This window comes from Arvicanthis niloticus, chromosome 19 (assembly GCF_011762505.2).
Source record: "Arvicanthis niloticus isolate mArvNil1 chromosome 19, mArvNil1.pat.X, whole genome shotgun sequence".
In the NCBI taxonomy this organism is placed as follows: Eukaryota; Metazoa; Chordata; class Mammalia; order Rodentia; family Muridae; genus Arvicanthis; species Arvicanthis niloticus.
In genome coordinates, this window is record NC_047676.1 from 52,036,488 (window position 1) to 52,180,666 (window position 144,179).

Below are 144,179 nucleotides of genomic sequence, written 5' to 3' on the forward strand. Positions count from 1 at the left end.
TTCTTTTCCTTTGAATAGTTTTCATTGACTCCATTTTAGAACCATAGGCAGAGCAACGCCAGCTTCCTCCCATGAAGGAGCAGTAATCGACTGACATTCGCACCTCTACTTCTATAACCCACAAACAACTGGACAAAGCATAGAAAATGTCATTTTTCCAGCACTGGACAGTGAGCACTAGAAGATCTATGATCCCTGGAAGCAATTTCCTAACCTTAGGGCAGAAAGGGGCACTCATGCAGAGCTTGGCAGGCTCCCCAAATTGAAGAGACACTGGAGCCCAGAAAGGCTGAGGCAGCAGTAAATTTAGAGGGCAGTGTTCCAGAGAGAGAGAGGAGCTACCCAGTGAAGAATCCAGCAGTCTTCATAGGAGTCTCTAGATGAAACCCAAACTACAGATGCTTAGGTGAAATCCACAAATCGAGTGCTTCAGGGGCTCTCCTAAGATTCTTGAAGCTTAAACACTAAGATGTATTCATGTGGTAACTCAGAGTACAACCTCATTTGAATACGTATGCAACAGAGACCCCAGAAAAGCCCAACATTAGTGGTGTAAGTCAAACAGCCCTATGAGAAGCCTGATGTCCAGCTGTCCCAACAAAGATTGAACTAATGAGCAAATAACCTTGCCCAAACATCAGCATGGTAAGGAAAAACATCAAGATCCACATATTCAACATAGAGCATACTCAGTATCTACTAGGTAATAAAAAAGTGCTACATATGCCAAGGGGTAACCCAGTCAATCAAAACAGAAATAGTCCACAGAGGTGCAGAAGTGGCTTAGGTGTGGAATTAGCAGAATTTCTGACTAATGTCTAAGCTCAATACACTATAAGAAAGTGGGGCATAAATAAAGTGAAAATTTATTCTAAAGGCACATAAACATCACAGAAAACCAAAATTATTATATATCTGAAGTCAAAAAGATATTTAATGGACTTAGCATCAAATTAGACATTGTAGAATGAAAGAGCAATAAAACCAGAAGACATAATATGCTGCCTTAAATTAAGCACAGGCAGGGGGGACTGATTTATACAAAAAGAACAGGACTACAGTAACATGAGAGACAAGCATTTTAACACACATGTACCTGGAGTCCCATATTGAGACTTAAGGAATGGAAGAGATGGAGTGCAGGAAACATCTGACAAAAGATTAGAGGCATCCCCAAATCCACTTAAATAATACTACATGTTCAGAAAGCATGATGATCCAAGCTGTATAAACTAAAACTATAGCACATGTATACAGTAGCTATCCTCCAAGATGGCTCCCAGTGACCCTCACCTTCAGCCTTCATGCTGGTGTGTGTTTGCCACTCTCATTCAATAATGCCAGTCTGTTTGACTCCTTAATATAATAGAGATAATAACATGTGACTTTTGAATGTAAGTCAAAAGGAAACACTACAGCTTTTGCTTGCTCTGTGGGAACCTAGTGACTGCCTGCATCATCCATAGAGCACCATCTGGCAGGCCAGCATGAATGTCCCACTGTGGAAGCAGGCTCTTCTGCCTCCCGAGAGCCACCAAATGACTGGGGCTCCACTTTATTTCTTGATGGAAACTGCACAGTAAAACCACCTTGATAGTCACTCCTGGATGCCAACCATAGAGACCATGAGATGTATTGTGAGCCACCTTACTTGTGAGGTTAATAATTCCCACAACAAGTTATATTTCTACTTACTAACAAAAAAAACTAATTATAAAACATTATCTTCAAAAAGTCTCTCTGTAATAGCAATGAAGCAGCCTGAACTGCTTAGAGATTAAAAAGAACAAAATCTTACTGGAGATTAGAGAATTGCTAAATAAATGCATGTAGACTTAAATAAATGGAACTATCTTTCATGTTTAAAGTTTGGAAGATATAACATTGTTAAAATATTACTTCTGCCCAGATTAATTTCTAGGTTCTGTTGTGATTGCAATAAAAATTCTACCAATTTTTAATAAGAAAAATGGGTCAGTGGTTGCCTGAAGCCTAAACTGAAGGGAGCTATATCCTGCAAAGGAGCCTAAGAAAGTTTTTCATGGTAAACAGCATTTTCTGCATCTTGACTGTGGGGATAATTTCCTGGGGGAACATGTAACAGGGGAAGTTCATCTGTGAATGTATGCAATCAATAAGAATGATTCCACAAAAATGTGTAAACCAAAAATATTCCTGTCCCTCTAACACTCATTTCCATCCTGGGTGCAACTGATGCTATCAAACATTCTATATTCATCTGCATACACTTCATGCATATGTAAATATGTAAATACATTCTTATAGAGAGAGTGTTTCCCTTAAAAAAATTGTTGGCATGCTACACATTCCCCTATACATCCTGGCTTTTTCATCATTTAGTATATTCTGAAGACCATCATCTATCAATCTATGATGGGTGATATAGACATATATATCATATTTTCATAACCAGCTGATATGGATATGTGACAATTTGCACTATTATTGTCCTATTAATTCACATTCATGTTCCTTGCACACTTGTTAGCCAGTCCCGTGTAAGTCTGTGAACTCTTGCAACTCTGATTGCCCAAACACTACTTTTCCAAAAGATGCAATGTAACTTTGATGAATAAAGAGAATTTCTCTTCTTGTGGACTACACAGACTGACACTGTCACAAGCAATCATTTGTTCTTTTGTCTTTGATAATGTAACAGATGAAAAATAAGGTCTTATTAACTTTGAATTTTTGTTTCTAGAACTGTAAGATTGAGGATCTGCCTATAGTTCTCAAGATGATTTGTGTATTCATTTCTGTGACCCATGTTTAAAACTTATTGACTGATTTTTCTATTATATTCTAAAATACATATTTATCTGTAGCTTTTTTCTACATACATAAACTATTTTTACTTCAGTAATGAATTACGAACACTTCCTTGAGTTTGTCATTTGTACTTTTTTGGTGCGTAGGGGTGTGTGTGTCTGGATGTGGGGGTGCACATGTGTGTGTAAATGTACCTGTGTGCTCATGCTGTAGAGGCTACAGGTAGATGCTGGATGTCTTTCTTGATCACTCTCAGTCTCTGCTTTATGTATTGAGGCAGGGTCTCTCACTTAAACCCAGACCTTGCTCAGCTAATCAAAATAGCCAGCCTGCTCCAGGGTTCCCCAATCTCTGCCTCCTGTGCACTGAAATGGGTGAGCTGCCTTTACATGGCTCTGGGAATCTAAATCAATCATTCTAGCACTATTTACTGGATAACCTGCATCTCTCTAATGATCTGAAATGCTATCTGAATCACACATATTCCTAAATCCAGTCCCATGTTGGTTTAGATCCAGACTTTCTATTTGTTAGGCCGAACTTGCTATTCACTTAAGAACACTGAGTTGTTTTAATTATTGCAGCTTTATCACAAGCATCAGTAGCCCCATAGGCTGGTTTCTCTATAATAACCTAGCTGTGTTTGTTTCTTGGTAAAGTGCTTGGTAAAGAGCAACATTTATTTGAATTTTGGAACCAGCTTGAATGGTTCCATAGTGGGTATGTTATTTTTGTATTTTAATTGATAATATGAAATGTATTGACTATAAGAAATGAATATTTCTGGCTTTAATTGTCCCTATTCCAAAGCAATTACAGTATGCTTTTTATTTGGGAAAATGTTCTTTTGCTGGTCTCCAGATCTTTTACTGACATTTACATTTTTTTCACATAAATCTTGCATATTTCCTCTCCTGTTGTCTTAATCTAATTACACTGGCTAGACTCACTTAGAATTTGCTAATAAGAGCCTGAGAAAGGAAGTCTGCTCCCTGTTCATCTTAATGGAAATGTTTCCATTCCCTGGTAAGAATCATACTGACTTTGTGTGTATATATTTGCCTAACATCTACCTATTGAAAGACTTCAAGACTCAAGAACGAAAGTCAATTGTTATTAAATGCCTCTAAGCTTCCCAAAGGTAACTATTTTTTTATTTTGCCTATAAATGGGATACATTTTCATAACACAATTTTGTAATATTAAATATTTTGCATATCTAGGATAAGTTCTACCATGCTGCTTTAATTTTTCAATTTGCCACTGGGTTCTGTTTGCTATTTTATTGGGATAATCCATCAGCATTCAAAAGTGAAACTGACAGCCAGAGGATTTCTCTGTTATATTTTGAAATAAGTGCTATATTTGTAATATAGACTGTGTTGTAAGCTTGGCTTTGTTTCTGTGTACTAAAAAACATTACACTGTATTGTAGTTCTCTACCGTTATAGGTCTGGCAACTGTGTGTCACTTCAATGAGCCTATTGCTTCTTGAGAGGACACATATCTTACCTGTTTCTTGTATTAACTTGTGTATGACAATTAGAAAAATGACAATTTTCTATCAAATTTTGCAGTACAGCTGGCTTTTTAAATTTATCTTTATAAATGTGATAACCAAATGCCTCGTAACTATTTTCTTTCTGCATATGCAGCTATTTATTGATTTGGAAATTGCTTATTTTCCATTTTACTTTCTTCCTTTGGGTCTTCAGATTAGCTGAGTTATCTTTTAATGTTTACTCACAGAAGAGAGCTATTGAACTTATTATGTATATGTGTACATATATACATATATATGTCTATATTATATATAGCTATTGAATTTATTATGTCTACATTATATAGATGTTATTAATATTCATTTATGCTTTTGAGTTCTGCTTTCCTGGTTCTGTTTTATTACCTTCTTAACTTCGCAAATGCAATCGCTTCAATCAGCCAGCTTTATACTCTATTCATTAGCACAGCTTTCCCTGCGAGAAGGAGACCTGAATCTTTAGGAGCGTCTCATGGTTTGCTTTTATTGTCCCTGTTGTTCTCTAGGTAGCAGTTCTGATGCATTTTTCAGCTTAACATTTCCTTTAAAGATGTTTATTTTTTTCCATGTGATATTCCATTAAATTTTATTTATGCTTCTAATTTCTGCTGTAGTAAGAATGCATTTGTTAGAATTATTTCTATTTTTTGCAGTGCATTTGATTACCTCTTATAGACATTTCATAGATACAAAAGGATATATACATCTCATATTTGTGATAGAGGGATGTTGGTGTTGGTGTTGGTGTTTTTTGTTTTGTTTTTTACTTATTTCCTGCAATTGAACACAAGACCTTGCTCATGCTAGGTAAGCTCTCTATGACTGACCTGTGTCCCTGCCTTCTTTTTCTCTTTATTTTGACATGGTTTCTGTAATATGCCACTAGCCTTAAACTTTCTATTTCTGCCTTCTGTGCCTTCAGAATATCTGGATAACAGCCAGCTTCACCAGGCTGCATCTAATAAGAGCATTTTAAAGCCAGGTGTAGTAGCGCCATGCCTGTAAATTCTCAAACTCAGAAGGGAGATAGAGCAGGGTAGGAAGGTCCAGGTCATCCTCACCTATGGAAGGAGCTGGGGAGCAGCCTGCGTTATACAAAACTGTCTCTAAAACTTAATTATCAATAAAATCAAATAAATAAATGTTGTTTTATGCTCTTACACGTATACAGGCATATACACATGCATATAAAATCTAGGTCAATAATCTTTATTTTCCTTGATTTTTTTTTTTTTTTTTTGCACATTTAGTCTTCCATAAACTACTTGTCCTCTATTCTGCAACAGAATACTTTCTAAGGGAAGGGAAGAAGTTCCTTTAGCATACAGGTTTGGAGGGCAAAAGTCAAGGGTCAGAGGGTACCATCTGTACATCATCTGATCAGCCCTCCTACTGCATCACAACACGGCAGAGAATCGGAAAGGGAGATGGGCATATGCAGAAGGAATCAAGCACATGGGGAAGCCTTACCATTCTTGTGGTACTTCCTATGAGTATGAGGACACATTCCCGTGAGAACTCCACTAATCTCCTCCCAATGGCAGTGCTCTCAAGACCTAGATACCTCCTCCCAGCCCCCATATCTTAAATACAAACCTCTCTATACTACCATATAGTGAATATGCCTACCAAAAGTGATCTACAGATTAGTTGCAGTCTCCATGAAAATTACAATGACATTCTTCACTTAACTAGCAGAAAACAGAAAGAAAAAGAACTATTATATGTTCTACCTTCACTCCTACTGGGTATATCTTCTGAAAGAATCAAAATCCATATACAATAGCAGTCCTCACATATACATGCTTATTGTAGCAGAATTCACAACCACATTTATAAAATCAACCTAAAGTACATCAAAAATGAATAAAGAGTGTGTAGTATACATTCATACTATTCAGACAGAACGAGGAATGAGTTATGTTATCTGTGGGATAATGGATGGAACTGGAGGGCATTGTGTTAAGCAAAAGAAACTAGACGCAAACAGAAAAATACCACAACTACATTCCAATATCCCAACCCTATATGGGATCCAAATTTTCAAAAATAATATATGAAAATGGAAGATAACTATTAGAGAGAGGGAGAGGAGCTCGTAGGAAGAAGGAAAAAGAAAGAAAAGAAAGTGCTAAGTGGGTTAATGGGACCAAAGAACACAATATGCATTGTGAATACACCAGCAAAACACATCGTTTAGTACAAAGAACATGTGCTTAAATCTGAAAAAAAATTAAATAAAGTAGGAAATATTTAATAATTTGGGGATAATAAAGATTATCCTAAAGCTGAACACATCTATTTTTAATTTGATAAAGAGAAACTTGAAGGACACATTAAAATTCATAAGGTTATGGGTACGGAAGGGCCATATGAACAGGCCACATATGTAAGGATTAGCTTATGGTCAACTTTTAGAATTTTTATTTTAAAATTATCTTTTGAAATCAAACCATGACATCATTTTTATTCTTTCCTTTTCTCTCTCCAACCTCCTGAATAACTCCCCACCTCTACAAACTCTCAAAATCATGCCCCCATGTTTTAATTCTTTATATATGTTGTAATGTTTATATATTCATAAATATGTCGATACCACCTTCTCAGACCATATGTTACTTCTATGTGTGTGATTTCAGAGCTGACCACTTGGTATTGAATCACCGATTACCGGATTGAGGGGCTGGTCCTTGGGGGAGATTACTTTTCCCTCCCTCAGCATTCTTTACTTGCCTGTAGATCTTTAGAATATTTTTAATTTGGAACTAAAATAAATATATTTATATCTCAAACAATTAAAGTTAAATGTCTTCCTATACTTGAGGCTCTAGCTAGAAGCCATAGATCACTTTATCTTTCATATAATAAGCCTTTCTTTATACAAACAAGATGTTTTTTCTATTTTACTTAAGCTTTTTTATATCTCTAGATTCTCATATTTTTTCTATTGATCATAAATATTCCTATTTATTACTAAATATTATTAGTTGTCCTCTAATTGTACTTTTCTGTTGTGTTTTCTAAAACATTGTTCACATTCAGAAGGATGGCTTTCTTGCACTAAGTTTGTATGTAATGACCATGCTGAATGCCTGCTACATTGGATAATTTCCAGTTGAACTCGTCACATTTCTGTCTTTCATTCAATTGAATCAATCTGCACCTTTAGAACAGTGAGCAGTAAATTACAGAAAGAATACCGAGTTTCCATGTTTGCTTCATAATTTTAATGAGGAATATGATTTAGGCCTCACAACAAGGAAATAAATAAATGTCATTTTAGTGACCTTTTACTGTTGTACTTTGAAGACTGTGGTAGGGATATGATAAGAAAAGTATTCACAAACCACATTAATGGACCAAATCCTCCTTGCTATCCATTTTTATGAATCAGTTTAAGGGAACTCATCCATCCTTGTCTGCCTATGTCCAATATGGCTGCTATCATCAAGAATGTCTACTGGTTGGTTATTTACTGAAAATAACCAGTCTGACAGTACCATAGGCAGTTCCAGAATATACCTAAGCGACCATTCTAAGACATGTGTGTTTGCTTAACACACAAAACACTTATTCCACTGTCACCTGGACACTCACTGACAGGCACTAGGATCTCCCAGATTGATCAAATCTCAGCTTCCATGGCCTAAGCTCTTCTGAAAATGCCCACCGCCTCCTGTCATGTCCCAGTGACCAAAACATGCCACTCGCTCCACACACATCATGTCCCCTGTGTGGAGCTGTAAGGAAAGGGAAAATGAAAGAGGCTGTTATGCAAACTCTTGGTAGTTTATATTTTAAAAAGGAGAATGAGAGGAAGGAAAGACAATTAATCAGCCAACTAGTAACTTCCTGCTAGGGTAAAGCAGGAAAAACACAGTTCCAAGAGGAGGGAAAACCATAAGGGAGATGCTGTATGTAATTCAGGACCAAGGAGCTTAGGTCAAGATTGACATTCAGAGCCTCTGACATGGAGGGTATCTACAGAGAAGGGAGCACTTCAAATGGATGGTCAATAACATGATTGAATTAGGCAGTATACCCATAAGGTCAAAAGCACAGGAAAAATCTGTTTCCACTCTGAATTCTGTATGTCCAAAATCAGGCCCCCTTGTTCTTTTACTCTCTTTTAGCTAGAATGTCTGGGTAAAGAGGGGAGACCCTTGTAATAGATTAAGAAGTAAGATATGCTCAATGTAAAGGCTACTTGCCATCTTCTCTGAGGGCAAATGATAAGATAAAGGCATCCAGATGCCAGGGAAACTAGTTCCCACACCTCAGGAACGTAATGACTGGAAGAGGTCCAGGCCTTCCTACATACCCTGCTGTGGTCACCTCCTGTCTCTTTGGTATTGTCAGAATTTCTGGGGTCTGAGGATAAGAGAGAGTAGTTCAGGGGTTTCCTATGAGTCCTGTGTGTACAATTTAAAATTTTTCCCTTTTAAAGATACTTAAAAATAGAAAAGTCAAACTCTCCCCTGTGCTCTACACACCTGTTGACTCCTGACACTGACTTGAGGAAGAGAAAGGGATTCAAAACTACAAGGAAACGCCTCCCTTTCTTCATTTGTTTCTACCTGGCCTCTTCCTGCAGGGTTGTGCTGTTATGTCTAGGAGTAGTATTGACCCTGGAGCCACCATGAGCAGCTGCAAAGACGTTCCCACTGGACATCTGGTTGGAGGCATTTAAAAGCTCAAGAAACCCTGGATCAGCAGGAGGGGATACGAGCATGGCCATCTGCCAACCACTGGTACCCAAGAACCACCTGAAATGTGATATAGAACTCTGTGAGTATCCAGGAGAGTCTCACATACTGGAATCTCGTCCACCCTGGGATGTCATAATCTTTCTGTCTACTAGAGCAAAGTAACTGATCTTGAGGCCCTACATGCATGGATCTGCCTGAGTCTCTTTCCTCAGTTGGACACAGCCTATCACACTCAGCAGAGTACCAGGCACTGAGATAGGTTCCTGGTCTATCTCCAATCACCTACACTTTTCCCTTGCATCAGCTATACCTCATAGTATTTATTGCCTCCTTGAGGTCATCTCGTATCCTGAACAGAAATTCATTCTCTGACTAACTCAGCTTATTTTTTGTAGTTCATTTCAAGCCATGTTTTGTTTACCTTTCAGGGTTAATGACAATAACCCCTAAGCCCTGAGGGTCTCCTCAGTCTCGGATGACTTTGTCCAGCAGACCCCATCACTATTAGCTGCATATAGACCTGCAGTTCATTAGCTTCAATCCCATTACAGGAAAAGGGTTTAGTTCATCTTCAGGAACCCCAGACACGCTCAAAAGTCAGTCTTGTCCTGCTGTCAGCAACATTCAGTAGCCTCAGGTGGGTTCCCACTGGACATCTGGTTGGGAGCACTTGAAAGATCCAGCTCAAGAAATCCTGGATCAGCCTTGTCTGAGTCTTTGGCTTGACCCAACGCAACTTTAGCTAAGCGCCCACTGAGCTAATCTTACCAGTTGGTAGCTACTATGGCCTGCTCACTCTCAGCAGAACCAAGCAACAGTGCAAGACTAGGGACTCCAGAGCCAAGGTCAGTGTATTGATATGTCCAGGCAGCAGCAAAGCATCCAGTTTTACTAATTTATGGTAAAGTTAGGTAGGCAGGGCTATATGGCCTTGACTCTCTTGAGTAAGAAGACTTCTACTCAAACGTTATTAGTCCTCACTTCGCTTTGCTGGATCCTTATTACTGTGTGGAGTTTAGAATATGTAGCTGTCTGATAGATATTTATTAAATTAATGGGAGAATATTTGAACAGTTTCCTAAACCTTGTATTTATTATTTTAGACTACATTGATGCACAAAGAAATAACTCACCAAAGACTGGTTATTCTGGTGACTCTTAGGTTTTCTAAAAACCATCTTCAGTAAACATACTAAGCATATTATCACCTTGAGGATTCATGTTTGATCCTTTAGTTTACCAGTCTCCTTCCAAACTCGGATCCTCCCCCAGCTCTGCTTCTCTCAGTATCTTCTACATCATCCCATGTACTCTCCAGCAGGGACTCAGTTAGCTCTGTATCTCAAGTTACTTTTTCCAAAAGGAAATTCTAAACTAAGAAGTATCCTTTGAAAACAAGAATAAATTTCAGATAGATTCAAATTTGCCTAAAACTGGCTAAAGGACTAAATCATGCACAAAGGGAATTAGATGACTATTAAACATCTAAAGAGGATATTTTATAAGCTTAAGGCACTAGAAAATACTTTAGAAGGGGAAAAGCAATCAGGTTTATGCTAAATCCAAAATGCCAACAAATTAATAAAATGTAAAGTTTTTTTTTAAAGCCATAGGAGTGTGGAGCATCTGCTGCCCAGGTATGAATTAGCATCCCCTGCATCCACAGAGTCACAGCTTAGTCTAGTAGGCCACATGCTGTTCTAGTGATTATAAAGCAGAGATAAAAGAGGCCAGTAGCAAGCCCGCCAGCTATAGTAGCCATATTGACCATTGACTGAGAGACCCTGACTCAAAAGAATAAGTTTCAAAACCAATTGAAGATACTTGACATCAGCCTCAGGCTTCCACATCACAGAATCACAGACACATGCACATCCAAATACATGTGGCCATACATACACACACACACACACCACAGAGACATACCAGGGGAAAGTCCTAGAAAAACGAAGCCACTGACTAAAACCAAAGCTGTAGTATACTTATAGGTGCTATCCTTATATAAAGTATATTATATATGTATAATATACAGCACATACGATGAACAAAAGATAAATTTTTAAGTGAAGTAAAATGAACTTTAAAATCAAGTTTACTAAATTTTCTCATCAAACCAAGAAAAGTAAATTAGTGATAAAATATTTTTAAAATCTAGAAATGAGTTTAATATCAGTAATAAAATGTGTGTCAAAATAAAGATACCATTTTATTGGAAAAACTGATCAAAATAAAAAATATGCAATCCTCAGGGCTGGAGGAGAGAGTATGGGTACATTTGGCTCCACAGCAGCCATGGCTGTGATTGACACAGCTCTTCGAGAAAGCAGTTTAGCAGTGTAAATTAAGTATCAGAAGAACGTCGTGATTTTTTTGATCCAGTAATTTCACTGTGCTTCTCTTCTCAGGAAGTCATCTAAAATATGGAAGGAAATAACTATTTAGCAAGCTGTGTTCATCACAGATTTATAACCTAACAGTTTTTAAAAACCTATCTAGAAGTCCAATGAGGGTATGGCTAAGTAACCACAGTGCATCATTTGAGAGATTTTTTTATGCGGTCATTAAAATTATAGTTGGAGAGAAGCAAAGCAGAAAAAATGTTTCTGCTCTAAAAAATATTAAAAATGATACATACACTAAAAGAGTAACTACCAAGCGTTCCATGTAGATGGTAAAGATGTTTTAAATCTCCCCCAAACATTCTGAGAAAAGTTGTTGAGCATGGCAGTTACCATTCTAAAGGTCCAAGTGATAAGCTCATTGCTAAGAGTACACATGGATGCTACCCTCAGTCACATGACACCATGTCACTCCAGGGTTGTACTAAAAGACAGTTGACCCCGTCTAGTGGGGCTGAAACTCTGCTCTCCACATCTGTACAAGCCACTTTCTCTCTCTCTGAGAACAGACTGCTGTGAAGTAAGTCCTCAGTTGCTCTGTTTTCTGTTGAACTCAAATCTCTGTTTGGCCTCACTCAGCCAGGAGGCGTAGAGACAGCCAGCTTAAGAGACCAGAAAAGATAACTGCAGGGTCTCTCCATGTGAGCGCCCGTAACACATTGCTACAAACCGGAGGCAGAAAACGTCTGCTCCTAGATCACCCTGTGTTTTCAGAATATGACTAAGCCAAGCCACCCAGGTTTCAGGTCGCCACAGCATTTCACAAAGACTAAGGCAGGCTGGCAGCCTAGGTAAAGCTCACCTTCACTCTGAGTGGTAGCCTGTGGTGACATTCTGCTGATAAATGATCGTCTTGAAAATGAAATAGAGTAAATTACTTTCCTGAACTTAATAACACACTTGCCTTGAGCCTGACCCTCGACGCAGCATTTATTAACCCTTTGGATACCCTCAACAGCCTCACGTGGTGCGCACTCCTGGTCTCATTTCCAAAAGAGGAACCGGAGTACAAAGCAAGCCTCACTCACTTGGCTGGTAAAGAATGAGGTCAGGAATGGAATCCCCAGTTGGGCCCAACTGCTGGTGTTAATGTTTTATGCATTTGGTTTTTGTTTGCTTGCTTTTGGGAGGCAGGGGGTTAACTTTATGCAAGCAAGCCCTCTACTACTGAACCACATCCCCAGTCTTTGGTGTTTGTTAATGGTCTTAAGATTATAATTCTCCTACCTCAAGTTCCCACATGCTAAGATGATAGACATGAGCCACCACACCTGACCACAGGTAAGTATAAAACTTAACCACTATTTTATAAATGGCTTCTGTTGGTCTTAAGTCCCACTACCTGATTTGACCTTATACATCCCATTTTTTTTTTTTTTTTTTTTTTTTTTTTGGTCTGGCTAGTGAAGAAAACCATGATTTACTTGTTTCCTTCATCAGAAAAGGTATCTATGTGTACCGGATTGATTGGTGGGTACCTCCCTCCAAATTTGTATACTGAAGCACCAATTTCAAGTATATTAGAACATGACTTTGTTTCCAGGCTGTATTCTTAGAGAGATAATCAAGTTCAAATTAAATCACTACAGCAAGCCATAGCCCAAGCTGACTGTTGTTCTTACAAAAGGGGAGACTTTAGAGAAAGACTAACAAGACAGGTATATAAGGTGAGGGGTCATGTGAAAGCGAACAAATAAATTTTCAGGTGGATCCTCTGCAAGCAAAAAATACCAGGAAATGCTAGGAAGCCACCAGAAGGTAGGTAGGGGCTGAGAACAAGAAAGAACCTCCCCAGTGACACCATAGTGCTGGGTTTCTAGATTGATCTTAAGGAAATTGCAGCAAACTGAAAGTGTCGTCTCTTCTTCCTGTCCTCATTGTTCAGCTACAGAATAAAAATACTTTGTTCAAGCACACAGCTGAAGCAGATGGACACAGGGATTAGTAGGTGTAGAAGAAAGGTCCTCACTGAGAGGGTTGGTTGATAGTATTTGAAAACTACATTTCCTAAGGTGTCGAGATTCCACATGTGATGATAAGAAGTATCTATGTGGTCCAAGCACAGAGAGCAAGGTCCTCGAAGCCCCTCTTACACACACACCCCACCTTTAACGACAACCAATCCACTTTCCTCTGTTAAATCAACTGTGGTCAAACAATGACTCTGAGAGAGAGAGAGAGAGAGAGAGAGAGAGAGAGAGAGAGAGAGAGTGCTTGTGTACGTGAGTGTGTGCGTATGTGTGTGTAAAAGTACGTGTATGTATGTGAGTGTATATGAGAGTGTTTATATAGGTGTGTGTGTGTAAATATGTGGCAGATAGGGTGGCTGGGGAGATATTTATCCCTCAAGCCTGACAACCTAAGTTCAGACGCCCCAAATCCAAATTTAAAAGGCAACTACAGTAGTGCTGATGTCTGTAAGGCAATGCACTCCATCGTGGAGCCGGGAAGCAGAGGCAGGGGACTTTTCAGCGACTTGCTGATCAGCTATCCTGGTACACACAGGGGAAAACAAGAGAGGCCCTGCCTCAAAACAAGGTGGAAGGTGAGGACTGATGCTTGAGGCTGTCCTCTGACTGTATTGACCTGTATTCCATGACATGCATACACATATATTCACACAGGAACATAGACACATACACATGTATTCCATGACATGCATACACATATATTCACACAGGAACATAGACACATACACATGTACACCAAAAAACATTTTTCAGCAAGCAAAAGCAGAATTGGTTTTATTTCCTCATTTGATATTTTAAAGTGTCACTAATAAATGCAGGATCATATTTTATCTCCCATAGATCAATTTTATTGTCTTCAAGTACCATGTCCTAAATGTGTCAAGAAAAAAATTGAAATTACTAAGTAATAGTTGACTAATTCATTCACTTTTGTTCATCAACACTTGTAATAACCCATAAAAATATATTTGACATCTAGGCAAAAATAATAATTATTCTATTCAGTCTTAATAAGTCTAAGATTTTCCTTTTGTTTGAAATATCATAGAGTAATATCCAGTTTGTTTGGTGTGTGTGTGTGTGCGTTAGAGCATTTATTTCTCAGGTTCAGAATAACTGAGTGAGGGCTCACTGCCCAGTGAGGTAAGAACAACAAAGATTCTCTATTAACTGAAGAGCAAAAATTAAACAATGCAGATTAGCACGTTTCCTTTTCACAATGCAGCCAGCAGAAGGTCAAAGCTGGTAGGTTCTCCAGAAGGCTGGAGGTTAATAGTTCAGGGTTAAGGTTGCATCTGGCTTTGAAAAAAATGACTTCAGGGGGAACAAGAAAACTGTTGTCACCGTGCTTGCTCTCAAGTCTGCCTAAGTTGAACTTGAACTTTGGATGTATATCCTTAAAACAGGTGGTTCACCCTGTAATCAAATATTTTGTGTGTGTATATTGTGTGTGTGTGTGTGTGTCTGTGTGGTGTGTTTATATGTGTATGTATGTGGTATATTTATGTGTGTGTATGTGTGTATGTGTGTATGTGTGGTGTATATATGTGCTTGTGTGTCTATGTGCATGCATGTTTGGTGTGCGATATGTCTGTGTGTGTGCATATGTGTATGTGGTGTGTGTGTGTGTGGTGGGAACATAAAACCATGTCAGGAGGAAGTTTGGTAAGGTAGAGCAGGTTGAGACCCAGAGACTTGGTGAGCACACACCCAAGGTTTAGATGACTCCCAGCTTCCTGCCAGACTCCTGACTTGGAACATGTGCCATGTTTCTCACATAAAAGATATGAGACCTATGGTCATGTAGGCTCAAAACAGAGTTCTCTGTGCTAATGAGATACCTAGAGGCCATGAGGGCTTAGCCAATAAGCTTCCCTTCTCAGATATTCTTCCCTGTAAAAGGTATTTAATCTCAGGTCCACCCTGAGAAGTGTCCCTCCATTCTGCCTTCCCAAGAGGCCATGCCCAGTGGCGGAGTGGGCCAATGGGGCATTGGGCCATGAGAGGAAGCCTGGTATGTGCGTGTATGTGGTATGTCTGTGGTGTGTGTGTGTATGTATGTATGTAAACCAAGCCCAGCAACAGAGCAAAGAAAGGTAGATGGAAACCCAGCAGGAGTAATTACCCCTTAGAGTGAAGTCCTAGATGACCAGTAAAATTCTGTTCTGTTTCTGGCTCTGTTTTTCATCCTATGTGTCAAGAATTGTTTCACTGAAGCAAGAGACATTTTCTCTGAGGTTTATTTAATAATTGCAAATTGACCTTCAAAAAAGAAGCCTAGTTTATAATCTGCTGTTTAGGAAGTGGAGCAAGGGATTGCAACTTCAAGGCCTGCCTGGTCAGTTTCCTAAAACACTGTCTCAAAATACAAAGTAACAGAAAGGTGGGGGATATAGGTCAATGGTAGAGCCCTTACTTAACATGTAAGTATGAGGCCAAGGTTTAATTCTAAGAACCACGCAAAGGGGCTGCGGGGAGGATAAAGGAAAAACATATCATTCTGCCATAATAGTCATTAAAAGACAATAATTGAAGATGTCTACTTGAACACTATTAGAAGAAGATGCATGGTGCCACCACAAAGGAAGATATGGTGGCACGTGCCTATAATCCCTTCACTAGAGATACTGGGGGTGTGGTAGATTGTCAGTTCAAGGCTACCCTGGAAGACTATAGACTGATAGAAAAGTATGAAAAGAGAAGAAATGAAAGGAAAAAACTATGAAGTCGAGCTGGAAAGGTAATTAGTAGTTAAGAGCACTGGCTGCTCTTGCAGAAGATAGGAGTTTAATTCCTAGAACCCACATGACAACCCACAATGCTCTGTAACTCAAGTACCGGGAGATCCAATGCCCTTGTCTGGTCTCTGTGAGCATTGCGTATATTCAGTATACTTAGATGCAGTCAAAACATTCATACACATAAAATAAAAATAAATTTTAAAAATCTTTGAAAAAAAAGTCTATAAACTTATGAGGCTGATTTTCAACAAAAGTTTCAATTTTGCCATGTCAAAGCAACTGTGTAAGATTTTCACGTGGCTTCAAAGATGAGCCATAATGGTGCTGTTTTCCAAAGATGATCAAGATACTTTTGGATTCCCTTTAGACTGGAAGTGGCAACTTTTGCACATCCTAAAAGAGCTAAAAGGTGATAAATCATTTTAGACAATGTGCAGGCTAGTTTTATGTCAACTTGACACAAGCTAGAGTCATCAGAGAAAGCAAGCCTCAGATGAGATAATGCCTCCAGAAGACTGGGCTGTAGGCAAGCCTATAGGTCATTTTCTTCTCAATTTGGAAAGGACCAGGCAATTGTGGGTAGTGCTATCCCTGGGCTGATGTCCTTGGTTCTATAAGAAAGCAGGCTGAGCAAGCCACCAGGAGCAAGCCAGAAAGCAGCGCCCTCCATGGCCTCTGCATCAGCGCCTGCTCCAGGCTCCTACTCTCACTGCTTTTGATGATGAACTGTTATATGGAACTTCGTGTGAAATAAACGTCATCCCCTCCAAGTTGCTTTTCATCATGATGTTTCATCATAGCAATAGGAACTCTAAGACAAGCAAGTTACTTATCTCTTATTTCTCTACCTTGCTAGGGTTTTGTGGAAGTTAAATAGATAATTTACAAACAATGTTTAATACAAGGCTTGGCATCTGGCAGGCATCCAGTAGGGCTACGTGAGTATTACTTGTAGTTTAGTTAGAATTTTTATGATTCTTGGAGGGTGCATAATGTTTCCAGACTGTTGAAAGATTTTAAAACTAAGTCTTTAGTCAAAGGAATGATCCGCTCATGTCAACGCTTTACAGCAAGACACTAGAGAGCAAGACATATACCGTGTTTTGAAGTCTATCAGCTAGAAATATTTTGGATAATAGTGTCAAGTGTGATAAAGGACAACAACCCAGTTTAAATAAAAAACAGGCACTGTCTTTCTAATATGACTACTTTGAAAGAAGAGGGAAAGAAACTAGCTCTCATTCCTTACAATAAAAGCTCCGTGGCATTGTATGGTTTCCATGACACTCGAGTGTTTTCAGAGTCGAGCCTGGTTCATTCTCAGGGATACTGACAAATGCAGCGTTGCACTGTGCACAGTAAAATAATACAAACAAGCACCTGTGCCCTCACGTTTCTTGACTCTAATTTTATCTCCCCCACGTGTTGTTTGTCTCCCTACGAAGCACAAGGGGATTTTCTTAGAAGGTTCATGTCTGTGCTATCCACGCCAGTGCTGTTAGGCTTTCAAAATGGGGAGTCTAAATTGCAATTGTGACACAAAACATGGCTTGAGTTTCTTCTTGCTGCTCTTTGGCTAGTGACTCCTGGTGTAAGTTACACCTCCTCCATTCTAGTTCCTGCTAGAAGTATTTATGGAGTAACTGGTGTACATGGCTTTGGCCTCAGAAACACAGTTCAGCTTATCAAGTTGCTGTGTTGACATATGTCCTAGGACAGAAAAGATTTTAAGTTCAATAGAAACATAGTTTGGGAAGCTAGCAAGGGAAAAGCAGGGTTTGATGAGGTATAAATTCAATTTTCTGTTCTCAATGGTGCGATGCTTATCTATTCACTTAATAACTATTATTGAGTAGTCTTCTCCAAGAAGATCTTGAGACAAAAATTAAAGTGCCTTGTTAAATAAAGGGAAAGTTAAAATACTATGCAGGAAAAAATGGATGCAAAAATAAAAGTACTAAAGAATAAAATATAAAGTGTGGGGGGGATTGAGATATATAACTAATCCTATACATATGTGATGTAAATAACCATAAGGATATATGTCAAAATGTTTACTGTGAAATTTCACTCTAAATACTGTGAATTTCTTAACATTTTTTTTTTGCCAGTAAGCATAGGCTATTTTCATAAGACAATATAGAAAATAATTTGAGAAAAAATAAAATTCTGACTTTACGGAATTTAGGAAGGCTTCCCAGGAGGATGGCATTTGAGTGAGTTCCTAAGAATGGCTAGATCTGTAACAGTGGGCACTCCCACAACATGCCATGCTCACGGGTTAAATCTGTGTGCTAGAGCTGTAACAGTGGGCACTCCCATAACATGCCATGCTCACGGGTTAAATCTGTGTGCTAGAGCTGTAACAGTGGGCACTCCCACAACATGCCATGCTCACGGGTTAAATCTGTGTGCTAGAGCTGTAACAGTGGGCACTCCCACAACATGCCATGCTCACGGGTTAAATCTGTGTGCTAGAGCTGTAACAGTGGGCACTCCCACAACATGCCATGCTCACGGGTTAAATCTGTGTGCTAGAGCTGTAACAGTGGGCACTCCCACAACATGCCATGCTCACAGGTTAAATCTGTGTGCTAGAGCTGTAACGATGGGCACTCCCACAACATGTCATGAGCACAGGTTAAATCTGTGTGCCAGGCTGTAAGCCAGCTCATTCATGAATATTGAATACAAGCCTCAAATCAACAACAACAAAAGAAAATCATCGAACATAGTCTTACTTCCAGAACTCAAGAGTCTGATATTTAAGGAGTTCACACATTGAGTGAAGTTTCAATCTATATATGCAGGTCCAGGACCTAATCATAAATCTGTGCATTAAAAATCTCATTGTGGAAATTCATGGCAGAAACTCAGGGAGTGGAGAAGTGTGTGTGTGTGTTAGTTACCATACAGAGAACTTTCCTGCTATGGTATAGAGTTACTTCAAAAAAGGTTATGAATAGTTTTTAATATTTCACATGAGTATTTAAAAATTCTTGTCATCGAAAATCCATGCTGAAAAAGAAAATCTTCTTTGCTCTTCTTTCCCCCTCATTACCAATTGTTTGAGTTTTTTTAAAAGGGGCTCTTAGCTAACAGTTGCTACACACCAACCGATGGGCAGCAGGGGTAGATCTGGTCTGTGAGTAAAGATGTCTCACCTGAATAAAAGTCTACACACTGGCTTCTCTATGGACAGTGTTCCCCACGGGACTCAGATTCTGGTTGTAGTGTTAATGGAACAAATGAAGATTTTTCACACACAGACCGCTTCCTGAAGTATGAGATGAGCAGAAAGCTTACCACTTTGTTTTTTCCACTTGACGTGTTCTATTCCATTAAAGACAGAGCTCATAATAACTTTTAAAATATAGGATGAAATGGAAGTACTTCTGCATGACGCTGAGCTTGACCGGCACCCAGCAGCGTCTTCATAGGTTGATCCCACTACTATATGGGTAAACTTTCAGTTTTTACTGCTGTACATGAAGTATTTCTCTGACTCAAATCGTTCAATCTCTCTCTCTCTCTCTCTCTCTCTCTCTCTCTCTCTCTCTCTCTCTCTCTCTCGCATATGTTGTTTTTCTTTATCCAGAAAAGACAAAAATCTGTGCAAATATCACAAAGAATATTCTTAAAAGTTTTCAAAAAATTGTATGCAGATTTTACTGTAGAATATGGAAAATGCTTGATAACAACTGATATATCAAAGAGGAAACTCAGACTCCATCCATTGGCACCTCCCTATTGAGCCATCAGGATTAAAGTTCCCTAGTTTAGTGCACTGGACTTGTTGATGCAGCAGCTATCTCCAGTAAGAAGTTATTCCATAATTTTTCAATGTAAATACCAAGAATGATCTTGCTACTATTTCTAAGAGTCTTGAATTGTACACTATAATTTTTTAATTGTTATAATTTTTATTATTACTTTTATTTTTTATAGCCCAGTTATTGTTTCCCCCCTCCATCCACCCTCCCACAGTTCCTCATCCCATTCCTTTTCCCTACTGTCTCCAAGAGATATTTCCAGATGCCAGCCTTCAAACAGAACACTGACTTACCAAGGTTCCTTCTTATGCTTCAAATTATACAGTGCCTTTACTTTCTTTCCATAACTTTAAAATTGCTTTGTAAGTAACTTGCTCAGCATTTCTCAGGCCCAACTGGGAGCCCTGTCTTTTCCTGAGTAAGTACTGCCAAGTAACAGCAATATCACTAGAACATTAAGATCAATAATCTTAAAACATTGGGGATTTTCTTTTCTTAAAAAAAAAACATGTTTTTACTGGTTATTATATATTTCCCCTTGGAAGGCAGAGACTATTCAAAGTTTATTATCTATAGAGAAATAAAAAAGAGGTAGGAATAATGAGAACGAGCAGAGTGCTCTGTCCCCTCCATGATGAAGGTCCATTATGAGGGAACTGAACTTTACCATTTGTTTGTGTGTGCCTACTGTAGCAACAGCTCCACCTGAGGAGGCACAGGACCTCAGGATCCATCTGTGGGTTCCCAGGTCCCAGTGTTCATCTTTGGTAGTAGCAAGTTTACTAAATATGAGAACAGACTCTTTGGTATGAACCAAAAGAACAGAGAAGTCTATATCCTGACTTGAACAGATTGCTGGTTGGACGAGGAAGATTTTAAACATGAAACAATCAGGGTGTCTATGCTGCATTTTCCCTCTGGAACTTACAACTTATTTTTTCAGTGGAATTTAGTTACAATCTAGAATGATGCAAGGCTGTAAGGAAATCAGAGATCATCTTTGTCATCCTGAAGGAGACAGTAAGGTAGAAACAAGGAAGGTCAAAAACTTACAGTCAGACTGGAGTTCATCTCTGTACATTGGAAAGAATCTACACAGTGTTTTATGTTATCTTTAATTTTCCTTCTTAAGTTTGGAGAAGAAGCAGGGTTCTCTCCCACCTGCCCACCACCACTCCCTAAACCTCATAATCATCCTTATGAGGGAATCACCATACATTATAGGAATACAGAATGCCATTTCAAGGAATCGATGGTCTCCCTCCACATGTGTCTGAGAGAAACCTTCTCATTGAGGGAACAGTTTAAGTGCAGTCATTATTGGAGCACCTCAACAGCCTTCTGAAGTCCCTTTTGTGTTTCCAGATTCTTCCATTCGACTGTCTCTGAGAAAAACAAAGCACCAAGGAGCCTCCTAGCAAGCAGGCATGAAAATAAGAATTACATCTAAGATCAGATGCAGAACTAATCTTCGACTTAATCCTACTAAGCCTTGTGCCCAGTGTTTCAGAGTTGGTCTGGCTCCAATGTAGACAGAGGTTAAACAAATTAGCACACGCATTGATGGTGGGAGCCGCGTTTTCAGAGTTATTTGAAGATTATGTCCACCTTGCCAGCTCAGACTTGCAGCAAGTAAGTAAACTTAGATTAACCCTAGATTAATCCAAAGACAAAAGAACCTTCAGCCAGAAGACTGAGATAGGAATGGGGGTGGGGAGAAAAGTATGCTGTGTCCTAATCACTGGAAGAGAGCCCACCATCCATCCGAGCCAAGTCTGTCCTGATCTATAATGAGATCAATTGTATCTGAAGCTCTTTGGGTCCTGGCAGCAGGACAGGCCCAGCAGGGCAGCACTGAAGAGCAATGACCTCACTGACGAGCACAGCCAAGGCCACCAACCTCCATTTCTGGTTCTCCCTTCCACCCTCCCTCCTCTCTTCATCCACTGCTGGACTGCCACTTGCCCAGCATGGCAGAGCTAGTCTTCAAAGTAAACTATCAATGCACTGCAGTTGCAGTCTTTTTTCCAATGAGCCTAGGAAGAACTTTTCTATGTTAAAGCCACCTGAAATGTTACATAAGTTGAGGCACTTGCTGACAGGAACTTGGTGTGACTGTTCCTTGGGAGGTTCAACCAACAACTGACCAATACAGATGTGGATACTTGGAGCCAGCCATCATGACTGAGCTCAGGGACCCTGATAGGGGAGCTGGAGGAAGGATTGGAGGAGCAGGGGGGATTGCAAACCCATCGGAAGAACAACATTGGCTGGCCAGACCACTCAGTGCTCACTCCCAGGGACTAGACCACTAACCAAGGAGTGTACAGGGAGGGATCCATGGCTCCAGATACATATGTAGCAGAGGATGGCCTTGTCTGACATCAATGGAAAAAGAAGCCCTTGGTCCTATATAGGTTTGGTGCCCTAGTGGAGGGCAATGCTGGAGCAGTGGGTGGGTTGGGGAGTACCCTCATAGAGGCTACAGAGAGTGAAGAGAGGGCAGATGTGGGATGGGGAGCTTGGGGAAAGAGTAACCGGAAAGTGGGATATCATTTGAGATGTACATGAAAGGAATGCTCAATATTAAAAAGAAGGGAAAAAAAGAAATTAGCCAGTTTTCAAATGGTTGGCCATCTTATTTATTTATTTATTTATTTATTCCTAACAGCTCAACCTCTATAAATCAGATTTATGGGAAACGTTTAACCACCTCTCCATCCCTTTCAACATGAAATGCTTCTGTCTAAATATATAAATGTGGCTCTCCATTCAGCCATTTCATGGACAAGGAAGACTAAGGGTTTGGCTTCTAGGCTCCTCCCTAGAAGAAAAGTTAAGATACCTTATCACCCAACCGTTTACCTCTTTCCTTTCTTACATACTACAGAAAAGCTAAATGAGGCTATCTTTGTGAGCCATTTTGATTAGTGATTCCACAGGAGTGTAACTGGTGTAAAGGATAATCACAGATAGGATGCACAAACTCTAAGTCAGCTGGGTGCTGGGAAAGCAGAATTTCCCTATTAGGAGGAAAAAAGAAATGCTTAGGGAGAGAGTCTCATGCCAACACATTTCTACAAAAAAAAAAAAAAAAAAAAAAAAAAAAAAAAAAAAAAAAAAAAAAAAAAAAAAAAAATGACATAGAAGGCCTTTTGGATTCCAGATAACTCTTACAAAATATTTTGATGGATTAAATGCAAAAAGTGAATCAAGCATATGGATTAGATTTTCATTAAAATACAGATGGGATTTTTTGTTATTAAATTAAGTAAAATGTTTGGCAAAGTAGATTTGGTTTTGGCCAATCCCAGGGACATTTGAAAAACAATTTTGAGCTATTCAGTGAACTAAGCTGAAAGCCAAGCTTACCCATCTCTTTACCCATCTCTAGAAGTTTGGAAAAAACTGAGATCTGGCTTATAGGGATATGATTCAGTGTCAAATATATTTCTTAAACACCAAAAGTGCCTACGTGCTTTAAGAATACAGTTGGTGCGCCCAAAAGTTATTGAGTAACTCGGACGCCTAGTACATAAAAGGCAGCAATCCATTGACCCGAGAAAAGGTGAGCCATTCCCTTCCCCGACCCAGATGTTAAGGACTGACTCAAAGCCAGAGGACTCTGCTTTTGCAACTATGCTGTCTAGCCTAGAAAACTGATCCCAGACAGCAACTGACTAGGAAACAGTCATTGAGGAGAAAAGATATCAACACAGTTGGCTGGTTGACAAGGGGCTTTTAATACCTACATTGACCAAAAAGGATTTTAAAACAGCAAAACATGATATGCATATTGATGAAAAGTGAGCTCATAATATTTAGGCTTCTTTATTTTTCATCCAGCTTCAAGAACTTGACTTTACTTATCTAAAGAAGAAAAAAGACATCCCAAAGGAATTTTGCATGGAAATTTTTGGCACTCAAATGCAAGTCCATTTGAATATCTTTTCATCAGCCCATGGGTTACTGGGAAAAAAATTAATCCACCTATCAGTAACATCTGATACATGACTATACATGAAGTTTCAAGTTTAGTAATCTTTTGTTCCCTCCTATTACGAAACACCACTGTACCCCTACCAAAACTTGAGCTCTGCGCTTGTATTTTAGGAGAGCAGGATCATTTGAATAGTCAAGTTTTCATAACTGGATGTTAAACATTGACTCAATAGAGATTTAAATTACTTAGAGTAGAAATATTTGTATGTCCATGTTCCATTCCTTTCTGTTCTTAACTAAAGGGCTGTGTGATATTGGGAGGACAGTCTGAGGGTGGCTGCAGTGAATAGAGCTGCTGACCTCTGAGCCACATGATCTCAACTAGAAAGGCTCTTTCCCTTGTATTTTGTTTTCTGGTCTTTTGGGGGATTTTTTTTTCTCTATGTAGCAGACAAGTCAGGAAAACAGAACTACTGTAAGGGTTTAAAATAACAACAACAAAGAAGAATTTATAGCAGAATTTAGGAATTTATAAAATCCTTGCAAAGGCTAGAAGTATGAGAGGGAGGGAACCCAGGATAGCACATCGACATACCAGAGAGGACGGTTTCACAGAACATGCTCCCCATGACCTTGGCTGACTGGCTCGAGAGTAGATGGTTCTCAGTCATCTGGGAGGCTTTGAAGAACCGCCCAATCTGGCTGATGATGCCCACATGGCCACTCACGTTTTCTAGCCTGACGAGAAAATGGCCTCTCCTTCTTTTCTATAAGTCCATCCCCTTCTCATTAAGACTTGAACTAGAAAGAACCTTATAGTAAAATGAAATATAGTTTCTAGACACCAGTCCAAGTACACAGGTGAGGGTCTGAAGGGAGAAAATTCTACTCATTTCTAATAGGTTATTGACCCACATGTGCCTTCTTGCTTTGTTCTAGTGACTTTTGGGTCGTCCTGCTCATGCATTCCCTTGTTCTTGCATCTGATTCCTAGATTTCCACTTTCCTGTGCAGATAACCACCAGCAGATATCTGGGGTTGCCTTGGCTGCATCAATGAGTGTCCTATCAATCACTTTCCTCTGTTCCCAGTTTTAACTGTTTCGGTCAGAATTTTTATTCTGTGTGCACAGGGCACTGTAGTGCCTTCCTCATGAATACACCTGCCCCCAGCCTGCTGCGTTACTTACTTTTCTTGCTGGGATAAGATGCCAGACAAAAGCAACTTGTGGAAAGAAGGGAAGGTTTATCCAGGAGCATGGTTTAAGGATACACTCCATTGTAGAGGGGAAACATGATGGCAGGAGCTGGAGAGAACTAGTTACATCATATCTGCAGTCAGAAACCATACAGAGACAAATACTGGTGCTCGGTGAGCTTGTTTCCTTTTCCTTTTCATTTAATGTGGAACTCGAGCCTATGGGATGGTGCCAGTTACATTCAAGAAGTGCCTTCCTTCCTCAGTTTATCCTTTCCTTAGAAAAGCCTGCACAGACACACCTAGAAGTATGTCTCCTAGGTTAACTCCAAATCAAGTCAAGCTGACAATAAAGAGTAGTGATTATACCTACTCTCACCAAACTGACAATTTTATCCCCCAGACTTACATCCTACATAAGATTAATCAGGCTTCTGCAGCAGTATCATCATAATTTACTATAACATTCTGTTTAAGTCTTTTCAGAATGAAAACCCCAATTTCAAGACAAAATTGTCATACCTTCTCTTAGCATGAAAAAATCTCCATAATTGGGTTCAAGTTTGTCACCCTGGCCTTTGTTCCTAAACTCCATAATACTTTCTGATATTGCACAAGACAGTTTATTTTCTCCCCATATACCACAGCAAGTTAATGAGAGAGAGAGAGAGAGAGAGAGAGAGAGAGAGAGAGAGAGAGAGAGAACTGTGAGATTCAAAAACAAGGACTGAGGGGGAAGATATCAGATATCAGAGACCTAGGGGATCGGGGACTTCAGAAGAAGGCAGAGGGAAAAAATGCAGAAAGGAAAGGGGGAAAATAAATCCTGAGATGGGTGACATGTAAGCAGATGTGCCAGTGAATGTGAAGCAGGACTTGGCTGATAGTAAGTGAGAAGGACACTGGTGGGAAGAGCTTAATTCTATGCTTAGCCTCCAGAGTCTCATCTACACAGACTCCGGGGACCAGGACCAAACCCTTCTACAGAACAGGAATCAAGCTAGGAAGGAGACTCAATCGCACAATTCTTCATTCTCCAAACTATCCCTGGTGCTATGTAGCTGTTCCAAGTATTATGATGATTAACTAACTAGTGCAAAGCACCACAAATGCTTCACCTAAGTAACAAATTCTTAGTCCTCCAATCACAGTTCAGAGTTTTCAAAGAGATCCCAGACTGCATGCTTGACTAAGTAAAATGGCTATCATATGCCACATTTTTAATGGAGACTTTGAACTCGATTAATTCTTGGCTAAACTACTGTGCTTAATTGGGTGTTACTTAAAGTTAACAGAGGGACATGGTAGACTCTCAAAAAAGATGCAAAAGAAGGAATAACCGCCATCTTTTGCAGTAGGAACTTAGATCCTCTCTTTAAGAAAAACCCCTGGTGTCATGTAGAGGGTAAAGAGGGTAGGCGATGGAAGAAGATGCAGGTCTAACAGCCTGTTAGCTCCTGGTAAGTACCAGAGACTCTTGGATGGACTTCTTGTCCAAGGGAGACATTTCAAGGCACATGTACAAGGAAGAAGCAAAGGTGATTTTATTTTATAATTAAAGGGTTAATTTACCAAATGTGTCCCACACTTTAATCTTGTGGTACTGAGCTAATGGCCACTTACAGATAGTAGCAATTAACTTTTGCGTATTCTTTCTCCTCCCTGATGCCTGACAATCCAGAGGAACTGATTAGGCAACATGTGATTCACACTCCAGACTAAAATCTGAAGACTCTCTAGGCATAATCTTTATCTCGTATGGAGTTTGTTGGGAAACCCTGCCACTTAAGGTTGCAGTCTACCAGGTCTGGATAGCTCCACTGAGAATAATAGGGAGGACTCCCTTTTCCAGCAGGGCTTCCCCTTGTCTGACCTTTATCTGGTGAGCCTGACCCTGCACCACCTATCTGAGGATGGTCAGGAAGCCTTTGGCAAACCTATAAGTTCAGTTTCCTCTTTCCCCCGATAAGAACCCGTTCAGCAAGTACCTGGGATTCCTGGAATGCCTCTCCATAAATGAGGCATTCACAGTACTTTAAACTCCAGCTAATGATTTATATTCATCCTGAATACTCCTTCCCACTCTTCAAGGTTTATATATAGCCCTTGGTCACTCCCAATAAAGTGTATGTGCACCAGATGTTTTACTGAGGATTGGTTAAAAGAGATATTTCACAGTGTATCATCTGAAAGAACTGTAATACTTAAATCCTCAGAGAATGCCTACTCCCCTGTCTCCCACTCACTCCCAGCCAGGATCTTGCAGGCCTCACTCATTCTACACTCTGCTTCATCCTTCTACCCCAGTATGCAGTGGCACCTGGATACCCTGAGGGAGGAAACAGAGGACTCAGAACCATGGCTAGCCCCCAACACACATACAACAAAGTTCATGTCTAAAGTACTTTTTAGGTACACTAATCTGATCTTTGTATACTGACATTTGTTGCAGCATTTATAAGACCTGGTACCTTTTAAACTGTAGACAAATAATTTTGAAACATTGTAAAAAGCAGAAGCACTTTCATTTGGGACATCTGGTCACCTAGTCAGTCCCATGGTGTCACAGAGCAGTAGTGCAGCCTCCAAGTTTCTTAATATTCTTTTGGAAAACCACAAAGGCCTCTTCCTTATATCAGCCTTATAGTCAGGGAAAAAACACTTTGTAGTTTAGTTCTCTTCATGGAAAACAGGTTGTTACAGTCACTCGGTCTTAGCAATGCCTCGTGCCAGGGACGGCTCTCTAGTCAGGGAAAGAATGAGCAATGACAGTGCCATAGCTAATTCTTGTGATTTTCCTCTTCACTGTTGTAACAAAGCATCACAAAGTTACTAGTTTTACAAGCTATGTATTCACTGTTGTAGCACTAGTGATCAGAAATGTGAAATTGAGTCACTGGGTCAAAGTCACAGGTTCAGGAGAATGGTACCTTCCTCTGAAGGTTCAGGAGGGGATTGGTTTCCCTGACGTTTTCATCTTAATGTTACTCAAATCCATTCTATTTCCAAAGCCAGGCAGGCAGCCTCTTCCTGCAGTGGTCATGTGATCACTGCTTGTGTCAAATTCCCCTCTACTTGTCTTTTTCAAGAACACCTATGATTGCTTTGTATCTACTCAGATAATCCGGGATAATCTCACCATCTTGAGAGCCTTCATCACAGCTGCAAAGTCTCTTTTGCCATGAGGTAGCATTCACGGTTGCCAAGACCTGGATGTCTTCTGGGAAACTCTTACCCAGCCTCCCATAATGTTGCTCTTAACTCCCCCACCTGCATTACCACCCATAGTTACCACTACTCTAACGTTAAGGCTGTGGCTGCAGGAGCGCATTTAAAAGACATCATTACTCCCACCTGTCAGTGGCAGACTTGAGCTTCAAGTTCATCCCTCCCGAACTACAGACAAACTGAAGGAAAAGCGGGGATGTTAAGAAGCATAGATGACAACTTTTTTAAAGCTTTTTTCTCAACTTCCCATTTAGCTCCCCTATATAGAAGGAATAGTCCCAAAATTACCATCTATGGCAGTCTGGCATTGGCAGGAAAACTACAAACAAACAAACAAACAAAAAACCCTTTTTTGTTTATAGGCCCACGAATCAAAAAGAAATGATCAATGGTAATCCATTGGAATCGAACTTCGTAATATTTATATGAATTTTTTTATGATGTTTTTGCTTTTCACTTGGTTGGAGGGCGACTTTTTGGCTCTGTGTTTCAGGCCATAATCTCTGCCTTTGCGCTAATGTGTCAGCGCATTCGCAGTCGGCTACAGCTGCTAGCATAGTTCTTGGGGTTTTGTTTGTTATATTTCAGATGGGGGAACTAAAGAATCTAAAGGTTAAACTAATTTTTCACAAACTAAAACTTGAGTGCAGGAATTCTGAGCCCTTAGAATAACACTTTACTACATATAGTCTAGCGCTTCATAATGCTGCATATTTTAAACTCCTATGATTTCTAAATTCTACAAGAACAGGCTTTATTCTCATACCCTACTTTTCTCACACCAGTGAGTATTATTTATTACATATATCAGACCTTCAATGGCTGAATAAATAGTTATTATAATTGTATTTTCTTTTCCCATATACCCCTCCATATAGACAAGAATGTCTATGTACTCCTAAATATATTCTTTTAATGCATTACTACTTGGAAGTACAGTCCTCAAACCAGTGGGACAGGCATCCTTCGGGGTCCCCCTCCCACACCCTAGACTTACGTAAATCAAACCTGCATCATAGTAAATTTCCCATGTGACTTATGCACATGAAAGTTTGAAATCACATGATTAAATTGAATAAATGTATTTACTATAGGCCATACTAGAATACTTTGGCCCTCGGGGCCAAATGAATGACTCTTGGAGTTCACTCCAGGGTTAGAGAGCTACAATTTGGCCAGTTCCACAGAATCTTTTCCTTTTATAAGCCCTCGTTTTTAAATGGTAAGTACACTGATATTAAGGGAAATATTTTAGGCTGGCTAGTACAGATTTTTATTTTCTTTAAAGCACTTTAGGAGCAGACAAACAACATTTCCCTGTCCCAAATATATAGAGAGACCTGGATTCAGATGACAGGTCTGTGGGTGAGCCAGGAAGGCAGCAGCCTGGGTAGGCAAAAATCCAAAAGCTCTCCCTGCTAAGGAGAAAGAGCTGGTCTCCATGGTGACATAAAAGAAAGCCCTAAGAACAGCCCACTTGTGACAGCATTACAGTAAAATTATATATATATATATATATATATATATATATATATATATATATATATGGTAGGTTACTTAGTTCTCGGGATTTTAGAGTACCAATCTATGATCTGAAGCTAACTCAGAAATTAAGCAATATCAGAACTATAAAACAAGAAGAAAGGAAAACTAAAAGCCCAGATGTGGAAGCTGGAAAGAGACTCCTGGAAACTCTGTAGTCTATGCTTGTCCCGGATCATGTTACAGGAAAGGTAACTGTGCTTAGATCCTATAGATCTTAAGGTTTTTTTGTTTTTGTTTTTTTTTTTTTAACAAAACAAAGAGTTATGGTGAATACATGATAAAGAATATAAGAATAAAATCAACTATCACAGCAAACATCAAGAAAGAAAGAAAGAAAGAAAGAAAGAAAGAAAGAAAGAAAGAAAGAAAGAAAAAGAGAGAGGAAGAGAGAAAAAGAAAGAAGGAAGAAAAGAAGGAAGGAAAGAAAGAGAGGAAGGGAAGGAAGAAGGGAGGGAGGGAGGGAGGAAGGAAAGAAAGAAGAAAGGAAGGAAAACAAAGAGGTGACGAGTATTAAAAACCTTGGAAACCGCACACAAATGAGAAGGCCTACATAACCTATGAGTCACATTAGTCTTAAGAGAAGTTTAAATGTCTTAAACTTAAGGGGAAGAACATATAACAAAGGGTGGTAGAGATACGGCTCAGCAGTCAGGAGTGTTTGCTGCTCTTCTAGAGGATTCCAGCTTAGTTCCCAGCACCCACATAAAGCTAACAGCTACCTGTAACTAGAGCTGCAGTGGATTTGACAACCTCTTCTGGACTTCAGGGACATCTGTACACACACACACACACACACACACACACACACACACACATGCATGCACATGCACGCACAACTAAAAAGCAATTAAAAATCTCTAAAAATTAAAATAAAATACAGAGGCTAGAGAGATGACTCAGAGGTTAAGAACACTTGTTCTGGCAGAGAACCCAGGTTCAGTTCCCAGCATTCACATGGTAGCTCACAGACAGTCATAATGCCAGTTCCAGGGGATCTGACGTTGTCCTCTGACCTTGGCAGGCACTAGGCATACATGTGGCATATATATTCACAGGCACACAAAACACTTAATGAATAAATGCATAAATAAATAACATCAAAAGATTAAAACTTAAAAATGCATATATTAGATACCAGGCTCTCCCACTAAGACACTTAATCACAAATTTAAAAAAGAGACTGTCCACACAATGCATTGTATATGAACATCTTCAGGTTCTCCTTTCCTTTGTTACTGCCCCAAACTAGAAACAACTCAAGTCTACAACCAGATGAATAAATAAGTTTTGGTATATACATACCAGAAAACATTACCTACAATAAAAAAAAGATAAGCAAATTCTGGTATGTTCATATAATTTAATATCTCTGCAATAAAAAAGACTATTGATATGCCAGTAAAACAGCAAAATGGATGAATTTCAAGCAATTATGTTGAGGAAAATCAACTAGGCAAAGGGGGATGCATATGATTCCATTTGTATAGAATTTTAGAAACAACCAAACTGATTCATATTGACAGATACATGTGGAATGAAGAATACAGCAAGCAGAAGAGATGACTTATAAAAAACAAAACAAAACAAAAAAACAACAACAAAAAAAAAAACCAAAATAAAACCCTTCAGCTTTTAAACAATGGCTATGCTCACTCTCTTGGTTATGGTGACAACTTCATCGGCGTATGAATATGTCAAAAATCTATCAAAACTGTACACTTTTAAACACATGCAGTCATTGTATGTCAATCTCAATAAAGCTGTTAAAAATAAAAACTATTCAGGAAAATTCATGTGAATTTGTGTCATTTGAGTAGCTTCAAGTATTGTGTCGATGGAGCATGTCCACAGCAGGAGCCTGCCCCATCACCCATTTTCCCAAGCCCGCATGGGGTGGACTTCCAATAAGCCTAGCTTCATGACACAAGTCTTAGAAAAGGCCTGAAAATAAGCAGAATTCCGAAGAGCAGCCATCACCCCTAACTTTCATAGGTAGCATATTGCCACCTGTTTTATCAGTCTCTCCATAGACCACAATTACCACCAATGGTATCAGTCCCCACCCCCTCCCCCAACCCTTTTCCACTAGGCCACAGGGTCTTTTTCAAAATGTATTCATGTCCACTATTAAGATGCTCTGTTACCCAGCCATACATTGTTTTCACTTTTTACCTACAACAAAATCGCAGACTGGGCAGTTTTATCATAGATTAGCCTAGATCTACAGAGAGAAGAAAAAAAGACATAACATATTTGACAGCCAGAACAGCTAGAGATACATTATAATGCTGGCTGTGCCTGCAAGTGGGCACACACCCCTGTTCCCTCAGGCTTTGGATGCACATAGACCATGCCTCACTCCAATAAAAAAGGGGGCCATATCTCACTCCAATAAAAAAGGGGGCCAGGCCACAGACAGAGGAAAATGTCTAACTCTGCAGCCTATCTGCATCTGTTCAATTATGTTAGCATTCACAAGCAATACATTAAATTGAATGTCCTAATGATATTTGCCATTCCTGGCTTTCAGTTGATTTCCTTAAAGAATTAGCATTTGGTTTTTCTAATTCCAGAGAATATTAAGAACTGTTTTCTATGTAACTAAATCCAGTATTTGAATGCTTCCTCCCATGAGGCAGCCTCAGAGTCTCCTCCACCCATTTGGTAATTTTGGGGTTGGAGGTTATTTAAATTGATTTTCAGCTTAGTTCCAGGAGTACTTGGTGTTGCAACCCCACCTTTCCCTCAGGACGAACCTCCAGTGTCCTCATGATCTGCTGCTCTTGGATGGCCTAGGAAACCGTCTGTGGCTAACAGTCACACAACAATCCTTGGCAAGTGGTTATTATGATTTGGTGTGTCGAGTCGCTAATGCCTATTTCCTCTCTCTTGTTTATCATTACTGCTGGGCCTTCATTCCGCTGGTTAGCTGGCTTATTATTATTTTTTTAAAGCAACAGGAAGTTGCTATTGTCTATTTGGAGCTGGGTTTCTTTAGGCTTGTTCTTTCCGTTGCTATGTTACAAAAGGCAGAAAGAAAACATCCTATTTATCCCTTTCTGAACATCAATTTCTCATGGGCCCTGGCTGTTCAGGTAAAAGAATTTTCTAGTACTCATGTCCCTTGCTCTTCTCATCCTTGATTTGGCAGCTAATTGGCCTGTCATCCTTTACCCTGAAGAAGTTATTTGCTGTGTCTGAAATGCTTCTAAAAAGTAAGATAACAAGGCCAAAATCAATACACTTTAAGAGAATTATAAGTTGTCCTCTTCCCTTTACCAGAAAGACAGAATTGAGGTGATTTGATGGCAGCGTGTCTGTACTGCTCTTGGAGACAGAATCCGTTTGCACAAGTGTCTTCTTAGCCACAGACTCTTAAGTGTATTCTTCACAATGCAGTTTTTCTTTGTGGCTTTCTGGATGCTATTAATAAAATCAACCACAGGATCCTTGCTTGGTAGCCTATTTAGCATTTGAACAACTCTGATTTGAAATTTGCTTCATAATATATTTGTCCAGTAACTTAAGGACCATCAGAACATAAGACACCTCCAGGCCTCTCTGAAGCCCCACTTCTTGTTAGTGATTCAGTTTCTACATGTCAACAGTTAGTTACTGACCCACAAATGTCTCAAACTAAAACTCTCACAGATGCGTATGAAATCAATAACCTTGATATTTACCTATGATCTTGAAGCACACAGGAAATTCAGCTGACCATGTCTGAGAATGGGACCAAGTAGGTGTTTGCTAAGAAGAGGGGTGCTTTGGGTGGTAGTTTCACTGGTAGAGATAATACACCCCAAACTTCCCTTCTAAAACATGGATAATACATCAGCCTTATCTGATGTATATATATTCTTCTTGAGTCTACTTATATGCTGAGCCTTTGTGTAGTCCTGGATAATGTATCTGAGAACCACAGTTAAGGGATGGATTGTACTGCCTGTAGGAAACAGAAATGGAGTGAGATGAGTCATTGAGGCAGATGCACTGTGCCACAAAACAGAGCCAAAGGCTCTCAGATCTCACCCATGTACCTGCCCCAGCCTCTCCCACTACTGCAGAGCATCTGGCAGTACCCAGCCTCAGTGGGCAGAGAAAAACGTGCAGCTCTTGCCCTGCCATCTGTGGTTTCTGTCTCAATTTATAATGCACACTGAAGCCAGAGCTAATAGGCTTGCCTGATGAGCTATGTGAGCCCTTAGCGTTTTGTTTAGAAGAATTATTATTTTATCTTTTTTAGGGAGATAAGGGTGTGTTTTCTGCTTTGTATGAGGCTACACTCTACTATGTATAAGCCAAGAAAAATACAGCAGGTTTGGTTTCCAAGCCTTGGGAAATAGTGTGGTGGATAAATGAGGGTAGATAAATAGATAAACTTCCACAGTAGATCTGAGCTAGAACAAGTAAGCAGAGGCATCAGAACATTAATACGAGAGGATTAAATGTTTACAACATGCACAGAGGTATGGAACCCTGTAAGAGCCATGGTTGGACAAATAGACAAGCACATAAAGGGATGAAGAAGCAAAGAGGGGTGAGGGGGGAGAAAGAGAGACTGAACAAGAACATTCCACATATGCTCAGAAACTGGGAGAATGCTCAAAGGAGTCTGTGACTTCCTTCTAAATCAAATAACGTTAATGAATGGACAAGCTGTATGCTCTACATTTGATACTAGAGGAAATTTTATACTGGCTGCCACATTGTTAAGAGTCTGATATGAAAAAAAACTGCATAGGAATATGAAAAGATCTGCAGTGAAAACTGAAGAGTGAGCAAACTGAACCTACAGGGAATCTGTGTCAGGAAGACATGAGGATCTGGGGAACAGAGATCTCTAGACCAGATCTCAGGAGCTAGGGGATGATGTGAAGTCTGGACACTGAAGTCTTTCTTGTTCTCCAGGGGATCCTGTGGGCAGTCCAGCTTAGGAACTGCTGATATATATTACACTTCAAGTGGCCACCATATCAAGCTTTTAATCATGATTTTATTATTAATAAAAGATCAACATTCTTAATTATTTGGTAGCTGTTATCTATTCTTTCATGTGCTTTCCTCTATGTTTGCAAAAGAGACTCATCATAGGCAAACATTACTACTGCTCTGAGACTTGGGCTATAACCTGTACATTCAAAATAATGCCATCTCAGGACCAGGATGTAGATCAGTTGGTAGGTTGCTTACCTAGCATACATGAAGCCTGGGTTTGATCTCCAGCACCTCATAAACTGGATGTAGTAAAACATGCTTCTAATCCCAGTATTTGCAAGGCAAAGGCAGGAGGATTGGAAGTTCATGGTCATACTCAGATATATAGTAAGTCCATGGCCAGTTTGGGATATATAAAACAATCAATCAATATCTCTCTCCCTCCCTCAATCCCTCCTCCTCTCTCCTTCCTGATTTCCATCTCTCTAAATACACACACACACACACACACACACACACACACACACACACACACAAAACCTACTTATAGTTTTACTTTAAATATAGTTTTTATGGTATTGGTGATTAAACCCATGCTTAAAACTATATTCCAAGACACCCTTGAAAAATGAAATGAGGCAATTGTTTATAAGGCATTAAAGCATGGTGCTTAGCACATATGAAATACAGAGACATAGTACAAGTTGATCACCTTCATTTTCTGATAGCTAAGGCTGACAGTCTCCTTTGCTCCCCCAAAGAGCTCCCCCATCTCTTTGTTAACAATACCCTTTCAGGTGATCCTACACGCTTGGATATGTTAGCTGTGGTGTTTTGAATGAGAATGGCCCCCATAGGCCCTTATATTTGAACCTGTTGGCCCTCAGTTGGTGGAACTGTTTGGGAAGGATTAAGAGCTGTGGCCTTGCTGGAGGATGTGTGTCACTAGAGACAGGCTTTGAGGTTTCAAAAGCCCACACCATTTGTAGTTAGTTCTTTCTGCCTTGTGATCATGTCTCAAGATGTGAACTCTCAGGTACTGCTCCAGCATTATGACTACCTGTCTGCTGCCATGCTCCCCCAAGATAGTCATAGACTAACCCTCCAAACCTGTAGTTCCCCAATAAGTTCTTCCTTCCATACATTGCCTTGGTCATAGTCTCTACACACAGCAGTTAAGACCTCAACTTCTTCTAAGCTTTCTCTAGGAGTAGAGACTTGTTGGGAGGAACTTTCTCCTCCATATGAGCCCTACCAACCTAAAGTCACACCTTCTCAGAATCCTTTTCAACAATGTCTCCATGGACCTTGTGCTAAATGATTCTCTCCCATTTTAACATTCCTAAGGACAGGCCCATCCTTGATTCACTCGGTCATGAGTATTCTGTCTCTTCATTTCATTGTGCATGTTAAATAGTGTATGCCTTGACCTTTCAAGTTTTGAATGGCTTACTGACAGCTGTCTAGGAAGAGCCCCTTTTTGTGTGTGTGGACCTGAGTCACCGCAAGCATCAAATAGACACTCAGAAGACTGCAAGCTTCTTGAAGACAGGCATGACCAGGATATTCATATCCATAATGACTTAATGCATAAATGGTGCATGTGAGTTACCATAACAAAATACCACGTTTGGAAGCTTAAACAACAGAAATTTACCTTCATAGTTCTAGAAGCTATAAGTCTGGGATAGAAGTATTAGAAAGGATGGTTTCTTCTGAGATCTCCTTCCTTAGCCAGCAGATGTCTTTGCCTTCTTGGGATCATATAAGAAGCAAGATCACACTAATGGTCCTTTTAACTACTTCTTTAATGGCCCCATCTCCAATTATAGTCATGTTCCAAAGTACTGAGAATTAGAACTTCAAAATTAGAACTACAAAATATGAATTGGGCAGGTAACAGGTACACGATTCAGTCCACAGTGATGCTTAATGATTATGGTGATTAGATGGCCTTGTGCACATGTCCCACAGTCTACCCAGCATCAGTACTTAGTGCAGTCTGCCATCTATTAAGCATATATTAAGCATATATTACATAATTTTCTCAGGTAGTTGTAGGAAAATGAGTAAGTTACGGTTTCTACCAGAAGGAACTTACATTTTAATGGAAGAAACCCCTACATGTAATATTGATAAATACAAAATAAACTGGTTGAACATATATACTGGGAATATATAAGCCAAAAGAGAACCTTGCCTGGCAGATGATCCAGGGGAGGCTTCCCTGAGGTGACAATTTCTGAAGTGGGTTCTAAGAGATGAATGAATGAGAATTTTACTTTGTAAGAAAAGAAAGACAAGAGTGACCTGCTGTTAGTATTAAGTAATAAAGTCACCTTCAGGGTGGTAAGTGGATTTAAGGCATTGTTAGAGACATGAGGAAAAGGAGCCATGGAGACCCAGTTCCCTTCATTCAGGTGTGGGATGAAAAGTTTGCTCAGTGGTAGTGTGAAGAAGTCAGTGAATATGAGAAGCATTTGTAAGGTCCCTCCAATATTGTTTATTAAACGGCCTGTCTGAACACAGGGTAAGGGAGAAGAAGCGTGTAGGATCGCCTGAAGAAATGAAGTACTGAAACTTCTGTTCATGTTTTAACACCACCATCACCACCAGCACACAGGAATCTGTGAGATGTGCACATCCTCAGGGCATCTGAAGAGCCATTATATCAGGACCTCTGAGGACAGACCTGGGAACCCACCACAAGACCCTTGGGTAGCTGACTGTAATATGACCAAGAGGCCCTGTTCAAAGGATGAGGAATTTCTTTTTCCACATGGAAAGACAGATATTTTTAATAATTTACTTCTTTCCAGCTCATACTGAATTATCAATGTCCTAGGCCCTATGATGGAGGAAGAGAGGGAGAAAGGGGAGGAGAGGAAAAGAAGGGGAGAGTTGTAGGGAGAGAGGAATGGAGAAAGAAAGAAAGAAAGAAAGAAAGAAAGAAAGAAAGAAAGAAAGAAAAGGAAAAGAGGGAAGAAGATGGAAAAAATGGACAGAGGAAAAGAAAGCTGAGAAAGAAAGTGAGGAAAGTGCCCATATAAGAATCATCTCTACTGATTAGAAAAAAATATTTAACTTAGATTTAATATAAGACCAATGTTTTAGAAAATATTTTCTAGAAAATTTGTAACTGAAATACAGTATAAGCATTGTATAGACAAGGAGTCTTGTTTGGAGAGCTGTATTTGAAAACAACAGATTGATTGATCGATCGATCGATTGATCAATTGATTGATTTTTATCACCCAATATCTGACCTACTCATACTCAAAGAGAGGCTGCATTAAAATATCTAACTGGTCAATATCCCAATCAATGGTTTTGTAAAATCCCACAGTGGAATCCATAACGGTAAAATCCCACAGTGGAATCCATAATGGTGACCCCAACACAATGACCTTTTGAGTAGCCCTCCTGCTTTCAAGGGCTATTTCTAATCAGCTTGACAGAAAATGTTCATGTCCAACACCAAATGATTCCAGCCCTGGAAAAAATCATTATTAGTTAAGTAATTAAACAATCCCTCACTTATTAACTTTTCAGGTCCATTGGTCATGCTTGAGAACACCAAAATTGCCTGGCAATTACATAAATTATATTTCTATTCCCTATTTAGTAGTTACTGAAAACCATATTTTCATAAAGAATAGGTTACACAGGGACACAACCTTCAAAGTGAGGAAAGTAGGTCAGGGTGAAAAATTCGCCTGAGGAAGACTGCTAACTCAGAAGCCACGCTGAGAGGCACCAATGAAGAGCCATCATGGGTTGCAGGGATTGCTTGATATTTAAATGATAAGCGTGCTCATATACATAGTAGGTATTTCTTACTTAAAAATTAAAATAGAGCCAGATGTGGGGGAATCTGTAATTCCAGCAGCCAGGAAGCTAAGGCATGAAGTTCATGAACTTGAAGCTAGCCTGAGCTATATAGCAAGACTCTGTCTCAAAAATTCAAGTACTAGAGTATAGCTCAGTGGTCAAGTATTTGTCTATTAGTTGAAATGACCTGGGTTCCTTCATATCATTTAAAGCAGTAGTTCTGTTTGAAATTCATTGGGACATATAGTTGAAGTGTACACAGGGGATATTTGTTACAAAGTTGTATATAATAACAAATTACAACAAGCTAAAAATCTATTATTATTGATTAAAACAATAATTTAGAGCTGGGGAAATGGTTCAGTGGGTAAAGGTGCTAGCTGCCAAACCTAATGATCTGAGTTTAATCCCCAGAATCCACATAGTAGAAGGAGAGGAAAGACTCTCCCAGGTTGTCCTTTAACCTCCACACATGTGCTGTATGTAGTATACACACACACAAATAAAATAAATAAAAATTTGAAACTATAGTAATAAATGCCTTTGAATTAAGTAGTAGAAAACATACTTTCATCATATGCATGTTTTGATCATATATACATAGATTAATTACACTTACATATAGGAAATGCATGCTGATATTAGAAATGCATATATATACATATGTAACTATATATACATATATATAGATTAATTACACTTACATATAGGAAATGCATGCTGATATTAGAAATGCATATATATACATATGTAACTATATATACATATACATAGATTAATTACACTTACATATAGGAAATGCATGCTGATATTAGAAATGCATATATACACATATGTAACTATATATACATATATATGCTAGCGATTGTAATCCTTATATGTGGGAATAAGTGACTGCAAAGACAATGTGAGAAACTAGTGTGTTCAAAAAACCCAGATCTGCATGTGGTTTGGTATTTAGTTTTATTTCAGTGACAGTCTTCCCAAGGTTACAATGGACAATGACCCTCTAACTAGGCAGGGACCCCCATGTCTCACATCCTCCTGTAGAAGCCAGTGCCCTGTACTATACTGACACAGGATGTTGGGGGCCGACATTTAGCAGAAAGCGGCTATCAGCTTTGCAGCCATCTTGAGCCATATACCCTGACATGAGACTTGGATTACAATAGCCTACAGCAGCTGAGCACACTCTGATAATCTTGGTTTAGATACCTTGGGTGTGTGAGATTAAAGGTGTGTAATTTAAGAGTGTGACTTAGAAGTGTAGAGATCAGATTTAGAGACAAGACCTAAGGGCATGATTAAAGGTGTGACCAAAAGGCATGGCTTAGAAGTGAGACATATAAAAGGCAGAGGCAGACAGAAGAGAGATCAGAGAATCAGACACTTTAGAGAGAACAACTTAGAGAACAATTTGGAGTAACAGAGATTCAGATACTAGGAGTAGGAGTAGACATTAGACACTCAGAAGAGAACAAATTGAGTACAACTAAGAACTAGGAACTAGGAACTCAAGACTTGGGACTTGGACTAGGAAGAGAGACTGAAGAATAAACGGGATTGAATCACACTCTGTCTGGTCTCCATTCTTTGAGTCCATCCTCACTCTCTCTCTCTTGCTGAACCCTGACCCGCAGACCGGAGCGGCAGCTTGGGCCGGGATACAGTGGCCACCAAGCGTGGAGTGGAGAGGGCCACAACATTTTTGGCTGCCCAAAGTGGGGCAGCTCGGGTCCCAACAACAGGAAATACTCGTCAGTAGTTGGAAGTCAGCAGCAGTGGAAATCAAGGTCAGCAACAGTATTCGCTTTGCTTGGAGACTTGCCTGACCCTACCATTCTCTGATGTCACAAAAACTTTCTCTTTACTCATCTATGTCACCATCTCGCTTGTGCCTTTTAAAATATTCATCATTTCATACACTTATATACTGCATTTGGGGTATTTTCATCCCCATTACCCTCTCATATCCTCACCTCTCATACCAAAACACTTCTTTTCAGTAACTCCCCTCCTACTTTGGTATCCTTTATAGCGTCCATTCACCAGCCTGCCTTGGCCCATTGTGAGAGTTCTTTCAAAACAAAAGAACCAAATCTTATCCATGTGTGCTAAGTCCAGGTATAGCACATCACCAAATGCCTAGCAGAGGCCTAATAGATGCTGGCAATGAAGGAGAAGATGGTTGCTAGCCTATCCAGAGCTTGACTGTCCAGCTGTCACTATGTCCAAGAGAACTTCCTACTCTCCAAGTTCTGCAGCTGACCTGGCCTTGCTTCCCAGCTGGCTCAGGTACTCTGTAGATACCAAATTCACATAAAGTCACCTGGATATGAAGCTTGGAGATAGTTTACTTCCCAAACATCAGGACATCTACTGGTTCCCCCTTAAATGTCATCTGACTACCACAACCCCTCTGTTTTCAAACAAAAGTTGAAAGACAAGTTTAAAGCAGGCCAAAGCTGATGAAGCTTGTCAGGTATCCAGACACCAAGTCTTCAGGAAGGACCAAGCAGCAGGACTCTAGTCTACATCCTGCCAACAGAATTTTCTCAGATCCGCTGCTCCTTGCATTAAAGGATCTGACCCTGAACTGTCAGCCACTGGTTTCTGAGTAGATTTATGTCAATCAAGTGTTGGGTTTTTCAGAGTACAAGCTCTTACTAAACAAAGAGGAAAGGTAGAGACAGGAAGGTTACATGTGCTAACAGACGAGCAATATTTTCATAGGGTTTTTCTCCAAGGCTTAGGAGTAAAGAAGCATTGCCCTAATCTGGGCACTGTGAGAAGCAAGGTTTCCATTAGCAAGCAGCAGCCTCAGAACACAACTTTCTAGCCCTTCCATGGGGAACAAAGTCCAGGGATAAGAAGCACAAGGACAACCTTCATCCATGTTCATTCTCTCCCTGATTCCTTCCTTGGCCAGCACAGCTTCACTTCTGAGGATAGATTTTTTTTCTGGAAATGGTAAAAGCCATCAGATAGTCTTGTACTATTCATCTTTATAGATAAGGTAGAAGAATAAAGAGGTAAGCCGGGAAAGAACAGAAGCCCAGCTTCAAGCTGCCTACTGCTAAGGCATATTTAAGGAACTAATGTAATTCTGTTGACTAGATTGTTGTGGCTCCATTAAAATGATCTGAAGACTATGCAGTAACATGGAGTGTGCTTCTTCTCTGTGACTTCACGAGGAAATCTAGAACACTACACGTTAAAACCACAGTTTTGGGAATGACAGGGAAATATAAAGATAAACTGGAAATAAAAACTAGCAATCCAGCCAGATGGAGAACCACTGTTAATGTGAATGTTTCCATGAAGTCAGTTTTGATCCTGTATATATGTGTGTACGCACACAGACATGTATTTTCACAAAATTAAATTGAAATTTGGTGCTGTATGGTTATTTTACATACTGTCCTCTCTACATAATATTTTAATCTTTAAAATATGGTTTTATATGTACATAGAAATGATCATGTCAACATCCTAACTTACTTGGTTAGAACATATAAAAATGTTATGTAGTTCAACATTTGCCAACTCTAAGTGATCTCATGTAGTTTAACCTATCATTTACCAATGACCATTTGGAGCAGTTGAGTTATGCTAATTAAAATAAAAACAGTATGAGTAAGTGTTCAATGACTCTAGTTTTATTTTAGATACATTTCTAGAAGGATAACTTAGCTTTGCAGATGTCAAGGTCTCTCAGATATTTTTGCATACCATCCTTCAGAAGCCTTGTACCAGTTGGCACCCTGCCATGCTCACTGTGTTGCTTATATGCCACTCTTAATGCAGGGCATGTCTTTATATTTTTTCGCACAGCAGAAAACCATCTAGAGCAAACTGCAATTTGTACTTTCTTACCATTTAGGCCAACAATCTATCAGAGTAGTTGTGAACAATTTTGCTCATCAAAGCTCATTGGTATTAAAAGAAAAGATATTCTATTGAAGCTGTGCAAAAGAAAGGTAGGAACGAGCTCTGAAGTCAGAGGAACAGGCAGAGAGAAGAGGTTCAGAAGCAAAGTAAATATAGCAGTGGAAAGAAACAACTCAAGTACCTAGGTTAAGTTCATAATTTTTAAGGTTAGAAGTGACAAAGATGATAAGGGCCATCCTCCACTCATGTCCTTCATCTTGTACCCTCCTCCTCATGCCCTCCTCCTCATGCCCTCCTCTTCAGCCTTTCTCCTTATTCCCTCTTCCTCATGCCCTCCTCCTCATGCCCTCTACCTCATTCCCTCCTCCTCATGCCTTCCTCCTCATGCCTTCCTCATGCCCTCCTCTTCAGGCCCTCCTCCTCAGCCTTTCTCTTCATGCCCTCTACCTCATACCCTTCACCTCATGCCCTCCATCTCATGCTTTCCTCCTCATGCCCACCCCTCATACCCACCCCTCATGCCCACCCCCTCATGGCCTCACCTTCATGGCCTCCCCCTCATGCCCTCCACTTCGGCAACAGTTTCAAGACAAAAGAGAACAAAGCTCAAGAGCATGAAGGTCGGGGAAGGGAGCTTTGAATACTGGTTATTTGTGTGCCCAATAAGATCTCAGTCTTGGTCAACGTATCCCCTGTATCTCATTGAGCATGTATTGCCCTGTAGAGATACAATTGGCTATCCCCAAACTATGATGACATAGTGGATTAAAGGCTGGAGAACCAGAAAGTATAAAAAACACAAAGATTCCCGGAAAAGACAATGGGCTAGAATAACCTCTGTGTGGCCCAGTAAAGTGTGGCAAGAAAAAACAGAAAATTTTGGTTTTTTTTCAAAGACAGAAAAAGAAGAGGAAATAATTTATAATTCCACAAAAACAGCAATAGAGCTGCTGAAAAGCACCAAGAAACAAGAAATGTCACAGGCCAAAATGAAAAAGAGTTTAGCACAGCTCTAGCTGTGTATTTCCCGGTAGGGGAAGAGGAAACAGAAGTCTTATCCCAAAGAACTGGAGTTCGAGCCCACAAGTGTGATTTGGTCACTATGAAGATTTTTGAATAATATTAGAAGCAAAATATTCAAACCAACAGATGTATAAACTGATGGACAGAGAAACAAAAATGTGTAAGAGCAGAGCAGCATGCGTCTTCAAAAGATTGCCACTCCTCAACCACTAAACCCAAAAATAGAAATGGTGAGAAGCTAGACAAATAGTTCAAAAGTACACTCGCAAAAAACCAATCAGTGACCTCAAGAGAATACAAATGGGCACATGAATGTTTTAATGAAGTCAATCAGGACATGGAGAGGAAAGGCAGCAGCTGGAGGAGACAGTCAGAAAAATGCTTTAGAGATCGGCAATATGGAGGCAAAGGCCAATAAGATGAAAGAGTTGATCAAGAATGCTGGTTTTTTGAGATATTGAGAGGAAAACAACCAAAAATGTTGGAAATGAAAACAAACAAATCAAAAATATACAAATAGACTTGACTAATGGGGGGGGGGGGAAGGTGTGGAGGAAAGTATCCAGGACAAGGCCAAGAAGTCCTACATTCAAACATCAGTAAAGAAAATAAGTGAACAAGCATGACCACAACCTATAAGAACTCTAAGAATATGACCAGAAGGCCTAACTAACTGAACCATCCATGGAATGAAAGGTGCTGAGCCAAAAACCAACCACTCATAGTCTAGTAAGTGAAATAATAGCAGACAACTTTCCACATAGAGAAGTTTGGACATTTAAAACACATTTGGGTATTTAGAACCTCAGTAGACATAACAAGAGTACATCCTCTCTATAACATATGACAGTCAGCAAAGAAACAACAGTAAAGGCTGTGAAGTGAAAATCCCGATTAGTCATCAAAGTCAGAAGCATTGGGATAACATTATATCCGTCATCATCAACCTTCAAAGCCAAAAAAGCATGGCATGTTCATTTCAGTCCCCTAAAGTAAATAACTGCTAGCATGATTCTTAGATCCAGCAAAACACAAAGCTACTTTGTAAATTTGACAGATAAATAAGGACATCTCAAGATAAGCCCACACTAAACCAGTTCCAAACCTCCAAGACGGACTCCAGAAGATAGTTAAAACAATACTATATATATAGAAGAACAACAATCACAAGAACCCAGGAAAGAATAAATTTTAGGAAAAAAATGGCTTACACAAGGAATACAGGAAAGGAAATACCATGTTCAACATTGTAAACCTGTAAATCCCTAATTCAAAATAAAGGGGCAAGGGGAAAAAGAAAGGACAAATGATAATCCAACTCACATGATAGGAAGTAGCAAGCCTTGTCTAACAACAACTATAAATGATCTCAATGATCCAAAGTCTCCAATAAAGAGATACAGGTTAAGCAGATGTCCTCCTGAGTTGACAGTGACCAGGCAGCAGGGTTAGGGTCTGGGGTAAAAGGAGTAGCAGCATATTGGGTCTTTGGGAACCAAATGAAGAGAGTGAGAGAGTTCTGTAGACAGGAGGCTTACTAGTTGACATCCCTGGCAGGTCTGTTCTTTCTGGAAGGGAAATAGAGGAAGAGGAGTGAATCTGGAAGAGATAGGAGGTAGGGGAGATGCTGGGAGGAGTAAAGGGAGAAGAAACTGAAGTCAGAAGATAATGTATGAGAGAAGAATAGAATAAAGAGGGAGATTATCTAACCTGATTAAAACACTACATCCAGTTTTATAGCTTGGTCTTCCTGTAAGACTGTGAACAATGGGAGAAGGGACCTTCTCTGACTCTTTTTCCTGCTTTTGAGACCCTTTCCCTCACACTTGGTTGCCTCATCTAGCCTTAACACAAGGGGAGGTGCCTAGTTTTATTGCAAATTGATATGCCATGTTTGATTGCTATCCATGGGAGGACTGGCCTTTTCTGAAGAGAAGAGGAAGAGTGGATGGGGGGAGAGAAGAGAGTGCAGGGGGGAAGGACTGGGAGGAAACAGGAAAGGGGAAACTGTGGTTGAGATGTTAAAAAAAACTTTTTTAAGAAAAAGAAAACTAGATTCAACTTTCTGCTCTCTCTGAGTACATGTATCACTGTCCAAGACATCCACAAATTGATGGTCAGAGGATTAAAAATCAATTTATCCATCAAGCATAAGCTGAAAACAAGATAACATAGACATTCCAGTTTCTAAGAAAAGATATTCCAATCTTCAAAATTAGTCAGAAGAGATAAGGAGCCACTACATACTAATAGAAGGAAAATTCCATCAAGATGATATGAAAACTATAAATGTATACACATTGAGCAATTGTATCCCCCATTTCATAAAAACACTAATGGGCATACAAAGTCAGATAGATCCTGAGACATTAATAGTGGCTGACGTCAATAATCCATTCTCATCATCTGATCGGCCATTCAAACTGAAGCTCAGCTGACAGAGCATAAACTACATCAAAGTTCAAATGAACCTGTCAGATGTGTACAGAATATTCCAATCCAGTAGCTATGAAATGTAGACTCTTCTTAGCAGTCAACAGAATTGTCCTTAAACAAGGTCATATTCTAGGACAAAGAAAACCTTAAAAAACAAAAAAGTATAAACAACTTCTTATATCTTATCAGATCATGGTGAAATAAAACTAGAAATTAATAGGAAAAAGACACACAAATAGATAGTGACTAGCACATGCACTAATAATGAATGTACTCATAGATGTCTCAAATAAACAGCATACTGATATGCCTGAATGTCGCAAATAAATAACTTAATGATGCACCTTTTGTTCTTACAGAAGCAAGAATAAACCAAATCTCAAACAAGAACAAACAATAGATGACAAGAAATAATAAATGTCAGGACAAAAAGGAAGGATATAGAGACCAAAAGAACAGTATACAGAATCAAAAAGTTGGTTCTTTGGGATTGTCATAGTCTTCTAACCTAGTCTGACCATATTAAAGAAGAACCAAATGAATAAATTATCAATGAAAAGATATCACAACAAAGTCCACTGAAATACAGAAGATCACTATGAAATATTTTGAAAAATCTATATTTCAAAAATTGGACTCTCTGGAAAAAAATGAATAATTCCTACACACATAAAACCTACCAAAATTAAACTAAGAAGATATGAGCACTGTAACATGCCCATGATAAATGAAAATATTAAATTGGTAATAAAATATCTCCCAACAAAAAATAAATAGATTCATTCTGATTTCTACCAAATCCTTAATCATCTAATAGCAATATTCTTCAAACTATTCAGTAAAATAGAAAGAATGCTATCCAATTCATTCTGACAGCAAAATCAGATAAGGATACAACACCTACAACAAAAAGGGAAGAAAACCACAGACCATTTCCCTGTGGACATAGATGTAAAATTGCTCAATAGGATATTTGAAAACTGAATTCAAGAGCATGTAAAGACTGTAAACCATGGTTAATTTGGTTTTATTCCACAGATGCAAATAGAAAATGAAGGAGCTGAAACATCCCTATTTGCAGATGACATGACCATCTACTTTCAACAAAGTAACAGGATATATAATCAATATATAAATATTAGTAGGTTTCCTATATGCCAACAATGAACTTGACAAAAAATGAGTAAAATAATTATATTCATAATAGCTTCCTGGGAATGCCTAGAAATAAACGTAATCAACGTGAAAGACCTCTAGAATAAAAACTTTAAAACCTAAGAAAGAAATTGAAGAAGACACTAAAATATGGAAAGATGTTCCTACCAATGGTTAAGCAGAGCTAATACAAAATTAATCACATTATTAATAGCAATCTGTAGACTCAATCTAATTCCCACCAAAATTCCAACAACTGGGTTCACAAAACTAGAAAAAAAAAATCTCCTTAAAATCTGTATGAAAGACCCCAAATAACAACACAAATTCTAAAGAGAAACAATTCTGGAGGAATCACAGTATGGTCAACTACATGATAGAGCCACAGTACCAAAAAAAGAACATGTCAGTAGCACAAAAACAAAGTGTATACCAAGAACTAGAGGACCCAGAAAGAAACATATCTGCAGCTACTTTCTCCTTTACAAAATTAGCCAAAATATACATTGAGAAAAAAAAGACAGCATCTTTGATGCTAGAAAAACTGGATTTCCATGTGAGAACAGTGTCTCAGACCGCTCTATCAATGTTGGGACCCGCACTGCCAAAAGCCTTGGGGACTAACTTGTTAGCCCTCACTGCCCCAAGCAGCTTGGATCAGCGGGTCAGGGGGGTCAGGGTTCAGCAAGAGAGAGAGAGTGAGGACAGACTCAAGGAATGGAGACAAGGCAAAGTGTGAGTCAATCCCGTTTATTCTTAAGTCTCTCTTCTTCTCCAAGTCCCAAGTCTTGAGTTCCTAGTCCCTAGTGCCTCCAAATACCAAGTCATTTCTGCCAAGTGCTAAGTGCCTAATGTCTAATAAATCTTCTTCCAAGTTCTCTAGTCCAAGTGTCTTCTTTCTCAATGCCTAATTCCTACTCCAAGTTGTACTCTCTAACCTAATTCCTAGTTCCAAGTTGTACTCAATAATTTCTTCTGTCTTCCTCTCGCCTTTTATATGTCTCACTTCTAAGCCACACCTTTAAGTCACGTCTTTAAGTCATGCCCTTAGGCCTTGTCTCTAAATCTGATCTCTAAGTCACACCCTTAAGTCACACACCTTTAATCTCACACACCCAAGGAAAGATCCTGGGTATCTAGACCAAGATTTTATCAGAGTGTGCTCAGCTGTTGTAGGCTATTGTAATCAAATCTCTTATCAAGGTATATGGCTCAAGATGGCTGCAAGGATGATATCTGCCTTCTGTCGGCTCCCCACAGAACAGGAAATTAAAGCCATAGCTCTCATCCTGCACAAACACGTCCATTCAAAAATTCAAACTTAAAAACAAATGTTTAACCAAAGATTTTAATGTAAGACCTAATGCTGACTACACGAGGTAAAACTAAGATATAAGTATAGGCCAAAGCTTTCTGCAAAGAACTCCGGTGGCACAGGAAATAACCCCAAAGAGCAGATAGACAAGATTGCTTAAAGTTAAAGGACTTTGTTCAGGAAAGTTGAAGCCCAAAGAATGGGGAGGGGGGATTTTTATCAATTATATATCAGATACAAAGTTATCATTTAGACTGTATACAGAGTACAAAAGTTAAAATTAAAAAAATCTTCCAATCAGTAAATGGGATAATAATGAATTTAAGAGAGCTTTCTAAAAGGAATACAATATTCAATGAAAACCCATTTAACTCTCTGAGCTATCAGGAATAGAAATTAAAACTGCCTTGTGATTCTGCCTCATCCCAGTTGGGATGGCTTTTGTCAAGAAAACAGATGATAAGAAATACTGGTGACTATCAGCTTCTATTTGAGTGGGTAAAGAAAAGCCCTCACTCACTGCTGATGAAAACATCAGCTAGTACAGCCACTATGGGAATCTGTGTGGAAGTTCTCCCAGATACTATACTAAAACCACAACTAGCATACGAGCCAGAATAACACTCCTGTGTGTATACTAGAGAACCTTACGTTAGCTTACTGCTATACACATGGTTGATGCTGCCCCATTCACAATAGTCAAGAAACAGAAACAACCTAGATGTCTACCAACAGGTGAATGGACATAGAAAATAAGATACACAGAGACAGGTGGGGGTGGGAATTTTAGTCTGCTGTTAAGAATGAAATTACAGTACTCCTAGGAAAATTAATGAAACAGTGGATCATTATATTAAACAAAAGAACCCAGACTTAGACAGCTATATTGTTTTCTCTCAAATGCAGAATCTAGATTTAATATATGTATCATGGGAAATAAGAACAAAGTACGATTATATAAGTACATGAATATGTCACAATAAAACACATTCTTTTACATGTTAGCCAAAAAATACACTTTATTTAAAAGATGAGAGGCAGGTCGTTTAGGAAGTGCCTTCCTAGGGGACTTCTACAAATTTCTTTTAAAGTATTAAGCAGCTCACCAACTGTATCAGACATACAACCCCATACAAGTAGAAAGTACATCAAATTGTTTACCATTCTAACCGTTGCCTCCTACAAAGAGAATTCTGGGAGAGCTTCGGAGGCTCCAGGGGCTCGGGGGTGGGGGAGGGCTCAGTATGGCCAGCAACTGATGGAACAGCTTCTATAAAGGGAGCTGAAAAACTGACTTTGTTCTCCAGAAAACAACCTAAAGAAAAGGCAGACACTCTAGCCAACGTGACTTCAGGCCAACTAAAACATCAGACTGCATAAAAATATGGAGGCCTGTCAAGGAAAGACTCCATTACGAGCAGTTGCAAAAGCTTCTTTGACCCTCAGAAAGTCCCTAGTTCCTAATAAAACTCCAGACCCTCCAAGTTGGCTTGGCTAGAGAGCCTGAAGGAGCACAGCCTTCCTGGAGCCTGTCAAAGACCTTTGCACAGGTTGCCACATCCCTGCCATCAGAGATGGCAAACACAGTAAACCAGTTAAAGAATGTCCTCAGATCAATTTTTCTTCTCCTAGCTCATTGGCTATGAGGGCATTCAATCTGCAATAATTTTGTTTCACACATCACCAGTAACTGTGTTTTGTACTTATCAGTGGTTAATGAACTGTGCTTAAGCTGTGGACCAGGATCTAGAACTAACTGGCCTTTCCATGGTTTTCCTTTTTGGCCTCCTAGATTCCTGGCCTATCATGTCTTTCCTAAAGACAGGAGATAAAAAGTGGAGTTGAATGCTTCTACATCAGACAATATCAAGAAATTTAGCTTCTATTTCTATGAAGTAGTCTCTCCCTCAATATCTGAGGAAGAGGGCATGCATGCAGACCTTAGTTACATATAATTATTTGTTCTTTTATAGTTTCTCTTCATACAGAAGCATAAACCAGTGTTCTTGTGTCTATTTCATAAGTACTTCTTTTGCCTATAGCGTATCTCCACTAATTACCGTTTCCAGTACCATTGCTGGGTTCATGTCTTTCAAATTCCTTTCTCCAAGCTTTATAGCCCAGAATATGAATATTTATCCAAAGTGAACTAACTTTGGAAGTTGTGAATTTCTGGAAGACACACTTAAAGCCTAAGTGGTCACTTTCTGGATCAGTAACTTCAAGAACCCTCAGGAAATTCTGTTCTGTGTTCTGAAATGTTCTAACATGAAGTTCTAGCTTCTAAAATATTGTTAAGGGAACTGTCTATATTTTATGCTTATACGCCTAACCTGTTTATATGATTTTGTGGAGGTGTTTACAAACAAAAGCCATAAAGCTTAAGTAGCTTCCTGTTTCCAAATACACACGCTAAGCCCTAAGTTACTGAACTCTCATGGAAAGTGCCAGTTTGCACCTTTCCCATTTTTTTTCTCCATTTTTATTTCATTGAAAATGAATTTTTTCATATATTCTGGTTTTGGTTTCCCCTCCCTCAGCTCCTCCAAGATCCTCCCCATCTCCCCTCCCATCCAAACCCACACCCTTTCTGTCTCCATTAGAGATCAAATAAGCATCTAAAGAATAATGAAATGAAAGAAAAGAAACAACCAAACAAACCAGAATAGGACAAAACAAACAGAAGGAAAAGCCCATAGGAAAAAACATAAGAAACACATGTGGACACCGAAACACACGTGTTTATCTACACAGGAATCCCATAAAAGCACAAAACTGGAAGCCATAATATATACACAGTGGACTTGTAAGTGGGGCAGATTGCCCTGTCAATGCATTATGAAACAAAGAATATCCAACGATACCATTGAATTGGTTTTGTGTTGGCCATCTATTGCTCAGCACAGGGCCTGCCCTAAGAATAGTTTTTATCCTCCCATGAGACTCTATTGGAGAAAACTATGTTTTTTCCTTTGCAAGTGGTTATCAATTGGGGATAACTTGCACGTTAGGAATGAGAGGGATGAGTGGATATGTCCACTTCCCCTCTCAATGCTGGGACCTTATCTGGTGCAGACCTGTACAGGCCCTGTGTATGCCAGCCTCTGCGTTTGTATGTGTCTTGGTCCCTCAGTGTTTCTGCTGCCTTATTATCTTGGTGTCCTCCATCCCTCTGACTCCTATACTCTTTTAGCCCCCTCTTCCCCAGGGATTTTTTAGACCTGAGGAAAGGGATTTGATGACAACATCCCATTTAGAACTAAGTGTTCCAAAGTCACCCACTCTCAGCACACTGTCTGGCTGTAGGTCTCTGTATTTCTTCCCAACTACTATAGGAGGCGGCTTCTCTGATGATGGTTGAGCAAGACACTGATCCTTGAGTATATCAGGATATCTTTAGGAATCATTTATGGCTATGTTCCTTTAACTGAACAATAGTAATTAGTTTTCTCCTAGGTCTTTGGCCTATCTGGTCTCAGGTTCTTGGCCACCCAAACAGAGTTGGAGATAGAGTCTATGGAGTGGGCCTTAAATCCAACCAGACATGGATAGTTAATCTCAAAGCTGTGTACCACTATCACTCTGATGCATCTTGCAGGCATGTCATTATTGTAGATTGAAGAGTTTTAGCTGAGTTAGTATCTGCTTTTATTTTATACTGTTTTCCCACACACAAAACAACCAGAAAGATCATTCCATACTCTACTTTTCAACAGGTCAGCTAATAAAGTATGGGCAACACTTTGGAGAGATAAAACTCTATTGTTTATTACAGTGAGTTTTACAAACAAGAATAAAAAAGCCAAAGGTGCTATAGAATGAGCCCAAGCAGTTAGATCTTGGAAAGGAGCTGAGATTGGATAGGGTTGGTTCAGGGTGAGTTAACATTCTTTTATGTGTCTGACTGCAGGAGAGTCAAAGTCAATGCTATGTAGGTAACGAATAGAAAAGCCAAGTCTTTCATGACCAATGAACAGAATTTGAGAAAGTCACAGTTACAAGAAAGGGATCTCCAGAAAGTTCAATAAAAAGAATTAAGCCAGAAAAAAAAAGCCTAAAATTTTGCATAAGCAATTATCCCAAGAATCTAGATGACTCTCAAGTCACAAATGTACTTGGAAGACTCAGAGAGCTTCCTTCAGTAATGATGCAAACAAATGGCAATGTAATTAAATGGAGAATCAAATCCCACACAAGAGAAAGTTTGCAGTTTATATCGCTGATGGAATTCCCTGTTGAAAGAAGGCATCAGTACTCTTTAGAAAAGTAGGACAGAACTAAAGTATCTATAACCAATCATTTAAAATGTTCAGGGCAAGCTGACAGGAGAGTCAAACAAGTAAGAGTTCATGCTGCAGAGGCCGGCAGACCTGAGTTCAAGTCCCTACCATTGACTTAAAAAAAAAAAAAAGACAGGTGTGGTCAGGTATACCTAAAACTCCAGCACTGTGTGGAGGGAGGGTTGGGAGGCAGGAGCAGCACTGTGACTTGCATGCCAGCTGCCAGCCTAACTCCAGGTTCAATGAGAGATTCCATCACAAGAGGAAAATGGGGAGAGACACAGATCAGGACAATGGAAGTCCTCCTCTGGCCTTACATTTGCACGGGCTCATGCATATAAACATGTATGCCGCACACACCACACGCATATGCATAAGATTAATAATAAAATACAATGTTGAGATGTGCAGCATGTAATGTGAAATTTCATATATAAAGACACTCTCCTTAACGAAACAAGGGAGACTTTTCTTACTATTACTTGAGACTTTTCATATGATATACTTTGACCACATTTACTTACCTTCCCAACTCCTCCCAAAAGCATCCCCTTCCCCTTCCAACCCAATCTTGAGCCCTCATTTCTTTACGTCCATCAAGTCCTACTTTGTGCTGCCTATCTCCTCTTGGCTGTGAAGGTACCTCTGGAATATGGTTGGCTTCAAGAAAATGGATGAAGAAGAATTTTCTTTAAATTAATTTAAAGACAATGAATTTCTACTGATAAATAGAAACTATAAAAAAGCAATAGATAGAATTGATAGATAAATGGTAGAATACTTAAAATTAAAAGTTTATTATATAGGATCAGAAATATAGAAAGGTCAGTACAGGCAACGGCAAGTAAATGACTCAATCTGAAAGACAGTGGGTAGGGAGAGAAAGATGAGCTCAGGGTAAATGAAAAATTTTGTGAATCCCTTGGCATATGGAATAACATGTTATTGAAGCCTCACAAAGGGAAAGGAGGGTGAGCAACAATATTTTTTTAAAAAGATGCATTTATTTTATTTCTATGAGTACACTGTTGCTGTCTTCAAACACACCAGAAGAGGGCATTAGATCCCATTACAGATAGATTGTGTGCCACCATGTGGTTGCTAGGAATTGAACTCAGGACCTCTGAAAGAGCAGTCAGTGCTCCTAACCACTGAACCATCTCTCCAGGCCCAAAGCAGAACAATATTTAAAGGTAGAATTGAAAAAAAAAATATTCCATTTGGCAAAAGACTTAAATTTCCACAAAGGCTATTGAATCACAACAGAAAAACTAAGCATAGTCTTCACAGTTAAATTGCTAAGAGAGAGAAAAACACGTTATAAAAGGAATCAAGCAACTTATACACCAGAGAACAATGTTTGAATGATTCTCATTCAAACCATTTCTCATTCAAAATCCCCAAGAGAGTGGAGTATCTTTGGAAAAACGAGGAAACAAAACAAACTGAAAGTGTAAACTTCATATTCAATATCCAGTGAAACTTTCAAGGAGGAAGAAAATAAAGATACTGTGATGTAAAAATAAAACAATTCTCACTGATCCGAACTAGAAGAAGAGCTGAAGGAAATAAAGACATTGTGATGTAAAATAATACAATTCCCTCTGATCTGAATTGTATTAAGAGCTAAAGGAATTCTGTAGCTAGAAGAAAAAAAAGCACCAAATAGAAATGCGTTACATAAAGGAGTGTAAAGCATCAAAAGTTGTAAATATTGAGAACATCTGCTGGGCAGAGAACAAGCCCCCATGATGGGTGGCAGAGGACCAGCTCCCATGGTGAGCAGCTCTCAACCACCTGTAACTCCAGCTGCACGAGATCTGATACCTCCTGACCTTCCTTTGATACTCACACATGGGTGTCATACACTTACACATATACACATGCACACGAAGAAAAATAAATCCATTTGAAATACTGAAGACTGAACTAAATATAAATGCCTCTTTCTCCCTTTTAAAAACTGATGAGTTCACAAAATAATTAATATCTCACAGGACTGATAATGCCTGCTAACACATGTGATAACTGATTTATCAAGGATGGGAAGACAAGCTGATACATATAGAATTCCTCTGTACAATTTACATGAAGCAGTACAATATTAGTTCTAAGCTGTAGGCTGTGACCAGTTTAGAATACATAGATTATTGTTAGTGTGTATTATATGAAACACAATTGACATTTATAATTTGAATGCCCCAAATAGAAAAAAAAAACAAAACAAAAAAGAAAAACAGCATAATAACAAAATCAGAGACCTAATCTAACCATATCCAGAATTTCATTAATCATTTATGGGTAGAATGGAAATTCTCAGAATGGATTAGAAAATGAAGAGTCTGATACAGGAGACACTCTTTAAGGCCTGCAAGGAAATCAGTTATCAAAAGAAAACCAACCCAAACAAAAGCAAACTGGAAATGTAGAGTTATAGAGAATATCTGAAAGACACCTCCTCCCTCTGATTCCCCTTCCAAGTAGCAAGTCTACTCCTGGGGTCACTGTTCGGGTCTTGTGAGGCAGCCATATTGCTATAATCTCATTGGTGTAGCCTTCCTGTCATCTCTAGGAGACACAATCTAATGATGGCTAGGAGAGGAAGAAGACTCTTCCCCAGAGACAGCCTGCAATTAGTTATGTAAGACCTAGTGCTCAGCTCGCAAATCATGTACCTACAAGCAGCATTAAAGGGATTCAGCAAGTTTATTTATATATTTATGCATCTGTGTGCAGTACAACAAACAACTAAGCTTATCCCCAACTAGTTTAAAAGTAAATGAGACTCAGACTATGGTTATTTGATTTGGTTTGGACAATTATTGAGGGATAAACCCTAACCTGCTTTTCTAACTGCTAGCCTGGCTACCTCCCCAGCAGCGTACCCTAAATAAGTATTTCTTCTCGCCATGTGCTCATGGTACCTCTCCTCTCGTGGTACCTTGTCCTCTCTCCCCTTCATTCTCTCCTCTCTCTTTCCCCTTCTCCATGTTCAATCAGGTAACTCAAAAATCTGCCTATCTCTAATCTCTCCAGTAATTGACTATAGCTATTTTTATTTAACCAATAGTTTTAAATCGAGGAACAAGGTTTGTACAACAAAGGCTCATAAATGCGAGAATTCACTCATAGGCCTAGACCTTCAGGTCGAGATGTTAGCATTACAATACATAGCAACAGACCAACCCTCAATATTTGTATATAATTTGGTGTGTGTGTGTGTGTGTGTGTGTGTGTGTGTGTGTGTGTGTGTGTGTAAAAGGAGGCCATGAATTTGGGAGGGATTAAAGGGGAGGGGACATAGAAGAAGTCAGAGGGAGAGGATAAAGGTGGGGTTGGAGATGAGAAAGGCAAATGGAGAAATGGTGCAATTACAGGTTAATTAAAAATTTAAAAGTTATTAAGAAAGAGAAAAGAAGATAGGCTTTAGACAAGGCAGATGATTCAAGTGTTAAAAACCACCTGTTGTCTGGCATAACAACCTGGGTTTGATCCCTGAAAGCCATGGTAGAAAGAGAACTGACACGTGCAAATCAAAATGTTCTCTGACTACCACATGTCTTCCATGGCACATACCCCAACACACACACACACACACACACACACACACACACACACACACACACAGAGAGAGAGAGAGAGAGAGAGAGAGAGAGAGAGAGAGAGAGAGAATCAATGATGACGATGATGATGATGATGATGGTGATGATGATGATGATGATAAGTTGTTAAATATATGACCTCTGAGAATTCTGAGACCTATGCTTTTGGGAGGAGATTCACAATTTGCTAATTTTACCCACAAATCAACATAATTTTTTCATGCCCTTTAATCCATAAAAACTTAGCTATTGTATACATGGACAACATTGTTCCTCTCCCTTTATTCTATAACATCTCCTTCTAATTAAGCATGACCCCATCCTTGCTCTAAGCCCAGGCTCTAGACAAGGTGTGTATATGTTTTTAATGTAAACATACTTGAAAATCTTTGACTCTAGCATAAAGTATATGAACATTACAATCCGCTACATTTTAAGAAAGACAGATTGGCTTCAATCTCTATTTCTGACAAAATCATATCACGTGACTTCAGTTTTCATTAACTTTAAGTTTTCTAGATAGCTTGAAGTTTAACACTCTGCAATCCATCCCATTATCTTCTTTGCCTACACAATTGGAAGCAGTTCTCCCAAAGAAGGCACCCGCCTCCAAATCAATAAATAAAATCAAATTATGCTGCTGTGAACCAAATCATCTTCACTATGACCATACTAGTCTGAATGAGTCAACCTTAGCACAAAATTGAATTTTTTCTCAAAATGGAGACTAGTCACAGAGCACACATGTTTTGACCAAGACATGTGTCTCTAGGAAAGAACATGGCTAACTTTTAGTGGATGTAAGATTTGAGGAATCTCCCAAAAGCCTAAGAATATGACATGTATATCTGAGGTGGCACAGCGTTAGAATACAACAGGAGTCAGAGGTATATTGTTTGGAAGGGGGAACGGTTGAATTCACCTGGTGTTGTGTGGTTACATGGCCTTAATCATTCTTAGGCACAATGACAACAGGAAGTACTTTGTCCTTTGGGAAAATGAGTTGAGAATGTTGTGAGATGAGAGAGAATAGTCAAACATACGCAAATAAAGTAAAAAAAAAAAACAAACATGTTTTTAAAAATCAAATAGTCAAGGAAGGCATAAAATAAAAAGAAATTCCCAATTTCATTAGTTTTCCATTCTACAGCCCAATCACACTTTTCAGAGGTAAAAGGTTTCAATACTTTCTCCTCCAACTTTCCAGAAATTTCTATATATGTGCATATTATCATATTCTTTCTTTTGCCTTATCGAGATAAAATGTTAATAACATCAGATTTATGAAACAACTTACAGGAACCACTGACATATTTTTCTCCAGACTGCTACTGTTTTACATAGTCACAGCACATTTGTCAACATTCAGAAATTAATATTGGTGTGATACTGTTCACAGAGCCACAGCCATCAAGTCATTTATTTTATTCAATAATGTCCTCTTTGTTGTTCTGAAATTCACAATGAATTTAGCTGTCTTATCTCTTTAGTTGCATCTGCTCTGTTTCTTGATGGTGTTCTTTTTTTTTTTTTTTCATTGTCTACACAATTTTGAAGAATAGTGGTCACACACTTAGTCTGCTGCCCCTCTGCTTAGGTTTGTTTAATATCTAGCTCATATTTTATGGGTTTCAAGAAATAAATGATGGTCTGGAGAGATGGCTCAGTGGTTAAGAGCACTGACTGCTCTTCCAGAGGTTGAGTTCAATTCCCAGCAACCACATGGTGGCTCACAACTATCTGTAATGGGATCTGATGTCCTCTTCTGGTGTGTGCCTGAAGACAGCAATAATGTACACGCACACATAAAATAAATAAGTCTTTTTAAAAAATAAAGAAATGAGACTAGTATAGTCATATCATCCAAAAATGCATATTATCAACATGGCTTTTCATGGGTGATGCAAATTTTTGCCAGCCATGGGAACATTTATCAGACTTCTCCACTTTAAAGTTAGTATTTCTTCTGTCCACTCTTTATAAAAAACTGGTGATGAAGTTCAGCCCTCAGGACAAAAGAAACTGAGCTCAGTGTCTTAGAGAATCAATAATTGTGTAGCGTCATTGAATTCTCTTGAAGGAGGAAATATTTATTTTTAAGTCAATTGTTCATTTGTTCAACTATTGGTTGTATCATTCTGCACTTACATACTTACTTTGTACTCTGGATTATAATGTAGTGCTAGTCCACTTTAAAATACATAAAATAACTTTCTTTGCACAAAAGCTTTTTAAACAGGCTTTACTTCTTTGAGCAGCTTTAGGTTCACAAGGAAACTGAGCCAAAGATACAGAGGTTTCTGCATATGTGTATCACCACATATATGTAGCCTCTGACATTACCAGCATCCTCTTGCAGAATACATCTGTGCAACAAAGAATAACATTTCCTTAACACCATGTTACCCAGTTTGCTTTAGGGTTCATTCTGGCTATACATTCTGAAGGTTTGAGCAAATAGACAATAGTGTGCAACCACTATTATTGTATAATATAGAATTGTTTTAACCACCTGAAAAACATTCTGTGCTCCAAATATTCATCCATCTACCCTCCCTAGTCCTTGCAACCACTGGTCTTTTTGTAGTCTTGGCTTTTACCTTTCCTCAATGTCAAGCAGTTGGAGTAATACAGTGTATCACCTCTTCGAAACGCTTTCTGTCAGCAATAAGCATTTCAGGCTCTTCATGTCTTTTCATGACTTGACAGCTCATTTAACGCTATGCAACATGCAATTGCCTGGAATCAACCCAATTTATGTATCCATTAACCTGCTGAAGGATATCTTCGGTGCTTTCAAATTTAGTAACCATGAATAGAATTTCTATAAACAATCGTGCACAGATTATTGCTCACATTTAAGTTTTCAATTCTATCTGGTAAATACCAGGGCCACAATTAGAGGGGCATATGAGAAGAGTATGTTTATTTTTGGAATACATTGTTGAAATATATTCCAAAACAAAAAAAAAAAAAAAAAAAAAAAAACCCACATCATTTTTCTGCCCTATCCACAATGAATGAGAATGCCTAGTTAGCCAATGTTGTCTTCCACATATGATACCTTTACTCTTCTGTAGTTTGTCAACCAACAGGGGTATGGTGGAATCTGACTGTCACTCACTGTATATTTTCTTGATGAAAATGTGAAACATTTTTCATATGCTTATTTTGCATATGTATATCTTCTTTGGTAAAATTTCTAATGGTCTCTGGTATACCTTTTAATGATCAGTTTCTTAAGTGTGTATTTTAAGTGCTTGTCCATATTTGCTTAGTAGGTCTTTTATCAAATATTATCATTTGCAAATGTTTTCTTCATCTCTGTAGCTTGTCTTCTCTGTCTCTGAGCACTGTTATTTGATGAAGTACTTTTTATTTTCAATGAACTTTGGTTTATTAATTCTTTTTTATCACTGTACATTTTTAGTGTTGCAACTAAAAAGTTCTCACTTCACTCAAGATTGTTTAGATTTTCTTCTATATTATCGTTGATTTACATGATTTCACATGCTGTCACTCATTTTAAATTGACTTTTATAATATGTAAAAGGTCTGTGTCTACAATCATTATTTTCTATGTTGATATCCAGTAATTTCTGTACCATTTGTTGGAAGAAAATAAGATGAAGAAGAAGAGGAGGAGGAGGAAGAGGAAGAGGAGAGGAGGAGGAGGAGGAAGAGGAAGAGGAGAGGAGAGGAGGAAGAGGAAGAAGAGAGGAGGAGGAGATGGAAGAGGAGGGAGAGGAGAAGGAGGAGGGGGGAGGAAAAGGAAGGAGAAGAAAGAGGAAGAGGAGGAAGAGGAGGAAGAGAAGAAGGAGGAGGAGAAAAAGAAAAAGAAGGAGGAGGAGGAGGAGGAGGGAGAGGAGGAGGAGGGGAAGGGGAAAAGGGGGGAAAGGGGGGAAAGGGGGGAAAGGGGAAAAGGGGAACAAAAGGGGGAAAGGGGGAAAGGGAGAAAAGGAGAAAAGAGGAGAAAAAGGGAGAAAAAAGGAGAACATAGGAGAAAAAGAGAAAAAAAGGAGAAAAAAGGAGAGAAAAGGAGAAAAGGAGAAAAAGGAGAAAAGGAGAAAAAGGAGGAAAGGAGAAGGAGAGATTTACTTGCTTGGGCTGTGGGGACTGCTAACGGGTTAAGCAACTTGCCATGCACATGTGCAGATCAGAGTTTGTTCCTTAGAACCCATGTTACTGTTGGATGGGCATGTGCTGGCCAGTTTCTAACTAATTCCAAGCTTGGAAGGCAGAGACAAGAGATCCTGAAAGCAAGCTGGCCAGGGAGCCTTGCCATATGAGTAAGCTGTGGATAGCATACCCAGCCTCAATGAGTAAGATGGAAAAGCAAATGAGGATGATTCCCAATTATAACCCCGGGTCTTAACATGTACTCAGACATACATGAGTCCACATACATACAACCTGTGTGTAAAGCACACACACACACACACACACACACACACACACACACAGACACACACACACACACACACACACACACACACACACTGAAAAGGAAAAGAAAAGCTATATTTTCCTTATACTGCTTTTGCTCCAGCGCCAAAGATGAATCAAATGCTGTTACCCTACTTCTGAGGTATCTATTCTGTTGTTGATCTTTTCTATTCTTTTACCAACACTATAGTGTCTTAAGTTACTGTAACTTTATACGTTGAAATCAGAAAGTGACTGTTCTCCAACTCTCTCCTCTTTACCTAATTCATTTGCTACTCTAGATATTTTGCCTCTCTGTATAAATATTAGAGTTAGCTCCCTGACAGCCACAAAATAACTTGACAATGATTACCTAGTGTCTATTGATTCAATTGTAAAGAATTGAAAATTTGAAAACATTGAGTCATTCTACTGATAAACATGGGCAATATCTTCATCTAGTTCTTTAACCAGAGTTTGTACTTTTTATTATATGGATATTATTCATATTTTGTCATATTTATGTCAAATATCTCATTTTAGAGCATGGGGTTGTAAAGCAGTAATGAGGAGTGATTTTATTTTTTTTTTTATGATCTTAGTAGGAAAGCTTCAAGATTCTCATTTTAAAAATAGAGTGTTACCTACAAGGGTGTTTATGGCTATTCTTTATCAAGTATGGGAATTTCTCCTCTGCTCCTAGCTAACTGAAATTATTTATCATAGGTATTAGATTTTTTCAGGTTCTTTCTTGTCTTTGGTTTGACTGCAAAGTTCTCTACTTTAGCAAGTTAATATGTTACATTGTATTAATTGATTTTTAAATGTTGAACCATGCTCACAAAAGCAACAGTAATCATTCTTGGTGGTAATTTAGAATTCTTTTTGCAATCTATTGTTGAAATCACATGTCAAATATTTGTACTTCCCAAATACTTGAAAAGTTTCAGATCCATAGTCATGAGAGATATTAGCTTGTACTTCGTTCTCCTGTGATTTCCTTTACACTGTTATTAGGGTAATGCCTAAATCAGGATACATCTTCTCCATTTCTAGGTTCTGAAATCTCTGGAAGAGTTTGCAGGGAATTGGTTGAACTTCCTCCTTAAGTGTTTGGTGGAATTTAGCAGTGAACACATTTAGGCCTAGTGATGTATATTTTGAAAAGCTGTTAATTACTAATTAATTTTTTAACTAGATGTACACCTACTTAGGATATCTCCTCTTATGCCAATTTTAGCAGATTTTCTTTAAAAGCCAGTCTATTTCACCTGAGTTTTTAAAGACATATGGGCAAAGAATAGTTCACAGTATTTTTATATTGTCCCATGACTGACCATAAGATCTATATTAATATTCTTTCTTCTGCTTCTGATATTAGACTTTATTTTTCCATGTTCTCTGTTATCTTTACAGCCTGACTAAAAGCTCATGGGTGCTTATGATCTTTTCAATGAATCAGATTATGGTTTTGTGGGGTTTTTTTCCTGATTGTTTGACACTTTCAATTATCTTGATCTATATTATTCCTTTCTTCTGTTGGCTTTCAAGTTAGTTTGCTCCTGTCTTTCTTTTTTTACCCAGGTGGGGGCTGAGGGGTTTGGTTCAGATCATTTTTCCTAAAGAACACAAAATCAGTGCTGTGAGTTTCCCCATTAGGACCGCTGCTGCCACGTCCCACAACTGTAAGTTAGACTTTTGTTTTTATACTTACACTTTCTATTTCAAGGAATCTATATGTTTCCATATTAGCTTAAGTGGATCTATTTACTTTAACTTGCATATAACACTACAATATGTGAATATTTTATATTTTACTTTTACAGTCTCATTTTATAAGCTACTCAGAGTACTTTTTAAAATTCTAATCAAACAACCCTTGGTATGGAAAGCACTTGTGCCTGAATAGAAATTACATTTTTATATCAAGGTAAATTCCCAACAATGGAATTGTTGAGTCTACATTAAAATTATGAGTTGACTGTATCTTTTCAGATTTATGTCACTGAAATAAATAAGAGACAAAATGTATTTTCTGGCACTAGTAGATATTGTCTGTTTCCTCTCCAAACATTGCCCCAGTTCATAGATTCTGAGCATTCAATCACCTGCATTTTGTAAGAGACCAACTTTATTTCTCTAATCATGATACATAATTACCTTTTATAATTATGACAGGAGGTTTTATTTTCTGTATATACACCAACCTGTGATGTAGAATCTAATCTTAGGTATTGATGTTTTCAATTGAGTATAAAAATGACTGACAGAAGCGGAGATGTAATGGCATAAGGTTTGGCAGGTAACAATACAGGGCAGATAACAAAAACCAATGAAAAACTAGTTAGGTTGTGGGGAGGGATAAGCAATAAATAAATAATCAGAAGAGGGAAGAAATGTTTTGAGAGAGATACTGTAGATAATCAATACCAGCATCTCAAAATTAGGGAACCAGACCACCTAACCATGGTATATTCTTTAAAAAAGACATTCCAGAATCTTCTTGATGCAAGACATTTTTTTTTTTTAAAGAATGGATTAACTGGATCTGAGTATAGGTGTGAACCTAGATGTAAGTGTCAATATCTACAGAGAAGCCCAAAGCACTAGCCATTGCTTGTTTTTTGTTTTTATTTTTGTTTTCAGGAACTAAAGTTTGGAAATGTAAGAAGGAAAGGGTTGGGGGAAGGGACAGAATAAAAGCTTAACTTGGTTTTCTATTTGCTTTTTAAATAGCTGAATTATATACTTTCTATGGGTTATTTTTTTTTAAACTTCTAATGGCTCTAGATTAGAATTTCTTTTACTGCCCACCGCTGTGCAGACAAATTTCAAGCAAAGATGCTTGAAGCAATTTTTCTGTCCCATGTGAGAAAAAGAACTGTTCTCGTCTATTTTAGGGAATACTAGTGAACTAGAACCATGTCATACTTTGTCTTACAGCCTCTGCTTCAAAGACTCTCTATGACTTGTGCCGCAGAGTCCCAAAGCTCATCTGCCTCCACCTCCTCCATGAGACAAGCATGCTAACACATTCCTATCTGTGGCAAAGGAGCTACCTCTGCCATAGCCACAGTGCCACTGGTGAGTCTGCATCCTAAGAATCATCTTAGGTGAGTACAGTAATACTCAGCAATAATGAGGACTCTCTTATGATTCTCTAATAGATGTGATCCTGAAGGAAGGACCGTTCATTTCCTCACCCTCTCCCCAAGGGAAGAATCAAGAACATCATGTCCTCATTTTAAATAGTGGTTCGAATCACTGTTACTATTGCACATCGTATTTGGTATAAAATGTTCTTTCTTTCTCTTGCCTGAAGGTAATGCTGCAAAGGAAACAATGGTTTTTAAAATAGAACAGAGAAACTAAATAATATCAATTTGCAAGCCAATTTAGAATCAGAACAATCTCCTAACACGGCTCTGCTTCAAAGATTCTCTATCGCTTCTGCTGCAAATGCTCGGCCTCACTTTTGGACAGCTCTTCCTCACCCTAAAGAGGTCAGTGGGTGTCATCCCATTTCCTGTTTTTATTGAATAAATCCTCAAAGAAGGGGGGGCAATAAAACAATACTGTTATATCAAATATCTTGTTCTCTCTAATAACTAATACATGGTTGGTTTGTGATGGGCAGAAATTGTAGTCTACTTCTCTAGGACTTACAAATCCACAATAGAAATACCAAAATCTGCCTTTAGTCCTTTATAAAACAAAACACAAGGGGCTCTTATGAGTGAATATTAGAAAGTGACCTACTTCTACAATCCACTGTCAAGGACTAGCTAGTTTTCAAAGCCCAGGTAGCAACTCCTCCTAGGTCTGAGCCCCAGAGATATATATGCAAGGAGCTTTTCATACCTATTTAGATGGGAAATGTACTATCCCTTCTCAGTAAGGCTATCAAGAAACACGCTTTAAAAATCCCTGAGGGATACATAATCATTCTTTCAAAATAGCAATTTGGCTGTAGCAGCCGTTTCCCATTCAGCTGTGCAAGCCTATGGATGGTAATGGAGATAGCTAATGCCTTTTGGGTTTTCTGTGGGTGGAGGAAACTTACCATCATCTGTAATTAGTAAGAAATAGCAGGAAAAAAAAAAGACAATTTCTATAGAAGCTAAACAAAGAACACACTGGCGAGTCTGTGATGCTCACTGAATGAGCACTTTGAGAGATATGGAAAGAGAGTGATGTCTGATGTCAAAAAGACCCCAACACTGACATGGGGGTTAATGAGCAGGCCTTTACCAGGACCTCTGTATAAAGAGGAGAAATCCACAATAAAGTTCCAGGTGCTACAAATGACTTCCCAAATCTCTCTCCTGCTGTCTGGGTTCTTCTCTGTTGAGATGCCTGAAGCCTCACACTCCATGGTAACAGAAATGGCAGTAGCACAAAGATGTTGGATATTAGTTACAAGGCCACCTGCTGTGGAACAGAGGGCCTCTTTTGACCCTCATCTGCTCACATGAGGCAGAAGTGATTATGTGAAGGCTTTGAAACCCATTTCACAGATATCCTGCTGGTCAGTGGATGAAAGAAAGCAGAGCAACGCCTGAGAGAGCCGGTTGAGAGAAGAAGTGGGTGGGGGATTTGCCACCCCCGTCATTTTCCATGCCTCACAGACCCTCAAAATCCTTTTTGCCTGACTTTATTCTAAAAATGTTCTCTCCTCACTACTTAAGATTCTCTTTTATTTCTTTAACACTACCTGTGGGCACTTTCTTTATCTCACTTGAAACATAAAAGAGGAACCAAACTCTCCCAGGGGAAAAGTACAGGTGTTGAACACTCTTAAAATTAACTAATTAACAATTGATCAATAATAATGATATAATATAATTGCAAGTATTCCTCTGGTGGTCACTTTCCTATAAATGAGCAGATGCGATGAGAGACAGAGCTGTTGGATTCTCCTTTGTGCCTAGATCATAAGGACAGTCATTCTGATATGCACCCTGGCTATCCCAGCATCAAATATCTTAAGCACTCTGTAGATACTAGACACAGCTATACAACTATCTTAAACATTCTAGAGACACTAGTGACAGCTATGCAACCACCTTTAAATATTCTATCGATATTTGAGACAAATACATGAAGACTGTAGCTGACTGCCTGAAACCAACTGTACAGATCACTGGGGCTATACAAAACAGTCTGTGCCAGACTTTGAAACCCCAAGCTTTGATGAACCCTAGATGACTCTGCAGACATTTTTTATTTGGCCAATTAAGGAGTACTTTTTCTGCACTACTTTTAATTAAGTAGCAAAGGGACTGGTGTGATTGGTCCTCAGGAACAGGACTGCAATTGGCCACATGGCGGTCTGTGATATAAACTGAGCCAAACAACAGTGGTTTGTCCAAAGAAATGTCTGTGGTTGGTCCCAACACTCCCTCTCAGGACACATAAGCAAGCTACTCAGTGAGGAGATCCTCCCTTGTCCTTCTTTCCTGAGGTGACACAGCCAATTCACCAAGTGAGTCTGAGCAACTTTTAATTGGTCTAATGCTCTCATGAGTGGTATTCTCTTGCCTACTTTCAGCAGTGCAGGAGGAGCTGGCAACATGAAGGAAGACCAGCATAGAGCCATGATGGTGGCAAAGAAATCAGAAAGGTGAAGGGCAGGGTGGGAGTTGCAGAACAACAATGACAGTGATAGCTGAGCCATTAGCAGACAGAGCTGTAAAAGCAGAGAGGCAGTTGGATGCTCAGAGCTACTTCACTGTTGCTGTGATAAAACATCAATGCTAAATACAAAAGATCATGCTACATAATGAAATGCTACATAAGAAAGAACAGGTTTATGTTAGCTTATGGTTTCAGAGGGATGGAGGCCTCATAGCAGGGAAGGATTGGATGGCCTGGTATCAGGAGCAGAGATGGATGATAATTTTTTTGTAAACATACAGGAGACAAAAGGAGAAAATAGGAAATGAGAGTGAGCTCTGAGCCCTCAAAGCCCATCCATAACCATATGCTTCCTCTAACAAGGCTCTGAGTCCTAAAGATTCCACAACATCTCCAAACACTACCATCAAAGGTCTCAGTATTCATACACATGAGCCTATTGGGGATATTTCTCACTTAAACTATCACAAAGGGATAATGGTCCCAGGGGCATAAGGGGCATATGCCTACTTCCCAGGTATCTCAGGCTCCTGCATGGCCCTAGAAGTTGTTGTAAGCATTCCATTAGAGAGGGACACAGTGAGTAGTCTCTGAAATAGCCAAGGTGGAGAAACATCCAAGAAGAATAGTAGGAAAAGAGAGAGGACAGGAGAGAGCAAAAGTCTATAACTAAAAAGGCAAAATGACTGTAAAGGTTCAGAGAAGAGAAACTGCAAGCCCTGGTCATCTGAAGAGTTCCAGAGAGCTGAAAAACCTTCAAGTGTCATGAGGAACAAAGTTAAGGACCTCTGATCCCAACTTAGGAGACACAACACAGAGAACCACCAAAAGTGAACAGCGCCAATGGCTCTGCGCCTCCCTGAACAAGAATGTAGCACTTAGAGGATTACAATATGGGTCCTGCCTGCTGTCCGAGGCCTGGATAGAGACTGAAGTGCTAGGGGATATCACTTGTTGTTGTTTCTGCCTGCCGCATGGTACTACCCACTACTATGAATTGCCAAGGAAAAACAAAAGCTTCCAGAGACTGGCAATTTAAGAGCTTCTCTTCACCTACCCATCATTTCTGTCTGGGCAACTAGCTGATAGATTGCATGCTCATTCTCACATCATCTCCTTTGGAAGGATGGCCTCTCCACAGTGGACAGGACTTCTCGTTCCAAACCCACTGTGTTCACCTCCTCTGAATTCTTATAGTGTTTATAAGGTCTGTCATAATAACAATAAAGCAAAGGTTTTTACTGAGTACTCCTTATATGTCCTGTCTTATTCTAAACCATTTATATAATCTTAATCTTCATAACTTTCCAAGTCTATTTAACTACCATAATAAAGCTAGTAATAACTGGGCATGAACACAGACCTATTAACAGAAAATCCTGTGACCTTCCCCAACTTCCATGCTCCATCCTTTGGGCTTGGTCATAGTATCTTGGCTGAATATCATTTTTATATCATTTTATATTTCACTCAGTTACACAATTGAGTTCCATTCTATGGTAGGGGATCGCTTACTCTATCTCTATCTACTAACCATTTTATCTAGCATGAGATAAAGAACTTCAAAGATACTCAATATTCGCAGATGGACATAGAATGAATAAATATGTATAGTCATTGAAATCTCTACAAAGACTACCTAAGAATAATCCCTCTGAACTGTGGTGCATGAGAAGAAGAGAGACTAGTGTTGGTATTATGGGGAAACAATAAATCTTCTTGCACAAACTTGTCAAGATTCCTAATTCTCTTAGTGATAAGCAAGGCCATGGGAAGTCAGACATGTACAATACAGTATCAGAGACAATGTCTAAAGGTAATAACCTAGCCACAAAAGATCAAGTTGGCCTGGAGGCATGTCTATAGGGAAATTATCATATGTTTGTTAATGTGGCAGGATCTGCCTACTGAGGGTAGCACCATTCCCTGGGCTTGTGGTTTTGGGTTTCGTAAGAATGGGAAAAGCAAGCAGAGTGGTGACCTTGGATGTATTCGCTTTCCCTCTTGGCTCTTGATTATGGATGTGACAAGCTGCTTCAAGTTCCTGTTACCATGACCTCCCCCACAATGGTGGACTGTAACCTCGAATTATGAACTAAAAAAAAAAAAAAAAAAAAAAAAAAAAAAACAACTTCTCCCACTGAGCTGCTTTTGTCAATGTATTTTATCACAGCAACAAGAAAACAAAGCTAAGGCAAGTGATTTGACTGTGGCAACTATTGTTCTCTTAGGATCTGAATTACATCTGCCAAGCAGCTCTAGGGTGGCACTTCAGCAGTTTCTGGGCTCTTTCGACAAGCTTTAAATAGCTCACTGAGATCATTGAGAACTGGTGCCAAGTGAAAGGCTTCTTTCTGATGGACCTGCTATTAGAGGCCACTGCATTATAAACCTTCAAAGATTTCCTTAGCCATAAAATAATTCTGAATGCAGTATCAAGAGAAAAGCTCCAACATGCCATAAATACAATTTAGAAGATACATTAAAAAAACCAAAGGGTGGGTCCACTAGTTTAAATGGCATATGAATTTAATGGTAATGTCACAAACTAATGGACAAAAAAGAATATCCCTGGAACCAAAGGGCTCCAGCATTGCTCTGAGAGGAACCTTTAGCGGTATTAACTTACTTACCTTACCACACTCAGTCTCCCAGCTGCATAATAAAGTCGGAAAACACCTTGATTCTGAAAACACCTCCAAGATGGCATCTAGGATTGATTTGGTGGCCTGAGCATTCTTTCCCAAGCCTCACGTAAACATATACCAAATGATTTTAGAGCTCTCAGGGGCTTGTTTTCTTTTGTTTCTTATTGCTTTAGTAGTTGTTTGTTATTGTTGTTGGTTTCTTAAGTTAATTATCGTTGTGGCTTTGTTTTGTTTGTTTGTTTGTATTTTGAGACAGGATTTTTCTCTGTGTAGCCCTGGCTGTCCTGGAACTCACTCTGCAGACCAGGCTGGCCTTGAACTCTCTCTGCTTCTCTCTCTGCCTCTCTGCCTCTCTGCCTCTCTGCCTCTCTGCCTCTCTGCCTCTCTGCCTCTCTGCCTCTCTGCCTCTCTGCCTCTCTGCCTCTCTGCCTCTCTGCCTCTCTGCCTCTCTGCCTGCCTCTCTGCCTGCCTCTCTGCCTCTCTGCCTCTCTGCTTCTCTCTCTGCCTCTCTGCCTCTCTGCTTCTCTCTCTGCCTCTCTGCCTCTCTGCTTCTCTCTCTGCCTCTCTGCCTCTCTGCCTCTCTGCCTCTCTGCCTCTCTGCCTCTCTGCTTCTCTCTCTGCCTCTCTGCCTCTCTGCCTCTCTGCCTCTCTGCCTCTCTGCCTCTCTGCCTCTCTGCTTCTCTCTCTGCCTCTCTGCCTCTCTGCTTCTCTCTCTGCCTCTCTCTCTCTGCCTCTCTTTCTCTGCCTCTCTCTCTGCCTCCCACTAGAATTAAAGGCATGTGCCACCACCAGGCTTGTTGTTTTTATGGCTGGGTCTCCTACTCACCATATTGCCTATACAGGCTTTGAACCTGCGTTCCTCAACCTCCTGAATGCTAGATGTGTCACCATACACAGATATGATATGTTTTAGAATCTCTAGTTCACAAGCACATCACTCCAACACTCCTATCCCATCTCCAACCTTACTTTACAGAAGGAAGAATGGATGTGTGAATTACTTCCAGGGTCAGAGGAAAAGCTGGAAGCAGCAAAGATGCAGATTACAGATGCTCCACTGCTGCTTCCCCACTGGGCCATGTAACCCTGCTTTAAGGACTCACAGGCCCTGCTAGTTTTCTCATCAGTTACAGCCATGTTCTTTATTGTTACTTATGTTGTTTTTTAAAACAGCATATAGTATGTTAGACGCCATTTTGACCTTTTTGAACAGCATGATTTTTTTTTAGTTCCCTTCCCCTTGTCTCCCCAACTCTCTGCTATCCCTGACCACTTTGTCTTCTTTCTGCCTAGCCTTCTTCGATCCTGCTTCATTTCTTCATATCACCCTCTCTCAAGTCCTTTCTGGATTTTTGGACTTTACTCACACATAACCCATTTACATATATGCATGTGTGCACTATAACCTATAACTCACATATGAGAGGGAACCTGCAGGTGTTGTCTTTAGCCACAATTTTTATAATAGCTTATCAAGTGACTTAAGAAACTTGTTATCACAAATTACCATAATTTTCATGTCAGTTCAAAATTAGGAAACGTTTTAACACATTTAATTGGACAGAATGCTAGGGATAGGGAGTGGAATGAGTGACTGATGGCAGAGAAGAAAGCCCAGAATATTCCGGACTCTCCACTCTGGCCCGCCCGGCCAGAGACCTTCTACTTCTTTAGATCTTCCATCCCTATTCCTGTCCTTCTTGTCAGTTCTCGGCTTCTTTCCTTCTTGCTACCCAACCCACCATCTCTTCTGGGCTCCTCTAGCAGCTAACTGCCCTCCTTTCCCCTTCTTTGTTTTGTTTTGTTTTTACTAGCATTCTGAGAGCCAGGAAACAAGATGCCCACACATGTTGAAATCAGAAATAATGTACTGGGACAAGAAGTAATCCAAGATTCCCACTGAGGAAAGCGGCGAGCTTGTGTGCTACCTGCCAGCGGCTCTGTTGCCAGTTGAATCAAAGGACGAGGCTGTCAGTCTCTCTGACTATAGAATCTTTGCTTGGTTTCAAAGGCAACATTGCTTGAGTTTCTGTCCTGACTTTGCCAACGGCCTCTCTGCCACCAGACGTTGGCTAATTCTTAGTCCACAGAGGCTGTAATGGTGACATAGTGAAACCAATGTGCCAGGAACAGGTCAAAAGGAGGTCACTCTCCTGAGCGGCATCTCTGATGAGAACCTTCATAGTGTTAGACATCTGTGACCCAGCCAAGTAGCGGTGGCCGGGTCATTGCTATATATAGAAATAACAAGAGGTGGGCTGAGGATGTGAGCTTGACAGAGGTGGAATCTGATCTTTTAGACTTTGATAAGTGACACAAAACCTGGAAGAAAGCACACCGAGTGTCAGGGAAAAAAAAAATGGCACTGTCCTCACAGAAACAGGTACAATGGAAGGAGCTTGGGCGACCTAGGTCTTGATAGGCTATGTCTTCTATATCCTCGGACATTAAATTACAAGCACCAGACCATTTATCTTGAAAATAAATTATCTACTGTCACTATTATTCGAGGGCCCTCATGGGTATTTGTTCCTTACTACACCCTTTTAGGCCACTCTTCATGAACTGCTCTGTACTCTGGGGGAGATGGCTCCCTTCTACCCCACAATGCCTTCAGAGGGCTGGCTCTCACACATGTGCTAAAGGTGAGCTCTCCTGTGCCTGCAGGCTTCTCATCTGTGAGGGTGGAGCTTGCAATTTGGCTCATCATTGGCGCCCCAGTCACATGTCGTGTGCACATGTTCACTTTATGTTTGAATAAATGAGTAAACGCGGGTCTTTGTGTCTTCTGTGCTATGGTCTCTTCTCCTACTGAACGGAGTACTGCAACCATACTCCAAGACAACACAAAGGCCCAAGAAGAGGTCCCTAACAGAACTGACAAAAGCCACCCTCGGCAGGGACCAACAGTGGTCCTTCTTCTCCTAGGGATAAGTAAAGCAGCCCAGGCCATGTAGGTATAGGCTTAGCTTCCAGTGGAGAAGGCAGTGCCCAGACAGATCACAATGACTTTAGAAATCCATCTTCTACTGTGATTAGAACCAAAAGAAATAAAGAGGATAGTCTAGTAGGTCTAGCTTCCAAAGCCTAACAGGATCGGCTGGTATTCCATACCATGGCCCCAGAGCACCATGGGAGTTGTTCCTATGTACATATTATTGAAGCATCAGTTTCCTAGAGACCTGATCAGGAATTTTAGGCTCTGCACCATGAAACTATCTTATACCTTTCCTGAACGCTAATTCAATTTCAACAGGGGAAAAAAAAAAAAAAGGAACAGCTGGCATTTTCCTTGATCGCACTGAACAAAACCGGAAATACTTTGTGCTTCTGAGACTGGGGGAAGGGTAAGATGAGCTGCTAAGCCTTAATGGGTCCTTAAGCAAACAGGCCATGCAGCCACAGGGAAAGCGTTGAGGAGGCTGTGTCTTCATTATGCCTCTTTTTAAAGACCTATAAGACTTTTAAAAGAACCACATGAATTCTGTTTTTAACTTGCATAAGAAGCCTGCAGTTAATTTTTATGAGCATATTTCAAACCCCTGCAAAAGAGCTTTGCTAAAATCCCGGACAGAGCTTCAGCAGCAAGCTTTAAGGGGCTCTTAAAAAAAATAGACATTTTTATTTCCCTTTGTACATTTTCCCCGAAAAGCCAGGGCATATTTGGGTAAATAATATTTAAAGGACAGCAAATCTTGTTTAATGACCCTCCCTTGGAAAAAGCCAGCATTGAAGGACCTTTCCCTGACTTTTACTGTTAGGTACAAACCTTCAAAGGGAAGACTAACGGACCTCGGCTTAAGACTTTTCTCAGTTTGGGTAAGTGCTGTTGAAACACATTATAAAACACCTCCAGTTTGTATTCACTTCCTCTCTGCCCTGAAAGGCTTGGTCCATCTCTGAGTTTCTGTTTCTATTCCTTCAGTTGGCCTAGGTATGGGCGGCAACCTTCATGAACCTGATAGGCCCTGACTTGATCTGTGTTTACATGTAAACTAATCAAATTTAAGAAATGAACAAACAAAAACCCCTCTGCCGTATAATTAATGAGCATACCTAAAAGTGGAATAACAGTGTAAGTAATTCTGATGTTCCCTCCAAATATCTATAGGGCACTAAAGTTATCAGGACGGAGCAGGCTGTTCCCATGACAAGCCGACCAACTGACAGCATAAAGGACCTAGCCCTAGGAGTTGAAGGCAGATGGTTTTCTTTTCTTTTCTTCTCATGTTTTTCTGTAGCCTGAATTCCACCATTCTCTCTCCTTCCAAAAAGTAGAAGGCCCAAAATGTGCCAATGTACCAGCTGCTTTTAAAAACCGGCATGGGCATTTCTAAACATCCCGCACTCTCCAGGGACAGTACACCAGGATGGCGCCAGGCCCAGCAGAGTATAGATTCAAGAGTAGGAATGAGCACAGTGTTTTGGGCAAGAGTCTGTTGGGGTATTAGGCCACAGCAGCTGGTCATCAGAGAAGACCCTGGGCTTGGTGCTACAAAAACTGTTCAGAGTTCTTACTATCACCTCTAGACCCTACCATCTTCCAGACACTGGAATCCAGCCCTCCTTGTCCACCACCCCAGAGGTCCAAGCCCTAACTGGAAACTGGTTAACAATTGGCCAGAATTGAAATTTATATATATATTCCTACAACAAAAGTAGTCACCTCTTGACTAAAAAAGTATGTATTTCATATATATAAAGTATATACTATTTCATATATATACTAGCCCTACAACAAAAATTACACACACACATACACACACACACACACACTAAACCCACAACAAAAGTAGCCAATCTCTTTTTTCTTGTCTACTCTGAAGTGTGAGGACTAAATATAAATACCCTTTTAATCATAATATTATTCCCAGAATGGAAGGAAAATTTATTTTAGGATTTGGAAAGAAGGAGCTTGTTAAGTGTCTCTGAAGAACCAAATTTGGAAGCAGGTCATGAAGATTTACCAGAACTCAAGATTTCACTACTTCTGTGAAACCAACCATGTAGACTGCAGATGTGCCTGGGGAAGTGGACAGCTTCTTCTGTGGAAGAGCTTACAGACAGAGAGCTAAGGGATCATGGGAAATGCAGCACCATTCCCCCCTTCAGCCTGAGTGAAAGAAGTGACAGAGCAGAGCGTGCTATCCATGCACACAAGCTTCATGCCAAACACATAAAACCCTGTTTATACATTTTCCAAGCTTGTATCTCTCAACAACTGACTCTGTTAAGAGTCCTGGAGCCCAAAAATATCTCATGTAATCTATTCCACTTTCTCACCTGACAGATGAAAAGCCCAAGGTCCAAAGAGATAAAGTAACCCCTCCATGTTCATCAGTGTTTGCTAGTTGTCCAAAGATATAACAGGCCGAAATCCAGCCATCTGCGTGACATGTCACAAGGAGGCCAACCAGAGCCAGTGTACTTGGACCTTGACAATTTCCTTCCATTTCCTCAGTTTCCTCCTTTATAAAACTCTTTGGGGATGGCTATGAGAAGCCAAAGAAAAAATAAAGCATTAAGCATGTTGCCTGCCTGGAAGCTGGTTACTATCAACAAAAACATCTATAATAGGTGTTATTGTTCTTACATCTGCTGATAGCATAATGGTTTATGAAATTATGACATCAAGAATCAAAATAACTTTAATAATTATTATTTTAACAACAGTATGCCCAGCATTTCTTGAATATATGCCTGCATATTTTACTAGCTGCTTTAAAGGCATTGTCTCCCTCAAGTCTCTCAATTCTACACCCAGAGAAGCTCACAAATCCCCTTGACAGTCAATAAAAGGTGCTCTTAGGATATGAGTATAGGCCTCACAGCCTCCTGAGTGTCTGAGGTTAAGCCAGATAAAAACTCACTTCGTGCAGATGACGGTAAAATAAAGAAAATGAAAATATGTTATTTTACAGAGTAAGGTCCTGGAGTCTTTTTCCAAACTAAAAAAAAAAAATATAAAAGGCTTCATTTTAAGAAAGGATATCAATCACTTCACTTAACCAAGTCATACTGCTATAATAAATGTCATGGCTGAGTATGAGGTCATTCCGTGTCAGCCTAATACCTCCTTTAACAGAGAGCTAGAAGTCAGTCCTACCATCCAAAGATTTATCTCTGGTCTACACTAAAATTGGTCGGCTTTTCTATTGATTATTTGAGGTACAAAAGTTGAGAATTGGCTGCTTTTTATTTGATGTGTCCCTTGTATCCATCAAACTTGCTTGAGTGTTATCTGCTATTTAATGTAGCTTGAAACTTCTAAGTCTGACTTCCACAATGATTGGGTGCACGTCATCTATTTGAACACTGGTCAATGGTATTCTATTAGTATTTGAAGATTTTCTGAGATTTTTACTTATGCACACTGTTAACCAAGTTAATTTTATCTACTCCACCCCTAGAGATAAGATAGGAGTTGGAACATGCAGGAGAGATATTGTTTAAGGGTTCTCAAACAATTCTCAAAAAGTCATGTCATCAATGAAAAGGCCTTCGTGTTGCAAAATGTGAGAAGGAGGGTGCCTTACATTGTGAAATCTACGAGGATCTCACTTTTCTGGAACTCCCTGACATCTGAGCCCTTATGCTGCTGGAAATAATCCAAGAGCACCATAAAATTAGGGCTGGTCCTGTCTAAACTGAGTCCAGATCATTTCAAAGTGAGTCAAGGCAGGGAAATAAATATTGAACCTAGTTAAATGTTGCTTGAGATTATGCTTGGCACTGCGTGTCCAGCCTCTGATTTGCTCTTAGGTTACATGGTTCTTTCTTTCTTTCTTTTTTTTCTCAAATGGGTATGCCAGGGTGGATTCCTTCAATGGTAGCAATTATGTGCAATCGCAGTTGCATTTCTGACACATTTAGTGAAATGAAATATAAAGATTTATGAGATGGCATAGGATGCATAAGGTGTCCAAGGTCTCAGTTTCATGCTCTTTGACTCCACCCTGAATCCCATGTCCCTGTCCCTTTCCTCCTCTGCTTACTTAAACTAACCTCCTTTTCTTTTATTTTCTTCCTTCCTTTCTTTCCCTCCTTCTTTTCCCTTTTTTACTTCCTTTCCCTTTTTCCTTCTGAAGGCAATGCCTGTAAATTCTGAATGCACAGTTGGAAGGAAGACTCAAGAGAACCCAAGGAGAAGTTCTAATGATCTGTGGCTTACCCAAGCCCTGCTCTAAGCCACACACATAAAAACTGGGTATTTCTCTTTAAGACAAATAGCTGAAATGACCAATTGTTCCTTAAAAGCCTTGTGGAGCAAAGGGATCAGCACACATGTGCTATGTATAGACAATCTAGACCCTGCTGATTCTGCTCCTTTGGGAGCTGAAGGTCCAGTCTATCAGTGCCTCAGGATAGATGTTACATGTTCTTTGCTGCTCTTTTCTCCAGCAAGAGGGAGACACATCCAGGGTCAAGTTTAACCTCACTCAATATCTTTGGCTTCTTAATATCCCTAGCCTAGCCAGACATGGAGCAGTATTCTGACCTAAGAAAAGCCTGTAGGGCCAGTCATGTTTACACATACCCCTAACTTGCACTGTCATATTTCCTGACCCAGAACAATTGACCTAATCTATAATCTAGGGGTATTAACAATTCCTACCTGGAAATACTGCTTCATAAAGGCAGTTACACAATCCAATGCTTAGATCAACCCCCTCATAACACACACACAGAGTAAACAGTAAGTGGTAGAAATTATAAAAATTCCCTAAGTGCCAAATCACTTCTTTCTCTGAAAGACTTGAAGACTAAGCACAATCATGACCATAGTCCTCTGCAGACCTTGTATACAACTGAAAGTGGCCCAAAGGCATTGGAAGAGGTGAAAAAATAATTGGAAGGTAGATGTGGAACCCACGCACCAACCCATCAGGTGAGAGGACCTTGCTTACCAAGACACACAGCTGTTTCCTGGGTTACAATGATGAAAGCTCAGGCTTTGAGCAGTTTCTACATTGCAAGGTGGGGCCCTGCTCAATTTTAGAGTATCAGCCCTTTCAACCAGCTCATACCTTGAACACATAGACACAATAGTGTACAGATTAAATCCCACTAGGAAAAAAAATCAATAAGAAATATCTGTTTCACAAAGTACCAGACTTAGACTGTCTTGTTGTCAAGAACTATTCAATCCAATGCAAGTCCAGGAACCACAATTTGCATGTGTAAAATGATTTACAATTCCCAGAGCACTTCATCCATGCACTTTATATTATTCAAGACTTCTCCAGACCTCTCAAGGTCAGTATTATGATCTCTGTTGTATAGACAAACCAAGGCCCAGAAAGTTTTAAGACAAATCTTATCTCTTTGTCTTATGCCTTCTGTCCACATGGTTGTTATATACTATCCTTTCTCCACCAGTCAGCAATTAACCCCTCAACCCTTACTACCCATGACTCAGTACTCACCTATCAGGTGTGTCTCTTGTTAGAAATACACCCAGTTTGTGGGCCGGAAGAAAGCAGAGAGTTAAGTGAGACTTGAGACATATGTAGTTTTAAAATATAGTTAGGACTGTATACCTCACACAAAAGAACCCAAAGGAAAGAAAGTAAGTTCAAGAACTTCGGGAAGATTTTCACTCTTCTAGCTTTTGGAAACATTCTTGACACAAAAGGCAATGTCCTATGTGATCTCACGAGTATTAAGACCATAGTACATTAAGAATATGCCTCCTAGACATCAAGCACAAAATGATGATCTCAAAAAAGTATAAAATAATGGGGAATTTACAACTAAAGGCAGACTGGTTTTTTTCCTAAACTCTACACTCTCATCCACTATGAATTATTTTTGTCCTGTTTTTAGGAGGACCGCAATGCCCCTCTTCTTGTATGAAAGTCCTGAGCTTCTCAAATGAGCATTGCCAACGAATACAGGAAGAACAGAACCAGTAATGTTGATTTCATCCCTCTTTCCAACTAGAAAGTGAAGAAGAATCAATGACTCCTGGTAACCAGAAACAGATCATTTACCAAAGAAGGCATGAAGTAAGCATAGTTCTGAATGGATTATTACAAAATAACCTTCATGGCCCTTCCCTCGACCTGAAGCTGTGAAGCTACAGGGGGACATTAAGAATGAGCCATAGTCATTGGACAAAGCCTTCCAGAAAGCCCAGTTCCTTAACTTTACAGCACACAAACAGCAACTTGCTAAGGTATCAGCTACTTGGAGGAACAGGAGAGGCTCTCCATTTGAGGACATGTTCCAAAATGTCTGTCTTCACATTCTGCCCCAAACAAGGCAGGTTGTTCCCTTCAAGGAAAACCAAGCCCCTATCAACACAACATAGTCACTGAACAGACTGAGTAGATGGAGCTCCCTGGAATCAATCACTGGACTACACTTGAGGTTAACTGGAGCATGCCCAATGACGTTTGTAAATCCAAAGATATGATCCCATTAAGCTCTCTGAATAAATCAGCCCACCATTTGCCAGTAGTGTTTAAAATGTTTAGTTGGTTGAACTAGAAAGCTGTTGGCACTGTAAGTCTGAAGGTGACCAATGGAGTACTCTGCTGATGCCAAGGATAAGATGCCAGAGCTGCTCTAGAGTTAATCTGTCAAAACAGAACATCTGTCGGAGAGCTGATAGGTCTCTAGATGGCACATGGTCTCCTGCTACCACTATAGCATTTCTCTGGTACCTTAGAGAAGTAGAGAAAACTACAGTACCTTGAACTTGAGGTAGTGCTGAGGTGACCACAACAGGAACCTCCTTTCCTGGAAGCTTGACAGATTTCCTCCCACAGTCTTCCTCTTCTCTAGAGGAGCATGATGAAGCACAGGTGTTAGAAGTCAGAGTAACAAGGTTGAATTCCACCTCCTCCCATCAACAAGATGACTTTAAAAAAGGCATTTGACCTCCCCAATCCACAGGCTCAAACAAAAATAAATAAATAAATACAGTTGTCACATAGCCCAACATGTTGTTTTAATGACTGACTGGCATACATGATAGAGAGGCTGAGCACAGTGCCTAACTCCTAGTCAAAATTAAATTGAAATAGATTTAAGTCTCCCTTTAAATCCCATGTCTTTCCTACATGTACATATGGACTATATGAACATCCTTCCCTAGTGTCCTGGCTGATTGTCCCTTTACTAGTTTGAAACCCATTTCAACTGTCATATACATAAGATCCCCAGTCACAATCCATACAGGCTTCATTTGCTGCCCTTCGGGGTCATGTGTTTTCAATAGAAGGTTGGCATGCCTCAAGGGAATTTCCACATAAAATGGTTTATCTGCAGCTATAGAGAGAAATAGTGCACAGAAAGAAAGGTAGGAGGATGGAGGGCTCACTCTCAACGTGAGTCAGCTTTGAGATAAGTTGCAAGATGATTTTGCAGGGCTGTAGGCTAGTGCTGAAGGGGATCTAGTATTATCAGATAGAAGCCAGGATGTGAAAAGATCACACTCGGAGTACTCAGTAGCTCAAAGCAATAATGCTGTGGGGACATCTCTAGCACCTGCGACCTCTGGCAAAGGATAACTGAGCCAACATAAGATTCCTCTCCTTCTTTTCACATGACCAAGAGTATGGACCATCTGGAGATGACTGGATAAGGTTATTCTCTGCAGTTTTCTGGAATCAGTGCAGCCACACTAATAATCTCTCTGTCCTTCCTCATCTCCCATGGATCTGCTTATACTCATGTTCTCCCTACCTCCAGGTCTGAAAGAAGAATGCATAGAACAAACCCCAAAGACTATGAAGACATGAGTAAAGCAGCAGTTTTCAACCTATGTGTCAAAACCCCTTTGTGGGGGTGGTCTCTTAAGACCATCAGAAAACACAGAAATTTACATTATGATTTGTAACGTTAGCAAAGTGACAGTTAGAAAGTAGCAATACAGCCGGGGGCGGTGATGGCACACGCCTTTAATCCCAGCACTTCGGAGGCAGAGGCAGGCGGATTTCTGAGTTCGAGGCCAGTCTGGTCTATAAAGTGAGTTCCAGGACAGCCAGGACTACACAGAGAAACTCTGTCTCAAAAAAACAAAAACAAAAAAATAAAAAGTAGCAACACAAATAATTTTATGATTGGGGGTCACCACAACATGCGGTGGTTTTTTAACAGTATTAACACTTTACCAGCATTAGGAAGTTGAGAACCACTGATGTAGAGAGTGAGACTGGCCAAGTATATTGAAGTATGTTCTTGGGGATAACAACCAGACTTACTACCAAGTGTCCATATCATTTGCTCTCTGAAAACAATTGTCCTTGTACTTCCTGTAAGCAGGTTTTTTTTTTTCCCCCAATCTTCTACCCAGACCACCTTGCAGCTGGAAACACAACCTTACATAGAACTTAGACCCCCAAAATGACTTAAGTGTGAGAGGAACTAATCAAACATTCCAAAACCATAACAGTTTCTTCTGATAAATGTGAATGGCTGCCCTTTCCTACCACCCATCCAGCAGACAGCCTGCTGAGGGTTCAAGTACCCGAGGAAGGGTCTTGGCCTGTTGCAATGAATTCACTGTGGCACAAAGCCCTGCCCATTCCTCCATTCCTGTGTGTCCTGGGCATTTAACAAGTGTTGTTAATGATGATGGTGCAACCCTTTCAGCTTGGATCTGTCAGGGTCCCCAAGGCACGCAATGATCCCCTGAGAAGCATATATTATCCAAAGCTTTCCCTTTTTCTTAATTACATTGTACTAATGTTCTTTTTCCACTGGATTTCTCTCTGCCAACTCCCACATTCAGCCAGGCTTCACTGTGGGTTGGATTTACATAAAAGACCAGCAAATTATAATTGTGATGATTGATCACCGAAGTTTCCTCGGGTTCAGATTGTTTCCTAATGTGGGTCATTTTTCATCATAAAGACTCTGCTGATAGTGATGTCATTTCCATTGCTTGAATTTCAAGGCAGTGGCCACATATCTCAGAGTCTAAATGACTGTCTATAGGGCAGCAAAAACACATCCTTATCAGTTTAAAGCAGTTGCTGCCTTACTCAGGGGGACAAAAAAAAATGAGAAGAGGGGCCTTCTGAAGCTCATCAAACAAGAGCTTCAGGAATCGGAATCTGCATCTGTAGCCGGTGAGGTGCAGGGTGAGGAGGGAGGTGGGCTGGCAAACCTGTTTCTGTGTGAAGCTGTGTGGCAAGTAAGCATTAGATAAAAACCACAAAGTCAGATTTGACAGAAAATAAGCCGCACTGCTGATCCCTGGATCCCTCAGATACCCTCCTCCACAATCCTGGCACTGTGATTCCATGGCTAGATTAATGAGAAAGAATTGAAATCACTTTTGAAGAGCTCTGGATAGAAACCCATCTTGCCAGAAGAGCCAATAAATGTGCCTCTGGCTGAGTGATGGGGTTTGGGATGGAGCTGGAACATGACCTTGATTTTGTGTTTGTGAAGCATGTATTTGAGATGGAAGGATGTTGAACGTGTATTTAAAACACGTAGCTGTGTCATTATAGCCCAAGGCTTGAAGATTCAAAGCAGTGTAAGTAAGCTGTGCCCCAGCAAAAAAGACAACCTGAGTTCTGGCATTTGCCTCTAGTCACATTCCAGTAGTGCATCCCCCAGGGATGCTCTAGGACATTCAGCAGATGTTAAAGTTTGAAAATTCTCCAGCCTTGCCTTCTACAGCCTTTCTCATTTGGCCCAGCAAGTTTCCACCCCATCTTATTTTGAAAAAAAATGGTAAACTTGGAGAACAGTTGAAGAAACAGCACTATAGCACACAAATCCACTTAAATGCATATACTTGCTTTTTATGTGTCATGTGTAATTCATGTACGCACATGTACATGCTCGCCTATGTATGTACACACAAACACAATTTATATTTAGTTATCAGAGAATTGTTTGCCTTGTCTTTATGACATTCTAAAGACTCTAAAAAGAACAAAAAGTATTATCCTCACTCCAAAGACACAATAATCATACTCAAGAAGCTGATAAAATAGTGTTCTATAATACAGACTCCTTTTCCCAGTTTTTCAGTTATTGTTTCCATAGTTTCAGGTAGAATATGTGTATTTGTATGTGTTTCTGAGTGTGTATATGCATGTGTTTTCTTTTTTTATATATATATTTTATTTACACTTCAGATGCCATCCCCTTTCCCCATTCCCCCCCCCCTTAGAAAACCCCTATCCCATGCCCCCTTTTCCTTTTTGCATTTATACATTTTTTTAAATAATGTTAATCATAAGCGTTATAAGTTTGGAATTGTTCAGTCAGAGGTGTAACCCACTGACCGACCTAGATATAACAACTATCTTTGACTGGTGGAGATACATGAATATCTGCCTCCCTGTCTCCCCCCTCTTTCTCTCTTTCATCACCTAGCTTCTCCTATCCTTCTTCTCCTCCTCTTCTTACTCCTTTTCTTCCTCTCAGTACTCCTCCTACCTTAGTTCCTCCTACACATCACCCTTCCTGTTAAAATGAAACTTTTCTCTCAAAATACAATTAGAGCATAATTATGCCAATTTGTACCAGTGAGGTACAAGATAGTCCTAATACCCAGTCCATCATTTTGTTAACTAACCAGCACCTCTGTCATCTATCCTAACTAAAACATTTAGTTCTGAACCTGGCTTTAGGATGAATGTCAGCTGACGACCATTCACTCAAATCTTTTCTCTTACGGTAAATAGCTATAAGTTTTCAACCCCTTCAGAAATCCAGAATGAGTGAGTTAACTATAATTGTGGGAAGCACAAAGCATAGCTTCTAAAACTTAGCCAATTTATAGAGACCTCTGAACACCTGAAAAGCCCCTATACTACCGAACATTGGAGCATCAAATCTTCAGCCTTCTGGCCCAGAATCATCTGACAGACCTTGGTGATGCAGGATTATTAAGGACTGATTACTCTGTCTAGGCAGATATAATCAGTCGACTATTCTGCATGTGTGTCCTTTTCTGGACAGTAATTTGTCTGTAGATGGAGAGAGGCAATTCTTGCCTAGTGGCTGTTACCACACAACTGGAGTAACTCCAAGGATGCTCAATTTCTTCTTAGAATCCACGACAGGAAGCTGTCAGGAGCAGACAGGTCTCTAATCAATATGAACATTAATATATAAATATTTGTAGCATCAGTTCTATGGACTTCTGATGTTTTGAAAACCAACTATCCATGTAAGGTAACCTGGACTGTTTTCTGTTAACTCCTCTCAGCTATTTCTAAGTAAAATATGGAAAGCACCCTAACAATAAACTCAAAAATATGAATTTGCTATAGTCCCTTAACTCATAGGTTAACCGTCCCAAATCAGTTAAAAAAGTTAAAAAAGGGCTGGGTCTAGGCATTGTATTCCTAAATGTGTTATACAGGCACAATGCCCATGAGTGTATCAATATTCATCTCATTTTTATATTAATAAGAGGCTCGTACCAATGAAAACCTTAAATTTGAGATCAAAGTAAATTTTGTACCATTTAAGAATTTATAACTTCGTCTTGATAATAATTATACAGATTTCTACCAGTAGGTTATGGCTATGCAGTAAGTCCTAGCTAATCCCCCCTGTTCCAACAAAACCACTACTTGTCTCTAGAAAGACAGACCATTATTAACCACATTAGTCCCCAAGCTCAGGGAATAGGGGCGCTGACTCTTCTTTAACTTCTTCAAGCTGATTAAGGGCGTTGAGATTTTAGAAGAGGGGTGGGGGGAGAGTAAGTTGATAAGCCTCTGATGCCGTGTCTTCACTGAATCCAGATGGAATTCCAGGACATCAGAGGTTTGGGCAGGTCTGCTCAGTATGCTTGCTTGATGAGTAGATACACCAAGGCTGTGTATTCTGCAATATACAATTCTCAGAACAAGTTTTAGTATCAAGAAAAAAAAAAAAAAATCCCACCCCCCAGGGGGCTGACATTTTTTTTTAAAGATGTTGGTTCTGAAGACTTTTTTTTCCCCCCCGCTTCTTAAAATTGGTTGTAGTATTTACGTTTCAGATTTTATCCCCTTAGCCTACTTCCTCCCACCACCCAGAAACCTATCCCATCCCCCTCCTCATGCTTCTATGAGGCAGTGACCACACCTACCCCCCTCACTATCCCCTCCCTGCCCTCACATCCCCCCCCCACTGTGTGTTCATTCATTCATTTTTCATTTTTTTTTTTTTTTATGGGACCAAGAAACTCCTCTCCCACCTATGTCTGACAGGGCCATCCTCCCCTACATATACCTCTGGAGTCTTGGGTCCCTCCCTATTTGTTCCCAGGCTGGTGGTTTAGACCCTGGGGGGATCTGGTTGTTTGGTATTGTTGCTTTCCACCTGGGGGTCAATAACCCTTTCTGCTCCTTCAGTCCTCTCACTAAGTTCTCCATTGGGAAACCCCTGATCATATCAGTGGTTAATTGTGAACATTGTCCTCTGAATGTTTTAGTCTTTGGCTGACCTCTAAGGAGACAGCTATATCATGTTCCTCACATTATGCACTTCCAGCCATCCACAACAGTGTTTAGATTAGGTGGCTGTACATGGGGTGAATACCCAGGTGGAAAGGTCTCTTGATGGCCCCTCCTTCAGTTTCTGTTCCATGTTTTGTTTCCCTATTTGTTCCCTTGAGCATTTTTGTTTCTCGTTCTAAGTAGAACTGAGGCATCCCCTCTTGGTCTTCCTTCTTCATGAGCTTCATGTGGTCTGTGGGTTGAGTCTTCGCTAATCCAAGCTTTTGTGCTAACATCCGTGGAGATATGTTTGTGTAACTATCTTCTTTTGGGGTTTTTGGAAGATTACTTTCTTGCTTTTTCTAGGTTGTAGTTTCCCTCCTTGTGTTGGAGTTTTCCACCAATTATTCTTTGAAGTGGTGGATTTGTGTTGAGATACTGTGTAAATTTGGACTTGTCATGGAATATTTTGGTTTCTCCATCAATAATGATTGAGAGTTTTGCTGGGTATAGTAGTCTGGGCTGGCATTTGTGTTCTCTTAGGGTCTGTATGATATCGGCCCAGGATCTTCTGGCTTTTATGGTCTCTGGTGAGAAGTCTGGTGTAATTCTTATAGGTCTGCCTTTATATGTTACTTTGCCTTTTTCCCTTACTGCTTTTAGTATTTTTTCTTTGTTTTGTACATTTGATGTTTTGACTATTATATGGCAGGAAGTATTTCTTTTCTGGTCTAAACTATTTGGAGTTCTGTAAGCTTCTTGTATATTTATGGACATCTCTTTCTTTAGGTTAGGGAAGTTTTCCTCTATAATTTTGTTGAGGATATTTACTGGTCCTTTTAGTTGGGAGTCTTCCCCCTCATCTATACCTATTATCCTTAGGTTTGGCCTTCTCATTGTGTCTTGGATTTCTTGTATATTTTGGGTTAGTAGCTTTTTGTATTTTGCATTTTCTTTGACAGTTGTGTCAATGTTTTCTATGGTATCTTCTGCACATGAGATTCTCTCTTCCATCTCTTGTATTCTGTTGGTGATACTTGTGTCTATGACTCCTGATCTTTTTTTTAGGTTTTCTATCTCCAGGGTATTGTCCCTTTGTGATTTCTTTATTGTTTCTACTTCCATTTTTAGATCCTGCATGGTTCTGTTTAATTCCTTTTCCCGTTTGGTTGCATTTTCTTGAAATTCCTTAAGGGATTTTTGTGTTTCCTCTTTAAGGGTTTCTATCTGTCTACCAGTGCTCTCCTTAAGTTCTTTGAGAGTGTTATTTATGTCTTTCTTAAAGCCCTCTATCATCATCATGAGAAGTGATTTTAATTCTGATTCCTGCTTTTCTGGTGTGATGGGGTGTTCAGGGCTTGCTCTGATGGGGGAGCTGGGTTCTGATGATGCCATGTAACTTTGGTTTCTGATGCTTACATTCTTGCTCTTGCCTTTTGCCATCGGGTTAACTCTAGTGCTGCCTGTACTTGCTGTCTCTGACTGAAGCCTGTCTTTCTAGTTATCTAGCTTGTGTCTGATCTCCTAGGGGTCCAGATGTCTCTGTGATCTTTTCCAGCTGCACTGATTACAGTGGTACCTCTAGGATGCCTCAGGATATGGTGCCTCCAAGGTAGTAGTCCAGCTAGGTGTCTGCTGTTCTGGGTGCAGTGTCTCCTCTAGAATATCTCAGGATATGTTGTCTGAAGCTCTGAGTTCATTTGTTCCTCTGTGGATCTGGATTGAGTGGACCTTCCAGTATGTCTCAGGTGGAATCCGGGGTCCACACAACAGCAGACCTGGCAGAGGTCTGATCCAGGCCTCAGATCTGAGAACTAGTTTCTAAGACACTGTCCAAGTTAGAGCGCCTGGGATCCCTGCTTCCTCTGGGTTCTTGGATGTTGGGGGCAGAGCTGCCACCCAAGATCTGCTCAGTGCTCTGGCCCAGACCGGAAGGACTATGCATGTGTTTTCATGAAGACATTCACACGAATCTTTGGGGTCCAATCAAAGATCACTTATTGTATCTAGCTGACATCACTTTTTGAACTTTTAAATTTACTTTTTGTTCTGTGCTATTGAATTAGTGTTAGCAGATTCGATACAAACTAATTATTCCAAAAGTTCATTTCTTAGTATGCTAGTGAAATATCAAGAAGACATAGTACTCCTCTTGACGGATTTTCCACTGAAGAAACAATGAACAACTAAATGACAAGTAGAAGAAATATATTATTTTTAAAATGGGTTAAATAATTTAATATTTAAATAAAAGTGGGAGGCTGTGGAGATGGCTCAGTAGTTAAGAGCAGTAGCTCTTCCAAAGGTCCTGAGTTCAATTCCCAGCAACCACATGGCTCAAAACAATCTGTAGTGGAATCAAATGCCCTCTTCTGGTGTGCCTGAAGACAGCTACAGTGTGTGTGTGTGTGTGTGTGTGTGTGTGTGTACATAATCTTAACAAAATCATCCATTCAAATAGTTTTTAAAAAGTGGGAAGGAAAACAAAACACTCTTTTTTACTGAATAATACCAACTAATAGGTAGGGGCAGGACTTAGAAATGGAGAAGCACTGTTGCATTCCATAGCCCCATGGTGATAACTAATTCAGGCAGGAGTCGCCTGGTGTGGCTGAGAGGATACATGTGAAAGAAAGCAGAAGGGGTGGCTAACAGAGGGGAAAGGGACCAAATGGGGGTGAAGGGACCATGGGGAGGGTAATCAAGGATGGGATGAATTAGAAAAAAAAAAAAAAAAGTACAGTGATAGACATGTATGAAAATGCTGGAATGCAATCCACTACTTTGTATGCCAACTTAAATAATTTAAAATTTTAAACAAAAAAGAATTGTCGCCACCCAGTTCATACTGCTATCTCTTTTTCCTTACCCCACAGTGGGAACTGAGGTCCCCATGACTGTAGCTCATACAGTACCAGCGACCAACTAAATAAGCTCCAAGATTTCTTTACAAATTCTTAAAAATTATCACCAGAGTCTGTAATACTTAATGATCTTTTAATCTGTCTGACATAGTTTTTTTGCTTTTGTTTTGAGTTCAGCCTTCTTTTTTTTCTATCCTTGCTAATTTAAACTTCGTTGGTTTCTTGTTTGTGTGCTTGGTTGGTTTTGTTGTTTGTTTGTTTCTTTGTTTAATTGTTTGGTGATGTAAACCATTATCAAGGTGTAAAACTCAAAGTTTAAAAAAAAAAAGGATATACAGAAAAGTCACACCCTCTGTTTCCCTTGGCCTTGGCTCCTGCTGACCCTGGTTGCTAACCAGTTCTACTGGTTTCTGGCTCACTGGTCCCATGCTTCTTTTTGAAGAAGAAAGAAGCAAATCTCCTGGCACATTCTTAGATATTAACATTTGTGCCTGTTTTATAATCATTAATTTTGAATTTTTTGAAGAACATATAAAAAAAAATCCCACAAGATAAAGTGTGAGTGTAGTCCCAGAACTTTCTTTCTCATCTTCTACTTGGAGCTAGAAGAGTCCTGTCTGTTTCCCCCACAGACCTGAGAAAAATGAGCAATGAAGACAAGGGAAAAGGGTGGAGTCCAGGTCTAGAATGTGACATAGTGGGTTACCTAGCAGCAAATCCTTCCAAACGTGCACTTCTTGTTTCAGTAAACAACTAAACAAATAACTTGGCCCAGTTCTGCTTCTCTTGTTAATGTGATCCAATTAACCACCCAGCCATAGAGCTTCTCAGGCTCCATACAAATCAGATTCTAATTGATCCTGCAGCCCAAGACACTCCCATGGCTCCCTAGTGCCCTGAGGATAAACTCAAAATTCACAATGCTCAAGAGACTGCCCTCAGGAGTCCAACATGCAATCCAACACATATATGCACACGCATTTGAGTCCCAACTGTCTGACTTTTTTCTCAACATGTGTCATGTGCTTTGTCCATTATACTCTTATCACCAGGAGCTAAGAAGTCTGTAGGAGCGGTTACATCTAGATCAGTTTCAGCAAGCAAGTGTGTTGACTGAGCCCTGGACATGGCTCACATGGGTGAAACTTGGTTGTTGAGTTGACAACAGAGTATCCCATGGTTTGCAAAGGTGTAAAGGGAAACTGAAATTGTGAATTTAATCTTCTTCTCATGGCCAAGTGAAGGAAGGCATATGGATATCACAAAACAGAACTTAGGCCCCCAACAGCCCTCAAGTCCCAGCACACAAGGTGCTTTTAGACCTTCTGGATGGGGAAGATGAATACCTACCCACTACCTTCCTTACTTCAGGCTTGCCAAAGTCGCTGTCATCTGATGGCAGGTCTATGTCACATCCATTTTGAATTTCCAACTAGTCATATAAAGGTCTCCTGAAGGAGATCTTTGATCTCTGTGCTTCCTGGCTCCTGTGGCAGAGCCTATATGACCCTATAGCCGGCCCATAAATCCTGGTGTTTAATCCCCCATTCCACTTGAACAGAAGCCCTAAGAGTGATAATTTTCAGACTCTTATAGTAAAGAAGAATCACCCGCGGGATTCCTGACTCTGTGGACTAAGACTGGAACGGTAGAATCTTCATTTCTAGCCGATAATTCAGGTAGTTTCAGGACCACTTGGAGAAGCAATAAGTAATCAATCTGAGTGCCTTCTCTCTAACTGAGCGCCTCAAATAGCCTTCTACCTAAGGAAAAGACCATTCACCAGACATGAGGAGTAGAATCTAAAAATAGACAATGGCTCTCCCACACCAACTGCCCTCAGCTGACCCAGGCAGGAACTGCAACTCTGAGACACTCCCTGCCCTTCACCTTGATTTCATCCCTCCCCTAAAAATATTTAGCTTTGAGTTGTGAGAAATGCTATTTAACCTTCCCCACAAATGGCAGCCATTATTCTGCTGCCTACACATGCTGTATTACTCACATCAATGTAATTTTAATTAGAAAAGAGTGTTAATAGTCGACTGATTATATCTGCCTAGACAGAGTAATCAGCCCTTAATAATTCTGCATCACTAAGGTCTGTCAGATGATTCTGGGCCAGAAGGCTGAAGATTTGATGCTCCAACGTTCCGTAGTATAGGGGCTTTCCAGGTGTTCAGCAGTCTCTATAAATTGGCTATGTTTTAGAAGCTATGCTTAGTGCTTCCCATAATCTCAGTTAACTCAGTCATTCTAGATTTCTGACGGGATTGAAAACCTATAGTCTCATAGCCAATCCTGGCTATTTACTTTGAGAGAAAAGATCTGAGTGGATGGTTTTCAGCTGACATTCATTCTAAAGCCAAGAAAAAAGCCAGGTTCAAAACTAAGTGTTTTAGTTAGGAGAGATGACAGAGGTTCTGGTTAGTCAACAAAATGATGGACTGGGTATTAGGACTATCTTGTACCTCACTGGTACAATTAGGAGTAATTATGCTCTAATTGCATTTTAAGAGAAAAGTTTTATTTTAACAGGAAGGGTGAAGCTAGGTGATGAGAGAGAGAAGGGGGGGCATGGAGGCAGATGTTCATGTGTCTCCACCAGTCAAAGATAGTTTATATATCTAGGTTGGGTATTGGGTTACACTTCTGATTGAGCATTACCAAACTTATAAAGCCTTTGATTAACATTTTTTAAAAAAATGTATAAAAGCAAAAAGGAAAAGGGGGCAATGGGACAGGGGTTTTCTAGGGAGGGGAAATGGAGAAAGGGGAGGGCATCTGAAATGTAAATAAAATATATAAAAAAAGAATGTTAATGCTTATGTGTGCATTTCATTCATAAAACTCTCTAGAATGGTGCGATAATTAAATTTCTCTTTTCATTACCTAACTTCCAGAGAACAATTCAACTAACACCTAGCTAATCTCATATGGCTTTCCTCAAGACATAATCAAATCAAACTGGGCTTGAAATCTACAGAGCTAGTGCAAGGAGGAGCGATGGAAATCGCCCTAGCCATTCTTCATCAGCGCCCACAGGAGGAGCTGCACAGATGCAGCTCAGGACAGATGGGCTGTGGGAAACTGTTTGTCTTTGGTCATTGGGACATAGGTAATGTTCATCTTCACTTCAAAGGGTGTCAGTAACTACTTTAGCAAAAAAAAAAAAAAATGCACATGTTATTACTTGTAAAGACTGCTTTTTAAGGAGTCTTCAAAGAAACCAGGAGTGATTGTAAGAGAAGCTAAGGAAACCTAGCCCAGAATGAACGTTTAGAAAGAGGAAGGATACATGCAGGCCTTGTGCATGTCACAGTCTCTGCTACATTTGTGTCAGTCTTTTTGTGTCTGGAAGAGGAGTCATTGGCTTTTAAAAGTCTTTCCACCTCCTCTTGCACATAGATCCTTGAGCTTTAGGGTAGATATTTGATTTAAAAACAAACAAACATTCCATTTCGGGCAGACCTGCTAGGAGGAGTGCCTCTGTATATATCAACCATACTCCTGGGCAGGCCCCATGCTCTCTAGTTGGCCAACACAAAAGGACTCCACTATTTTTTTATATATCTACCTTGTTTTGGCATTTTTTGTATTATTTTCTTTTGAATTTATTTTGGCTTTGTTGTTGTTGTTGTTAATTTTCTTGGTGTTGGGAGAGAGAAAGAGACCATGAAGTTGATTGGTAGGGAGGATCTAGGAGGAGCTGGGAAAATGTGACCAAAATATATTGGATAAAAATATTTTAATAAAAAAAAAGTAAAAATAAGAAAAGAAAAGAGAGAGAGAGAGAGAGGGAGGGAGGGAGGGAGGGAGGGAGGGAGGGAGGAAGGAAGGAAGGAAGGAAGAAAGAAAGAAAGAAAGAAAGAAAGAAAGAAAGAGAGAGAGAGAGAGAGAGAGAGAGAGAGAGAAAGAAAGGAAGGAAGGAAGGAAGGAAGAAAGGAAGAAAAGAAAGAAACAAAGAGGGGATGAAGGGAGGGAGGGAGAAAAAGAGGGAAAGAGAAAAGGAGAGAGTGTAGAAAAAGAGAGGACATGGCAAAAGTGACTGGACTATTTATTTCCCTGGTCTGTCCTGCCTCATGCCACTAGCACAGTAGCAAGCACAGCACTGAGGAGCAGGCTCTGGGGCTTCCTGCTAAGCACTCACTCCTGCTGGTTGCTGTCCAGTTATGATCTGAGGCAGCTTAGTCTCTGCAAGCCTTTCCCACACACGTAAGGAAAGGGCATTTATATTTATATGAGGGTGATGATGACAGATCGGGATAATCATGTATTTGACAGAAAATAGGCATTTAATAAATATGACTGGATTTCTTGTGATGGAAAATATACATAGCAGAACTGAGTGTTTAGGTCATTTTAAGGGTATAATTGCCATAGAATTAAATGTATTCACCTTGTTGATTCACGTCTGCAATCATTCTCCAGATCTGTCAGCATGGCAAACGGAAACGCCCAGATCCGTGTAGCTCTGTATGCTAGCATCTTGAACATCTTCACGTGGGACCTAGCACATAGCACCTCTAACGCTGAAGAGCATAGGACCCCATCTCAGCGTTTGAACTTGATTTTTTTTTTCATTCGAATTTGTTTTATTGATTTTACTCTTTATTAGAAGTTTACAAATGAACAAGAAGAAAATTGAATTCTCTAGAAAAATAAAATTCATTCTATCTTGTAATTTTATAAGCATAAGATGCATATGGGGCCTTCGTGGCTTTATTTTTCCTTTTATCTTGAAATATCTTTGAAATATCTGGGTATCATTCTGAGCATGATTTGATCCTTATCTATCAGTTATCATCCAACTATGATTAAGAATACTAAAATGAATGTGGAATGAAAATATATGGAATTCCCTAAGAAATTGATGCAATAATAAAACAAAATACCACTACTGTATCACTCTCAATTTTTCTATTGTCCTACCTCCAAAATTATAGCCTTCAAGGAGAGAGGCGCCATCTTTGTGGGGTTTCCTCAATCTTTTAATGCACTTATGTATGAATACATGTTTATTCTATACATATAAGGCAAAATAATAAAATATATAGAATAATATGTTCACAACTATTAGACAAATTACACTAATATTAAGAAAGGTCTTATAAGCAAGATCTCAGAATGTGAATTTCCAGGCGATGTATCCTAGGTGGATTTTCTAAAAGTCTTGGCTTAATTCAGTGACACTAAGGACAAAAAAAGTAAAATGTTCTCAACAAATGAGCCACTCAATAAGAAGAATATCACTGTGAATGTCTGTGATCCCATCATAAACCTGAGAGGTACTGATTTGCTCTCTCCTCCAATGACCCTAAAACAAAATTCCTTTGACATTGGTCATGAGGCAGATGTGCCTGGAAAGGTTAATGCAGTCAAACACAAATGAATTAATAACTCTAATGATGTTTATAAACCTAAATGTGAAAGTGCTTAGCAATTATGAAGCAAAGAAGTTATGTGTTCTCTCTTAAATGGTGGCTTGACTATGAGCCACCAATGTTTTCAAAAACATCTTATTTTGATGATGTAATTGCAAGAATCTGGAATCCTTATTTATGAGCCAGATATGTTTATATGTATCTACTGATGATAGTTAACGGCCTTCAGTGAAAGGGGCCCATTCTGGATACCTATGCCCACTGAGCTAAAACAAATATGCAATAGGATATTGCATGTTGGCATTTGTTCCTTGTTATTGTAGTGAGTGACTATTATCCAAACACTTAAAAAACAACTAAGGTGGAAAGATGCAGACTTTTTTATTTATTTAAAATAAAATAAGGAATAGAATAGCCCAGCAGGTACAGGCCAGACACCCTGAACTCATCCCTGAAAATTTCATGACAGAAGGACAGAACCGACTTCCAAAAGTTGTCCTCTGACCTCCACACATGCATTGTTGTCCATACCCTCTCACCCCTCAACATCAGCGCTTACAATTTTAAAAATAAATCAATATAAAATTGTTGCTTTGTTAGCTTTTTTATTAGAGTTTCTAATACTTGTTTTTAACACTATCTCTGACTTTACTTCTGGAAGTTATTTATAAAACGAGTCATAAATATGAAAATACAAATGAGTCTCTGGACATAAATGATGGAACTATTAAAGATATCCCAAGGATTAAAACTGAATTGTGTTATTATCACTATGACCATCACTGGCATCCACAGCCTTCAGATTTTGTTTTGAGAAAGAAACCACATCCTGTTTCATGGACTCCTGGGGACTAACAAATTAAAGCTGCCCTGTTGTCACCGTAGCAAAAAATGTAGGGGCAGCAGTGCACCTGCCTGCTACTGTACAAAAGACACAAAAGACTGATGTGCAGCTTAATGTGGCCTGCTTTCTGACCTGCATCCTAAGATGTGTGGGGGACACAGTGCAGAGCCAGCCACATGTCACCCCTGACCACCCTCACTTCTTCGCCCACTTCTGCTGCTTCATACAAGGCTGGCAGCCATTGAGAGCCTTGGTACCACCTCCCATGCCTTTTAACCCAACTTAAAAACAAAAAAGAGCAACAGAAATAGTAAAGGCTAGCCCAAGGTCTGCCTTTGTACCTTCTGCTTAAAGGCTATGAGTTTGAAAGATGCTTTAGACTATGGGAAGTGACCATCGAACTGAAGTAGGACATTAAAAATACACAACTGGATGAAAAAAAAAAAAACAAAATGTTACATAAGGGGGTGCTGAGGGGTGCAACATAAAAGAATACTGGGAGGATTTCTCTACCAACTTTGAAGTGAAAAAACCTAAGGAAGTGTGCCGCGCCAACCCTGACCAGCAGGAATTAAGACACGGAACAACCTGTTCCTTCTCACAGCAGTTTACTCAGGATGCTTAGCCGTTGGTAGTCAAGATGGCGAGCCCCCATCCCTTCCCGGGCGCAGCTTATAAACCCTGCCAGGAGCCCATGAACTCATGCCACGTGCACCATACAGCTGAGGTCACTAAACAGCAAAACAAGCTATGTGGGATAAACAATATATTTATCAGAGTGTGCTTCAGCTGTTAATAGGCTTTTGAAAACCAAGTCTTTCATCAGGGTATATAGTTCCAGATGGCTGCAAAGTTGATCTAGCCGCTTTCTACTAAAGTCGGCTCCCAACAAGGAAGTGAGAGAAAAAGAAAAGCCAGAGCATCATATTTTGGTGTGTTTAATTTTTATATTTTGCTTTTTAAGATTTATTTTTTTTAGCTAGTCATGATAGCACACACCTTTAATCCCAGTACTCCAAAACAGAGACAAGTGAATCTCTGAGGCCAACCTGGTCTATGTACACAGGCAGCCAGAGCTACATAGAGAAATCCTGTCTCAAAGAAAATTGTTATTTTTAATTATATGTTTGTATGCAGGTTTGTGCACATGAGTTTAGGAGTCTGGAGCCAAAGGTGGTATTAGATACTCTGAGATTTGAAGTTTCAGATGGCTTTGAGCTAGCTGGTATGGGTGCTGGGAACCAAATTCTACACTCTTAACCCCGCCCCCCAACCCATCTCTGAAGCCCCTAATTTCTATATATTTGTAATGAGTGCTTCCCAAGTTTGTCCACTATAAAGAACTTTCAATCCATAACAATGATCACTCCGTAAAGAGAGAAATAACTTCAAGGATATAACTGGTCCCTATTAAAAAGCTATTTATGCTGTGGCCAAAAGATAGAGTAAAAGACATTCCTGAACTGGAAAAAAAGAAAACTAAATTGTCTTACAGTCCCATATCCACTATGTGACATAAGGGTTCATACAGCAGCTCTTAGAATCTGATGTTGTCAGATTCCATCCCACCTGTGCAAATTGTTCATGGGATCAGAGCCAACTTCCATCACATATAAAACACTGAGAAAGTAGGCTGTTAGCAATGGTGGTACCCACTTATGTAAGGCAGCTTCTGTTTGTGCCCAAATGTCCTTTTGTCTCTTCCTTAGCCTTACTTCTACTCCACTGAGGTATGCGACTGGTACAAAAAAAAAAAAAAAAAAAAAAAAAAAAAAAAAAAAAAAAAAAAAAAAAAAAAATCCCTCTGCAAACTTCCAGTTGTTTTCAGTAGACACCTGGGCTGTCTCCAATAGACTCTTATTTAAGTAGGAAACTGGAAAGGGGGCAAAATGTGGCCTCCATGAGTCTTGTGTGAATAGCTATGTCCTTTGCCTGCGGCTGCTACTACTTTGAAGGTTGGCCTGTCTGTATCTTTCCTTTATTCTAGATTCTGGAAACTCTCCCCTTCTTTCAAATCTTCAGGCCTAGAGGTGACAACGGCTTCTTTACTGGTAGCCATGAAGTATTTTATGGCTGGCCACCATCGCTTTCACCTTTGAAGCCGTCCATTGTATCATCGTCTTCCAAACATTTCAGTTTTAGCTCATGCCTGTCCTCTGTTAGGACCCTAACTCTACCCTGGGATCGTGGAGAAACTGTGTAACGTACTTAGCAATCTAATCATGATTTTTCTTTACCCTCTACTCTTCTTCCTTTGGTCTCCTTTACCACTCATGGTTAATCTTTCTAGTAAGATTTTTATTTGGTTCATTAACACAATGATCAGCAAAATGTGTCAATAAAGAACCAGACAGTAAGTAGCTGTGCTATTGTGGGCTACACAGTGTACAGCAGTTGTTCAACTCTGCCCTTGTATAGCAGAAGCAGCTGTGGGCAGGAACACATAAATGGATGGAGTGTGGCTGTGTTCCAGTAATATTTTATTTATGAACACTGAAATTTGAATTTCATATACCTTTCATAGGTGATGAAATATAATTCTTCTTTTGATTATTTTCAGCCATTTGAAAATATAAAATGCACTATTAGTTACAAGCTGTACAAAAACGGGTGATTGGCAGAGTTGGGCCTTTAGGACAGAAAATACCTAGCCTTTTTTTAAAACTTAGCATCAGAGAGTTTTTATACCCAAATTATTATTCTATATTTTTTACCACTTCCCTCCTTTTTAAAACTCTACTGATTCATTCTTTGAAGCTAAAGCTTGCTTACTTTGCCCCAGGATCTTTGCCAACTGGCATTGAGTAGCATATTCAAACCACTCCCCTCCAAAGCACCTTCCAGCGCCAATATCCTGGGAGCTGTTCCCACACTAAAGCCATTCTATCCAACATTCTGTCAGGAAGAAGGCACATTCAAGAATACCTTATATTATTTACTACCTGAAAATAACAAGTGTCCTAGTACATATAGACAAAACCTTCCCTCAGCAAAGTGTGGAAGAAGATGGGGTTTGCTTTCACAGGGCCCCACCTCATCATGACCACGTGGTCTTGTACACATCCAAAATATTACCAGCTTTCTTCTTCTCTCTTCTTCCTTCCCCCTCCTTGGGACCATAGTGCATCCTCAAGAACATAGTGCATCCTCAGAACCACAGTGCATCCTCAGAACCACAGTGCATCCTCAGGATCATAGTGTAGCCTCAGGATCATAGTGTATCCTCAGGACCATAGTGCATCTTCAGGACCTTAGTGTATCTTCAGGACCATAGTACATCACCAGAACCAAAGTCAATGCAGAAGTGCTGCTAAGTGCTAAGCTGCTTCACTTACTCCAACTGATACACAACTTTCATGGTCAAAGAGCTTTGTACACTCAAAGTCTTTAAAAAAAAAAAATCCTTGCCTAGAGCAGTGGTTGTCAACCCTCGTTACATGTTAAAATCATCCAGAAAACATTTTAAAAGGCTGATGAACAGAACCCAGACTATCTTAAGTTGTTGTCTTTACTTTCCCAAAGCTTCCATAGCATTCTGTTGCAGTAGGAGAGCTGAGAATTATGAGATTCAAAGGAATAGCCAAGGGAGAAACATTTAGACAGTTGCAGGAGGTCAGGGGAACATTCATTTAGGTCCTTGTCTCTTTCCATTATTCTTACTTTCCCATGCAAAGCCTTAAAAAATAAAAAGCAGTTGGGAAAATGAGATGGAAGTGAAATACTTTATATGACACTCTGGAAGGAGTGAGTTAGTGATTAATTACACAATTATTCACTTTGACAACAATTATGAGAAGTCTTGTGATGCTCATGGTGCACTTCATAGGGGATCCCACTTAGCTGGAGACTGCGGAAGGCTTCTTTGAGACAGTGAGACTCTGGCTGAGTTCAGAAGCACCAATAAGAATTAACCAGTAAAAGAATGGAGAAGTAGAGAGCGGTGTGCACATCTTCCATGGGAGATGCACAGACGCTTAGAGCCTAGAGCAGTGGTTCTCAGCCTTCATAATTGTGTGACCCTTTAATGTAGTCCTTCAAGTTGTCATGACCCTCAACTATAAAATTATTTTTATGGCTACTGTATAACTGTAATTTTGCAACTGATATGAATTGTAATATAAATATCTGATAAGCTGTATATCTGATATGTGACTCCTGTGAAAAGATAGTTAACCCCACCCCTGGAAGGGGTCACGACCCACAGGTTGACAACCATTGGCTTAGCAAACCCATAAAAAAGTATTATTGGTGGAATTTAGTGAAGGAAAGGAAGGCAGGGCCAGTGGGGATTAGGTCAGCCAAGACCCTGGAGACCTTTCTGTATCATGGAATGTTGTCTCATCTGCTCTTCATCAGCAGCCTCATCTAACAGACTCAGTGCTCACCAGGAAGAGGCACTACAGCTCACACACACTCCTGCCCAACTCCAAAGTACTCTCTGCCTTTTGGGGTGGGACATTTCCCTAGAAACAGAACAGTAAATCACACTTGGGCTTTTCTATAGAATCTCTCTATTTAAAAAAAAATGAAGTTGCTGTGTTTATATGTAAATAGGGACAAACTAAAATCATTACATAGAAAAATTAAAGAATACTAACTTTTTATAAAGAAAAATACTTCCTGGAACTTCCTAATCAGTTTGATGCAAACTTCCAAAGGCTTCCTACTTCTGGCCCTTAGGACTGGTCCACCAGGCAGGCAGTTATATTCATTTACCTGGTATTTACTGAGACTTAGATGATACTCTCTAGAGATAATAAGTAAAAAGCATAAGACCTCAACACTCTTAGGGTTTACCATCTTTACTATAAGAGCATCTGTTCCTAACCAGCGAGTCATGACCCTTTGGGGGGTGCATATCAGATATTTATATTATGATTTATAACAGTAACAAAATTATAGTTATGTAGTAGCAACAAAAATTAATTTATGGCCAGAGGGTCAACACCACATAAGAAACTATATTATAGGGTCTTAACATTAAGAAGGTTGATATGCTGAATAACTAATATGTGTCTCCTGTAAAAAGTTAGTTAACACCACCCAAAGGGATCACGACCCACGGATTGAGAACCATTGGCTTAGAGACCCAAGGCCTGACACTATGGTATGCTTATAGATAGAACCCTAGCATGGCTGTCCTCTTAGAGGCCCAAGAAAAAGCTAACTGAGACAGACACAGATACAAACACACAACCATTGGACTGAAGTCAGGGACCCCTGTGATTGTATTAGGGAAAGGTTGGAAGAAGATGAGGAGGAGGGCAACCATGTAGGAGGACCAGCAATCTCAACTAACCTAGACCCCTGAGATCTCTCAGACACTGAGCCACAAACCAGGCAGCATACACCAGCTGGTCCGAGGCCCCTGACACATATACAGCAGAGGACTGCCTGGTCTGGCCTCAGTGGGAGAAGATGCACCTAGCCCTCCAGAAACTTGAGGCCCCAGGGAGTGGGGAGACCTGGCAGGGGTGTGGGGAAACATCCTTTTGGAGATAGGGGAGAGGAGGAATGGGATGAAGAACTATGGGAGGGTAAACCAGGAAGGAGGTAATGACTGGACTGTAGAAAAAATAATAATAAAAAAAAATAAAAAATAAATCAAAAAGAATCCATGAAAAAGATGTAAAAAAAGAGAAAGAGAGCAATGTGCTTAACCAAATTCAAAGTCAGAAATTCTTAAAGACTGAGTGAGAGGAGACTAGAAAGCTCTGGGAGTTTATCTTTGATACTGATACCTAGCAGATAATATCCTCCTGTCCTGTCCTGCTCCACCATCATATCAGTTTTAAAGATAGCCAAACCAAGATCAAGAAAAATTGCTATATATAATATTTTTGCAGCAAGGAAATACCATATTGCGAATAAAATTTAAGCGGTGGGCTAAAATGTTCTGGACCATGATCAATGAGTAAAAACTGTATAAATCTTCAAAAAAAAGTTATGAGTCAGTTCCAAAATCAATAATATATATGAGATTGATCCAATCTTCTTCCAGATGGCTGAGGAAATCTGAGCTGAGTCCTTAATGGAATGGTTAGTATACGGGATGTAAAATGAACAAATTTTAAAAAGCTTCATTAAAATCTTAAAATAAGACAGAAAAATCTACAGCAGATGGTACGGATAATAGACAGTTAAATGTCTGGCAATGGGAGTGATGATGTGTTGCGGCCCGAGCTGCCCCACACTTGGGGGCCAAAATGTCACAGGCCACTCTGTCAGTATTGAAACCCGAACTGCCAAAAGCCTTGGGGGCTAAACTGTTAGAGCCTGCACTGCCCCAAGCTGCTCCAATCCACGGGTCAGGGTTCAGCAAGAGAGAGAGTGAGGATGGACTCAAAGAATGGAGACCAGACAGAGTGTGATTCAATCCCGTTTATTCTTCAGTCTCTCTTCTTCTCCAAGTCCCAAGTCTTGAGTCCCTAGTTCCTAGCACCTAATCCTAGTTCCAGTTGCTAGTCTCTTTCCCAGTTCCAAGTTCTTTCTCCAAGTGCCAAGACTCAAGTGCCTACTACCTAATAATAATTCTTATTCCCAGTTCTCTAGTCCAAGTGTCTTCTTCCTCAATGCCTAGTTCCTACTCCAAGTTGTAGTCATAGTTGTACTGAACTCTTCTGTCTGCCTCTCCCTTTTATATGTCTCACTTCTAAATCACACCCTTAAGTCACACCCTTAGGTCTTATCTCTAAATCTGACCTCTAAGTCACGCCCTTGAGTCTTGGCTCTAAATCACACCTTTAAGTCTCACACACCCAAGGGAAGATCCTGGGTATCTAAAACAAGATGTTATCAGAGTGTGCTCAGCTGTTGCAGGCTGATGTAATCAAGTCTTTTGTCAGGGTATATGGCTCAAGATGGCTGCAAGGATGATATCTGCCTTCTGTGGCTCCCCACAATGATGCTTTCTCACCAGCAATGGAGACTGGGAGAGAGGCAAGGGGCTGAATTATAGGAACTGTGGTATTGGGTTTTGCAAATGAAAAAAGAAAAGATTGATCTCACCAGTACCACAGGTAAACCTGGATTCTTACTGAAGCATTCAGCAGGATTCTAAAATTAAGATGGTACCTCAGCAAACTTTCCTGAGATCAAGGAGATGTAGAAGAGAAAGGCACATCTAAAGTCTCGGTCTTCTCTGGGAATCCCTAAAGGCAGTCCACAGTGTGCTCGAACAATTCATATCCATGCCCCTAAACCTCCCAAAGTGAGATTCCCAATTGTTTTCCCACACACAGCTAGGGGAGGTTACTGGTTGGGAGCCCTTGCTAACTTCTGAACATGAGTATATTGGTCATCAAAAGCATTCAGACAAAGGAGAACAAGAAATTAAAGCCATCACAGTACAATTAAAAGAATACCTCCACTAAGCCAACATCCAAAACACCTAGACATGGAATAAGTTAAGAACTAAACCTAAAACCTAAGGCTTTTCCTCTCTATATATTTATATATTTTATATGTATATTTATATATTTACATATATATTTTTATATATTTATATATATGTGAAGATGCAAGATGGTACCATGTGAACTCAATTGTAATAGAAAAGATATCCATCTGCACAACACCTAGTGTCAGCCACAATTATCTTACCACTGTTAATAAAATGGAAATCCTTCCTCATTTCTGGTCTTTCATTTTCAGGACCCTTGATTTCATCTGTCAGTTGTCCCCGTCAGCTCACAGGATTTGAACTCATTAATTTTAAGATGACTGAGTGAGGCAAAAAGAGATTGATTCTGTTAGAAATAAATATTAAGTGTGGAATTTTACTACCCCCTGAATTTGTTCTTCATGTCCACTGGTAAAACACTAGGCTAGTCCATAAATTACTTATTTTCTCTACTCATTAGTAAAGCCAAGAGGAAATATGGTGTTGCAGTAACAAGGTTAGTGTCACATGGATTTGGCTCCAATTCCAACCACACTTTGTCACCTTAAAACAGATGCTCTTTTCTGCTGAGCCTCAGTCAATATCTCATCAAAAAACAGGGACAGTACCTGAGGATTACATGTTGAGAGACACTACACAAAGTCCCCAGATTAGTATCTGTAGCATAATATGTGGAAATCCCATATCCATTTACCTTGCTTCCTTTTTTCTTCTAACACAGTGGTTCTCAAGCTATGAGAGACAACCCCTTTGGGGGTTGAATGACCCTTTTACCGGGGTCATATATCAGATATCCAGTATATCAGTTATTTACATTATGATTCATAACAATAGCAAAATTACAGTTATAAAGTAGCAACAAGATTATTGTATGGTTTGGGGTCACTACAGCATGAGGATCTGTATTAAAGGGTCATAGCATTAGGAAAGATGAGACCACTACTCTAAAGTTGTACCAACTGGAGAGTTAGCTCAGCAGTTAAAAGCCATAGTTGCTCTTCCAGAGGACTGGAGTTCAATTCAAAGTAAGCATAGCAGCTTTCAACTGTCCATAACTTCAGTTACAGGATACTCAGCACCCTCTTTAGCCTTAGAAAGCACCAGGCAAGTATGTGGTAAACACACAGACATGCACACACGCACGTGCACACACATACACACATATGCAAGCCAAACACACATACAAAGTTTTAAAGAATAAATATTCAAGAAAAAAAGCATCAGTGTTTCTTAAGAGGTCTGCTAGTAAATGATTGAATCTGAACTGTCAAGGAAGTGCAAATGAGGAAATTTCTGGAAAGTCAAACCTAGTTGATAAGAATTAGGGGTCATTAATGAGAAAGAAAAGACAGGAGACCAGCCTGTCAGTTCTGTTCAAGTTGGACCATTGAGGCAGAAAATGACCTATGGTGAATTGGCAAGATCACAGAGAAAGAGCTTGTGTGAAGTCCCTGGCCTGTGCTGGGTAGAACTGACCGAGGTACTTTTCTCAGTAGAGCTGGCCACATTGTCCACCATAGATATCTTAGCATTCACCATACCCTCTACACTTCCTCTGTCCACTCTGTGTATTGGGGGACTGGATCTCTTGCACACAAGTAACTCTGTATAATTAGGCTATGGGAGGCTAAAATGCTTGACCAAGGTGGGAGGAAAGGAGAAGTTAAGTTGTCCATCCTTTTCTTTTTGCCCTGGTGGTATTCTGTAGGACTACTTCTGCAGATCCCCAATTTCAAAAACAACCCACTCCTCTAAGCTCTCACAGCCCTGATCTCCCTGATGCCCCAGCTATGGCTCCATTATCACTACCTCCACATATGGTATGCCTATCCCAAGACTGAAGCAACTGCCAGCCATTGCCAAACTCTGAGATGCTTCTCACCCCCTCTTAAGTGTCTCAATTATAACTATAACAGCATAACCAGTTCTATGGAACAGTACGTCGTTAAAAAACTGAACTGTTTTATGTTTCCTCATTAACCTCTAGCTGACACAACATCTAATCAAAGCATATCCATGATCATTTGTATAATCATGTATGATTTCATACCATAGAAAACATACAAACTCAACCTACATCATGATTAATCTCCTGGCAAAGAGAAGGAAAAAAAATCAGTTCAGAGTTCTCCAGCCAAAATATATAATAGATCGGCTAATACGTGGCATTGCTCATTTGTGAACATAGCATGCATTTAATTCAGCATTTGCAATGAAGATGTAGAACGGCAAATGACAAGTGCTAAAATTAATTCCCCAGGTATAATTTGAAATGTATTCCACAAATATCCAAAAGAATGAGGGAATAAAAATCTGGCAACTACAGAATAGGGATAGGAAATGATGTTGAAAGGCATGATTGTACAAAGCTAGATTAAAGCAGAAAGGCCAGACAGTGCCCAGGAAGCAGAGTTGGCGAGGTAAGACGAACCCATCAGAACTACAGATGCTTCTTGGGTAGGAAAGGGAATAATGCAGAACTTAAGTGAACTTAAGTGAAACGTAGACATCATTCTCTAAGTACCAGCTTGTATGCAGCCCTGAAGGATGAAGGAAGAAACCATCTGATGGCTAACAGCACTAAGTACCCTTCCTCTGCACTGCTGTTGTTTGAGATGACGTCTTCTCACTCTCCGACCTCCAATCACTCCTGCCAGTGTTTACAGTATTGATTGTTCCAAGATCAACAATACTTTACCAGTTTTGCATGCCTAGATAAGAAAACTATTAAAAACTGTAAGAACTTAAGGAAAGCAAACCGGAGGGCTAATGAGCTGGGGGCTGTGATGGGCAGAGGAAATGAGAGCCAGATTGGCTTAAGCAATCACATTTCCAGCACAGACCCAAAGAAAATCAGGCATATTGTGTGGGACAAACAAATTCCAATTAGAGAATAGATTCCAGCATTGACCTAATTATCTAGTGTCCAGTTCCATTTTTATGGGATGAATCCAGCAAGTCAAATAAATTCTTGGAGCCAAAGCCACTCCTTCTAATAACAAAAATTACTTTCCTTTTTTCTTCTTGAAGCCCCAGATGGCCAAAAAATAAAATAAAAATCCCAGAATATTACTTTTTTGTTCAGTTTGAGCCTTAAGTATAACATCTATCTGGATAATATGACTTCCATGGGTCCATGTAGAAAATTTCTATGCAGTCAAGGGAGGTGCGAGGGGGTTCTTTGAGAAAAAGAGTTCAAAGGAAGGACAAGAAGCCTCAACTTTGAAAGGATAAAGCACCAGTAAAATCGATTGCTCCTAAGTAAATTATTAGTTGAACGAAGAGGAAGGATTAAAGCTAATACTGGGAGCTCCTTGTTAAGCTGAGTGGTTGTGATCCAAGTGTTCCCGAGAAACCGTCTCTAAGCTAAAAGTGGGTAGGAGAGAAGCAACTGTAGTCAACTGTAATATAGCAAGTATCGGTCACGTGATTTAATTACAGAAATGAAAGCAGCCCAGGAATTATGTGGTCTATTCAAGCCTGCGAGGAGCACGAACAAAGAATATAATTATACATCAAGCCTGTTGATTAAACAATTACTATTTAAAGCAGATATAGATTTAAAATTAATTTGCTTCTGCATTCTGAGGATTTGGGGACCAAGATAAACAGTGTTTGAAGTTTAATTATCTGTGTGTGTAAGATGAAGGGGCTCATTTCAATTTGGTTAGCGCGGCGGAGCATTCTGGATGGTATAAAAGGACACATCCAACATCACGGCAAGTCTCTCTGCAGCACCGAAACGTGTGATTAAACTGAGCAAGAAGGCCTGCTCAACCTAATCCCCAGAGAATGGGGGGATAGTGCAAGAGACACTGTACAACTGCACATTAAAATTTAAATGAACCTTAATATGAAGTTTACCTGGAGGGTGAATACACTATCTGCAAGAGAACAAAGGCCAAGCACACAGCCTTAGCTCCACCACAGAGACAGCTGGGGAGTGGACACCTTTACACAGGGCCAGACATGTAGAACACTTATCTGCCAGTTACTCTAAATGGAATGACTCTTATCAGCAGCCACAAGTGCAGTGTCCCAGGGCAGAACTGCAGAGTTGAGGGGTGGGCATGATGCAAGGATGAGTTGGATTTGGCATGAGAGACAATAAACGAAGAGCAGACTACTCCAAAGTTAAGGGATGGCTGTTGCAGTGATGCATGGCACCATCTCTGTGTCTGCACACGTATTACAAACCATAATAGGTGAGATTTCCCGTCATCAAACTGAGCTCACCAGTTGTTATGGAAGGAGCATGTGCTTAGTGACCTGGTTGTATTTGAAACACCCAACCCCACCACCAGCTAGAAGGTGACACGCTCTATCTTGTTTCTGTGAAGAAGGGAACTGGGGAAACTTGAGTTTCCTCAGCAAAGCATCTGTTTTCCTGAGTTCTTTCTGTTCCCTGAGCAAAATGGCAGCAATCACTTCTTCGTTAAGCAGCTGCAAATATTAAATATAATGTAAAGTTCCTAAGCATACCCTGTTCCTCATTAAGAAGCTTGCAGGTAGTCACCATTGACTTCTGGATGAAGACTAACATCAGGAAGGCATTGCTGCTACCTACCTTCTTTTGTGCTCTCCATCCAAACACTACCTCCAGCCATGGCGACTTTCTGGCAGATGTCTACCTCCTTGCTTCCAAGTTTATCCATTTGCTTCTTCCCGCTGTCTTGGAACATGTTTCAGTCCTCTGCTTCAACTGGTTGGCATATCCTTATCCTTAAGATTTCCCTTCTTCTCGCCTTAGATAGTAGCTAAAAACTTGGGTTTGAATGACAACCATCTAGGTTCAAATTCCAGATGCCACCACTTACCATTCATGTCACTTCTGTCCGCTGAGATTCCTTTTCTGTGAAGCAGCTGTGACTAATATTACTTATATCATAGGATTGTTACACTGGCCCATGAGTGATTGCTGAGATGCTCTCAAAACAGAGCCCATCTTATGGGAAAACCTTGGGAAATTGCTCTCCAAGCATAGTCCCCAAAAGTCTCTTGCAGTAAGTACTTGGGATCTAGAACACTTGGTCCCCAGCTCAGTGCCATTAGAAGGTGCTAAACCTTTAACGTCTATGGCCTAATAGGAAGATGTCTTAGATTACTGGAGGTGTGTTTTCAGAGCACATGGTAGAATTCCAACTCCTTGTGATCTTTCTTTTTGTTCTCTGGCATAAAGTGAGTGACTTTGTTCCATCACATGCCCTCCTGTGCATGCCCAATACAGGCACAAAGGCAAAGGAGCAAAATGACCTTGACTAAAACCCCCACCTTGTTAGCCAAAATAGACCCTTGTCAGTCTGCTTACTGCCTCACCTTTTTCACAGAAACATAAAGGCAACTAACACACTTCCATTTACCACACTCACAATTTTCGGTTTATATGATTATTCTTAGCACACTTGTCTTTCCACTAGAGCAAAAGCTCCATGGGGCAGGAATTTGCCTGTATGTGAATCCATACTCCAGAAGTTGTCTCTAATAGGACAGACACACATTTTCTGAACAATAGTTGAATGAAAATGTTAGTTTCTGGTATGCAACAGAGCCTTGATAAATGCTATCTTTCAAACAACAATCCATTAATAATGGCAACTGATTAGCCAAAGGCAAATGTTCATTCTCATTTACTTTGCCCAGTGGTTCTCAAGTAAGGAAGATTTCTGTCTCCTAAGCTATATATAGGGGTACCAAGGTACTACTAGCATCTCCTGGGAGCTGGCTAGGGAGGCTACTAGGTATATAGTGAACATTAAAGCAGTCCTACCACAGGGATTGATTGCTTAGCACAAAAGGCAATGGTCCCTAGGCTGAAAGAACCTGAATTCTGCACTTGTCATTTTCCCCTAAAAGTTTAATTCAGTGGTTGAGTTAGGGATAGGAGTCTGCCAGGGACAATATCTTCATCCTTGGCCCAGCTTACTTTTCAGGTTCCAAGGCCATTCTTGCCCCTCCCCATCAGGCCTAGGTGAGCACCCTTTCTTCTCATCATCCCTTTGCCAGTTGTGAGACTAAAGCATGAGAGTATGGGCCCTTTCCTTTGGGTCAGCCGTCTCCATCGAACCTGTGTTTCTAGTCACACCAAAACTCTCAACAAATGAAACTTGTGAGCTCCGCTACTTGGCTTTCTGAGTAGAACAGATTTGAATAAAGACCATGAAGTCAGAGCCGGGGTGTAGATCAGTGTTGACATGTACAAGTTGCCATGCATAAAACAGAGTCAAGACAAAGAGGACTCATTCTGACAGTAAGTGCTGTGCTCAAAATCTATCAAGACATAAAGTCACAGGGATGAATTACAGGATCGGAGGGAAAGTGGAATAAATTATTCTGAATTGGAGCTCAGATAATATCAGATACTCCATAGCACTCAAGTGTTAGAGACTGATAAAAATTAAAGTCTAATATTTCATTGACTACAAAAAGTGGCATGAACATAATGGTTTTAAAGTATGTTAAACAGAAGTGACAAATATTGTCTATTGTCGACAATGTGCAAAATCTAGACGCTGAAGCAAAATAAAACCATAGTGCTGGGCTCTAAGACTCAAGAACATCATTCTGACTTGCAGACTCTCAGCTCTGGGATTTTAATATCCACTCCTTACCTCATGCTCACATGGCTTTTTTCTCAAGCTAGGTTTGCCACCACACTCGATTGTTGAAGAACAAAATGATTCAGCCACTATAGAAAACATTTTGGCATTTCCTTTAAAAGGTTAAACATAGAACCACACAACCCTGGGTACATAGCTAAACAACATGAAAACAGATACTCAAACAAAACATGTATGTGCTTATTTGGAGTGACACTATTCACAATAGCCAAAGTATGAAAAACCTCTGATGTCAATCAACAGATAAATGGTGTAGAGGAATTTGCCTTAATTATCTGATTGGCTAATAAAGATGACAAATAGCCAATCACTGGGTAAAAATGATGAGGCAGATTTTCCGGGCAAGACAGGAAGAGAAGAAAAGGGGTAAGAGTTGGAGGAGACAGCGTACGGAGGAGGACAGACAAGAGAGAAGTTGGAAAGAAGATGGAGTAGAAGCACATGGCCTGGAGAAACTGCAAATAGAAACAGGGATGTCTTAGCTGGGGAAGAAAGTGGTGTGGAATCAAATCTGCCCAGTCTAGGTATACAGTTCATAAATATACAACTAAGTTGCAGTTTCCTTGAATGGGCTAATTGGGGTGGGAAATTTACTGCACCAAAATGGTTAAGCAAAAAGTAGTGCATCCACATAAGAGACTACTATTTGTGGGAAGTGGCTCCGCTCTCGCCATTACAAGGTGGCGCTTGGCATAGGCATTGCTTAAGAGAAAAGACAACTCCATATATGGAGTTGTATGCGCTGAGAGGTGTGGTTACCTGATCACCCCACCTCACATCATTGAGAGTGGCCAATCACCAGTGACTTCGTGGCAGTTGCTGATAGGATGAAGGCAATGCTTATAAGGGGCTGCGGGAGCTGGGGAGGAGACAGAAGAAAAGAAGAGAGAGAGAAGAAGCTTGCTGTACAGGGATAGCTGAATAAACCGCTTGAAGAAGAACACGGTTGCCATTGCCTTATTCCGCTGCTGGTCAGACGTGGGTAGTGACAAGTGGTGCCAAAACCCGGGAACCACCAAAACCTCTTGGTGTTCAGAACTTCTTGCGGCTTCAGGACAGTTGACTGGGTAAGCTCCCAGGTAAGTGGGACAAGTTAGGCTCTCGGGTAGGAGACAAGATAAGTTCCCAGGTAAGTGGGACAAGTTAGGTTCTCGGGTAGGAGACCAGATAGGTTCCCGGTATTGGGACGAGTTGAAAGTGACAGTTGAAAGTGAAAGTAGGTTCCTGGTTAGTGGGACAAGTCAGGCTCTCGGAAGTGACTATAAAGTTCCCAGGTAAGTGGGACAAGGATAAGTTCTTGGTTTAGAGACTATAAAGTTCCCAGTTTGGGGACAAGTTAAGCAGAAAAATCTAAAGGAGTAGAGCTTAAGAAGGCTACTTTGGAAAAGTTCTTACAGGCCGTGGATGAGGTTTCGGTTTCAGGGAAGGATCTTAAGATGGCCAAGGAACGAAGGGTCCAAGAATGATAATGTTAATTGATTTAACTTTTAAAATGGGTGTGATTCTGAGTTGTATAGTTATATTTTTCCTCTGGACAAAAGGTCAATGTATAGGTTTTTCTCGTTACTGGCTTAAGGAAAGACTAATTTGGGAAAAAGGTTTTTCTATGAGTTTTTTGATGAGGTCATTAAAGTAGTAGTTATATCTTCCAGAATTATATGGATCAGATACAACAGAGGTAGGCCTCCAGAAGACTAGATTCCAGAGAATTAAACAAAATAATTATCTTGATACTAAAATTTGTTTTGAGATTTGTATATTATAGAATACACAGCTTTGGTGAATGAATCTTATCACCTGCATGTTCACTGATGCCCTGTACTTCCAGCTGGATGCAGTTAACACAGGCATCAGAGGCTTATCAATTTACCATTTCCTTCATTCCTCTTCTAATATCTCAATGCCCATGTTCAGTTTGAAGAAGTTAATGAAGAGATGGTGCCCCAATTCCCTGAACTTGGGGACTGAGGTGGTTAATATTAGACTGTCTTTCTAGGGAAAAGTAATGGTTTTATTGGAACAGGAAAAAAGAGGTAAAATTGATCACACAGCTATAATTTATTGGTAGAAATCTGTATAATTGTTACTAAGCTGATGCAAATTCAAGGATTTCATTGGTATAATTTCTTCAATTGAAAATTTGTGGGTACAAGGCTTGTGTGGGCCTGCTTAACACCTGGCCAGTATTTAGATTGGAAAGCCTATTTCATAGAATATTCAGGTGAATATGTGGCTCAAAATCAGGCAGCCGGACAGCAACAATGGGATCAGGACATGCTTTTAGGACAAGGTAGATGGACCATCTTGAATATCAGAGAGAGAAAGGGTTTTGAAAAGCAGTTCTTCTCTCTCTGGGTTGTGTCAAAAAAAAAAAAAAAAATGAAAAGGTTGTTTCAGAGCTCTCCTAGGAACAAGAGAAAATTCAGGAGACGTCTTGAGTTTCTCTCTTCCACAGGAGAAATCCTTAGTTCTGCTTTCTTTGTTTATTGTCTTGTCCTTGGTGCACCAATGTCCACATGTGTCAATTGTCTTTGTTTCGTTGTCTGAATGAATGAATAGTGTTCTATGTTTCAGGTTCAAAAGAAAAGATTGTTAAAACTGCTTGATCCAGCCTTTGATCTAGTTTACCTTGGTTTGAAGGGCAGTCTTAATATGCACAGCAGAGGTTGATAAGTTACCCTACACCTGTAGCTGAGCTGGAAAAACCTTTCCAGGAACTGGTTGTCAGCATAAGCTGCTTTTAAAAGGCCCAGCAGCTTTTTGGCTTCTATGATAAAGAAGAGTTGTCTTTCTTAGAAAAATCTCAGTGAAATATGAAAATTTGTAGGGAAATAGGAGGACGTTTATCTAATGCAGGGCTAGCTGCTGCTGTGATGCAAATGACTCGCGGCACAGGTGCAGCAAATAATAATGTGTGCTTTAAGTGCAGGCAACCAGGACACCTGAAGCATCAATGCCCACAGCTGCAGGGTAATCAGGATCAAAGAAGCCGAACTCCAGGTTTATACCCGAAGTGCAAAAAGGGAAATAATTTGGAGGCACCATCAGCTATGACCCTGTTTAGGACATGCAGGGATTTTGGTATCACTGCCGCCATCGTGACACCTATTGCAGTGTCAGCTACTGCTGCTACTGCAGCAGGCCAATGCAGCTATGGCCCTGGATACACAGAGGCAGATTAATTCTCAATTGAGAGCCGGCACTATGCTGGTGAATCAAAGAGTGGATCTAGTCCAGGAGCAAGTAGACGTTCTCATGGAATTAGCTCAGTTGGGCTGTCAGTGGAAGTATACAGGTCTTTGTGTGACATCTGTAAGATATGAAAATGCAAGTCAAGCAGCTCATTTGTCTAGAAATTTGTCTCAGTATTTTACAGGAAATTGGAAGGAAGATTTCAATGGCTTGATGCAGAAGCTGCGGCTAGCCATGGTGCACATGAATTCCACCCGTGTTGACCTGTCTGTTGCTGAGGGCCTGGCCTCCTGGATCCAATCTGCAATGAACCTAAAAGAATGGGTGGGAATTGCAGCCCTTAGCTTTTTGCCTTGTTCTTGTCAGTTGCCTAGCACTATGGTCCATTCTGAAAATGCATATGCAACAGCGCAACGCTAATGCCATGATTGTTCAAGCATTTACTGCTTTTGAAGGAGGCCAGTCCTCGCAAATCTGTCTAAGCTATTTGAAGAGCTCTGAGTTGTAACATGCAGCAGGATGTAGGCGTGGCACCGCAGAGGGCGCTGTATCCCCTCGGACATATGTCTGACTGCATACAGGTTTTGCCCTAGTTCCTGTCCCCTGGAAAACAGCATCGGGTTCGGTCGCCCATGGTAACCATACTGTAGAGGGCAGGTGGTGAAAATGGGGTTGACAATCTCCCTTCAAATACAGGGGGTCAGACCTCTATGTCCTTCTGTTTGCATAAAACAAAAAAAGGGGAGTTGTGGGAAGTGGCTCCGCTCTCGCCATTACAAGGTGGCGCTTGGCATAGGCATTGCTTGAGAGAAAAGACAACTCTATATATGGAGTTGTATGCGTTGAGAGGTGTGGTTACCAGATCACCCCACCTCGCATCATTGAGAATGGCCAATCACCAGTGACTTCGTGGCAGTTGCTGATAGGATGAAGGCAATGCTTATAATGTGGGAGCTGGGGAGGAGACAGAAGAGGGAATAAAAGAGGACAAGAAGAGAGAGAGAAGAAGCTTGCTGTACAGGGATAGCTGAATAAACCGCTTGAAGAAGAACACGGTTGCCGTTGCCTTATTCCACTGGTCAGACGTGGGTAGCGACAACTATTCAATCATGAAAAGAAATGAGATGCCGATACAAGTTACAAGAGTTACAAGTTTGATGAACATCCAAAACTAGTATGTTAAGTGACAAAAGATTCCATATTATATCATCCCATCTATATAAATATTCTGAGTAAATCTATCCACAAAGACAGACTCTGGATTGATTTACCAGGTTCTAAAGAAAAAGGAATATTCAGAAAAAATGCACAGCAAGTCTTTAAAGGGTAAGAGATTCTACTCACTAAACAGTACAGAGTGAAGGAGATGTTTGAACTAGATGGATGGCGTGATGGTTTGTATATGCTCTGCCCAGGGAGTGGCACCATAAGAAGGTATGGCCCTGTTGGAGTAGGTGTGTTACTGTGGGTGTGGGCTTTAAGACCCTCATCCTAGCTGCCTGGAAGCCAATATTCTGCTAGCAGCCTTCAGATGAAGATGCAGTGTAAGCAGCCGACCTGAGGCGGACTAAACAGAGCCGCAGACCTGATGGCTGACTAAAGGAGCCGCAGGTCTGTCGGCTTAGTAAAGCGGTGCCACTGACTCAAGGCGGCTGACTGCTGAGTGAAGCAGCGCCGCCTGCCTCAAAGCAGCTGACAGTGCATGCGCAGTGCACTTTGGAATTTGACTCCAGTCCCTCCCGAACGGGGCATGCAAATGAGGTACCACTAGGGTACCACGAACCTGCCAATCACCCCCTCCCTCCCGGGCGGGGTATGCTGAGTTGTATGCATATGAGGCACTACAAATTGACCAATCGAGCACCTCCATGTGCTTTGCCCCGCCCAGGGCTGAGGGTATATAAACAGCCCGTTCTGGGCATTCAAAGTCTCTCCCAGAAATCTAAAAGAGCGTTTCCAATAAAGGCTGTTGAGAAGGATCCGGTTCGTCGCGTCTTCCTTGCTGATCTAGCGGGTGCAACAATGCAGAACTCTTAGCTCCTCCTGCATCATGCCTGCCTGGATGCTCCATGTTTCTACCTTGATGATAATGGATTAAACCTCTGAACCTGTAAGCCAGCCCCAATTAAATGTTGTCCTTATAAGAGTTGCCTTGGTCATGGTGTCTGTTCACAGCAGTAAAGCCCTAATTAAGACAGATGGTAATTGTAAACACCATACATATATCAAGGCCTCTTACCTCTGTAGCATCTTGCTGCACCTGGCAAGAGTTGTCATCAATTATAAAACCATTAAGCTCTTGAAATAAGAAGATGATTCTATGAAAAAGACCATTCTTTGTGATCAGCAGATAATCAAGTAAGAATATGTCTCACTTCCCATTCTTCTTTTCCAACATGAACAGTGATAAAATGATAAGGATTAGCAAGAGGAGCAGAAATTTGGGACATGGCTCAGTATAAAACATGCAAGTTTTCAGTGGATCCACAGCGATGTGTCAGGGGCCTGTTCTATGACTAGTACAGACAGAGTTCATATGTTAAAACCCAACTCTTAACATGACAGTATTTGTAGGTATGGAATTTAGTAGACTGAGTCATGAACAGGATAAGTGCCCTTATTAAAGAGAGCCAGAGAGACCTCTCTACTTCTACTATGAGAGAACACAGTGGGAAGATGGCCATCCACGAATCAGAAAATGTTTCCTTGTTAAAACCACATCTTCCTTGATTTGAACTAGCCAGTATTCAGAAATTTAAGAAGCAAATTTTTGTTGTTCAAAAGCTACCCAGTCTATAGTACTTTGTTATAGTAACAGAAACAGACTTAGATACTAGCACTAGGATTGTAGTATCTCTAAGACTCAAAAGCACTATCGTAATTCACAAATTTAGAACATTGGTTCTTGAATACTCATTCTCTTTAGTATTTATGTTTTTTTACAAACCCAATTTTATCTCCAAAACTTTACGTCCAATATCCACTATTTCTTTTTAAATGAAATATTTTTAATTGAAATAGAATTATATCATGTCTCCCTCCCTTTCTTCCCTCAAGGCCTTCCCAGTTACCCTACCTTGAACTCTTTCCATACCTCTCTACTCTCAAGTTGAGAGCCTCTTTTTCTATTTTAGTTGTTACTCCTGTGTGTGTGTGTGTGTGTGTGTGTGTGTGTGTGTGTGTGTACAAAAATATGTATATAAGGTTTCAAGGCTGACAACTCTGCACTAGACAACTGATAAGGGGGTTCATCCCAGGAAAGGCTAATTCCTCTCCTAGCAGTCAATAGTTAACACAGTTCTTTGTCTAGGGGTGGATTCCCATGAAAAATTTCCCCTTCCATATTAACACATCCATTGTTATTGCTATTATCCCAGACTCATTTGTGCATCCATTACTGTGACAGACTGTCTCACAGCAGACTTCCTAGGTTTCTGGCTCTTACTATCTTCCAAAAGCCTCTTCTGAAATGTTCCCAGAGCCACAGATGCAGGAGCTGAGATGTAGATGTATCCATTGGGGCTGGATTCCATATGATCCATTGATCCACTATTGTCTCCAATTTCAGTATTATGTGATCATTTCTATTTGCTATAAAGAGAAAGATCTCTGATGAAAGGTGCTAGCTGTACTTAACTGTGGGTGTAAGGATAAAATTTTGAATGTAGCAAGGAGTTATGCTGTCTAGTAAAGTGGCAGTAATAATTTTTCTCTAAAGTCCAAGGCCTCACTAATCCTGGGAAGCTGGCAAGGTTTCCCGGTACCAGGCATGGTTTTTGTCCTTTTGAGTGGGCCTGAAATCTAATTAGACAGTTCTTGGTTGCCACCAACATGGGAGTGCTATTTCTTGCACCTTTATTCAATATCTTGCCATACTGGTAATTGTCGTGGTTCATAGGAGTTACAGCTGGGTAGGATTTAATTGCTTCCTTCCCTTGGCAACTTGCATACTATTTTCTGGAACCATGAGAGCTAAACCAAAATAAAGAGGCTTTCAGGTCAAATCTAGCTAAAACCATCCTACTCATATGTTCTAAGAGTATGGTGTCTTCAACAATACAGGACCACTATTAATACCTAAGAGGCAATCAAGGGCTACATCAATAATTTATATTATTTTGGGACTCACTTAGACTACCCTGACCAACCCTTCAATAGGTGGCTTCTTGTGTTTGATACTGGGGTTTTTATTAGTCTACAGCTCTTGTGGGGAGCATTGTCAGCCCAAGCAACTTAGCTTCCATAATGTGTACTATAATTTTCACATATATTAAGGGAATATAGATAAAAATGCACATATACTTACGTTTATTATGTATAAGCCTACATAAATATAAAACAATATGATTCCTTGATATTTCATCAAACAAACTTGGTATTATTTGTCCCCCTTTCTCCCATTTATTAAATTAATTTATTAAATTAAATCATTCCATTTATTAGCCTCTCCCAATTATTCCATTTCCCACTTCACAGTTTTCCCCTTCTATTCTTAATTATTATATTCTTATTCTTATATTTTTATATTATTCTTAGGTGACTACCTAAGTTAGTCACCTCTTCCTGATTAAAAAGAAGAGTGAAATATTGGTAAGAACCCAAAGAATCTTTCTGAAAAGAAACTGGTAGGATCAAAAAGGAACACCCCCCCTCAAAAGGTAAAGAGTAAAAAGTCAGTTCATGTCAAAAGAATCAATGTCAAAAAAAAAAAAAAAAAAGTCTGGTAGATTTTCCAAATTCAAATTTCCTGTACCACATCTTCATAGCATGGGTGGGCTAGCTTATCGCTGAAAAGGGTATTGGTCCCTCTCTACTTGCACAGTGAACTTAAAGTAATGTTCTTCCCAAATATTTTCCTTAAAGAAACATAACCCCATAGTTAATAATGATTGTCAACTTGGCAGGATCTAGAATCACCTAGGAAACAAACATCCTGGCATGTCTTTAGAGTAGTTTGAAAATTGGGTTAATCAAAATGGATATACCGGCACTATTCTGTAGGCTAGGATCCAAGACTGAGTAAAAAGAAAAAGGTGGTTCAAGTGCTAGTATTGAATTTTCTCTACTTCCTGACTATAGACTCAATGAGAGCACATGTTCCTACTGCCGTGGCTTCCCAGCCATGATATATTGTAGTGGTATGAAAGAGAATGACTTCCATGGGCTCACATAGTTGAGTATCTGGTCCACAGTTGGTGGAACCGTTTAGCAGAGATTGGGAGGTGGAATTTTGGATGAGGTGTGTCACTGGGGACACTCTTTGAGGCTTCAAAAACCCATTCCATTCCCCTCTATTAGTTCAGCACTTCCTATTTGCAAATCTAAATGTAGCCTCTCAGCTACTATACCAGCACCATACTGGCCTACCTGCTGCCATGTTCTCCACCATGGTGGTCATGGATTCACCTTCTGAAACTGTAAGCCCAATAAACTCTTTCTTCTACAAGTTGTTTTGGTTACAGTGTCTTATCACAACAACAGAAAAGTAACTAAGACAGGGTATCCTCAAACTGTGAGCCATAAGAAACCTTGCCTCCATAAGCTGCTCTGTTCAAGTATTTTGTCAGGGTAGTGAAAAAAGTCACTTCTGGACATGAGCCAGGCCACCATGTAGAACATTACTGGACAACCAGATTTGCCTTTACTTCTTGAAGAAGAGTACACGTAGGCTCATAAAACACTCATAGAAGGTCCTGCCACAGAAACACAAGCAAGTTGCCTTGGAGGAGAAAGAACAGATACTTAGTTAAATGCCCAATGTTCTTTTGTTCCCTCTTGCCTTGAGTATACAACATGAACTACCAATTAAAAATTAAATGAAAATTAAAAATAAGTGACTGCTGCCCATCTTGCTAATGACATTAGGCAAAGCACTTCAGGTCCCATTTTTTTTTTAAATTTTCTTTAGATTTTAGCATTTCTGTCTCAACTCCAAACCTTGGACAAGTCTTGGGAGCCCAGTCACCTAATGTGGAACAGATTTTCCTCTGGGGTGTTCAGACCTAGCTATGAGGTTCAATCGATGCCCCTTCTCACAGATGGAACTTAAGCTCTTCCAAAACATACCCTTCTGTATAGACCAGAGCAAGCGACTGTTGAATGTGATGAACTCAGACCCTAAGCTCTGAGGAAACAGGAAATTACACACGCCTTCATGAGAAATTTGGTGTCGTTGAACCAGTACACTGTGTTCTGCCTTTCGGTATTATTAAATCCAATTCTGGGTGGCTTCTGGAACAAGGCAAGTAGACAGGATTTCTTTGGGCTAACATCTGGAAGCATACATGTCCCACACAGTTAAGTCTATGGAAATGGGATTCAAATGCTGGGACTGTCCTGTGCCAACCTAAAGACCATCACAGCACAATGTCTCAACGACTCCTTAAGACAGCATCACAAACTTGGACAATGGTTGGCAGCAGTCAGCTTTTAGCTTTGCCAGGCTGGGTTTTTTTAAGGGCAGAAAGCATTTAATGGCTATGAATACTTCATTTAGCTCTTTTTTTTTTCTAATGCATTATGAGAAGTTCTCTTTTCAGCACTTGACTCTGCCAAATATCCAATCTCAACATCCCATCCAACTAACAGGGGAAATTTCATCCAGATCTTTTATTAAGCCTTTCTGAGGCACTCAGTGCTTGCAGGGACTTTGAAATAATTTAGTAGCCAAAACTTGTGTACTGACTCAGGTCACCACATACAGAAAGGAAATTGCCCTCTTACTGTTTAACACTGACTTTGCAGAGAAAGACCCTCGAGGCTCTAGGGAGATTTATAGCTACTTGCCAAGATCTTATTGGAGTGAAAATGAAGTACAAGTCTAGACTCTCAAACCTCCCAGGGCTTGTCTTATACAGACAAAAGGGGCAGCTGACTCCCAGGTCGAGGTGAACAGTGACTGAGATGTCTCCAATGTGGTCTGTGACAGTTCTGGAGTTTTCCATTAGGCCTATGCCTCAAGGACTCTTTCTGATACAAACAAAGCCTGTATTCAGACAGCTGAAGGTATTGCTTAACAGGACTGATACATTAGTTAGCTAACATATTAATTAGTTTTCCTTTATCTGTATGACCTGGTATTGCCAACCAAGAGAAGGAGACCTGAAACAAGGAAGCTTGAAGCAGGCGATTTGGGGTAAGTAGGCTCTGAGGGAAGAAGACAACAGTCCAAAGCATGGACGTGTCTGGAGCAAAAGAGGTGAACTAGCTAAGAGGTATCAATGGGCAGAAGAAAGGGATAATGCTACCAGACATCAACTTCCATTGAAATGGAGCAAGAACAGAGGAAATAAAAACCAGATTTGGCATGGTTGACAAGTCTGCCCCAGGCCAGCACTGCTTGCCAGGAAAGAAGAAGCCAGTGGTAAGAAGATGTGAGTTTTTGAGTCCTCAGGAAATTACTTACCGGGAAACAACAAACTGTTAAAGACTTGAAGCTCCTTCAGTCTTCACTCTAACTCCTCCAGAGCAACAATACCAACCAACCAGAGCTCCCAGGGTCTAAACCACCAGCCTGAGAGCACTTTGGGAGAGACCCATGGCTCCAGCTGTATATGTAAGGGAGGATGGCCCTGTAGGGCATAGGTGGGAGAGGAGATCCTTGGTCCCATGAAGGCTGGATGCCTTGTGTCAGGGAATTCAAGGATGGGGAAGTGGGAGTGTGGGGGTAGGTGGGGGCACACCCTCACTGAAGCAGGAGGACGGGGGATGGAATAGGGGGGTTCCTGGGGAGGGGGATGGGGAAAGGGGATAACATCTGAATTTTAAATAAAATATCCAATAAAAAAAAGACTCGAAGCTAAGAGTGGCTTATAGGACAGGACCAGGACAAAGGTGTATGTAAGAGTTTCTCTGACTTGGGAAATGGAAGGCAGATCCTGGAACTTCCATGGGACAGTCATGCTCGCCCACATCCTAGGGAGGCAGATGACCCTGGCACAGTCCATAGTCCATGTTGTGGTTAAACCTCTGTGTACATCTCTCCGAGTCTGCCTACACTTCCTGATCTAAAAATGGAAACTTGCAGATGCAGATGCCCTGTCTTACCTTTGGCATCAGAAAAATGTCCATGAACTTTACCACACCCATACTTACTCCCCTCTTCTCTCCCAGCATCTGCTTTTTGTTCCATCTAGGGCTGCCAGGGCAAAATTGTTCATAAGAGATATGGCCTCTTAAGTAAAATATATTTAGTGGTAAGTTGATAAAGTTTACCTAAAGTTTTTATTACATATTTAATACTGGAAACAGGTTCTTTCCTATATCCAAAGGCCCTGGCTCCTTAACTTTCATGGACTTCTCCTCAGCTCTTTGATGCCCCCACCTACATGCTGTGCCAATTGCATCTCCTCTCTGTGCTGAGGCTTGAGCTGGATCCTGAAAGATCATGGTGGAGAGATGCTGCCACCCTTCTCTGACAACTCCTGCTTACTTGTCTGTTTGTTCCCTAAGGTTTTTACCCAATGTGTTGTCTCACTCCGCCCACTGTGTGTGTGTGCATGTGTATGTATATGTATGCTAACATTTATGTGTGAGCGTGTATGTGTGTGTCTGTGTGTCTGTGTGTATGTGCTTATATTTATGTGTAAACATATACATTCCATAGTATGCATACAGAGTTCAGAGGACAGCTTGAAGGAGTTGGTTTTCTCCTTTCAATATCTGGGTCCCAGAGACAGAACTTAGGTCTTCAGGCTTGAAGACTTGTGATTTTCCTCCCTGGGTCATCTCAGTGGCTTACAGTTCTCTTTTCTTATAAATTAATCCAAAGAGAACCATTAGTTAAAAGCTTAAGAAAATCCAATGAGAGAAATTTCTGTTTATAGACAAAATGTTCACATTATTTTTACTACACCAGTCTTCACAGGTAACAAACTGAAATTTTCATAGAGACATTAAATAGAGACGGTAGACAATCAGTCTAAATGAACAGCTCCTTTCTGGGGACTTCAGCCATCAGAGCAGGTTGGCATGGATGAGGAGAGAAAAGTGAGTCTGCAGCTTTGGACCCTGCCCTACCCATGTTCATAAACTGACTGCTCAAGTAATTGCCATGCATGCTGTGGCCAAGCCATACCTTTTTAAAATATACTTGATTCTGCTAAGTCCTAGTTTAATCTTGGGTTACTAAAATGAACTAAAAGATTCAAAGGAATCAACAGTAAGCTTACAGTTATGGAAAGTCACATTCCTTGGGGCCAAACATAAAAATCTTGTGAGGCTGACAAAGAACCAACTGAGTGACTCACCTACCTAGAAAGGGACAAAATTGTTCCATACAAGAAAGTGAGTTCTTTCCAGTTGTAATGTGGGACAAGTTATTTAGACTCTTGGATGCCTTATCTACAAAATGGCATAAATTAGTTCATGTCAGCAGGTTGTAAGAATTCAGTTGAAGGTTTATGGGCTATGTATAGACCAAGCCTGCTCTAGCTTTGCTATACCACTATAAGCACGTTAAATACCAGCATTTCAAGGGTGGAAATCTTTGGCCTCCAAATGCACTCCGAGGTAACCGTAGTTTACATATTGTTAACAAGGGTAGAAAATCATTCACAACTGAAATTTTTGCATTGCCCTTTGGGACAGCTGACAACACCCTGAACTATCTGCCCCAAAGATAATGTTACCTGATTCTGGCAGCCTCCATGGCCAAGAGACCCTGACTATCTCTGAGAGACTTCTTCCTACCAGGCAGAAGGTACCCACCCCGTGTCCTTTCTCTTACCTTCCATTTTCCCCACCTCCTCCCTTCTCTCCGACCAGCTGAGAGCCTGCAAGAGCTTGCCTAGCCTCAACTCTGGGTTGTTCTTTCGCCTTTAAAATGCCTGCCCAGATTAATCAGTAACCATCAGCCCTTGGCTGCCACTGGGTCTCTTGCCCTGACATGAGTCCCTTCTCCTGCCAACCAGAAGATGTGACGTTTTAGGGAAGATTCAGTTCTTGGCCTTTACCCTCCCTGCCTGTGACAACCTCCTTTGAAGGTTACCTGTCTTCACTGGCAATCTTGCACATGAATGCAGAGTTAAGTGAGTGCTTGACCTGACCTTGGAGAAGCACACCAGTCTATATATGAGTTCTTAAAAGGACCACTTGACATTTGCTGTCTTATTTGTGTCTAGACTGGGAAAAAGAAGCCTCATGTGGAGAGATTCTCTCTTAGGTCTGGGGATGTGGCTTGTGAATGGCACTTGTCAACTAAACCTTGCAGTGATATTCAGCAGGCGCAGAGCAGAGGAAATGTTAATGAAATCCTGCCTAGCTGCGGGAACACATTTGAATAGAATCAAAGTCATATGTGGAATGTTTTTCTCGTATACTGTCTTCTCAGCATATATTAACCTTTTTCTAGCTTGAAAAAAAAAGGCAGCAAAGTGGGATGATACACCCATTCAATCATTCTTCAAAGCATTATTGAACACCCGTTATGTGCCAGACTGTATACCCCAGCAGGAAGGATTAAAATATTGAATGAGGCAGAGATCATTTTAGGTGAATAATTTACTACTCAACATTTTGTCATGAGAAACCCACTACTCAGTTTCTTAGACAAAGCAAAAAAAAAAAAAAAAAAAAAAAAAAACACATACATATTTCTAGACCCTTTGACTCACGGGGATAGGAAATAGGAAAGGTGGACTCCCATAAAGAGCAAATACTGTTCAGTTTGCTTTGAATTTATGAAAACTTTTACAGAATGAAAAATAAAGCCTGGTTGATATCTGGGAACGTCTTGCAAGAAACTAGAATGGATGGAATGACCTGGGCAATCTTTCAGGAAATTGCCTGGACCTGCCATTGTTTGTGAAATAGTTTTTCAAACAAGAAGAGTCTGCAATGGCCAAGTTGGGCTGGTTCTCACTTGTCCAGTGTCTGACCCGCTGCCTGATACTGCTAATAGCAAAATTCAGCTGATCATCATTGTGCTGACGAGCTGCACAAGGCACTGCATCTAGCCAAAGCTCCCCGATTCAGCGGCTTTTAGAGAATTCAAGGACTTAACTCTGGCACCATCATCAGAAGTGCATGTTCCCATTGCTGAGTCAGAAGAATGAAATTGGAGCTGGGCCTGATACAAATGAGTGAATCAAATTAAAGATGATTGCTTCAGAGCAAACCCTACTCCTGCGAAGATTACTGGGGGTGGGGTGGGGTGGGGTGGGGTGGGTCGGATGGGGTGGGGTACCTCAGCAAATGTCTATGACCCATTCATTCATGCAGCAATTATGGGACACTCCCCATATTTCTAAGTGCTAGGAACAGAATGGTGAGAGAGAAAAGATTTCATTCTCTCTTCACCTATATTATAGTGGACAACAACAACATATTAGCTGTATAATTTAGATTATTGTGAGAGTGAAGAAAAATTGACAAATATGCCAAAGAATAGCTAATGAAATCACTTACATTGGACCTACTACAGACAACAGGATCCACTCTCTTATTCAAACAGAAGGCTTTCTACATCCAGTCTCCACACCTATGAATGAGAAATACTTGGGGAAAATGTATCTGTACTGGACACATACAGATCATACAGATTGTGTTTTTATTCCCCAAAATATTCAGCAAACAACTATTTATATCAGGTTAGGTATTATATTAGTCTAGAGTTGATTTGATGGACATGAAAGGCTATGCATAAGTTATATGAAATACCAGGCCATTTCACATATTTGAGCATCCATAGTTTTTATATCCATCCTGGATCCTGCAACCAATCCCCTAAAGACAGCAAAGGATGACTATATAGGGAGTGGAAAGATGATAAATTGCTTCAAGGGCTGGTGGAGCAGATACTAGGCTAATCTCTTGTGAACACTTCTCAGCCTATGCATGTTCTGTTATAGAAAATTCTTGAATTAGGAAGGTGCTGTGCCTTGCTGACTGCAGATCCAGCCTAAGTCTCACTGAAATTGCAATAGCTCTTACTGCTGTTGCAAAAGCCATTGAATCTGGCATCTGCCTCTTCCTGCTTCAAGTCTTGGTCACAGCTGCTACTGTTTGCTTCCTCCAGACTCATGCCACTTCTGCCACCACCTGTGCCATCACAGGGATGCTCAGTCCTATCCAAATGGAAACTCTTTGAATCATAAAATGGCTGCCCTGCATTTTGTTGGTGGAAAATAAAACTTCTCTAGAATGCAAGCTCTAAGAGAGTCTGAGAAATGTCAAGGGAGTGGAGAAGGGATGTTATGGATTCTTAGCCTAGGAAAAGAGGAACTAAATGGATCTTAAAGTACCCAGTCTGTGGGAGTCACCACATCACTTTGGGAAGAGTGATCAGAATATCTCTAATGGTGGTGACAGGCGAGCTGAAAAAAGGCATGAACGATCAGAGAAGAAAACTTTCCAGGCATGGAGGGAAAAATAGTAATAAGTTTATGCATAGCAATAAGCACAGTAAAGAACATAGAGGAGCCATCAAAACCTAAATCAACCAAGCTTAGAAGATCATAGTTAGGAGTCTGGATTTTACTCAGGGTATTTGAAAATCCCGGACAGTTTTATGAAGGGGATTGGCAAATTTTGTTTTGTGTTTTAAAAGAAAGTTCTGATGGCAAAGCAGATAATGGGTTATCAAGGAGCAAAGGTAGGAGTCAAGACAGACAATATTTAAGATTAGAATTGGTGATACCTGTGCTGTAGTGAGGATCACTGCATCTCAGGGTCCTAAGCCTAACCTTGAGTTATAGAACCAGACGCATTAGGTTTACAGTTGATGAAAACCCATAGCTAGTCATGTTTCAATGCAAATCTGTGTGTCTCTGATGCTGGAAGAAGCCTTAGCCCCCAAGCCTCATATTTTGTTCTCCAAATTGGTCATTATCCTCACTCCCTGGAATATGTTCTTTGGTATATATTCATTGTACAAAATAATGAGCTTTGAATGACATTTTCATGTATCATATGTTTTGACCATATTCACCTCCCTTTTCCTCCTCTTGCCCCTTTAACTATTCCCATCTACCCCTCTAGGCTGGGGGTGTTTATGAGGTGCTGAAAAGTGGACCTCAAACTGTATATATGTAAGCTGCTAACAGGGAGAAAAGCCATACTTAGACACTGGGCTAAAGGTGATAAAACACAAGTGGAACCATGTGAGCAATAAGTGTCTAATCTTCACAAGAAAATGTCATTAAAACCACTTGGAGGCTAAAAAAATGATGTGAGATAAAATGTTGTATGAATTTAGAGCTATGGTGAGCCAAAGTCGTCACTGCCATTTTGGTGGAGCAAAATAATTTTCAGCTCGCTGCCCTCCCAATTGTTTCTCTTCCCACCTCTCTCTACAAGGTGAAGCATGTGCCGTAATTTTAAAAAGTGAGAATATTTACTGAGATTTATGAACCAGCAATTAAATGACGTCAAAAGTCAAACCATACATTATTTTCTCTTTATAACCATCAATGCTAGAAAAGGATCAGCTTGGGGGTCACTCCGGTCAAACTGAGGAAGACCATAGCACTGGACTCTGCTAGAATTTCCTCAAGAAATAAATAAACAAAGAAAAGGAGTCTCAGCAAGAGACAGAAGGAGGGCAGTGCACATGCCCTGCCTCCCCTAAGCCCTCAGATCTCTTAGGATGACTCTGTTGCTGGAGCAGATGCAAATAACTTTTGGCTCTCTGAAAGCATTAAATCTTCCCATGTCTCCAACACTCTCCATGGGTATACTGGTGCCAAAGCAGAAAAAAGATTCAATTTTGGGTTGCTAGGTACTCACATTTCTACTGCTAACAAAGAGGCAGGTGCAGTCCACTGGGGTGTTAGAAAAGGGATAGAATTTAAATTGGTTATTGACCCATTTCAGATCTTGCCAAATCACAAAACAAGACAATTCATAACTTGTTCTCGGATTCTGTTCCTCAATTACTTTTAAAAGAAGTTCATCAGTAAATATTTGGTATTTCCAAAATAAAAATTATTTTTCCAATATAGTGCATTTCAAGCCCTGTGGATAAGTATTTTTGAGCCTTTCCTCCAAGAGATAGGTACATAAATCTACGGTTCTAAAGTCAAGTTTATGACTTGTGGGTGACAGGACAGAGACTGCTCTCAGGAGATCAAGGCCAACTGAGTCACCTGTTGCATGATAAAAAGAAGTTGTTCAATGTAAAAAAAAAAAAGTGATTTTTTTTGTTAAAAGATTGTACTTAATGAAATAATTACTTCAGCCTAAATGACGAACTAAATTCGGCGTTTTTCTATTATGGAACTGTCAGCTTGGATTTAGCTGCTAAGCCTCCTGCTGTCTCTGACTTAACGTAAACAGGGTTTATCTTAAGTGCTTATACAAAAACAAGGTTAGAAAGGACATGAAGCACAATTTGTTATTTTTTTCACCTAATAAGAAGAGGGATTTGTGTATAACTCTTCTTTAGACTCTCTTGGTTCTGAACAGATGGCAGAGAGCTAACACACACACCTCTGGAGTGTGTCGGTGAATCACGGCGTCCATCTGGTGCAGGCACACTCCATGCCGGGCGTTGTGTTTACTTCTGTAATGTGTATCCCATTTCTTTCTCACTGATAAGCAATGGCACCTATCTGAACACATCAGTTAAAAAGATGAGTCTGGCTTACAATAGGCAACTTCAACTCCTTTTCAAAAAGGTTAGCAAAGACATAGTCAGATGACCCTATATTCTGGCCTGGAAGAAAGAAAGAAAGAAAGAAAGAAAGAAAGAAAGAAAGAAAGAAAGAAAGAAAGAAAGAAAGAAAGAAAGAAAGAAAGAAAGAAAGAAAGAAAGAGGGAGGGAGGGAGGGAGGGAGGGAGGGAGGGAGGGAGGGAGGGAGAGAGAGAGAGAGAGAGAGAGAGAGAGAGAGAGAGAGAGAGAGAGAGAGAGAGGCAGGCTTCTGGGAATGTTCTTGGTGCTTAGCAGAGCATAGTAGAAAGATATTTTTCTCTGCCTTCCTATATGCAAATATGGAGGCTGTAACCCAAATGCTGCAGATAGCCACATTTTGAACATGAAGAAGTCAACTTGAGGATGATGCAGAGGTTTCAGAATAATGAATAGAGTGAGAGAACCTGGCCCTTCATTACATGCTCTGAGTATTTAAATCTAACATAAAGATACCTCTCCTTCTGAATTGCCTGTTGTATGACCTAATATCCACCCTTGTTTAAGTCCGTGGGTTGTTCATTTCTTGAAAATGAAGGTATATGATGAGAGAGCCTACCAACTTCTGGAAGAGATTATGTAATGTTAGCTAATTATTTCGAATGCCTAGTTAACTGTTCTTTTAAACGTATGACCAGTAATCAACATCTTATTGTTGAAATGCCCTTAACAGTCCCTTAAAATCAATTTTAAGAATTAAGTCTATGAGCTAGTCAGACTGAAGCTGACAGTGTATAGCTCTGAGGGAAATCATCCTTGCATTTGAAAGCAAAACTTACATGTTGAAAACAAAACTTACATGTTAAGTGCAAATTTTGTTTATTATTGCCATTTGGTTATGTTTATATGGCTTGTTTCCTTTTACATTTTACTTATTCCTCGGTATCTCTAATCAAAATATAAACAGTAATCATAAGATAGGTGGTAAAAAAAAGAGAAACCAGTTTTTCAGGTAACTATTCCTTCTTCCACACATTTGGTAAGATACCTATCCTGTGACTGACAGTCCGACATAAGATAGGATAGTTACTATGGTGGTTTGAATCTGATTGGTCCTTGGAAGTGACATTACTAGGAGGTGTGGCCTTGAAGAACAGTAGTCTTGTTAGAGAAAGTGTGTCACTGTGGACATGGGGCTTTGAGTTTTTATATATATGCTTAAGTCTGGCCAGTTCGATTCAGACCTTCCTCCTGGTTGCCTGCGGAAGACGGTGTCCCCCCGGCTGCCTTTGGATCAAGATGTAGAACTCCCAGCTGCTCCCACACCATGTCTGTCTGCTGTGTGCTTCCATGCTTCCCACCATGATGATAATGAACTGAACTTCTGAAACTGCAAGCCAGACCCAACTAAATAGTTTCTTTTATAACAGTTGCCTTGATCATGGTGTCTCTTCACAGCAATAAACTTTTAACTAAGACAGTTGCTAAGCACATAGACAGACTCAACCTTCACTGTGCCATTTATCAGCTGCATGTCTTAAAGTGAAATATTTAACCTCTATCCACTTCTATTTACCTTTTTATAAATAGAGATGACAATCATTGTAGTTCCCTCCTGCCATTGTTCTGTGGGTTGTACAGGCTAATGCATGTGCACACTTAGCATTCCACCTGCCACACTAAAATCACCCTAGAAATGTTATTAATATTCACTCTGGTTAATGTGATCAATGAGTTTCACCTGGAAGGGAAATACTGGTATTTTTTTAAAGTATAGCTTGATAAACCAAGTTCTCTACATATGTGAGGTTTTAAAGAGAATAGTCTGGGGCCCAGCAGGCAAGGTAGCTGTTCACGTTGCTTTCCTCCTTAGCACGTCCCTCCAATCCATCTTCCCTCCTGTCATCCACTACTTAGGAATTAACTGAGATCCTCACATTGACCTCAGCAGAATTAAAAGTTGTAAGAGCATAATAGTAGTCTGGGCTAATATCTACAGTCTCTTAGAGTCTGCAAGAAAGCTACCTAGGCCCTTCTGGCTTTTAGAACCTCTGTTGAGAGGCTCAGGTAATAGGTCTGTCTTTATATGTTACTTGTCCTTTTTCCTTTGCAGCTTTTACTATTTTTTTCTTTGTTCTGTACATTTAGTGTTTTGAATATTATTATGTGGTGGGTGGATTTTCTTTTCTGGTCTAATATTTTTGGTGTTCTGTAAGCTTCTTGCATGTTTATAAGCATATATTTCTTTAGGTTGGGAAAAATTTTCTTCTGTGGTTTTGTTGAAAATATTTTCTGGGCCTTGTAGGTGAGAATCTTCTCCTTTTTCTATTCCTATTATTCTTAAGTTTGGCATTTTTCATATGCCCCAGATTTCTTAGATGTTTTGTGACATAACTTTTTAGAGTTAGCATTTTTATTGACCAATGTATTGTATTCTTAAACCATATCTTCTACGCCTGAGATTCTCTCATCCATCTTTTCATTCTGTTGGTGATGCTTGTATCTGTAGTTCCTGTTCTCTTCCCTAGGCTTTCCATCTCTGGGATTTCCTCAGTTTGTGTTGTATTTCCATTTTCAGTTCTTGAAAAGTTTTATTCATTTCCTTCATCTGATTGTATTTCCTGTATTTCTTTAAGGGATTTACTCATTTCTTTTTTATTTATTCATTTCTATCATCTTTATAAAATTGTATTTAAGATCGTCTTCTCATGTGTTGGTTGTGTTAGGATATCAAGGGCTTCCTGAAGCAGGATAGCTTGGTTCTGGTGGTGCCATCTTGCCCTGGATCTTACTGATTATCTTCTTATATTACCCTTTAGCCATATGGTTGTCCCTGGTGTTGGCTGGATGTTCCTGATGACAGCGGGACTCCTAAGGGAGGCAGGTAGAGCTGTGGGCCTGACAAAGCATCTCAGGTAACAGCAAGCGGTTCATCTCTGCTGGTTGTGCCCCAGGTGGACCCAGCAAGCACAGGACTGGCAGGGATGGTCTAAGCTGGATGTTCCTGGGCCCCTCCACAAGGCACCCTGAGAAGGCAGATAAACTGTGGGGCAGACAATGGAGGTCAGAGGCCAGCACATAACTCACTTCTGCTGGCTGTGCCCTGGTATACCTACCAGGCAGCAGGGGAGTGTTTTATTTCTTTAATTTGTCTTCATCATACGAAAACTGCCAGTATTTTTCCTTTACAGCATATGGTTTCCAGGCCTTAGGAAAGCTTTTTCAAAGTTTGTAGTGAATATGTATTCAGTCTACTTGAAAACTAGTTGTGATTTTTTAATGAGCTAAAAATATACTTTTGTCTTTATCATATGAAATATTCAGTGGTATAAGCACCCTTTGTTTGTTAAAGAGCCATCATTTTACTACTAATTTCTACTACTATTGCTATATATCAAACATTTATTGAAGGAATGTCAAGTCTTAGCGGTCTATATTTTATTTCAGTAGTGTATCTGTTCCTATGACATACCTTCTTGTTTTGGTCATGTTAGCTTTCAAGAAATGTTGATATCCAAGAAGGCAAATTTTTCTGCCTTCTTTGTTTTACTTTTAAAATGTTTTGGCTATTCTTGGATCTTAATTTTCCCATATCAATTTTACAATAAAATTGTGAAAACTATCATTGGTATTTTATAGTGGTTTGCAGAGCTTAGACAATTTTAAAATATTATATCTTGTCACTCATAAACATCATATATATATATGTATATATATATATTCTATGGAAAGAATTCTATAAAATATATAGAGAAAATACATTATATTGTAAAACTTTTAATGAAGTTTTATATTTAAATGCCATGTACATTTGTTAGATTTATTCAAGGACACTGAAATGATATGGCTTTTTAAAAATGACACCATTACCTAAAGAATACTTTTTTATTATTCTTCTGTTTGTTTTGTTTTAAGAAAGTGTCTCTTGTAGCTCAAGATTGCTTCCAGCTCACTATATAGCTGAGATTAAAGGGTATTTTTTTAAGCTGGAGAATTTGAAACGTTTTGGCCAATGAATAGAGATCTTAGTATTAAGACCTATGAGGTCTTAATCAGAAATCCCTTTAAGACCAAAATCCAGAAATCCCTTTAAGACCAAAGGACATTTTTTCTCGGCTTTGGGATATACCATTTGCACACAGGACACTCTCTGCCTTCATTAGTAAGACCTTACCTAAGTCCCAGTTTCTTTTCTAAAGAAACCCACAGAGAATAAGGACTGGGGTCCGCTCTGAAGTTCCCTACCTCCACTGAGATTATATTCACTCCTCTTCAGCCCTCATCTCATACTCTCATATTAGCCCTTAGAATGTTCTCTAATAAATTTCCATCACTCTCCTCTGTAAGTGCAAGTCTGCTCTTCAGAGCAACCAGTCTAAGAATGTTGGTCCATGAAAGAAGAAGCAAGAGAAGATTTTTGAAACTGCATTATTCTCTGCCTTAATGGCAATGACTGGAGTGCGCAAAAAAAAAAAAAAAAAAAAAAGTAAGTTATTAGACATTTGACCAATATAGGACAAATAATAACTAGATAGACAGCAAAATCAGGTAGCCACAGCTAAGATGTATCGATCTTTCAACATGGATATAAAAAGGTTAGGAGAAGGTTTCAAGTAACCACTAAAATTAAAAAACAAACAAACAAACAAACAAAACCAGAGGATCTTCATGGCATCACAGATGGTGACTCCCACATCTTGCAGACTGAGCATGAGGAAAGAAGGCTGAAGACCAGACCCAGGACTAAAGTATATCCTACCACACAGACACTTGCTCAGTTATGTTCATAGCAGCTTTATTCATAATAGCCAGAAATTGGAGACAACCTAGATGGCCCTTAACTGAAGAAAATGTATGTTTACACAATGGAATATATCACTCAGCTGTTTAAAAATATGACATCATTAAATTTGCAGGCAAATACATGGAACTAGATAAAATTATCCTGTGTGAGATAACCCAGACTCAGAAAGACAAACATCACATATACTCAATTATAAGTGGATATAAGCTGTTGAGTAAAGGGTAATCATGCTATAGTCTACAGACCCAGAGAGGCGAAGTAATAAGGAGGGTTCAAAGGGGACACATGGATCTCCTAGAAAGAAGAAAAAGATGGGGCTGGTGAGGATGGGAAGAAGAGGGATCAGGTGGGAATGGGGTGTCAGGGGAAGTAGTAAGAGAGATGACAAGAAGTAGGGGGCATTTCAAGATGATGCGGAAGCCTAGTACAATGGAAACTCCCTGCAATCCATAGGAGTGACCCTAGCAAAGACTCCTCATAATGGGGGATATAGAGCCTGCACTGACCATCTTCTACAACCTGGCAAGGCTTTGGTAGTGGAGCTGAACATCAGTCCACCCAAAAAACATTTGACCTACAATCTGTCCTGCCTGCAAGATATGCTGGGGTAAAGGTGGCACAGAACTTGTAGGAGTGGCCAACCAGTGATTGATCCAACTTGAGACCCATATGACTGAAAGGGAGTCCATCTCAGACACGGCCTGGATGTCTAAGAACCAGAGGCTAGATATAACTCAGAGACCTAGGATAGAACCAAATAATATAACTTGCAGAAAAAGAAATGATTCCTAATGATATTCCGCTATACTCATAGACACAGGAGCCTAGCCCAATCATCAACAAAGAGGCTTCTCCTAGCAACTGATGAGGAGACCACATCCAAACATTAGGTAGAGATCAAGGAATCTGCAGAAGAGGGAGAAGAAGGACTGTAGGAGCTAGGGGGTTGAGGACACCAGGAGAACGTGGTCCACAGAATAAATGAAGCATGGCTCATAAGGGCCCACAGAGACTGAAGTGCCAATCACAGAGCCTGCATGAGTCTGATCTACATCTTCTGCATACGTGCTATGGTTGTGTAGCTTGTTATTCTTGTGGGGCTCCTAACACTAGGATGGGGTTTGTCTGTGACTCTTTTGCCTATTCTTGGAACACTTGTTCTCCTACTGCGTTATCTCATTCAGTCTATGAGGTCATGTGCCTAGGCTTATTATTCCTTGTTTTGCTGTGTTTGGTTGATGTCCGTGAGAGGTCTGCTCATTTCTGAAGGAAAACAGAGGAGGAGTAGATCTGGGGGAAAGAGGGGGTGAGAGGGGCAGCTGGGGAAAGTGGAAGGAGGGGAAACTGAGGTCACAATGTAATATATGAGAGAATTAAAAAACAAAAAGAATAGAAAGATTTTGAAGACTAATGGGGGAGCAAGATTTAAGTGGAGAAAAGGATAGAAGAGGAGGAGAGCAGGAAGAACTAACAGTGAGGAAGTTTAGAAAAGCCATAGGGAAACCTACTATTTTATAAGTGTGCGTGCGTGCATGCATGTGTGTGTGTGTGTGTCTGTCTGTCTGTCTGTCTTTACATACTTTAAATACTTAAAATGCTCATCCCAGACCTCACAGTTTGCTAAATATAAATCCCAGTACCAGCTGTGAGATATCTCCCCTAAGACTGTCATTCAGATGTGTTACAGATACACCCAAAACAATGCAGGTCTTAATCTTATCAAGTATTGCCTTTCCTCTTACTCCCTTTATTCTTTCCTTTGGTTAAAATATCATATATAAGCCTTTTGAAAATTCTATTCAGCCTGCATTTTCTTCCTCTCACCTTGTCTTTCAATGCTAGCTTGTAGATAATATTTCAGATCTACCTTCCAGTTTATCAATTCTCACTTCAAGTGCATTCCATTCTCGTGGTTATAGAATCTTCCAGTTAGTTCTTCTAAAGTTTGACTTTACTTTCCTCTTATTAATATTATGATAGCTTCTTGGTTTTGTTTAAATACCTCACATTTTTAATCATTTAAAATATTATTAATATAGTTCTCACAAAAAAATGGCTTTGCTGTCTTAAGTTATTGGGAATTGCTTCTTAATGTCCTCTCTCATATGTAAGCTAGTGAACATTCGTAGCAAATTGCCTTATGTGCTTTGCAATTGTATATTATAAGATCAAGCCCATAGGCATTTATAGGAATCCTGTGACATCCAAGTTAAAGGTCCATCCTTCCATATCAATTTTTACTCAGGAAATATACAAATACATATTCCCCCCTCAGGGGAGGGTCTCCAAATAATGCACACAAAATAAGATCCCATTTCAAACAGATACATCCCCACAGTATCCTTTCCTACATTGCAAGCACTATCTTCTCTGATGATGGTTGAGAGATGCATTAATATACAGACATAAACAGTAAGTTATTAGGAGTCACTTTAATATGTCCTTGAGCAGAATAATAGTAGTAGATATAGTGGTAGATTTTCCCATAAGGCCTACAACCTGTCTAGCCATGGATTCTTGGCCTAGATAATGGTGCCAGGTATGGATTTCCTTTTGTGGAATGAGCTTTAATATAATCAAAAAGTGGCTGTTCACTCCTATGATGATCATACCACTGTTGCTCCAGAGGGTATGTCCTATCAATCAAGTCATGATTATAGTTCTCAGACTAATGGTTAATTTTCTCCTCTGATGGCAAGCATAGTATGTTTTAGCACTGTAGAATGTAGACATTATGGATGAAGTTTCCAGGTGAGTACCAGCTTGATTTCTCCATGTTCCATGACTTAAGCATATATATGGTATCTTCATGATAGTGTCTTACTTTAAAGTTTGGGATGACTAGTGGTGGGTAATTTTAGGGGTCTTTGGGACTTAATTGGCCAACAACTCCAAAAGAAGTAACTCACTCCTAGCACTGGACTTTTGTGATAGCCTGTGGTACCTGTAGGGGCATCATTACCGCATTATAGAGTAACTCACTTCAACTCTTTCTGTATATGTGTATGTATATATTTTAGGAAGCCTCTATACTAATAGGTTTCCATATGGCTTTTTAAAAAGTGTTTAACATTACTTATTCTTCTCTGTATTGCCTCCTCTACTCTGCCTTCCCACCCCTAACCCCAATTTAATCCTTCCTGTTCCATCATTCTTCCATAACCCTTGATACAAGGGTTCTATCTTCCCTTCATGGAACCCCCACCCAGCACACCTTACTAATTTCATGACCTCTATGATATTTCAAATGAAATATACATATCTGAAGATTCAAGCTAACACCCACAAATGGGAGAAAACATGGGACACTTTTCTTTCTGGGTCTGGGTTTCCTCATTTAGAAGGACTGTTTTCAACTCCAACCAAGGTACAGAGAATAAGATTGTAGAACACTCTAAGTTTGACCTCTATATAGCATCCCCCTCCTAAGCGAGAAGAGGAAGCACAAAGACTTTTAAGAGCCAGAGGTGATAAATGACTATAAATAATCAGTGGTTTTTGGACATAGCATGTCCATATGGATATAACACATATGCAGTTGTGGCACAAGACCTGAGCAAGATTAAGCTACCAAAGAAGAAGAATGTAGGTGCAAATTCCCATGCTTTATTAAAGAGCTCATGGCAACTGGTAGCTACTTGACGAGTTGACTTTCTTTAAGAATAGAGCCCTTGGGATTGCAACTCTATAGGAAGAACAACAGCGTCAACTAACCTGGATCACTCAGAACTCGCAGAGACCAAGGAACATACATGGGCTTGTTCATGGCCCTAGGCACATGTGTAGCAGAGGAATGCCTTGTATGGCCTCAGTGGGAGGGGGCAGGGAGCACCCTCTCAGAGGTGGGGAGGAAGGGAGGATGGGGTGAAGAACTTGGGGAGTGGGGATCAGGAAGCAGGGCAAATTTTGGAATGTAAATAAATAATTTAATAAAAAATTTGCAAAGAGGCTTTTCTATGAGTAATATGAGTTGTTAATTAAGTAATGCTTAATAAAATTACATTTGAACAGGAAAGAAGTAATAAAGCCCTTCGTAGAGTGACCATGACCCAGTGAAAAGCTACACATCCAAGCTTGTATGGGGTACACAAACTGGACTCCATGAGTTTAAACAAAGGTGGTTGGGTAGGGAAGAGGCTGATCTGAGGAAAGCTAGGGAAGGAGGATGAATACGATCAAAATACAGTGACAGAATTCTCAGAGAACAAACAGAAAATGAGAGGGAGAAAAAGAAGAATAACAAATCCAGCCCCAAGTAAAAAAATTGTAAGGCAGGCACAGTCCCACTTTTTGGAGGCCTTTAGGGGCTGTCTTTCATTAGCTCAGCTTCAGCCCGTCAACTCCCTCTGAACAGCTTTCTCCCTTCAGGTTTTCCTTCCTATCCTCTCCTGCTACTTCTCATCCCCAGAGTTTCCAGCAGCGATTATGCTGAGTCTCTAGGTTGAAAGGCTAAGATCACAAGCGATGAAGAAAGAAATACTAACTGTGAAGCTTTTCCAAACCTACCCTGTCAAAGCCCCTGAGGCAGCCTCCCCTCAGAAAAGGCCCTCCTTCCCTGAAGGCCAACTTGACCTGTGACATAAAGCTGTGCAGTAATGTGATTCCAGAACTCAGGCCTTCTGATGCTCCAGGACATTTTTTTTTTTTAAATCACTCTGTCATCAAAAAGCCTCAGTTGCAGCTGTGTGAAAAGTGACTCTGCAGCTCTCACTTACTGTGGGTTGCATTAGCTCATTCTATACATCATTCATGACAAGCCAGGAGCCACAGGCCTCCCTTGGTGCAGTCCTCCTGTCCTTGACCCAGCTCTAATTGATGTGGACATTTACCTCATAAATGTGGGAAGTCCTGCAGCTGAAAGCAGTTGTACAGAGTTTCGTTACAGTAGGTTCACCTCTGGTTGTCATAACAAGCAAAGGCAGTCCAGGCAAGTAGGGATCCTGACCTATTACCATGCCCCTCTCCTTCCCACATGATTCACATGGCCATCACTCTGGCAACTGTGATGGAAAGGGTGAGGCCAAAGAGATTTTTACAAACTGTCTTTGGATGGACTGTTTAGGTTTTTCAGCCTGGTACTTTTCCTTGAACGCAAAGAGAGCCCCAAGACAGTCTGCAACATGACTCCTTTCCCTCACACACATGAATACATTTATACTTCAGCAGCTGCCGGTGCTGGGAAGGACCTAGAAGTCCACCATGTGTTATGTGGGCCCATCCAGGTTTTCCAAATGTCATATGGGCTCAGGGTTGAAAATGAGGAGTCCCCTGCCATGATGCTCCAGGAGAACATAAATCTAAATCTATAAAGATTTTTATGTTGTTTGTAGATGCAGATCCCCTACCCACTGGTCATCATCAGCGCTCTGATGGAAGAATAACATGGAAGCAGAGATCCTTCCTTACCTGGTGGAAACACAACACTTAGTGTCAAGAACTGTGGGTATTTGAACTGAACTAGGAATTCTGGTCTGGTTCAAGACTCAGATATGATTAGACAAAAGAGTCTTCTCCATGAAAGCTTAGGATCATTTCAAATTGCCATAATCCCATTACCCTTATATGACAATGCCTGTTGAACTGGGGAGCTTGCTAACTTACCAAAGCAAGATTAGATCATGCCAGGGACTCTGCATAGACATAAAAACAAATATAAACATTTTAGAAAAAAAAATCTCAACATCAAAGGTCAAAACACAAGGGCTTTCATACTTACCTGGCAGTCAAGCATAAATTCCGTTTCCCCTGAATTCTAATAATAAAGGTCTTATTTCTACAATGACTGGGAGCACAGCAGTCTCTGGCACAGCAGGACAAGTAAGCAAATCACAGAAATCACCATCACTAACTAGAATTTCTTCCCAAATATGCGATGCACTTTGAAAAGCTTTGCAAAAGATATAGTACTTTGTTTTAAAGGGACTATTTTTACATTTGTTTAAGCAAAGGGGAGCCAGAGAAGTCTATCATCTCTTGAGTTCACCACCCAAGTTATCTGTAAATCATTGTGTCTAGCCATGGATCCTGCTGAGCACCTTCATTTCTGCATTATGTGGACCCCAAACCAATCACTAGAAGAAAGTATTGAGGAAAGCCACAGAGTTAACTTAAGGTTCATTCCCCTTACAACCTTCCTGGCCTTTCTTTCCTTAGTGCCTCCCTGTCCACACTTCTTCATTGAGTCTCTTATTCCAGCCTTAGCCCAGCTTAATCTTTCCTGCTAAGCTTTGCCCTTGGCTCTGGTAGAGCTGAAAGGAAAGCTCTTGAATAGGGGTTTGCTAATAATAGTGGTGGCACCAACCACTGTGAGCCAAAGTAGCCAAGCAAGAAAATCTGTCAGCCTGGATAAGTTTTCCAGCACCTGGGAGGTAGGACCTGTGGATAAATAAAAATAGACATCAAAACTGTCTGGCCCCTCATAGCTTCTGGTATCCATGCAGGCTTTGAGGATGCAGACCCAAAGGCCTTTTCTAGATGCCCTCCAACCTTGCAGAGAACATTAGCTCTGCAGCTGGTACTCAAGCAAAAGAAGACGTGTTTCAGTCTGAATCAAAATCATGTGTTCTTTCTTCCTCGAATTTCCGATTATCCCATCATGTCTCTGGTGACCTGTAACAGTACCTCCTAGGAGTAACTTATCAAAGTCAGTGATGAGCTCCATGTTAGAGACTGGTGCTTGCGTCTGCATCCTCTGGGCCTCCAGGTCTTCCCACATGAGGAGACAGCCTCTCCTGCTCAGCCTTGGAAAGATCTCCTTTCTCATCATAGGATGGAATACAAAAATCAAACATCTTTTTCAAGATAACTGCTCATGAAGGAAAATTCATTTTCTCCAACAGGTCCCACTGGCTATATAAACCACCTTTAAGGGCAGGTCCCATGCCTAGCTGTAGGTGACCAACACAAAACAAACTCAATGGCATTTCTGAAAGATTATTTTGTCTCACAATGCTCTGTTTGCACTAGTTTCTTTTTTAAACCTTACAGGTATTTTTCTTATATATTATGGTTTCTGATTTGGGTTTTGTGATTTTTCTGTATGTGCAAATGTGTGTTTTGGCATCTGTGTGTTTCTTGTGCTTTCTCTTTGTCTCTCTTTTTTTTTTTCCTGTTTATCTTTTTCTGTTCTGGTTTGTTTGTTTTTATTTTATCTTATTATTATTTTATATGCCTATTTGTATTCTAATGAAAAAGAGAAAGGAAGGGTGTGGATTTGGGTCGCTGGGGAAGTGAGGAGGATCTTGGTGGAATTGGGGGAGGGGAACTGTAATCAGAATATATTGTATGAAAAAATATTTTTTTAAATATAAAGAGAAGTCAGTATTTTAGAGGAATGTTATCTCAGCCCTTGATTTCTTAAAATCAGGATTTAAGTTACATATAGAGACTAGATGACAAAGTTGGAGTTTAGATGACCACAGACATAAGTCACTTTGACCAAATAAGAAATTATAAAATAGTCACATAGGCCCTGTTCTTGGGGCTCTTTCAGTTAGAACAACTTGACTATAATGGTGTCTTGTCCAGAAAGCTCATAGTACTATAGTCCAAGAAAGTCTCCTTCCAAATATCTCAAGTATTGGTGTACCTCACATACACAAACACACACACACACACACACACACACACACACACACACACGTTCCTCAGGAGTGTGGAGGTCCTACTATGTAAACAAATACAGCAACCCAGTGCAATTCCTCACAGTAGCCATCCTTTCAACTTCCAACTCTGCTTTTCTGGTTATACCATTCCTGATATAAATAATTCCTCCACGGTCAGTTGTGCTGGCTTGTTTTATATCAGCTTGACACAAAGTAATCTGAGGGAACCCCTCCTGTAAGGCATTATCTTAGTGATTGACAGATGAGGGCCCAGTTCATTGTGGGTGACGCCACTCCTGGACTGGTGGTCCTGGTTCCTATAAGAAGGCTGAGCAAGCCATGATGAGAAAGCCAGTAAACAGCACTCTTTTATGGCCTCTGCATCACTTCCTGCCTCTAGGTTTCTGCCCTATTTGAGTTCCTGTCCAGACTCCCTATGATGATGAACAATGAGGTGGAAGCATGAGCCAAGTACCACCTCCACAAAATAATAAATAAAAAGTGTTGCCTTTTAGGGCATCAGGAACTAGTAGACTATTGCCATCCTCCCTGTTAGCTATCCATGCTTGCTTATTTAGTCCTCCCTCTGACCCCATTCCTGAGTCCTCACCTACATTGTCTCCATCTTCAAATCCCCTAAGGTTCTTTCTGCCCCTCTTAGCCTAGCTTTCCAAAATCAGGGTCATAGTCCAGGTACTTGCTTGCTTGCTGAGGAGATGACAGGCCAGCTGTCACCTCTAGTCCCTCTGGGGTTCTAAGTAGATGTCCCAAAGTTCTGGTCTTTCAAGCTGCCTTCTCTCATTACAAACTGCTCCTTGGTTGTAATTCACTATGACTCCAGCTCCCTTCAGGAATTACTGTTTTCCAGGTTGCTAGTCTTCTTAAACTGTATATGTTTTGGATTCTTTTCTTCCAAACTTGAACAGACCACTGGTGAGCATGCCCAGGAAGAACACATCTTATCATCCATTATAGGTTGAAAAATGTCCCCAAGTCTCCATGAATTTTTCTATCAAAGTTTTTATTAGCCTATCTACTCTGAGAAGGGAAATGCAAATGAAACAACAAAAAAAATCAAGCATGATTTTATACTCTATATAAACTTCAATAATATTCTAAAGAGTGTGACTTAGCAAGCCAAATAGGGTCTGCCACATCAAAGACTTCATGAGCCAGGGGAAATTGGTGATATGTTATTTGAAGCAATGGAGAAGACACTTACCACTACTAAAGTAAATTCGTCTGCAGTTACATGGAATTTCCACAGACTTCTTGAGGCTTTGTTGCCTGTGGCCCCTGTATTCTTCCCTTCTCCACCTCTAGGACCTATTTTATGATTCTTTCTTGGTGTTCACATACAGCTAGTGGCAGGAAGCATGTATATGATGACTTGAGAGAGCCCACTCTTCACCAGGTAAATATAGTGGCCTACTTATATAGTGAGGAGGACCACTAGGAACTTCTAGACCCAAAACTTATTGCTTCACAGAGAAAGGACATTCCTATTTTAAGACTTCTTGGGATATACTGAATCAGCCTGAGTCTGAGTCACTGCCCCTTTAAATTCTATGGAGGAAGTCTATTTCTCAGCCATTAGCCTTGCATGTTTTATTCTGCTCAGCTTCAATGATCAACTAACTGGTTTACCACAAATGTTAGGGGAAGTAGCAATAGTAACCAAGGAAGCTCTAAGATTATGACAATAGTCAGAGGCTAAACTAAGCTCTAAAAATAAGTCATTAACCATATCCTATTTCCTCTGCCTTTCATATACAAGTACCTAGAAAACTACCCACAGTTCCAAAGATTCAATAACAAGCACCACAGCCCACTGTGGCCTAAAATAACACCTATACCTCTTCTGTTAACTTTCTAATACATATCCCCTTAGTTAACTTTTAAGCAACGAAGATATTTTTTTGTAAGGCAATTCATCACTACAAAGCTTGAAACTATAGGACCAACAGAGGTCTCCACATCAGTGAATATCATAACTAAAAAAGAATAGCTCATCAAAACAAAAAACAAACAAAAAAAGCCCCCAGTATACCAAACACGTTTGGTGAGTGCCATATAAGCCATTGCAAGGTAAGCATGGTTTCTCCCATAGTTTTTAAAGTTTCAATATTCATGATAACAATATTAATTATGCATTAATACACTATTAATAATAGTATTGTATTCATTATGTTAATACAATACTATTAACTCACTTAATCCTTCTGACAACAAAATGAAAGAACTCTTTAAAACTAGAACAGACTAAAAGACACAAAGTCATTTGACCCGAAGCACATTGCCCTAGTTTCCTTTCTATTGCTGTGATAAAACACCAAAACCAATACCAATTTGGGAAAGGAAGGGTCTGTTTAGTTTACACTTCCACATCATAGTCTATTATTGAAGAAAGCCAGGCAGGAGCTCAAGACAGGAATCTGGAGACAGGATCTGAAGCGGAGACCGTGGATGTACACTGCTTACTGGCTTATTCTTTCTGGTTCTTTCAGCTCACTTCTTGCTTATACAGTGCAGGACCTGCCCAGGATTGGCACAACCAACAAAGGTCTGGGTTCTCCTGCATCCATCATCAATCAAAAAATACCACTAAAAACTTGCCTATAGCCCAGTATGATGTGAGGACTTTCTAAACTAAGTTTCCCTCTTCCCAGAGGATTCTAGCCTGTGTCAAGCTGACAAACTGCTAACCAGCACGTACACTGTTCATGAGTGTTAGACTTTAGACTCAAATCCAGATCTTTCTTCCTACCTGGAAATTTCCATTACACTTCTGTACTGTTGTTTATCATCCTTCTGATACTAAGGCCTTCAAATTTTATATTAATAGAAACTCCCTTTCTCCCAGTCAGGCAAGCTGATTCTTCACACATTTAAATTACTTTAGCTAAGTCCCCCCAGCAGATATGTATTTCTCACACTTCTGGATTTAATAGCATGTTCTGGATGTAGTTCTGCAATATCAAAGGTAACTGGATAAACACCAAGTTCAAGTCCATCATTTTTTCTTTAAGAAACAATGGTAACTTCATCTAAATGGAAGGACCCTGTCTCCCCATCTAGAAGCCCCCAAATTTTTGAGACATTGTCATAGCATTTTTGTCACTCTCTAGAACAATTATTAACAAAGTTGGCGGCCTAAGGAAAAGAAACATACTTTCTTGATTTTGGAGTATTGATTTTGAGGTTCCAGAGCTGGTCTCTTAGGGGGCCTCTCTCCTAGGATTTCAAATGAATGTTGACTCCCGTTGTCTTCACATGGCTTCCCTATGTATCATTTCCTTTTCTTCTAAATACACCAGGCATATTAAATTAGGATTCTGTGCCATATAGATGAACTCTCAGTCATGACTTCATTTTACCAATAATCTCTTTAGACCCCATTTTCTAAATGCAACATAGAATATAGGATCTCAACATAGAAAATTTGGAAAGACAATCCATTTTTTAAATAGTTTGACAACAACATGGGTAAGGTCATACATGTTCTGCAAATTTTTGACACTGGCAACCAGTCATTTAAACTTGCTTTTTTCTAAATGTTTTTTTTAATATATTTTATTGCATATTTTATTTATTTACATTTCAGATGTCATCCCCATTCCCCATTCCCAGCCCCAGAAACCCCATCCCATATCCCCTCCTTCCTTTTGCTTTTATACCACTTAAATTACATGCAAGTATTAAGGTCTGTTCCAGGTTGAGGAACTAGCAATACAATAGATGCAAATAGTCAAGGAACAAGCAAGACAATAAACCCAGATAGTCAAAAAACAAGCAAAGCAATAAACAAAGTTCCATTATCACTCCCATGATCACTATTTCTAAGGGCTTATCAGGATGACCAAAATATCTGAGCCTACTTCACTGTCTTAGCCCAAAGTCATTTTCATGTCTGAAGCCTACTTCTTTGTTCTAGCCTAAAATTTAGATTCCTGCCTGAAATTACTTGTTATAGCTTAAGATTTAAATTTCTTTGTTCTAGCCTAAGATTTAGATTCCTGCATGAAATTACTTCTTTGTTCTAGCCTAATGTCAGATTCCTGCCTGAAGCATTTCCTTGTCCTAGGCCAATGTCAGATTCCTGCCAAGCAGCCCCAAAAGCTCTCCACCTCTCCCCTTTTTTTATTTCATAAATAAGTCCGAGCCTGTCTTAGGCCTTTCTGACAAGAATGCCTTCCTTACCCATTGTGGAATATGCATTATCAAAAGTAATGCACTTCTGTCTTAGGTTGGTAAGGCTCTGTGCAAAATCTTACCTGTCCTTGGCTTGCCAGCCTGTTAATTTAACAACTCTGTCTAAGGGTCCATTTTCAGTTTCAAGCCATGTACTTTGGCTGCCAACATGTTGATGTTGTTAAAGACAAGTTTTAACATGACGGGAAGGAATAAAAGTATTCCCAGGACAAAAAGGGTTAGCATGATCAAGCTATATATGCCATTCTTAAAGCTTGAACAAAATAGAAATACTGGCCTCAGGCCATGAGTAATTTTATAAGCAGTATCTGCTGTATCAACACACGGCAGAACAGCATTCTTTACATTTACAAGCTCACTATGCAAAGTTAAAACATCCAGAGAGGTGTTAGAACTATGCCAAATACCCTGCAAGTGTCTTTAAACTTTTTTCTAATTATAATGACTATCATTGTAAATTTTAGAAGTAACACAAATTCAATGGTATTTGGAATGACAGTCAAGATGGCTTCTTACTCTTAAACTCTGAGCCTCCTTCCAATAATTTAAATAGGATAAAGAGCATCAATCTGTTGTTTTAAATGCCTATCTAAATCTTTTTGTATACTCAACACATTAGTAACATTTTTTTTTTGCTAAGTGATTAACAAAAGTAGCTGTCTTAACTTCTCATGTCAAAGCAATTGCAGAAGCAGTGGTGCTAGCAATTAATGTAATTAAATCTGTTATACCAGCAATAATCAAGCCTACTCACTACCTTCTTGCTTCTGCTTAAAGCCTGAATCACTTCTTCCAGTACTTGCAAGCTTTTTTCAGAATTCTAGGTTCTATAATAGGGCAATAAAACAAAAGCTAGTTGACAGTTCTCCATAATAGACATGCCAGGTTTCAACACACTAACACAATTATAAAGTGTACAATCTAAATGTTTTTATAATATTATCCACCAGTGATAACACAGGCACAGACTAGTTTTTTCTATGACCAAACCATGGTTTTAAATAAAAACAAATTAAAATGATATTAATTATATTATAGTTTCTATTTAATATGATTGACCTCATTAGTAAAGAAATGTATATATAATATATATAATTTACCAATTATGAGTTGTCACTTAATAAAAACAAATCTAGATTTTAAAACAATTCTATTAAGAGCAATAGCATCCTAGACCCTTCTTGCTGTATATCTGGCACTCAAAATTGCACAATCTGTTGTCAGGACAGGGCCAGAGTAACCTCCTTTATATGTGTCTCAGTGCATAGTCATTCCAGATGAGCACTTAAGAATGACCTAATAAGAGGCACTTTGTATCTCTACCACCATTTATGGGGTTCCCTGTAACTGCACATGTTTAGAAATATGTACATTAAGTCATTTTTCCTTGTAAAGTCCCTAAAAAGAGACTTAATATTCCTCCTCTCCAAGTGGATTTAATACTGAGATTTAATAAACTAGCCAAGTTCACACAGTTGCTGGAGACAGGTCTTCAATGTAAGTCTGGTCTTGTCTGACTCAAGATTTTATTATTTTATTTTATTATTTTGCCACCACGTGTTGTCTCTGGACTTCTTAAGACATGCAGCAGTATGCTGCTCTATGTGGCTCTCAGTGAAACTTTTCCTGGGAAATTAAACTATCTAATCTACTTCCATCAGCTCTTGGTTTGGGTAAATAAAATAACAAGAACTGCTCTGTTTCTATGTTTTGGCTGCAAAATAAATCATGAATTCCATAGTGCTGCACATGAAATCTGAATCTGTCTTTGAGAGATGATGAATACAGAGGCTGTGTAAAGACAGTAATAGGTGCCTTTATTTTCCTAAAAGGTTAGTAATGTTGAGTTAACCCAATTATTAACTACACGCTACTGTGGAACATCTCTGAGACTGTGCCCTTTGTGTCCATACAAGACCCTCATTTCATTGTTTAATTTAATGTTTGTGATCCAAATTCCTGATCACAATGTTTTGAAGTCAAGGGCTTTCATTGTCCTCTATGTCCCTTCATGATCTTGAGGAGCCTTATACATAAAAAATTCTTATAGACATTTCATCAGCAGCACTGAAGTCTTTTTGAAATGACCAAGAGAAGCTCATGGAGGATGTCCTGCTGAACCTGCTGCCTGGCCAACAAGCTCTCTAGGAAATCCCTAAAGTTATTACCAGGCTTTTGATTTATGGACCAACTTCCTAAGGAATGTCCGATGCTACTGGTGAGAACTGGGCATGTGATGATTGCATAATTCTATCTATAAGGGAGGAGAAT

At 39.9% G+C, this 144,179-nt stretch overlaps 1 long non-coding RNA gene across 1 annotated transcript; it reads right to left on the reverse strand.

Moving 5' to 3' along the window:
* Positions 1–11,236: 11,236 nt before the first annotated feature.
* On the reverse strand, positions 11,237–120,509 carry LOC143435103 (uncharacterized). The gene is made up of 3 exons (XR_013105104.1): positions 120,450–120,509; positions 78,712–78,800; positions 11,237–11,452 (listed from the first exon to the last, which is right to left on the reverse strand). It is a non-coding gene; the product is annotated as an uncharacterized LOC143435103 (long non-coding RNA).
* Between the last annotated feature and the right edge of the window lie 23,670 nt (positions 120,510–144,179).